The 144,179-nt window shown below is 39.3% G+C and overlaps 1 protein-coding gene and 2 pseudogenes across 10 annotated transcripts; 1 reads left to right on the top strand and 2 right to left on the bottom strand.

Moving 5' to 3' along the window:
* The first annotated feature begins 29,252 nt into the window (after positions 1-29,252).
* On the top strand, positions 29,253-34,515 carry LOC118709427 (annotated as a pseudogene).
* Positions 34,516-48,229: 13,714 nt separating this feature from the next.
* DDHD1 (DDHD domain containing 1) lies at positions 48,230-127,578 on the bottom strand. 10 transcript variants are annotated; one of them, XM_036436356.2, is made up of 15 exons: positions 126,508-127,577; positions 108,324-108,497; positions 107,739-107,759; positions 98,268-98,369; positions 94,964-95,092; positions 93,431-93,578; positions 81,717-81,823; positions 76,326-76,432; positions 70,157-70,419; positions 68,530-68,605; positions 61,865-62,014; positions 59,471-59,723; positions 58,308-58,499; positions 55,721-55,804; positions 48,230-50,848 (listed from the first exon to the last, which is right to left on the bottom strand). In XM_036436356.2, the coding sequence occupies exons 1-15, from the start codon at positions 127,415-127,417 to the stop codon at positions 50,667-50,669; spliced, it is 2,898 nt and encodes a 965-aa protein (XP_036292249.1). In that variant the 5' UTR covers positions 127,418-127,577; the 3' UTR covers positions 48,230-50,666. The 10 variants fall into 10 exon arrangements, with proteins under 10 accessions (XP_036292249.1, XP_045436516.1, XP_045436502.1 ...); XM_045580560.1 differs by lacking the exon at positions 58,308-58,499 and having other exon boundaries at positions 126,508-127,578; XM_045580546.1 differs by lacking the exon at positions 55,721-55,804.
* Positions 88,043-89,070, bottom strand: LOC118718159 (annotated as a pseudogene).
* Positions 127,579-144,179: the final 16,601 nt, after the last annotated feature.

Below are 144,179 nucleotides of genomic sequence, written 5' to 3'. Positions count from 1 at the left end.
CACCTGTAAGTCTTTGCCCATTTCTGTTGCCTGCCTGCACGCCTCAAAAGAGAAGGCGGTCATTTTGATGTTCAGAGCCCAGATTAGCTGTTGGGATAGTTTTGTCAATAGGCAAAGTCAACATTAAAGTTTGCTTTTAGAGAGAGAGAGAGAAGGGAGAAGGAGAGAGAGATAGAAACATCGATGAGGAAGAAAAACATTGATCAGCTGCCTCTTGCATACTCCCTACTGGGGATCAAGCCCAAAACCATGTGCTCTGATCTAGAATCAACCCAGCCATCTCTTGGTGCATCAGATGATGCTCAACCAACTGAGCCATACCAGCCTGGCTAAACAGCATTTTTTTTTTGGTGGTAGATTTACCGCACATGTGGCAGACTCCACACCTTCCTCTCGTTCATTCTGTGTGGCTTTCACTGACTCAGGCCGCTCTTAGTTGGGGTAAAGAAATAGGATCTGGCCTGGACCTTAAGCAGAAGCCATTGTCCAATCCAGCCAGAGACCTCCTCCTGCTCTGTGGGAACATGCAGTGCTTAGTCAGCTATGAATGAAGTGGAACTTTGCTTTGCGTTTAGTGTTTTCTTTTCATGTGGTTGAGCCCACGGAGTGTAAGGGATGCTGGACAGTGCAGGACCTGGGCATTCCTGGGTCTCCAGATTAGCACACTCAGAACGGAACCTAAACCAGACCTCCAACCTCTAACAAAACTTTGTTTCTTCAGGAATTCTGAGCAGCAGTTTCAGAGCTTATTCCTGAAACTGAGTGTATGGGTTTTGCTTCTTGGCAGAATCTTTAAAATAAATAATAGAAAAGCCCCAGCAAGTCTCCCAGTCTGTCTCCCCCAAACCAGAACGGGATCACTTCCTACATTAGGCCAGTCTAATGTCTTAGCTGATTTAATTTTTAATATTTTGGATGACGACTTTCGCAATTTCTCTGAGGAGACCGTTTCATAATTTAATATTTATCTCTCAGAGAGGGAGTGTTTCTGGTAATCAACCTAAATTTTTAAATTTCATCTTGTTCTCTTGGAGATGACATATTTCCTCTTCGTGGAAAGTTAAAAATTACAAATATATTATTAGTATACCAATAATTTCCCAGGAGACAATGTATTTCTTTAGCGTGTTTAAAAAAAAATGAATATCCCTAATCATTTGTTTTTATTGTTTTTCTGAACACCTATCATTTTTTTTTCTATCTTCTTATTATCTATATGATAATAAAAGGATAGAAAATCCTTTTCTTCTCATTCTTTTCTTGTCTATTTTTATAGTGACTTTTTGTGGTAAAATATAAATAACATAAAATTCATTATTTTAACCATCCTTAAGTGTACAATTTAGTAGCATTAAATTAAGCACATTCACCTTGTACAACCACTTTCACAATCCATCCATCTATCATCCATCTATCCATTTTCATTATTCCAAACTAAAACTCTATATCTATTATACACTAAATTCCTATTCCCTCTAACCCTAGTCCCTGACAACCAGTATTTTACTTTCTGTCTCTATGAATTTGACTATTCTAGGTATTTTATATAAGCTCATTCTTGTTTTTTTTTTTTTTTTTTTTTTAAAGGAACTACCAACTCTGAACTCTAACATGCTGTGATTTTAAATGATGACAAACATAATAATAACCTTCTTGCAGCTGTATTAATTCAGGGTGTTATTTAAATACTAGCATCCTGGCACCCTGGCAATCAGATCAAACTTGGCCCATTCAGAGGGGTTGACTGATGTACAGAAGAGTAGAGCCTGACCAGTATCACAGCTCCCATCAGTCAGGCTTCCTACCATGGGGCAGAAAGATGAGGGGGAAGGGGGAATAAGTTGCTGTGGAAATTAAATATATTTATCTATACATTATAAATATTAATAGACTAGAGCCTGGTGCATGAAAAAATCCATGGGGGGGAGCGGGGGGGGACCCCTAAGCCCAGCCTGCACCCTCTCCAATCCTGGATCCCTTGGGGGATGTCTGACTGCCGGTTTAGACCCAATCCTGGGGATAGGGTCTAAACCGGCAGTCAGATATCCTTCTCACAATCCAGTGACTCCTAACTGCTCACCTGCCTGTCTGCCTGATCACCCCTAACTGCACCTCCCCACCAGCCTGGTTGTCCCTTACTGCCCGCCCCCCCCGCTGGCCTGGTCACCCCCAGTTACCCCCCTCTGCAGGCCTGGTCACCCCTAACTGCCCCCCACCCCCACCTGCCTGGTCACCCCATGCAGCCTGCTATTCAGTCGTTTGGTCGTCCCTCACTAACCCCCCTGCCGGTCTTGTAGCCCCACGCAGACTGCTGTTTGGTCATCCCTCCGGTTGTTTTGGTCGTGACGGCCCCTGGATTTTTATATATTAGGATAGTACTTTGCCCTAGCCAGTTCGGCTCAGTGGGTAGAGTGCCAGCCTGTGGACTGCAGGGTCTTTGATTCCTATCAAGGGCACCCTTGGCTGCAGCCCAGGCCAGGGTGCATCCAGGAGGCAACCAATCAACGTGTTTCTCTCACATCAATATTTCTCTCTATCTTTCCCTCTTATCCAAGCTTTCTAAAAAATCAGTGGGAGCCAAAACCGGTTTGGGTCAGTGGATAGAGCATCGGCCTAAGGACTGAAAGGTCCCAGGTTCGATTCCAGTCAAGGGCAGGTACATTGGTTGCAGGCACATTCCTGGTAGGGGGTGTGCAGGAGGCAGCTGGTCGATGTTTTTCTCCCATCGATGTTTCTAGCTCTCTATCCCTCTCCCTTCCTCTCTGTAAAAAAATCAATAAAATATATTTTAAAAAATCAATGGGAAAAAAAATATATATATATATATCATCAGGTGAGGATTAAAAAGAAAAAAAAGAACATTATTTTTATATTTACTATTATGTATTATATAATTATAAAATACATTATAATAAATCTATTATATAATAATGAAATGTATTAAACCATATTAAAATAAATTATGTTCATAAATATAATTAAAATATCAATATAAATATTCTAGGGGCCTGGTGCACAAAATTTGTACACAGAGCATGTCCCTTCAGCCCAGCCTGCACTCTCTCCAACCTGGGACCCCTGGCTCCTAACTGCTTACCTGCCTGCCAGCTTGATTGCCCCTAACCGCCCCCTTTGCTGGCCTGGTTACCCCCAACTGCCTCCCTTGCTGGCATAGTCGCCCCCAACTGCCTCCCCCCTCACTGACCTGGTTGCCCTCAGCTACCCCTGCTGCCAGCCTGGTCACCCCATGCAGCCTGTTAGGTCATCCATTCGGTTGTGATAGTCACTTAGGTTTATACACACACACACTCTCACACACACACACACACACACACACACAGATAGATAGATAGATAGATAGATAGATAGATAGATAATATTAATGCATTCACTATATAAAGTAAATGAATACTGACAAAGCACTTGAAAGAGAGCTAGGCGTGTAGTATTGATACATGTTGGATATTCTTTTTTTAAAAATATATTTTAAGATTTTTTACAGAGAGGAAGGGAGAGAGATAGAAACATCAATGAGAGAGAGTCATCGATTAGCTGCCTCTTGCATACCCCCTACTGGGGATGTGCTGTAACCAAGGTAGATGGCCTTGACTGGAATCGAACCCGGGACCCTTCAGTCCGCAGGCTGATGTTCTATTCACTGAGCCAAACCGGTTTTGGGTGGATATTCTTTTTTATTTTGTATGTCTAATGCATAACTCTGTAGATGTCTAGTTTTTTCACTCATTCATTCAGCCTTAAATCAAAGAACTTATTGAATTGTTAGAGGCATATTGCTTCTTACCCACTCCACTGGTTTCTATGAGAAAGAATTTCCCCCAAATGCTTGGGCTCTTGCCACACTCCTTATTCTGCCCCATGGAGATGGAGTGGGTTACCTGTCTGGTGAGTCTGGGAAAGCTCTTAAGAATGGAGAGTGGGGGGTGGAGAGTGGAGGGTGGTGTGGTAGGGCATAGCCTGAATACCTTTCTCCTCTCTTCCCTTGAATACATATTCTATTCTTCCTCTAGCAGGTGAATTCTCTGAAGGGCTTGTCCCATGGGCACGGGCGTGGAGTGTCCCAGCATAGCAGAGACTAGGTAAATGGGGTCTGTGCTGGGGATATGAATGTTATTGCACACCTAAGCCTCATTTTTCAATAACTCTATTGGTCATAATACTGATATTTTGATCTCCATCTGATTGTTTCCTCCATGTCTCATTTCTTAACTGTCCTTAAACCCAGGCAGGGAAAAGGTAAGTCTTACTTATGAATCCCCACTTCTAAACCCAGTATCATTTAACAGATAGTTTGGTGATGTCGGGGAAGAGACAGTCAAAATCTAAAACATGAATTAGAGTAAACTCTAAGAAGATAAGGCAAAGACTTCCAGGTTGAAGAACAAGGGCCCTATGATGGGGGTCATGAGAGTCTGAAAGAAGGCTGGGTGGCTAGATGGCAAGAATGAAGGGGATTATGGATCAAATGAGGGCTGACACAGGTAGGCAGGGCCAGATTTATCCTAAGACCAGCAGACATGCCATTGGAAACCTCTGCATTTTAAAGTATCTCTTTGGCTGCTCTTTGGAAAGTGGAGGTAGCAGACCAAAACGGATATGGGTAGACAGCAGGAATCAAATCCAGAAAACGTACAATCTCTGTGTGGGTTGAAGTGACGAGAATATGGCGAAAGTATGAATAACATATAGGAGGCAAACACAAAGACTTGGTGATGGAATGGATGTGGGCAATAAAAGAGATGGAAATGTCCACGTCCTGGGTTTCCAGCTTGCATAGCTGAATGAGCTGGAGGTACCATTCACCGGCATCCAGAGCAAGGAAAGATCAGATTTTGAGAGACAGAGCGTGAGTTCAGTTTTAACATGTTTCGTTTGCGATGCCTTTGGAACATCCAAGTGACAGTGTTAAGAAGGCATTGGGTATATGGATCTGGGGTGCAGAGGAGAGAGCTGGGCTGAAATGATGCATTTGTGAGTCACTGTGCAATAGATACGCTCTCTCTCTATAGCAACTAAAGTTATATATACATAGATTCAATTGATTTCCTTATCCCCTCTCTTCCTCCTTCACCCCCCTCTCTCTAAAGTAATCTCTATATAATTAAATTAAAAATTTATGTAGTAATTAAAGACTAGGATGTGGTGAAATTGACTAAGGAAGAAAGTATGGATAGATGGGAAAGATCAAGTGGCCCAAGGCTGAACCATGGACTTTGACTAGTAGAGGTCATGTGGAGGAGGAGCAACCCCCAAACAGACCGAGAAGAAGCAGGCGGAGAGGTGAGAAGGAAATCGGAAGAGTGTGGGAACCAAGTGTTCAAAGAGAATGCATATTGCACTGAATCGAAGGTCTAACCCATGACTGTGTGTCCTTCATTCTAATTTTTATCCCTTTTTGCTCACTACCTGCACTGGAAATACTTTGCCTCCCATTCTGTGTGCTTAGCACTCACTAAATGTCATTTTACTTATTCATTTAGCATCGTCTCCTCTCCTTTGGAGAGATGGACCCTAAGGCTCATGGGCAGGGCTTCTAAGGGGCAAATGTCAGATGAAAAGCAAGCAAGCTACACAGCTCTGGAAATCCATGGTCTGCACCAAACAAGGAGGCAGAAGTGGGGACAGAAAATGGTTGCAACTACTTGGTTTTGCATTGAAGAGTTTGAATTTTATGAGCTGCTCCAAATGGTCTAATCATTGCAATGCTTGAGTCCCGCCCCCTGCATGATCCCTACTAACAGTTCATGGCCAGAGCAGCAGGGCATCATCACTGGGGGGAAGACAGGTAACAGGGAGGCAGTGTTACGGGTGACAGAGGCCTGGAGTGAGAGGGCAGGTGGAATGAAACTCATCTCTTCTCAATTTGTCTGGGTAACACTTGCTAGGAAGATGAGTGAGAGCAGGGCCTAGCCCCCCTTTCTTTCTTTTGTTCATTTTTGGCCCAAGGCTTTTTTGGTTATAGGGTGTGGTAAAAGCATCAGCCATCAAGCACTCTCTTCTGTATGTATTTGTAGTCATTAAAACAAGAATTGTAGAAATAGGTGTACAGCCGAAACCAGTTTGGCTCAATGGATAGAGCGTCAACCCTTAGACTGAAAGGTCCGATTCCAGTCAATGGCATGTACCTTGGTTGTGGGCACATCCCCAGAAGGGGGTGTGCAAAAGGCAGCTGATCAATGATTCTCTCTCATCAATGTTTCTCTCTATCCCTCTCTCTTCCTCTCTGTAAAAAATCAATAAAATGTGTTTAAAAATAAAAATAAAAATAGGTGTACAAGTAGTCATATGATTCCTGAGAGCTGGAACTTTGTTTTGGTCACTGTTACAACCACAATACCTGGTGCAGAATAGGGGCTTAATAAATATGTGTTCCATGAATGAATGAATGAATGAATGGGGAGATCATCTTTACTAGTTATACAATCAGGGAACTATACTATCATCTGAAGCAGAGCCACTGAAATTGGGCCCCTGCCAGGGACACAAATGCGAAATGTCATGAAGGGCTTGTTAACGCCGGCTGGATCCTCTCCCTGCTGCCTCCTGTTTGGCCGAGCTGTGCAAATGTCAGAGCCTGATTAACTCCTCCATCCTTGTCATGCCAGCTCATGAGAAGATAGGACATCAAACCACAGAAAGGGAAGAACCAGCACAAGCTTTGTTCTCGGCAGAGGCTCAGCAAACATTTTTGACTCGCTGATGAGCATCCGAACACCATCAATGCATTCAAAGCCACGGGCCTGATGTTCAGCCTTCTGAGATACATCATGAATTAGTTAAGGTCGCCATGGTGCTGCTCTGCTCGTGGCAGCGCCGGAGGACAGAGACATTCCTGAAAACTGGAAAAAGGCCAACTTCGTGTCTTGTTGCAGGAAGGATGAAAGAAATGACCTTGAAAAGTATTAAGCTTGCAGCAATACCTTGAAAAGGAGTGCAATAAATCAGCAAAATGTTAATTTAGAAATGTTGAGGAGGGAACAAAGCGTAAGGCACAGTTTTCTAATAAATGATTCTTGTCTGACTCATCTAATTTCCTTCTAGGCAGACAGTTAACTCTGGTTGAAGGGCAGAGAGCAATAAATTAAGCCATTTTTTTAACCTACCAAAATTTTTCATTTTTGTCTTGTATAACAATTTAAAATGAGAAAAACATATTCTAGGCAGATATATTGGTAGCAGGATTAAACTCTAAGAAGGAGCATTGTCAACAGTATAATAAATGTGCTTCAAAGGGATTTTCAAGGGATCCTGTAGATACCAGTTCTACATTCATTTATGAAAGACATATTTATTGGACACTTACTAGTGCTGGGGATACAACACTGAACAGAGCAGATGAAAATCATTACCTCATTGAGCTTACAATCTAGAGGTAGAAGAGAAGATATACATATGGCATATGAGGTAAAATTAAGAGTTAAGAAAATAAATATATCAGGAAGGGGGATAAAAGGTGTGCAGTGAGGAGTTACAATTTTAGATAGGATGGCTATTGGAAGGCTTTATAGAAGGTGATATTTGTGCAAAAAACTAAGGTGAGAGAAACAGTTATGTAAATACTTGGAAAGGGCATTTCAGATATGAAAAGAGCATATGCTAAGGCCCTGAGGCAGAAACATTTGATATTTTGCATGGCTTTTTCAGTGGAGTGAGCAGGAGCTGAGGTCAGAGAGGTAGCAGGGGCCGGATCAGGACAATGTACCGTTTTCAGCAATGACTACTGTCTGTTCTGTGCTGGGTAGCTCACTGGGGAGAATATTCCATGATGGAAGTCTATGTAGGAGGCAGAATACCTGAGACCCAAGCTTTGAAGTGGAAAGAACTCTTTCTCCACTTCCTACTTAAAGAGAGAGCCAATACATGTTGACAATTGTATATGTATCAAGACATGGACTACAAGGGAAAGAATAAAAACCTCAGGCACAGGCACAGTAGCACTAAGAGCCCCATGTTAGCGTGTCCTGCCCAGTGTCCTTGTGGTGTTATCATGAATGTGTCTTCCTACCTAGCCTTCCGTAGCTTCTGTCTCTGCCCTACGGCTAGTTCTCAAACCTTCCTTTTTTTTTTTTTTTTTTTTTTTTTTTTTTTTTTTTGTAAACTACTTGATAAACTGAATTACTTCTTGTACTTTGGAACTGAAAATACCGAATGGTACTCATGGAACTCTGGATTATAATTCAACACATGCTTTATCAGCTAATGTGTTGATTCGTATAAAGAAGGCAGACATGCAGAGAGAAAAGTAATAACAGATTTATTACAAAAGCTTAGGACTGGGATTTATAGTGGATCACCAGCTAACAGAAAGCAGGGCTATCTAGTGTGGTAGCTCATATTCCCAAAGATGGCTGCAGTGGTACCTCCTATCCCACATGCTTTTTTGCTTTGTGATCTTGCCACTCCCCCATGTGTGCATCCATGATAACACCACGGAGGTGATGTTTCCTCTCCATTGGAATCTGCACTGGCTCTATGACCTGTTCTGCCCGATAAAATGTGTTAGAGATGATGTGTAATTTCCAAGGCTGGATCTCCATGTTGGAGGAAGTCCCATCACTTGGTTGGAGAGAGACCAGAGGAGAGACACTCCAGTTCTGGCCAAACTCACAGCAAAATGCAACCCCATGAGTGAGCCTAGCCAATGTCCTATGAAGCAAAAGGATTATAGAGTTGATTCCAGCCCCAATCATGATTAAATAAACTGGCTATGGTGTTAACCCCTAAATTTTCGAGCTGTTTATTACACAGTAATGGATCGCTAAAACATGAAAACATTGTCACATTACAAAATTGTAATTAAGCACTTAATTGCATGAGATTTCAGTCATGATATTTACAAAGACAGAGCTGTGTGTGTGTGTGTGTGTGTGTGTGTGTGTGTGTGTATGTGTGTGTTGGGAGAAGGTAAAGGAGATGTCTTGGAAAACTGAAAGAAGGGAATGGAAGAAAACGGGAAGCAGTCAACAGGGAGAGCTCACCTTTATCTCAGGACCATATGTGAACTTATTAAACTGAACTATGCTCAATGATTGATCATGCAACAAGCATCCAACAACCACTCCATCCTTCAGTGTAGAAATTGGTTGGAACATGATTTTACCAGTTCTGCTCTGTGATGTATCCCAAGCGACTGGAACTGGCCTGCCTTGTGTAAGCCTCACTGAAAACCTGTGGCAGGAAATAAACATGGAAACCACAATATGATTCAAATTTTTTTACTTATTAAATGTCAGAAATGTAATAGAGTGGTTCATTCAATTTAAGGTTTACAAACAGATGACCGGTGAGATGATAGGAATGGAGAGAGTTAAATTGGAGAGAGTTCCAGAAATTCATAAAATAGATATAATTCCATTACCAGAAACTCAAAAAGAGTTAGGAAGGCTAAAAGCTCCGAATAAAGCCAAGGGATCATAAAAACTATTTATAAACTTTGATTCTTCAGACTTCTAATTTTATACTTCATTCTGTTCCTTTTTTCCTTCCTTCCTTCCTTCCTTCCTTCCTTCCTTCCTTCCTTCCTTCCTTCCTTCCTTCTTTCCTTTTAATTGATTTTAGAGAGAGAGGAAGGGAAAAAGAGAGAAAGAAATATGGATATGAGAGTGATCAGTTGCTTTCCACACGCATCCTGACCAGGAATCAAACTCAAGACCTTTCGGTGTATGGGAGGATGCTCTAACCAACTGAGCAACACCAGCCGGGGCTGGATTTATTTTCTTAAATCAGAGCGAGATTTCCAACTGGAAAGGATAAAATAAACATGTAAAGAGATACATGAGAGCATCTCTCCGCTGCAAATTGCTTTAGCTCTCCATGCCCGCCAACAAGGTTTGGCAGTGGCCTCCACGAGCGTCCTTAATTGTTTCTGCCTCCGAGGGCCCAGCTTTCCTGCCGGGAGGTGCATCTGGTCTTACAGGTTTGGTTGTGAGCTCAGACATCGTTTAAACTGAGCAGCTTCTCAAGACCCCTTTTGTCCCCCGCTTTGAGGAAATGAGCCTTTACAAGCTTTTAGTCAATTCTAGTCCTGTTTTATTGGTCCTTTCCAACCCGTCAGGGCCCTCCAGCAGATGTATTGTAGCATGTGCCATGCCTGAGGGCTCTCCTCGCTAGGCAACCCTGCCAAGCAGCTGCATAGACGGGACCAGCTGGATGCCATTCTCCTGTAGCCAAATGGAACACCAGCCTCTATAGCAGCAAGTACGTGCAGGATAAATATACAGAACCCCACATGTGTCTGGTCTGTACTGGGGAGCAGACAGGGGCCCTCCGGCTGATTTCTCTGACTCTGAATTGAGCAGGATCCTGACACTGATGCACAATACTTTCCTCAAAAGGCTTGGGGGGGGGGGGGGGGAAGAGGGCCTCTGCATGTGGATACACATGTTGACTCCTCCCCGCTTTGTAAGCCTCTGCAGATTACAATGCATTAGCATCCCAAAGACTATGAAAAGTATGACTGATCATCACAAGTACCACCATGATTGCACTTTTCCCCAAGGGGAATCTGGGAATGCTGCTCCATTCAAATGACCTTGGCAGAAACTGCAAAGCTTACACAGAGGCTGCCTGCTCCATTGAATGAACTCATACTCTGCTATATCATCCAACAGCCTTATGGAGAAATGCCCAGAAATGAACTCATAAAGTTAAGTAACTTTTTCAGATCATTGATCCATGGTCTAACCTTAATTTAGCCTTTAGTAAATGTCATGTGTTGATTGGTCTTCCGATGACACATTTTAAAAAATAAAGTATAAAGTTGAAATGTTAAAAGAATCACACATTAAATCCTACAGCATTATAGCAAGAGTAAGTGTGCATCATTTGTAAGCATTATTTGCAAAAAAGATTAGCAGCGACTCAAATGTCTCTCAATAAAGGTTTGGTTAAAGAAATGGTGATGCACCCACAGACTGGAATACTATTCAGCTGTATAAAAGAATGAGGAAGCAAATTATAATCAACACAGGCAAAGAAAGATTTCCAGAACATGTTAACATAAAAAATATATATCATGATATAAAACATATATAAAACATGATATAAAAATATATATCAAAGTTCCAAAAGTATGTCACCCTATGGTAAAGAAAGGAGAAACATGAGAATGTATGTTTGCAATGCACTTTTAGGTGCAGGAACAATTCTGGAACTAAGCATATGTTAAGAAGAGTGGTTACTCCAAAACTGGTTTGGCTCAGTGGATAGAGCATCAGCCTGTGGATTGACAGGTCCTGGGTTCGATTCCGGTCACGGGCATGTACCTTGGTTGCAGGCACATCCCCAGTAGGGGGTGTGCAAGAGGTAGCTGATTGATGATTCTTTCTCATTGATGTTTCTAACTCTCTATCCATCTCTCTTCCTCTCTGTAGAAAAATCAATAAAATATATTTAAAAAAAAAAAAAAGAAAAAAAGAAAAAAGAGGAGTGGTTACATATGGAGGGTCAGAATCTGGTTACTAGAGACATGGGCTGGAGTAGAGGAAAGATTTCATGATGGTACTTCTTATAGGTTTTGGTTTTGACCCATGAACATGTGTTACCTATACAAAAAACTAAATTTAAAAAAGATTAAATATTTATAATAGTAAAACGTCAGCAATTCAGGTGCTCCTCGTTGGGAATTTGTGGTGAGATGAATGTGGGAGAGGCTGGGGTGATGAGTGACCTTTTCACTTCCCGGGGATGGAGGGACAGCTCCAGCTCCCAGAGGAGTGATGCGAAGGGAAGAGGGATGTGCTCCCATCTCCACCCGGCTTTATCCAGGGGGCGGGTGTGTGACGTGCAGAAGCAGTCATGCTTCTCTTGGCTTACAGGGGAGGGGGCCAGAGGGCGGCAATGGTAGTGCCAGAGAGGAGAGGGAGACCCGGTTAGAGAGGGCCTTGAACGGCAGGCTCAGGACTTGAATTGTGACCTAAAGGCTAAGGTGGGATGTGCATGTGAGGCTTGGGTTGCAGAGGGAGGTGAACCTGGAGGTGCCAAGAAGTTCAAGGTACCACTGAAGAGAGCGCTGTAATACTTTGCCTGTGAGTTATTGCTTGGGATGGTGGTTAATTGCCCTAAAAGGTACCACCTTACTAGGTGGTGGTAAGATGTACAATATTGGCTACTATTATTTTCGAGAGCGAAGACAAAGCGATATTGTCTGGTTCAGATGTTAACAGGAAACAGATGGCACTCTCTGAGCAGGATGATTCCAGGAGGGTTTGTTTACAAAGTGTGGGCGTGGAGTCACTGCAAAGAATGCCGTAATAGCCTGGGTCTCCTAGCAGCCTGGCCGGCAGCACATGCCTAGGCCAGTTATGGACTGAGTGCTTGCATCCTCCCACATTCAGAGTTGAAGCCCGGATCCCAAATGTAATGGCTTTCCGGGGTGGGGCCTTTGGGAGGAAGTTAGGGTTAGATGAGGTCGTGCGGGGTCCTCGTGATGGGGTTAGTGCCCTTCTGAGAAGGGAGCAGAGCACACACTCTCCTGTCTATTCCCGCCCCCTTTCACCTTCCCCTGTCCCCTGACATGTGAGGACATGGCAAGGCAGGCGTCTGCCTGCCAGGAAGAGGACTCTCACCAGAACCCAGCCACGCTGACACCCTGAACTTGGACTGCCCAGCCTCCAGAAGGGTGATACATTTCTGTTAAGCCAGCCTGTCGATGGTGTTTAGCTCTCGCAGCTTGAGCTGACTAAGCTGAGCTGATGAGACAAGGCCCCCAGGGAATTGCTACGTGAACCCGGGAGTGAGGCCGCCATGTAACACAGATTGAGAGGGGCAGTGACTTTCTGTGGGAACCTCACAGGGAGTGAACCAGCACCAGAAATATCCTGACCCGTCTTCCCCTCCCTCCCACTTATCTCCCAGGCATTCCTCGGGCTAACAGGCCCAGAATGTAGGTCAGCCTGCGGGGGTTGAAAGCAGGGTCCGGAGGTTGAAGCATGGGTCTAAGCGGGGCAGATGATAGACGCCCTGCACCAACGCTGTAATTAAACTCCCCTCAACCCATCCTTTCTTGTGTGTCTCCTCCTTCCTCCATAAAAGTAAAAGAGAAGGATTTTGCTAGGAAAGTATGAGTTAAAAAAAGACTTACTAGTGAAACAAATTGACCCTAAAATGTAAACATTATAGCTCAAGAACCTTAGACTTGATTTCTTGTTCGCATCACTAGGTAAACTCTACGGGCCAGTGGAGTGGCTCCTGGTGTAGATGTCTGAGCCTCTGGCTCCTGGAGGCTCTGCTGTCTCATCCTGGTGTCTTCCAAGATTGCCCTGGGGCTCATCTGCATTCCAGCCAGTTGCAAGGGTCAAAGAGCAACAGGGAAGTTTTAATGGGCCAGGCCTGGCAGGGGCACCATCACTTCAGTTCATTCCACTGGCTAGGACTCAGTTGCATGGCTATTCCTATCTGCAAGGGAGGCTGGGACATGTGGTCTAGTCACGTGCCCAGAAAGAACAGAACATGGCAGGGAAGCAGTTGGCATTTCTGCCATTGTGAGGAAATAACGTCCTTTAGCAAAATAGCTTTTTCTAAGGAACAGATTAGATTCTACATGGTTTTATGATGTTTATGTCCATCTTCTGATAGTGAAAATTGTAAAGTGTAGTGTAGTGCATGAACTAATCACTAAAGACCTGACTTAGCCAAGATTGTTACCTTAAAAAAATAATTTTTATTGATTTCAGAGAGGAACACCAATGATGAGAGAGAATCATTGATCAGCTGTCTCCTGCTTTCCCCACCCGGGGGATCCAGACCACAAATCGGGCAATTGCCCTGACCAGAATCAAACCAGGACCTCCTGATTCATAGGTCAATGCTCAACCACTGACCCACATCGACGGGGCAAGAATGTTACGTTTTAATTTCAAAATATTTACCCCTTTATTTTACTTTTCTTGCTGGGAAACCCTTCCCTGCGTCCACTTTACATCTCTATTTGTTGGTCTCCATTCTCCCATAACATATGTGAATGAGCCCAATCACGCCTTAGGAGGTTGCTAGGAGCACATCAGGAATAGACAGTTCCGAGGACAGAAGTTAATAATGGAAGGGGATTCTGTTTAGCTGGCCTAGCACTCTGGCTATAGTATTGCAAAGTATTCCATCATGGATCTATTAACACAATGGATCATCTCTATGACTTTTACTACATATGCTGTCTTCTCAAAGCTTCCTGGCATTCCTCTGCATGACAGGCAATCACTGCTTTCATGTGGCCTGCTGTGTGCTATTATTGTGCCCAACCTAGTGAATCATACATATGCAGTTATAAGTCGGCCACATCTTGAGAACAGATTCCCTGCCTTGTGGCTTTTACCCTTAGCCTCTAACACATCACAGGGCACATGCAGGAAATATGTTTAAATGAAAGAAAGAATAAATGATTATCAATGAGTGCAGCTTTATTTTGGGTCTCTGAAGATACTTATTGAATGATATAATAGCCATTAACCTTAAACTTAACATTCATAGATTTACCTGTTTCACCTTTCTATTTGGGGGAAAAAAATAACCAAAAAAAAAGCCTGTGTTCTGAAGTCACTGTTCTCTCTCTTTCTCCCTTCCTTCCTCCCTCCCTCCCTCATTAGAATGTAGCTGGCCAGGTAGCTCAGTTGGTGATTAGAGCATCATCCCAATACACCAAGGTTATGGGTTTGATCCCTGGTCAGGTCACATACAAGAAGTAACCAGTGAGTGCATGGATAGGTGGAACAACAAATCAATGTTTCTCTCATGCTCTCTCCCTTCCACTTTCTCTCTCAAATCAATAAATAAGATAATTAAAAAAAATGAATCTAGCCCTATGTGGGTTTGCTCAGTAGATAGAGTGTTAGTCTGTGGACTGAAGGGTCTGGGTTTGATTCTGGTCAAGGGCATATGCTTGGGTTGTGGGCTTGATCTCTAGTAGGGGGCATGCAGGAGGCAGGGAATCAATGATTCTCTCTCATCCTTATGCCTCTCTCTCTCTCCCTCTCCTCTCCTCTCTGATATCAATAAAAAATATATATATTTTAAAAAAGTGAATCTAGCTGTAACAACCATTCTGGCATGCCCTCACTTTTATTCAACCATATTCAGGAAGGTGCCAACATAGTCTAACAATCCAAAGTTATAACAAAGACATTAAATAAGTAGAGGAAGACAAATTTGACTTGCAAACATTTTGGGCAGTATAAACAAAACAAGGCACCAAATCTCACAACTGTTTGCCAAGCTGTTATCAATAATATCATTGTAGTTTTTTAAAAAATATTTTAAATTGAGGTATGATTGACATAAAAAAAAAACAACACCCATACATATTCAATGTCTACATTTTGATGAGTTTGAAGATAAGTAGACACTTATGAAAATGTCATAAACAATGCCATAAACTTAACCATTGCCTCCAAGTGTCCCCCTCCTCCTTTTTTTTGTAATAAGAACATACTATATAATAAAGGGATAATATGCAAATTGACCATCATTCCAAGATGACCGCCCCCGTGTGGACACAAGATGGCCACCACAAGATGGCCAGCAGGGGAGGACAGTTGCGGGGGACCATGCCTGCAGGGGAGGGCAGTTAGGAATGACCAGGATGGCAAGGAAGGGCAGTTAGGGGCAACCAGGCCAGCAAGGGAACAGTTAGGCATTGATCAGGCTGGCAGGGGAGTGGTTATAGGGTGATCAGGCTGGCAGGCAGAAACAGTTAGGGGCAATCAAGCAGGCAGGCATGCGAATGGTTGGGAGCTCGCAGTTCTGGATTGTGAGAGGGATGTCCGGTGGGATTGGGCCTAAATGGGCAGTCAGACATCCTCAAGGGGTCCCAGATTGGAGAGGGTGCAGGCTCAGCTGAGGGATATTCCCCCCACCCCTGCACAAATTTGGTGCATTCGGCCTCTAGTTTAACATAAGATCTATTCTCTTAACAGGTTTTGAAATATATAGCACAAACTTGTTAACTACACTTAGAATCAATAACGAGGGCTTATGCATCTTGTATAACCATGTACCCCTTTGACCAACGACCTCCCCCATGTTCCTCCCCCCTGGCCCCTAGTAACAACCACTCTACTCTGCTTCTATCACTGCTTTTCATATACACAAATTAATAGTTTGACAGATGTTTGATTTTGGTTAAAAAATTTTTGGCTGAAAGATTTAAATTTAAACTTGTGTAACTCTGTGGGAGCTACGACACGGTGTAGAAAAGCAATAGGAATACCATGTTATCTTTTTCTTTGTTGTGCGTTTGTATAGGTTTAAGAAAAGACACAAGAAAACATTCTAATAGCACAAGAGGGAACATACTTCAAAATGTCTCCCTCCCACCTCTGCTCCTCCATTCTAGAATGTAGAGAGGATTATAAATAGATATCAGAAAGTTATAACATATACTGAGCAATTTTAAAAAGTTATACATATACTAAGCAATTTTAATTGTTATTTGGCATGTAGGGTCATGAAAAATGATCTGAGCCACTCATTTGTATGGACGTCATGGAGCTGATCCGTCTTAATCAATTAGAATCCAAGGCCCAAGGGACGGGCCTCAGAGAAGCGCTTCATTCCTGTATTCCTTTCCTAGGCCCTCCTAACAAATGACCACACACAGGGGTGGCTTGAAACAACACAATATGTTATCTCCAACAATGTGTTCTGGAGGCCAGAAGTCTGACATCAGGGTGCTGACAGGTCGTGCCAGATCCAGGGGAGAATCTTTTCTCTTCCCACTCTGGTTGCCTCATTGCTTGGCTGTAACCATATAAATAGAAGTTCTGCTTCTGTCTCCACTTGGTCTTATTTTTTCTATATGTCCCTGTGTTTCAAATCTCCCTCTCCTCTTATACAGGCATCAGTCATTGCATCCAGGGCTCATCCTAAATCCAGGACGAGCTCATCTTAAGATCCTTAGCTGCTTCTGTAAGGACCTTAATTTTCAAGTAAGGTCACATTCACAGGTACTGGGAATTAGGACTTGGACATATCATTTTGGGAGACACAATTCAACCAACTGCAAATCCCCATGTGTAGAGAAGCCACAGGTTCCTTCCTGGCCTGCCACGTGGCACTCGGGATTCCTGCAGACACCCAAGGGGCTGGTGGATGGGTAGCTTGCTCTAGATACCAACCAGGTCTCCATCTGGTAGACACTGAAGACATGAACCCCTATGCTGGCTTCTCTTTCCCCTTCTTCCTCTTCTCCCCTACAAGAATTTATTGAGTTCTTACTATATGCCTGTCATAATTCTAGGGTACTGGGAATTTAACAGTAGGTAGAATGAAATCCTACTTTACCAAGCTAATATTCTAGTGCAGTGGTCAGCAAATCATGGCTCGCAAGCCACATGCGGCTCTTTGGCCCCTTGAATGTGGCTTTTCCACAAAATACCACGTACAGTGCGATTGAAACTTTGTGGCCCATGCGCGGAAGTTGGTTTTCTGTCTGAGTGAGTCTGTTTTGAGGAAGTAGTGTTAGAACACTCAAGGGGCCAAAGAGCCACATATGGCTCGCGAGCCTCGGTTTGCCGATCACTGTTCTAGTGGGAAGACAAATTATCAACAAATAAAACCCAGTATGTCAGATGATAAGGGCAAAAACAAAAAACAAAAAACAAAAAACAAAACAAAACAAAAAAACCACCACAACCAAAATCAGGAAAGAGATAGAATGATGCTACTTTTTAAAAAAAAATTTTTTCCCCAAAATATATTTTTATTGATTTCAGAGAGAAAGGGAGAGGGAGAGAGAGAGAGATAGAACATCAATGATGAGAGAGAATTGGCTGCCTCCTGCATGACCCTACTGGGGATCAAGCCCACAACCCAGGCATGTGTCTGATTGGGAATCAAATCATGACCTTCTGGTTCATAAGTCGATGCTCAAACACTGAGCCATGCTGGTCTGGTAAATGGTGCTGTTTTAGACAAGGTCACAAGAAGCACCTGTGCTGAGCAGAGACCTGAATGAGAGGAGCCAGCCTGTAGTGATCTGGGGCAGAGGGAACAAGTACAAAAATCTTGTGATTGTTGTAAGAAACACTAGAGGCCCAGTGCACAAAATTGATGCACTGGTAGGGTCCCGAGCGTGTACCGACCAGGTACTCCTTCCCTTCTCCTGGCCACCTGCCACTGTCTCTTGCTGAGGCCTTCCTCCCTTCTCCAGGCTGGCCCCACTCCCTGGTCGAACTCCCAGACAACTCCTGGTCAAGGGGAGAATTTGCATACTATGCTTTTGTTAGAGAGGATGTCCATGAATGCTCGCTACTCTTCCAGAGGGGGAGGAAGCTCCTGCTTGCATGTTCTGGAGCAGGGGTCCTCAAACTTTTTAAAGTGGGGGCCAGATCACGGTCCCTCAGAGAGCTGGAGGGCCGGACTATATGAACTACTAATTCCTACTGTAACACCTCGGCTGCGCTCACTGCCCAAAAAACCTGGCGGGCCGGATCAGACTCCTCTGCGGGCCGCATGTGGCCCGCGGGCCGTAGTTTGAAGACGCCTGTTCTGGAGTGTGGGCTGCATATGGCAAAGCTGATGGAGTGTTACTTCTGAGGTTCAGCTTTAAAAAGATTACAGCTTCCATTCTGGGTGTTCATTCCCTCTCAGATAACTTTCCCTGGGCGAAGCCAGCTGCCAGGAGAGCTGCTCTCTGCTCTACAGAGGGCCATGTGGCCAGAAACTGAGGGTGGTGTCTGGCCTGCAGCCAGGGGGGGAAATGAGGTCCTTGATCCAAAAATCCATGAAGACTGAAGGCCTACCAACAGCTTCATGGGAGAGAGGAGGAGGAAGGGGAAGAGAACCTAGAATACTGGGCCCTCCCCCAGCCGAGCCTTCAGATGAGACTAAAGTCATGGCAGAAAGCTGGACCACAACCTCATCAGAGACCTTGACTCAAGACCACCCAGCTAAGCACTCCCAGCTTTCTGAACCTCAAAAACTGTGAGAAATAATAAAATAATACAGTTTTGTTTTTTTAAGCTGTTGAGTGAGTGTTGGGATAATCTGTCGTGCAGCCATATATAATATACTTAGGCCCTGAGGCTGCAGCTTGCTTACCAGGTTGGAAGAACAGGTAGGGGCTCAATGAGGCAGGAACAAGATGAGCAGGAAGAGTATTTGTTGGTAAGTGACAAGTTCAGAGAGCAAATGGGGGACCAGCTCACAAAGTCCTGTGAGCAACAAGAAAGACCCTGGGCCCTGGCTGGTGTCCTCAGTGGTTAGAGCACCAGCCAGTGAGAGTCTTGGGTTCAATTTCTGGTCAAGGATATGTACCTTGGTTGCAGGTTCATTCTCTGCCCTGAGCGAGTATGTGTACAGGAGGCAACCAGTTATGTGTCTCTATCACATCGATGTTCCTCTCTCTCTCTCTCTCTCAATGCCCTGCCCCCCTTCCCCTCACTTCTACTCTCTCTGAAAAGCAATGGAAAAAACATCCTTAGGGGAGATTAACATAAACAAACAAACAAAAACAAACAAACAAAAGAAAGAAAGACCCTGACCTCTCATCGGAATGAGGGGCGGTTACAGATTGCAGAGAATTGAGTAGAAGATTGACAAGATAAAAGAACAGACTCCATGGGAGTGTTGAAAGAGGAGAGCAATTGGAAGGCTATTGTCATCGGTAACTGCCTGGCTCAGCAGTGAGAGCTTGGGTCAGACAGTGTTGGTGGTGCTGAGAGGTGACTCCAGATCGGTTCTGCTGGTGGAAAGAGTGACACATTTCTACAGAGACTGGCCTGTATGCGAGAATTAGGATAATTCTATAAGAATTCAGGGGAAAATATGAAGTCATAAAATTGGTTTCCAAAGCACCTGGCAACTCTCTTCTCTGTCCTTTTGGCTTCTTGTCCTCACACATGAATCTTCACATTGATTTTTCTCCCCCGCTTCTTCCCCCTGACTATGTTTTCATTAATTTGAGAGAGAGAAAGAGAGAGAGAGAGAGAGAGAGAGAGAGAGAGAGAGAGAGAGAGAGAGAGAGAGAGAGAGAGAGAGAGAAGAAAGAAAGAAAGAAAGAAGAAAGAAGAAAGAAAGAAAGAAAGAAGAAAGAAAGGAAGAAAGAAGAAAGGAAGAAAGGAAGAAAGAAAGAAAGAAAGGGCACTTTTGCCTCCAACAGGGGACTCAACCCACAACCTGGGCATGTGCCCTGTCTGGGAATCAAACCAGCAACCTTTTGCTGCACAGGATGACCCTCAACCAACTGGGCCAGGGCATTCTTTCCCCCTTTCCACCTACTACAATCTCCTACTAGTGAAGAAACTATGGGACTTTGTTACCAGTAAGGTATAAATAAGTGATGAGATAAAAATCAATAGCATTCCTTTACACTAGCAAAATGCAAGTCGAAAATATATAATAGAAAAATAAAGGTATTTTCTACAGTAGCAACAAAAAACTATTAACAAAGGATGTATTAGAGCTGTATAAGAAGAAATTTTAAATTATCATAGGACATAAAAGAAGACCTGAATAAATGGAGAGGTTTTCCATGCTTATGAATAGAATGGCTTAATATTATCAAAATGCAGATTCTCTCTAAATTAACCTATTCATTAAATCAACCTCTTTCAAAATATTTTTATTTTTTATTTATTTATTTATTTATTTATTTATTTATTTATTTAGAAATATGATTTAGCTATCTCTACTTTGAGAAAGGGGATAAGTCATACTAAGCCAGATCATTCAAGCATTATGGCACTCGTTCAAGAACAGACAGAATGGACAATTGGAACAGAATAACAGATGGCTCAGAGACAGAGCCATGTTTAATTGAAACCTGGTCTCACATATAAGTGTGGTAAAGGGTGGACTATTCACTAGATTGGAAAACTGGCTTATTATATTGAGAAAAATCAAACTGAATCCCTATCTACTGTATAAACAAATGTTAGCCCAGCCTGGCTGGCGTGGCTCAGTGGTTGAGCGTAGACCTATGAACCAGGAGGTCACTGGTTTGATTCCTAGTCAGAGTACAATGGGATTATGTGCTCATCATTGGTGTTTCTATCTTTCTCTCTCCCTCTCCCTTCCTCTCTGAAATCAATAAAAAAATATATTTTAAAAAAATGTTGGCTCCAAATGGGTTCAAGGGCTCTTTTCAAAGTCATCATGAAGTTAACAAAAAATACATAGATTGTTGTGACTCAGGCTAGGAAAGGACTTCTAAAATGTAAAAGCACAACCTGAGAGCTAAAGCAAGATTTGCTTCAGGAGTTTATCCTCCCCCCGCCCTGCCCTCGCATTGGACATGGTTGAGGTTGCACTTTCTGCTTGCTGCTACAGCTGTGGGCTGCTGGGCCTCCAGGGTCACCCTTTCAGACAGTTTTATTTGGGCCATTTCAGTAGCTCTTTGGAGTGGTCCCCTCTGCCGCTGGATAAATTCACCCCCAGAGAATCAGGCATCCTTACCAATCCCCTGAGACACGGTGTGTGTATAGGGTCCTTGGGGACATACCTAATTCCATGGTCAGCCTCTATCTTATCCTTCTCTGGCCTCACTTAAATCAATCCATGCTGCCCTAAAGAGAAAAAAACTCTTCACTCTTCATCAGGAGGAGGAGAATAGTAAGAACCCCTCAAATCTTAGAATCAGGACATAAATTTAGCACATCAAACCCTGGTGTAACATTTCTCCCCACCCTCCACCATAGCCATGGGTGTTGAAAATTCAGAGAAGTCTTTACTCCATCCAGCCCCCACTTACTTACTCAGGATGCCATTCTGACTTCGGTTTTTATACGCAGGGCACCCTAAGGGCCTTCGGAATGACTCTGAGGTTTGGAAGTGAACATTGGAGAGCTCTCCACACCCCAGGGGTGGATGACTGACACATACAGAGGTTAATAAGGCCGGAGTGGCAAGTCTGAGGAGGTGTGCACAGATGTGATGCCATGGGGTGCCCCTGCTTCCTTGGGTATGACAATGACTACACGGCTGAGCTCTCCTGGGGCAATGAAGTTGCTTTGTGTTGTGCAGCTCACCATCCTTTTGGATAGTTTAAAATCCCGAGTGGGCTAGGAGAGTTCACGCAGGTAAGTAGAACTGCTCGTCCGTTGTGAATACCCTCAAACATAAGTGGTGGTGACCAACCCAAAGTGAAAGCTACCAAAAAAAGCTAAAACAATAAAAGAACAAGCTGTATCTTCGACCAAACTAGGCAACCTCTTTAATTCTGCACTAATTAGGAAGTTTATGACTGCAAGGAACAGAAAGTCTGACTCAGAGGGACGTAATAGGGACACGTAGTAACTCATGGAACAGGAACTCCAGGTATGGCAGGGTCAACTGCAGCATCAATCACCCAGATGTTTTCTGCCTCTCTTTGCTGCTGTCCCCTGAGGGCTGGGTCCCCTGGCGGCTGCCCACAGCAGTTCTGGCTACACAATTCTTTCTCATATCCTCTGGGTGAGGGAGTGCCGAGAACCAATTCCAGCATGTAATAATTTCAAGAGTTTTGCCAAAAGGTTGGTGAAGCTTGGGGAGCTCAACAGGGTTGAGCCACAAGTAGTTTACCTGTTGGAAAGGGCTAAAGGGCACTTCCCCCAGACCTGAATAGGATTGTTTGCTGCCAGACAGCTCAGGGCATTTTATTGCCTCCTGTTGGCCAAACACCTGAACAGCTGTAGGCTATTCCTAATGCTTCTGTATGTCCTTTGATACCTTACCCTTTGAAGTGGATATTTCCACCTTGCCTTGGGACAAATTGTGTTTCATAAAAGCACTAGGAAGAGAGTGTTCTAGCTCCTTCAGCTGGAAGCTCCCTTGACTCCCAATGCTTATCAAAAATATCTTTCGGCCACGGACTCCTTAATCATCTATGTGCAACCCTTTCTCCAGAATGCTGAATCCTTTGTAAGGCTGGAAAGAGTCCCGGTAAGGAAGCAAATGAAATTCCTGATGGGCCAGTGCAGTTCACATGCCTGCCTCTGAATCAGCAACTGTCCCCAAAGTGGCTGCTACCCGCTGTGTGGCCCAAACCTAGTTACTGAACCAAACACTGGCCAAAGGGGGAGAAGAAATGACTGCAATTGGTTTAGGTCAGAGTGCCTTCCCTGAGTGGGAACAGACGGACCGGAGCCATCTTCCCTGAATCTCCTGGCTGCATGTGGGGGTGTTCCATGCCTGAACAAAGTTCGGTTTCTGTTAAGAAGGAGGGAAAGGAGAATGGATACGGAGGGGGCTACCAAAAGTGACAACGCAAACTCTGATCTACAGACACTAACGCAGAGGGCTGCTAGATGCAGTGAAGACTGAGGGGGGCTGGGGAAGCTGCTGGAGGACACCTGCAGGGGGTCTCAGGTGCCAGGAAAAGGAATGCAACACTCCCTTGTTCGGAATGGTGGAGACAGGATGGTTGGAGTTTACAGGTGGCGCTGAAGAGTGGCAGGGGAGGGGGTTTAAATAAGGACACACACACTCCTGCTATCTGTGCAGGAACCAGTCAGTCAGCGAGGTGGGGTAGGAAAAATACCGATGAATTGTGAATGGCCCCACAGTTGTTGGTTTGCTGCTGCCTGAGGTGCAAAAGGGGCTGAAACATCACACACACCCACCCTCGTGTTACAAGGACAGGGAAGAATTTTTGCCAGCTGAGAACACCACTTTAGTTCCTTCACTCAAACCTCCTACAACTGCTCTTCCAGGAATGCTCATCTGATGATCCCGTGCCTGTTTCTGCCACTGCCTGCCTGTGTGCTCTTGGGAAGTTGTCTAATCTCTCTGTACCTCAGTTCGCTCTTAGGTAAAAATAAAGATACTAATAGTACCTACCCTCTTAGGGCTCTTGTGATATAGGTAAACTTTTGGCACACACATTTACATATACCAGATATACCTGAACATGCAAAGAACACTACTGGGTAAGTCCAGACGAAGCAGAGAAAACCATGGTCGTTTGGTCGCTTTAAACAAACCAAGACCTGGGAAATGCTATGGACCGGGACTCCTTGGTGCCTCCGTGTCCTTCCTTTCGGAACGGGAGGGTGTCTGCCACCATCCCGGCCTGGCCCCCACTGGACGTGTTAGGCGCAGAGGCAGGTGACTTGTCACATTCGTCCCACAGGTCCCGGGGGGGGAGGGGTGCACGGGGACTGTTCTCCAGTTGTTGGACTCCGTGAGCTCCCTGAGGAGCCTCAGTCACACGTGGGCGTGCTTCACACGACGAGATCCTGCACATCCAATGGGATGAGCCTGCTGGAGGACATGAGAGGGGGCAGGTGCATGTTGCCTGCGGGAGAGACTTGGGTCCCCGAGGGCCTGGGGGTGAACAGACTCAAGGATGACTCCAGTGAGCCCCCACTTCCTGGTACTCACTCGCCGTGTCACCCCTCCTCTTGAGCGTGAGTGGGACCCGTGAGTTGCTTCTGACCAGCAGACTGTGGCACAGATAGATGATGGAGTGTTTCTTCCGTGTGTTGCATAAGATGGAGAAGATGGTCACTTCCTCTTGCTAGTGGACTCTATGGGCTCCCTCCTTTGCACTTGGAGGGGCCTAGGGGGCAAGGAACTTCCAGTGGCCCCAGCAGCCAGCCAGCAAGGAGCTGAGCCCTCAGTCAGACAGCCTAAACGAGGTTGAATCCTGCCAAGGGACCAGAGCAAACAGCGCAGCGGAGAATGGGCAGAGAAGGCGGTTCCCAGAACAGAATATGCCAGGGCTCGAAAACTCAGATAAAGACACTCAGTGTCACTTGCAATAAGGGGAAACCAAAGTGAAAGGACAATCAGACCCATTTTTAACCTATCAGTTGGCAGAGGCTGGATAGCCCTGTGCTGAGGAACAGGGGCCCTCTCATGTATGTGAATATAAACTGGTGTATCCTCCAAGGAGGGCAATTCCATAAAACGTCTACCAAAACATGACGTAGCAATCCCATCTCTAGACGTTTTACCTACGTATATACCTGCCCACGATATATGTTCAAAGATATTCACTGAAGCACAGTTTGTCATAGGAAAGATGGAAAACAACCAACATGTGCATTAACAGGCTACTGTTGAAATATCTAGTTAAAATAAACAAATAAATACCTAGTTAAGATAAACAAATAAAGGAGGGAGTCCTACTTGTACAGATATGACACAGGTTCCCAGGTTGTTGAAAACAAAGAATGGAACATTGTGTAACATCTGTTATTGGTACAAAAATTCACATGTGTCCGACATGCTTGAACATGCAAAGAACACTTCTGGAAAAATACACAAGAAGCAAGGTAACAGTCCCTGCTTCTGGGACGGCGAACCAGGTGGCCAGGTGGGCAGAAGTGAGAGAGAAACTTCTTATTCTCTAGAGTCGTTCATATTTCAGAGGAAAATTATAAATGCGTCCTCTATTCTGAGTTCATAAAAAGTTAAAGGGAGGTTTTTGACATCAAATGCCCTCTCCAGAGCTTAAAGGGAGGAGTACCTTCAGGTGGCAAGAGTGAGCCAGTGAATGCCCCCTCTGTTGGCTTAGGAGAGAACGCCCACTGCAGTTGGAAAGGGCATCTTAAAATAGTGTGCTGCAAAGCTCAGTGGGCTGAGCCCTTTATGATTGTTGGTTAGAGGATAGGCAGGGATCATTTTCCAAGCGCCAACTTGCAATTCTCTGTATTCCAGAAGGTGGTTTTTCCTGTGAAATTTTTAGGATTTGGAGAATGTGGCTTGAAGAGCTGACAGCCCCACACGGCGCAGGTGGGAATGGACGCCTCAGAGGAGTGGTCCCTCTACAGCTCTTTTCTTATATTTTTTTCTGTCCTCGTTCCGGCCAATGCCGCTGCTCCTCTTCCCTGGGTCCAGCCTGCAACTCAGGCTCTGCAGCTGCTGCCACGGCCCCTCCTCCCTCCTCCCTCTCTAAGTCTGGAGCGGTCCTTGCTGGCACCTCTGCAGCTGTGACTCATCGCAAATGCTTTGCATTCCTGGATGTTCTGTAGGGTTTTGGGTCTCCCCTGTGGCTTGAAGCATTAGGCGAGTTGAAAGCAAATTGAAAAAGAGGCTCCACAGCTGCCAAAACATTGCAAGGATGAGGGGGAAAACGGTTAGGGAAACTGAAAAGGTTTTGTGCTCCCTGGCGTGGGCCCGCTGGTAACTTGATCAGAGCTGGGGGCGGAGGAGGCTGAGTCAGGGGGTTTGCAGGCCGCGAGGCCCATTCACACATCTATTATAGAAGCACCGGGCGCCATCTGGAGACCATCTCCATCTGTCCGGAAGGGCTGTGCCGAAGCTGCTGAAAAGCAGAAATGGGCATCTCATTCAGAAATGTCTTCAATATTAGTTTACCTCTGATTCCTTGGAATTATTTTGTTAGCTTGTTCCTCCTCCCTGACACCTAGGGCCATATACAATTTATGTTAATATTCAGATCAGTTGACATCAACTTTTTAAAAAATATATATTTTATTGATTTTTCATAGAGAGGAAGAGAGAGGGATAGAGAATTAGAAACATTAATGAGAGAGAATCATTGATCAGCTGCCTCTTGTACACCCCCTACTGGGGATGTGCCAGCAACCTAGGTACATGCCCTTGTCCAGAATCGAACCCGGGACTTTTCAGTCCGCAGGCCGACACTCTATCCACTGAGCCAAACCGGTCCCGGCTGACATCAACTTTTTATTTTTTTAAATATATTTTATTGATTTTTTACAGAGAGGAAGGGAGAGAGATAGAGAGCCAGAAACGTCGATGAGAGAGAAACATCAACCAGCTGCCTCTTGCACACCACCCACTGGGGATGTGCCCGCAACCAATGTACATGCCCTTGACCGGAATCGAACCTGGGACCCTTCAGTCCGCAGACCGACGCTCTACCACTGAGCCAAACCAGTTTCGGCTGACATCAACTTTTAAAACAGTAATGGGTTTGGTTGTTTTTTTCCTTCCTTAAAGCTATGGAACCCAATGTTGAAGACTTTGTGTAAAAGACATAAATGCCAAACTGCCTGGGTTAATGACACAGAGATGGGTCGGAGGTAGGGGGAGGGGAAAGTCCTGCCCACTCCCCTTCACCTTTTCCTCCTGTTCCTCTACGCAGACTCTAATGGGACATACTTTAAAAAGTCTTTTAAATAAGTTGTATCAAGATAAATTTACATATAGTAAAATACAGTTTGACGTGTTTGGGCAAATTTATTTACTTATGTAAGGCATAATTTGACATCACTAGCTAGCTCTGGCTGGGTAGCTCAGTTGGTTAGTGTCATCTCTGATACGCCAAGGTTGTGGGTTCAGACCCCAGTCAGGGCACATACAAGAATCAACCAATGAGTGCATAAATAAGTGGAACAAAAGATCAATATGTTTTTTTTTTCCTTTCTAAAAAAAAAAAATCAATCAATCAATAATGATAATAAAAGAGAAACCACTGGCTTAGTAGATATAAACACAATAAAAGAAATGTACATTTTTAAAGGGGGATCAATAGAAATTACCGTATTTTCCGGCGTATAAGATGACTACTGTGTTCTAGTAAAAAGCCTGCTCAGATTGGCCAGAGTCAGAGAGGCGGTCTATTAAAAAAAGAACTGGTGTTGCCTCAGATGTGGGGGGGGAGTCTTATACAGCGAATATAGGCCTAAACCTATGTTTTAACTGTAAAAATAGGAGGGTCGTCTAATACGCCGGAAAATACGGTACTATTCAATATTTGCCTGCGCTGTCCTAACCCCAATGGTGTGACATCATCGCACGAGGCCCCTTTACTATCAAACAAATAATACTATTCAATTTAGTTTCACTTGGATTTTATAGAAAACAAAATTGAAGTAAAATGGAAATGCTCAATTTCCAATAAATTTTTTATTCTTTTTTTAAAAATATACATTTTATTGATTTTGTACAGAGAGGAAGGGAGAGAGATAGTTAGAAACATTGATGAGAGAGAGTCATCGATCAGCTGCCTCTTACACACCCCTTACTGGGGATATGCCCGCAACCAAGGTACATGCCCTTGACCGGAATCGAACCCGGGACCCTTCAGTCCCCAAGCCGACGCTCAATCCATTAAGCCAAACCAGTCTCGGCAAATTTTTTATTCTTTATGAGAAATATTAACTCATAAAATATCTTTTCCTTCCCTCCCCACCCACTTTTCTTTTCTTTTTAAAAAATATATTTTATTGATTTTTTTTTACAGAGAGGAAGGAAGAGGGATAGAGTTAGAAACATTGATGGGAGAGAAACATCCATCCTGCATGCCTCCTACTGGGGATGTGCTCGCAACCAAGGTACATGCCCTTGACCGGATTCGAACCCTAGACCCTTCAGTCCACAGGCCGAGGCTCTATCCACTGAGCCACACTGGTTTTGGCCCCACCCACTTTTTATCTTTTCTTTTTTTGTGTGTGAGAGAGAGGAAAGAAGAGGGCAAAAGAAGCATTGATTGGCTGCCTCTTGCAACACCCCCTTGTGGGGATCAAGCCCGCAACCCCAGGCATGTGCCCTGATCTGGCATGGAACCAACTACCTTTAGGTGCATGGGATGACACCCAAACAACTGGCCACATCAGCCAGGGCCTAAAAGATCTTTCAGAGATTTTGAAAGTCATTATTTTTTGTTTGAACCAGATGCTTTAATTTCATACACTGATTGACCCCTTCCATAAATGCTGGAGATAATACATTCTCCCATCTTCATTTCTTCTCTCCCCAACTTTTTTTTTTTTTTTTTTTTTTTTTTTTTTTTACTTGTGGACATTTTAATGAACTTCCCTTCATGTAGCTTCTAGCTACTAGGACATAGGCCCCACCAACATCCTTAATCTTCTCCTCAGCTCCTCTGCTGGAGAACTTGGCCTTCAGGATGACAGCTGCTTTGGGAGTTTTCCCTTCTCCAGAACTTGTAGTCTCATCTCAGCACATTGATGGTAGGAGCAGCTACAGTCTTGTGTTACCAGCATTTACCTGTGTCTGTTCACTGACCAGTATCATGGTTGACAGTTGGGTAGAAACTCTGGTTCCTCTTTTTTTTGTTTTTTGTTTTTTTAATGTTTTAAAAAAATATATATTTTATTGATTTTTAACAGAGAAAAAGGGAGAGAGATAGAGAGCTAGAAACATCAGTGAGAGAGAAACATTGGCCAGCTGCCTCTTGCATACCCCCTACTGGGGATGTGCCCGCAACCAATGTACATGCCCTTGACAGGAATCGAACCTGGGACCTTTCAGTCCGCAGACCGACGCTCTACCACTGAGCCAAACCAGCTTCAGCTGGTACCTCTTTCAGCAATGCCGTATAACAACTTTCCCAAAGTACCTGGGTGGTATTTGTCCAAGTTTATCCTATGATGATGCAAGCCACCAGCATTACTCATGGCCCAACTCCTGTGCTTGCCGATGCGGCTGTGGCGGTGGCTCACGTGGCTCTGAAGTTTTTGGGTCTTCCCCAGTCTGGATGGCACATCTATGGCCGAGCTGCAAGAGCTCTCCCCAACTTTCATACTATTATTTTCATATCAGTGAGTTCGTAACATTGACATTCTCTTCAGTGACTGTCCACCAGTTGGTATTGGTCTACATTGAAATGGATTTGGTATTCCCCAAAGCCCTGTACATGGCTCTTGTGTGCCTTGTTTCCCTCATTTTAATTCTCTTGAATGCCAGGATATCAGCAAGTAGTTTTTCTGAGAGAGGTTCATGGGTGCTGTGGTTCCTGATTTCTATGTGTTTAGGAAAATCCGTGTTGATGCATACCAGAATGACCACTTACTTGGAGATAAGATATCCTTGGCTTTACATTCCTTTAGTCATTGCTTCTGTTTTCTGACTTTAAATTCTGAGGGCAAGCCATCCCCAGTAGATAATTTGATACTGCTTGTCTCAATGACTGAATGAATCCTGCTTGTCTCAAAGACTGAAGGGATCCTTTGCTTTTGAATTTCAATAGGTAGGCCAACATGTATCTCAGTATTGGTTATTTTTCCAGGTTGAAGTTTTCTGACACACAATATGTTTTTTAACTCTGCAAACTCAGTTTTCTTTGTCTCAGGGGTATTCTCTTGAATATTTTTGTTTAGTTTAATAGGTTTAATATTTCAGGGGCACCATTTGTGATTATATTAGATAATCTTTAGTCTCTATTACCTACCTCCTTCTTTCTGCTTACTCTAATCTCTTAGTTTTCTTTAAACCTACATTTATTGTGATTACTTAAACCTTTGCTCTATGTTAGTAACTTATGATAGCTCTTTTTTTCTTTTTCTTTTTTTAAGATATATTTTTACTTATTTCAGAGAGGAGGAGAGAGGGAGAGAGAGAGAAACACCAATGATGAGAGAGAATCATTGACTGGCTGCCCCTACTGGGGATTGAGCCACAACCCGAGCATGTGCCCTTGACTGGAATTAAACCCCAGAACCCTTCAGTCCACAGGCCAATGCTCTATCCACTGAACCAAACCAGCTAGAGCTAAAACCTTTCTTAATATTTGTTATTTAAGTGGCAGGATAGAGGTGTGTATATAGGATGAGTTGGTAACCTGGAGAACCAAAGCTGTTTGGACAATCATTTCTTAAAGATTAATATGTGGTTTTCAAACCAGAGGGAAGCCTGGTCACAATGCTTACTTCTGACCCCGCTGTGCAATCCTTTGGTTAAGTCTAGAGAAACTCAAAAGACTAGGTTAGACTAGTGTATAACAACAGAAATTTGGGAATGAAAACTATCTAACTGAATGATAGAATGAACCATCACTTGAAATATAATATTCTCAAATGATGAATCCAAATTAACCAAATGAAAATGTACATATAGTAGATATTTTTAATGTGGGTTGCCCAGTGTCTGATGCATTTGTATTTGGGAAGAACCCTAAGAGAATAATAGGAAAGTGGGCTTCACGTTGGAGAAAAATGGGCGGTTATCTCCTTGGGAGCGTGTACCAGGATAAGACCTTAAGAATAGAGGACACATTTATAATTTGATAAGCACAGCCAATCAAATGCTGCCACCTGGGACTTTATATCCTGAGGGGGTGACGCAAGGCTCAGGTCATTTAGGGACTCTTCAGGCTAGGTCCACAGGGAGTAGAGTTTGGAAGGGCAAGATGCAAAACACGGGAGATGTGTGTGTGTGTGTGTGTGTGTGTGTGTGTGTGTGTGTGTGAGGGTAGGTATCCAGGGGTGCCGATACCAGTCCAGGAGTGGTGAGTGCCTTGCTGGCCAGTGGCACATCCTGAGAAGCCTGTTCCCATGGTGACAACTTGTCTGAGCTTTACCTCCTTTGTCCTATCTGATCCACTCCCACCTTTCTTTGATTCTATAATAGAATCTACCACATACCCATCTAGTACATTCCATTTCTGCCTAAGGAACCGTAGTTGTGTGTTATTTACAATTAAAGACCTTGACAAGCACAATATTTTTTAGTTCAGGATCCACAACTCAACTGAGAAGACCTGGATATTGGCCATTAATGTGAAAAAGACCTACAAATTTTAGTGCACTGTGATGCAATGAGTGTCAATAAAGTGGTTATGGTGGGCAGGACAAGGATAGTCAGAGCCTACTTCTTCATTCTCTTGCTCTTATTAACGACAACTAGAATATATTTAACTGGGCAAGGGTTTTGTTTTAATGCAGAAAGGGACAAAAAAAAAATGTGTACAGTTGGAGTTATGTAACCACTGCAATTTCATGAAGATGTAATGGCACCAAAGCAGATGCAAAATGGCCTTAAAGAGAGAACACACATTCTTGGCTCAGTGTGTGTACTCCAAAAAGTGAGGGAAAGTGAGAGCTGAGACTTTCAGATGGGACACGGATGATAAATGAGAGTTGTGTGGACACTCTCAACCAGACTAGAAAACACTTTCCTCTCAGGGGCACTTATTCATGGGGTGCAGATATCTTCTTCCCCCAGTGTTCATAAACTACTTGTACCAGAGTGCTCGCTTCGGTAGCACATATACTAAACTACTTGTACCAGAGACTACAGGTAACTCACTGTTTCTCATCCTCAGAGAAAAAAAATACAAAATTTAAATTTCCTGAAATGTTCCAAAGGTATACTATTGTATTCTTGCTTTGCCTTCTGGTTTCTAATATGTTCCAAGGAGTAATAAACCCCAAATCCTGTTCTTTCCTTGCAACATCAAAATATATTAAAGGCCACTTCTACCGTGTTTCCCCGAAAATAAGACATCCTCCGAAAATAAGACCTACTTACAGGTTTCCTTCTGAGTGAAATATAAGGCATCCCCCAAAAATAAGGCCCCCCTCCGTAGGCTAAACATGAGAGATTTGGTCCACTGATTCTGAAAGAAAGGGAGTCACAAGAAATTCACCAGGAAATTCAGTAATTGGATTGTTATGATGATGTTCCAGAAGATGATGACATGATTGTCGTTGAATAAATGAGTAAATTCTTGATACTGTAGGATTCACAGTTTGTCTGGTTTGTGTTGACAACTACATACTACCGTACCATATACAGGTAATAAATTTCCTTTATTTTCATTTAACAATAAATGTGTACCGTATTCTTCTTCATTGAAAAATAAGACATCCCCTGAAAATAAGACCTAGTGCATCTTTGGGAGCAAAAATTAATATAAGACACTGTCTTATTTTCGGGGAAACAGGGTATCATCAGAGTGTCTTTGAGGAGAATGTTGATTATTTTGAATTCACTATTTCAAGTAAGAAATAATAAATGTATTGCATTTGTGCATATATTTCTTGCACATTTCTTCCAACTTCTGTGTGAAATGTAAGAATTAAAATAATTGAGGGTATTTTGCATTTGCTAGAAATCAAAATCTCTGAAGGTAATTAAGCTATTTTGCTAGCTTCTATGTAAACTGGTTCTCCACTCCCAGAGCGCACTGGCGTCAAGAATCCAGAGAAGTGGAGAAATGGAGGCCTCTCCACCCTCAAGTCTCCTTGGCAGAGCAGGCAGGACCAAGGCTTCCCTTTGAGAAATACAATCTGGGATTCAACTCTGGCAGAATTTAGGGAGCCAAACAAGAGCTTCATTCAGGCTCATGAGGGTTTCTACAAATAATACTGCTGTGAGAATCTTTCTGACTACTGAGTATGCATATTAACCAGTTTAACTTTTGTTTCTTGTTTTTAGTTATGGCAAATAATCTGGGTCAAGCAATCCCCCTTCTCCCTGTTCTATCTTGTGACACATATTTCTACAAAGTCTGACTGAGGCTAGTAGAGCAATCTATACCAATAGGACAGGCTTTCAGCTCCTTCAGGTAGGGAGCAGTAGAGAGAGGGAAGTTTGGCTTAGAGGGAAGTTTGGCTTATTGAGTTTTCTCTCTCCAGCACTTTGGACAGTCACAAGTAAAAAGTAAAAAGGCTGCTAGATTGCCTTGAATTAAAAGAAACAGAACTAACTGGTTCATCATAATACCAAAGCGGCACACACAAAAAAGGAATACTGGCTAGGTTACTAAAGAATTAAATTAATAGATAAAGCAACTTCTTGGCAGGGAGAGAAGCTAGAGATGTACTTTTTCTTGATCTGCAGATTATAGCTTGACTCACTGTATAATAATTTATTAAGATATTAGGGAACAGAAAAAGGCCATTTTAAGGAAAGTCAATAAAAAGTGTATTTTTTAAAATTTCAATTGTCACTAGGTGTGTTGTTTAGGAAAAGTTAATTGCCAACAATTCCAAAATAAAAAACTCATAAGACATTTAAATTTATAATTATATTTACCTAATAGAAAAAGAAGAATTAAGAGCTTCATTCTCTTCACTAAAATTTAATTCTTCCCCTTTAAAAGAATAAACAACAAAATTAATAAGTAAGCCATGTTTTAATAGAGAAAGCACACCAGGCTGAGAGCTGCGAGCAGGGTGCGGACTTCCCCCGGGCCCCAGGCCCCAGCCCATAGGTGGAAGGTGTGCCCAGCTTCCCTTTGACCCTCCAGGTTCTCCCTTCACCTCCCTGCCATCTCTTCCTCTTCCTCATCCAGAAACCAGTCCCGCCCAGCCAAGGAGATGACCTGCCCCCTTCCACATTCCTCAAAGATTACCAAAAGGTCCTTGGCACTGAGAAGGTTGATGATATGATGAAAAGACTCTTGTCTTTGGGAATGGGGAACCAGAAAGAGAAACTAAAATTAAGAAAGAACAATTGTGGCAAACCCTGAGTACACCAGCTTCCCAGAGGTTCAAATTGTTGCCTTGAATGTCAAAATCCACAATTACGAAGAACACACAGGCAGAAACATGAAAAGAACAAAGCTCGCAAGTGCCATTTGCTGAAGAGCATTGACCAGAGGAAAAAGATGCTCAAACATTTTGTGAGACCAACTACAATGTCTTTGAGATGATATGCATGAGGATTGAGTACACCTTTGCCCCTCTGTACTACTGAAAAGCCCATCACCGCTGGGCGACCAAGAAGGCTCTGTGCATTTGGCTTTACCAGGAGATTCAAAAGCTGAAGAAGCCAAAAAGGGCCTTGAAAGCAGCAGCAGCCTGGAAACAAGGCCAGATGAACCCAATAAGCTCTTCCAAAGCCGGACCAGAGCCATCAGGAAAAGCAATACATTTTATTCAAGTTTTTTTTTTTTTTTTTTTTTTTTAAAGGGGGAGAATAATGAGGGTAAACTATCCCCACAAGATAGCATAACATTATAAAACTGTACCAAAACAGTGTGCTTTGTGAATGAAGTCAATGGCATCCATTCCAGAATCCAGAAATAGACTTACATATGAATAATTTTAGCATGGTAAAAGTGGCATTTTAATTAAATAGGGGAAGGATTGATTAACCCCTAAAAAAAAATGTTTCAACAGTTAACTGAGATGGGAAGAAAATACTTCACTCTGTATACCAATGTAAATTTGAAATAAATCAGCAGATTTAAATGTCAACAAACTGATTCATAAATGTACTAGAAAAAAAACATGGAAATATTTTTGTGAGTAAATACTTAGGAAGTTCTTGGAGGAAGCAAGTATTTAAAAAACATCTCAGGAAAGTCCTAAGAAGTTTTATTTCCTGACTAAGAATTGGAGAATGGGTGAGCTTATATCTCTGAACATTTCTTGAGAAAGGAGTGAGGAATACCCATCACTTCCATTGGCCTGCTTAATGCTGTTGATATAGAAATGTATTGCCTATTTCATAATCTCATTGTGCAGGTTTTGAGTGGAGAGGGGTGTAGTCCAGATGTCAGTGGGATTACTTTCTCCTTAGAAATTCAAAGGGAATTACTTGAGCTCTTGTGTTCCTCCTCAGGGAACTCTGGGTAATTTAAGAAATTTCCAATCACCCCAGGATTTGAAGAATTACTTTGATTTATCAACTGTTTTGCTTTACCACATGCTTTTACTATTCTACATTGCTTTGTCTCAAGTGAGGAATATCAGCCCTTTCCCCATTGTTCCCCTAAATTATCATTCACACAGGCATCTGTGTGTGCAGCAAACTTTACAGAAGTTTTTGGTTTCCATGTCCCTGGGAGACAGACCCCTTTCATACCTGGGCTCTAGGGTTCTCCACTCCTCAGCTCAGTTCTCCTATTATACAGAGCTATTTTGAGCTTTTCCAGGCCTGTCCCAAAACATGTTAGTGTGTTTTGCAAAAACAATGGCTCCTCTAAGGGAATGTGAACCTTGAGGCTGCAAGGTGGAGTACTGGCAAAGACTTTTTCTTTGGCTTTTATGTGAAGTTGGGAGCAAAAATTTCCCCACTGGTAGTGGCTACAGTCAGTTGTTATTTTTTTAAAATATATTTTTTATTGATTTCAGAGAGAAAGGGAGAGGGATATATATATGAACATCAATGATGAGCAAGAATCATCAGCTGCCTCCTGCATACCCCCTACTGGGGATCAAGCTTGCAACCTGAGCATGTGCCCCAACCAGAAATCAAACTGTGACCTAATGGTTCATAGGTTGATGCTCAACTCCTTAAGCCACTCCAGCGAGGCCATTTTGATATTACATAATTTCCTTCATCTCCATCATAGGAAGAACTGGATTTCATAGTCATCTGGATACATTTCCCTCCATTGCCTATCATTATTTACCACATAAAAGAAACAAACAATTCAAAAGTACAACAAAACAACAAAGTCATTTTAGAATTCCCAGGTTTATGAGAAAGTATGTGATCTAAATTCTACTGAGCATATTTAAATACAATTTTTATAATGTTTGGACCACTCAAAGCCTAGGGTTCATGGGAAAGAGTTATGACTTTAAAAGTCATTTAGATTATTAGATTGACTTACAGCCATGTCTGGGCCAACAATTCTGTTACTGAAGTTCCTTCAGAATGCTCAGACAGATAGTTAAATCATCCTACTTTTAAAGATCCTGGTCCTTTATTTCTCAAAATGTCTGGGAAAGACACTTCTTTCCTATTTTTTACATTCTACAATCTCCCATATTGCTCAATATTCTCAAAAGAAGAAGAGTATTTGGATGGAGGTATGTAAATTTTTCAGGGTTGTATTGTTTGTTGTTTCTTGAAGACATACACACCCACTTTGGGATAGGTAACTCATGCATACAATTAAAAATTCAAAAGGCACAAAAGATTATATAGTTAAAAGTGGTGTTCTCCCCCACTCGTCCTTCAATTACCTAATTCTCATTTGCAGAAAAAACCATGAGAATTAGTTTATCTTAGAGGTATTTTCGATTACCTCCACGCCCCACAATAGTATACATTCTATATATTATACACTCTATCTTCTATACATACTGTTCTCCGTTTTGGTTTTCACTTAACCATGTAGCCTGAGGATTGTTTCATGCCTGTACTTACAGAACTGCCATACCTTTAATTTTCTTACTCTTTTAAAAAATATATATTTTATTGATTTTTTACAGAGAGGAAGGGAGAGGGATAGAGAATTAGAAACATTGATAAGAGAGGAACATTGATCAGCTGCCTCCTGCACACCCCCTATTGGGGATGGGCCCACAACCAAGGTACATGCCCTTGATGGGAATCAAACCTGGAACCCTTCAGTCCGCAACCCTTTTATCCACTGAGCCAAACTGGCCAGGGCTAATTTTCTTAATCTTTAAACTGCACATCCTTCCACTTTATGGAGATAACATCATTTATTTAATAATTCCAAATCCATGGCCATTTACATTGTTTATAATCTTTTTCTGTCACCAATTCTGCAATGAATTACTTTATATGTAGGTCAATTTGCTTGTATGAGAATATCTAAAGGGTAGCTTTGCAAAAGCAGAATTGCTGAGTTACAGGGTATGGGCATTTTCAATTTTAATAGCTGTTGCTGAACCCTCCAAACAGGCTATACCTCTTCACATTCCCACTAGCACACATTTAAGAGTACCTGTTTCCCACTACCTTGATCAACAGAGCATGTTATCGAGCGTTTTGAACTTTGTCATTATTATAGGTAAAAAGTGGTATCTTGTCCTTTCAGTTTAGATTTTTCTTCCTTAAAATGTCATTTTCTTCATAAACTAAGTCTGTCTATTTGATGCAGTTCTGGTTTTTCTTAGTGTATTCCCCTGGTCTCTCTTTTCTTGTCACACACTGTTCCTCTCTGATCATGGCAGCTTTCTGCTATGTCTTACTCTATAGTAGGTGTAGATCATCCTTATTACATTTCTTCCCCCTAAGAGGTTTCCTGGCTGTCCTTGTTTGATTGATTGTTTGCTTTTCTATATGAATTTGAGAAATTTTTTTCTGGCTTCCAAAAAAATGCTGTTGCATTTTTATTGAGATCATATCCCCATTAATAGATTATTTAGGAATACTATGATTCACTTGTTAAAGCTTCTTAAAGGCTTACCATTTCTTGTTCATATCTTCTGAGTCCTGTCTTCTTTGTGCTTATAACAACATCGTAAGTAAAAATGTTTTCTTACTCATTCTTCACAGCATCTTTGAAAACAGGGGCGACAGAAGGTAAGGGATTAGCCCGATTATATTTGATAGAAAGCCCTAATCCAGTTTTATACCTAGTATTTGGTAATGCCTCACCAGTAGGTTTCACTCAAATAACACAAAACAAACTTTTCTACTGATATGTAAGCACGCGTCTGCGGTGTGTTTCTTGCATCATGATCTGCGGCCCAGCACTGTTGAATGCATTTTGATTATTGAGTAACCATCTCAAAAGAATTTTGAAACCACAATTGGCTTGAATGCTATATAACAACACACAGGGTCCTGGCCTATTTCCCAGAATTCTCTTCTGGTTTCCTAGCAAGTTTGGTCATGCCTGGGAATTTGCTGAAGATGATACTTGGACCAGTGACTTCCTGAATGTGACATTGAGAGCAATGGCATTTGTCTGCCCGAGGGTTTTAGGACTATGATTTTTAGATGTACTGCAGTCTTTACTGACCTGGTGCTCAGGCAGCCATGGTACACGGTGCAGACAGGAAGGGCAGTTTGCGAATTGGTTGTGAAAGGAAAAGATCTTGAGGGACAACCTTCTGTTGCAAATACTGAGTTACATACCTGGGCACGCTGGCCTTGCAGCTGGAAGATCGTCAAATCTTCAAATAAATAACTGAAGGATTTAAAAACTATCTTTATGCCACCCTTGCTTGACAACTGGCCACTCACTAAAGGTCAGCCAACACTTGATAAACAGTTGATTATGTCGGCTACCTGGGCACTTCCTACCATCACCCCCAGTTCAGCTAATACGGAGGGCGGAGAAAGAGCTTGCATTCATTGCTGAATTAGTTAAGGACACACATACGTGTTGACATATGTCTCTGAGTGTATTTTTGGATTACATTTTCACCACAAATATTGTCTTCATAGTTTTGTGTTTAGTCAACACTGTTCTCTTCAGTGCCATGTGCAATTAAGAGCCTACTTAGGTAAAATATTTTTTAACATGGAGAGCAGTATGATATAGGTAACGTCTGAGGTTTTTGCTACCCCATAAATGAGAACATTCTTTAGCTGGTTCCTCTGTAACAAAAGGACTACTGTGTTCTAAGCTGGAATGTTATGCAAGAATTTGAACAGCATAGTTTACTGAAGGCTCAGCCTGTTTAGAGCCATACCAAAAAGTAGGACAAAGGCCAACAGCAAAAATGTGGGGCAAGTTTTAAGCAACGAAGTTAAAGGCGTATGGATGTTGAAATATTTAATTCTCAAGGCTGAGACCAGGCTGTAAAATCTAGCTATGAAAGTATATAGATGAACCATGAACGGCATAGCTATTTGATTCAATGATCTCACTGCTGAGCATTAAGAGGGTTGCCAAAATCATGAAACCCCTCCAAACACAGAATGGTGATGGTGTCATATATCACTTGCCTTTCATTCCCACTATAATGGTAACAGGTTAGGCTGTAAATATTAAAGATTTTTAAATGAGAAATGGGTAGCAAAAGTAAACGAGGCATATGTCAATTTCAAGTCTAGACAAATAACACAAATTTTATGGTTCTCATGTTAATAAGATTGCTGTATCAACCAAGTCCTATGAGACATACTTTTCTACAAACAGGACTGTGCTCCCGAGTCTTAAAATTTGCTTTAAGTAATCATCAAGGTCACAGGATTCTATGAATCTCAGATGAGTGGAAACCTGAGTCTGACAAGCCTCTCAGAGAAACTAACACATGATTTAAACGATTGGGAGTTCTAGTTTCTGTTGGTGACAATTTTTCACTCCCCTAGGGTCCCTGTACAGCTGAGAACCTGAGTGCCTTTATCTATATTAATCGTTTGAGAGAACTGATGGAAAGGTTTCAGGGTCTGAATTCTGGAAAAGACGGGGGATTATGACAGATTACAATACAGGGTATTTTCAGCCTTCTTAAACCTGGGGAATGTGGCCTGACCATCCCCGGGACTATTTTACTCCTGGGTAAGAATATTTAGCGGCTGCTTGTGCTGCAAGGAACACAGATAAGATTACATTCCTTGGGCAACTCACGTGTGAAGACACGGGTCCTTCTCCCAGCTGACGGAGGCAAAGCAGGAAGCGCTCGCTTTGGTTTATTCTTCTGAGGAAACAGGCTCCTCTCTCCCCCACTGGCTGGCACTGTGGATGTTCTCCCGGCAATCGAGACCGCCAGCAGGAGAGTTAGCTAGAATGCTGACACAGAGTTACTATGCTCAGGCCTCTCTACTGGAGACAGGTGTGCGGGCTCTGGTCCCGAGGCCCACCTAGAATGGGCCCGCAGCCCGGGAGGTGGGGAGCACAGGCTTAAGCGCTACCCGTGTGAGTGCTGACTTCCACGGGGCCACGCCACCATCATCTTGCAGCTGTGTGCCTGGGGGCTTTACCTAAACTTTCCTGCCTCTTGATTGGTTTTCTTGTTGGAAAATAAGGCCTAACTACGGTATTTACCTCATAGGGGTACGGGGCACATTGAATGAGGAAACACACCTAAGGCATCTATTAATAGAACAGCAGACCCGTCCATGTTAACAATGACTTTAATAGCCACACGATTGAAAATTTAATCGATCTGGCTAGTAAGCTTCCACTCCTGTGTATGTAGATGTATCCTTGAATCTTTTTAGGGGAAACATGAGCAGAGAAACCTTCGAAACAGGTGGTAGTAGCAAATCTTTATAAGCATACATCTGGTTGAGAAAAATCCCCAGGATTTGAGGTGTCAGAAACGAATGTCTAAGTTGGCGTTACTCTGAGGTGTGGGCTCAGACAGCCCCCAAAGATGCCCTCTGCTGCCTAGGCGACTGTCCACTCACACCACCTGTGTGAGTGCTGACTCCCTGACTAGGCCTTTCTTCTCACTGAGCTGTGATTCTTCCCACAGAAGTCATCGTTAATACACCACGTGGCCAGTCAACCATCAGAGGCAGATGTTTTGCGGAGGGACTTATCTTGGGGTGCATTTATATTGAGGTACAGGTGATCCTTAGCCTCCAAAAAGGTTGTGGATCTTGCTAATTGCTATTTGACACTTAGAATACATTCCCTTCTTTGTAAATAAAATGAATGGGAGTTCTTTATAAACAAAACGCGATACTGTCTCTCACAAAGGCAAACTAATTGATCAACTCTCACTTCCCATGAACTCCATCTTTTCTTTGCGAGTCCTCCCTTCCATAATGTTTCAGTTGCAGAGGTTAAGTCTTAAAGTACTATCTGCTATAGAGAACTGGAAGGAATTGGAAATGCACTGAAGACCCTCCCCCCATTTATGAATGCAGTGAATACTTCAGAATAAGTAAAAGATCAATAAATGGAGGGAAACACAGCAAATGCTGGGGTGAGAGGACAGTAAGTACAAAGGTAGAGAGCTGTGAACATACGCGGTTATGCTTAGGGAATAGCATATGGCAAGAATAAGGTGACCAGACGTCCCTTTTCCAAAAATTCTTTCCAAAAATCAGGTCGAGGGACAAATTGTTAAAAATCGGGTCTGTCCCGCCAAAAGCGGGACATCTGGTCACCTTAGAAGGAAGTACTTGATCAGCAGGGAACTGTCACTGAGTCACTGTGGGGCACAGGTTGTGGAGTGCCTGTAATTCTAAACATGTAGTTAGGCATTTTCCATTTTCATAGGTACAACAGTCTTTTAAAGTGGTACACCCAAGTTCTATTTTCAAGCTCATCCTGACATATCCTTCACGCTCTTCTGCTGCATCTTTAGAGCTATTTTAATCCATTAATTTGGTGGTGAACAAAGCAAGGTCTCTTTTGTCTGATCCCAGGTAGAGTTTACCTTTTCTCAAGGTTTCTTCCAATTCAGAAATTTCCATGGATTTTGGACATGTGATTTCCCTACTAGAGTGTAAACTCTATGAAAGTAGGAGTGTTTATATTTTTAAATGCATAGCATAGCACCAGTCTAGATATACATAATTTAATAAACTGAAGCACCTATGAGGTGATGCCCTGTGGGAGGTCCCATGATGATTAAGACATGCTCCCTACCTTCAAAGAATTGCAAAGGAGTTGGAATGAGACCTGTAATCAAACCCCAAATCAAGGCAAATGAATGCAGTGCAGCTACTGAGGTATTGTTAATGGTGGCACTATGCACTGAATACATCTCCCCAAATTCACATGTTGAGACCGAATCCTTAATGTGATAGTTTGGAGGTGGAGCCTTTGGGAAGTGACTAGGTCATGAAGGTAGAGGATGAATGGGATTAGTGCCCTGTAACAGCGCCTTCTGGCATGTGGGGTTGCAGGGAGAAGACAGCCAGGAGATAGAGGGCTCTCACAGACTCCGAGTCTGCTGGTGCCATGATCTGGGGCTTCTCAGCCTCCAGGACTGTGAGAAATGTTTATAAGCCACCCGGAATGTTTGTTTTTTTCTATAGCAGCCTGAAGGGACTGTGACAGGAGATTCAGAAGTGGTTATTAATTTCAGAGGATTGGAGAAAAGCTTTATGAGACACTATCTCAAGGACAGAAGTCCCACTAGGGATATGGAGGTTATTTTTGCTCAAATGATGACTAACTTGAACTCTTCTGGATCTAAGAGATAGAAACCCATCTGAAAATAGCTTAAGCTAAAAAAGTGTAACTGGGAAATCTAGAGATGGCATTTGCTTCAGCTCCCCAAGACCTCCTGCCTTGTCCCTGTGTATAAACTGCCTTCTCCCCCACAGCAGGTGGACACAACCCATGTGTTTGAAAAAAAGGATGGAACCTGGCCACCGATGGCTCCATGCTCATATCACACCATGTGCCACTGGATTATATTGAATAGCCGTAGAAGGCTATCCACATTTCAGGGCCAGCAAATAAAATCTTATGGAGGGCTGCTGCTTGGTCTGGTTTGGGTCATGTGCCCATCTCTGGGCTCATGCTGGCTCATGGGGCGGGAAGTATGGTACTTCTCACTTGGTCATGTACATGGTGCTGCATCTGAGCTGTGCTAATAGAGACTTACACAAATCAGAGCATGATTTTAACCAGGAGTGAGGAAAGTTGCAAAGACTGTTCTAGGATCTGTAGCCTATTAGACTCACATGGCGTGAGCAGGGCTAGGGCAGTCCTTCATAAGGAGATGGGGAGGACCCAGGAGAAAATTTGTTGGGCAGATAAAAACAACAGGTAATCACTACAATAAATAAAATGCATGCACTTTTGAATGGCATGCAGTTTGCTGTGACAGAAATCTGATGCTGAAGGCAGGCAGTGGCAGATCAGGCCGAAGTTGGACTGGGCTGTGAGGAACCTCCAATGATAAATGCAGCTCTCAAAGGCTTCAGTCAAAGGAATGCTGTGATCAGACATACAGCACCTCATTCCCCTTTCTCAGAAACAGCTTCTGGGCTAACTTTTCTGAAATGTCTAAGTTGTCAGACCATCACGATCATGCACCAAGTCTCCTTCCTTCCCCACATTTGCCATTTCTTCCTCCCATCCTCACATTGTTCCACCTCAATTCTATGTCATCCCTACATCCTGGACCTTTCTTTTCCAATCTAATACCACATTTCAGGGGATGACTTTGTCTAGCACTGTAGTTCCTGGGTTCTTACATGTATCTAAAATCTCACTGTGCAGCCAGCTGGTGTGGCTCAGTGACTGAGCATCAACCTATGATCCACAGGAGGTGACAGTTCGACTCCCAGTCAGGGCACATGCCTGGGTTGCCAGCTTGATCCCCAGTGGGGAATATATAGGAGGCAGCCAACAAATGATTCTCTCATTATTGATGTTTCTCTCTCCCTTCTTCTTTGAAATCAATAAAAATATAATAAAAAACAAACCCCTGTTCAGTGAGTCTGGCACCACCCAAAGGGTGGGGATTGGGAAGGTAAATGGAAATGCAGCAGTAGTTGCAATCTGCATGGGTTTTGGGGCTTGACTAGTCAACCTACCTTCAGATCAGCCTGAGAACCACATTATCTTTTGAACCCTGAACTGAGAAGTTGTGAGTTGATTATACTCTGGAAGATCACAATGTGCTAATCTTTTCTTATATGTGTACTCTATCCTCTGATGTTCTTGAGCGAAGCAGTGTGCCATCATAGTCACCAACCCTCCGAGGAGGAGGTTAGTGATCATAGCTCATCTGTAGGTAGATTTTAAAATTATTCATTCTTCATAAACTTTTTGGGAGGATAACCAGGAACTGTACAGAGTCAGGAGGGTTACATGCCCAAGAATGCTTAGATCAGCCTATTCTCGTAGGCTGTTTACTATAGGGCACAATTACTTGCTTTTGGTGAATGAGGTGACAGATGGATCAATTTAGCTAGAGAAACACAGTATAATCCAGAAAATTACACTTAACTCACTGCCTTAAAATTATTCAGTGTTGCTCGGTGGTTAGAGTGTTGGCCTGCACACCCAAGGGTCACAGGTTCAATCCCGGATCCCAGGCAGGGTGTGTGGAGGAGGCAACTAATTGATGTGTCTCTCTTGCACCAATGTTTCTCTCCCCCTTCCTCCTTCCCTTCCATTCTCTCTAAAAATCAATGGAAAAAACATCCTCAGATGAGGATTAACAACAACAAAAAGAAATTATTCAGTTTTAATTGAGAAATATAAAAACCAGACAATTCTAAAATCAAAGTTACAATGTGTATTTCCCTTCACCCCCCATCCAAACTGATCACTCCAGAGATAAAAACAGGAACAATCCTTCAGTAAAACTGAGGAGCTGAGAAAATTAACCAGTAACGAAGGGAAGGAAAAAGGCCACTTAGTTGGTACCGCAGTCATGAGAGCGATTAGTACTGTTAAGGAGAGGGACCCTAACAGGAGGCCACAGCAGCTGAGAAAACACGCCTTTCCGGCGGTGACGACCTCCCCACAACATGCCTCTCTCCAAGGACCTCCCCCATCCCTCTCCAGAAGAGGAGAGGAGACACAGCAGCAGCGCCCGGTGCAGAGCCCCAGTCCCTACTTCACGGATGTAAAATGCCCGGGATGCTATAAAGTCACCACCATCTGTAGCCACAAACGGTAGTGTTGTGGGTGGGCTGCTTCACTGTTCTCTGTCCGCCAGGAGGAGGAAAAGCAAGGCTTACAGAGGATGCTCCTTCAGAAGGAAGCAGCACTAAAAGCACCTCAACTCAAGACAAGTGGAAAACCATCCCAATAAACACATTTTGGATGATACATACATACATATAGACATACATACATAGATGGAGAAAAAGCAACTTTGGGGTCTTAGGAGAGTCACAGTGCCAGCTGCTTCAGAGAAATGTACCTACGAGCAAAGAGCAAAGAGCAAAGGACTCCCCAGGTGCTTCCTGGCAGAGATGTATGTACCACGACAGCCAGAAAATAGTTACACCTTTAACAAAAAGCACACAGGAAATCAACTATTCTCAGAGATCAAGCAGAGATGGTAGTGAGTGTGGGTGCAGTCAAGGGAAGAGATGAATGGTGCTCACAGATATCTGATGTTTGCAGGCGAAAGCATTAAAGGTGAAGTGTTAATATACTTGTTTTTCATCTTACTCCAACAGAAGACCAGATGTAATCTTCCTAAAGAATAGCTTTCCAACACATCCTGATAACTGCAGGGTGGGGAGGAAGCAAGTTGCACCCTGTTGTGTATAAACGAAAAACCATAAGGTAACAGACAATACTAAGCACACTCCCACAACCTCCTCAAACACAAAGACAGAGGAAAAGTCTTATGATTTGCCAAGAGACTATTTTTGGGGAGAGAACACACACACACACACACACACACACACACACACACACACACACTTATACCATTTATAAAGGCAAAACCTTTTCTCCCATTCTCCAAAATGTGTATCACTTAGAATTTAAAATTCCCATTAGTTAACCTATGTTGTAACTATTTTAAAAGGGTCTGCTTATAATACATTGCTAAAAGGCTATATATAAACATCATGAGAATGAAAGGAACATTAAACATTTTACACTATGCAACGTTTCCCTACCAAATTTACATTGGTCACTGGAGTAAAAAATAAAATGTTTCCTGGGTATTTTTGTTTTTCACCCTTTTGCTTTTCTTTTTCCTGGATACTCTGGGTTTGAAACTGAAAGGAAGGCTGTCCGGACCAGGGAGGGCATCTTTTAAGAGGGTCAGGGAATAGAGGACCCCAGGGAACTCAAGCCTGGAGGTATTCTGAGTTTGCAGCACCTAAAGCATCAAATTACAAAGAGGGCTGGGGTAAGGGATTGGGAGGAGGCGCAAAAACAGAGGGGCCATTTCTACCTTTAGGAATTCCCTACCTACCAGGGGAAGGAAATAGGTAGTGTGGTCTTAGATATAGCTGGCAGTTAGGACAAGGTTCTAATTCTGTCTTTGGCTGGCCATGTGATCTTAAAGGGTAGGGAGGGCCACTTGTCAAATGAAGTATTCACAGGAAGGGATGAATCTTCATAATAGGAATTAAGTGTGGTGGGCAATTCTCTAAGTATGTTCCAATTTTTTAAAAGTCTGGTTAAAAAGCTTAGAAAATTCTCCTCCCTCCTCCCTCCCCCATAGCACCAGACTCACTTTCTGTGTCAAAGGCTCCCAAAGTCTTGCTGTAAAGGAATCTTTTACATTTGGCATTTCCCAACTTATTTTCTGAATGATTTGTTAACATCCGCAGAGCACGCTTTGGAAAACGATCTCTATACCCCTTCCAGCTCTAGAATCCTGTTGTTCACGATATCCTTCCTTGGAGACTTCACTTCTTCCCTCTTTCTGTTGTGTAGTCTTTCATTGAATCTTTGGGCTGAACCTAATGTACTATCCCATCACGTTCCTTTCCATGACCTCTATGTTATTTAAACGCTCGCATGGAACTAAAATAGGGTGTCCAGCCATGGTGGCTCAATGGTGGAGCATTGACCTATGAACCAGGAGGTCACGGTTCGATTCCTCATCAGGGCATAGGTCCAGGTTGTGAGCTCAATCCCTTGTGGGGCATTCACGAGGAAGCCAATTAATGGTTCTCTCTCATCACTGATATTTCTACCACTCTTCCTCTCCCTTCCTTACTGAAATCAATAAAAATATATATAAAAAAAACCCACACAGGGTTGGACTAGATGATCTCTAAAATTTGTTCACACACAGAAATTTTAAGATTTTTTTTTGGAAAATGATCACAAACATCCACTAAAGTATGAAACCTGGGCTGTTCCATCACAGCACTCATGTTTACAAACTGAGACCTTTGAGATGAAATCCTATATCCTGCCATTCTGTATACTACCCTAAGCTCAATACTATAAACATTTCCTTGGCAACTTCCTTCTGCCCTTGGTTGATGCAAAAGGAGAAATGAGGAAGGTGGTGTGGGAGTTCCCTAGGCCCATCTTCGAGGTAACAGAGTTCAATGGGGATGCCTCCTGCCAAGTGTGCTCTGTTTTTCTTGTAGGCAAAGGGTTATAAACGTTAGGGAACTATACATATTGCCCATGCCTAACCACAAAAATATTTAATGAATGTGCTTCCAGTTCAGCCAGGGCACCATCTGATTCCTGGCAGAGGCTGAGGCTTAGAGATGGCAGCAGAGCAAGACAAGAGGCAATCTGAGAATAACTGCAGAAGTCAACTATCCAACAGTCACACGGGTTAGTCATATTCCAGTTCTCCAGCATCTGACTGCCATATCCTTTTTGTACCCTGTCCTGACCCTTCTTTAACATCCCCCTTTTTAACCCTCATTTCCGCCCTAACAAAAGATTAAACAAAACAACAGTAAAACATACACTCAAATTAGTTTCCGCCGTTGTCCCAAAGCCTTTTTAGAAGCTGGAAAGACAGAAATATTAACCAACCTAATTAATCAAACAGCAATTCACTAATTTCCCCTCGTCCAGGCCTCCCAGTGAAACCCCTGGGGTAGGTCTGACACCACAGCAGTGCATGGGGGCACCGGCTGTGACACTGCACTGGCGACTTTTCTGTTCCTGTCTACTCTTTGCAGGAACAGAGCTGGGATGTGGGGTTTTGAAGCAATGCTTTGGAGAGCAGGATGCTTCAGTCCACAATAAAACACAGCGAGGAAGAGAATGAATGTTTACATGTCACAGAGGGCTTCCATAGAACATGCTCAGTGTGAGAATTTTCAGAGGTTGACAGATGCAGTTTGACAGAAATAAATAAAACAAGATTCCCACGCTTGCTTCACATATAAAGGAGTAGTTATTGGAAAAGAGTATACTTTATAATTATGTTCCAAAACAGAGTGACACTGGATTATAAGTATAATTACTATTAAAAAATAAAGGTATAAACTAAGAAAAGGCTTTAGCAAAGGCTAATTTTAAAGTAAAAATAAAACAAAATTTAATCTAAAAACATTTTCATTTTAAGTTTAAATAACCCTAGGGAGCCTAACTGGATTAAAATTGAACGATCTGACCAGTAATCAAAAGAATCATCATAGCATGTACACAAAATAGAGAATAAAATTTTAATGGTATAAAAAAACAAATCTTTTTGGCCAATTTAGTACTTGCTGGAATAAAGTTGTAAAATGTTACTCAGTAACTGACTTAGCTTCTAAATCAAGCCAAAATCATACATATTCTGTATATTACTTGAGTATAAACAAGTACATTACATGATAACATGCAGACATGGAAACAAGAAGAGTACTGTGAAGTCAGAACTGCCATCTCTGTTGATGAAGTAATGAGCTGAAAACAAAACACCTGCCCAGGAATCTGGGCTATCTCATTTTGAAAAGGGGGTTTTAACTGTTGTTCCAAGGGTTCAAATTCCATGTGGCTAAGTTTGATTTTGTTTTCTGGATATGAAAAATGGGAAGCCAATATATTTCTACAGTTATGGGAATATATGTTTTTAAACTTAATATTAAACTCAAAAAGGGCTCTTCACACTCTAGTGGTTAAGAATGAATTCCTTAAAGCTCTTAGGCATTTGAGTGCCATACTACCCACAGCAACGTATGCTCAAGCATTTACTAACAGTTGTATGAGATGCGTTGAACTTTCCTGAGAACTAAGTTAGACCTAGGAAATAAGCAGGGTATGAAAATGACCTGAGTTTACAGGAATCTCTAAATTCAGAAGAGATTACTTCAGTTTTGCTAAGATCTCATCAAAAGCCTTTTATAGCAAGGGTTTCGTAGTCACATATTGGGTCATGGAACCTTGGAATCTTTTTAAACACTAAAAAGGAGTGTTTTATGTTGTGCAAATTCAATGAAAGGCCAAAACAGACAAGAGGACTGACTGATGGTGCTGAGTAAAACCTACAGGTAAGCTACAGATCCCACTGCCTTATAAAGAAAGAAGGCGAGATGTGCAATTGGCCAACTGTGCACCAGGCTGACGGTTTCTGGAAGCTAGAAAGATCCTGTGCGGTAAGTGAAGACAGCACCTTAAGTGGAACCTAGTGGAAGCCACTCAGAAACGAGGATGGTTGTGGCAGAGACAGCTACTGATCCCCTCTGGGTGACTCTTCCTTTGTGTGTGAGAACCAAGAATGTGTAAGACAAGCAGAGTAAAATATCAGCTTCAGTCATTTCTCCAAATTATGAATTACAACTTCTGTTACCATTTGCAAACTACTATAATAAAAGGTAACCTGTGAATTATTAGTCATTGCTATCAAAGAATATGATCTTGCTTCAATCTGAGCTCTTCTGTTATCTAATTCAAGGCACTTTACATGTTTTGGTGCCTTCGTGTATTAACATGTAACATGAAAAAAACACTCATTTACTTACCTCGAGGAGCCACTACATGGACTATTGACTCTTAGAGCACTTTGAGCTCATCAGATGAAAAGCACTGTGGAAATGATTAAGCCGAGGAAAACTCTTCTAATGCCCTGGAATTCTGATCTATTGTGCCTTGTGTCTCAATCATGTTTTCTGAAACACTTTTAAAATAGAACCTGTTAGTGGCACTCTGTCCCTTTATGTTGTTTGGCACATAGATGTTTATATATTTAAAATAGTTGTCATATTCCTGATTCCAAAAAAGTTTACTAAATTTTCCAGTAAAGTTAATGAAATGTACTCCCTATGGAGTACTATGTTAAGTTTAGAAGTCTTTAGCTTTCTCTGAGATACATGTGACATAATAAAAGGTTCCTTTTTTTCAAAATAATTCAACTAGTGTTATTTTGTGAAACTACAAGTTTTTAATGAAAAAAAAAATACTCAAGGTATGCCACAGTGTCTATATATTCATCTGAAGAGTACAAAGATAAGTTCTAAAAAAAAAAAAAGGGCCTTAACACTATAGAAAATAAATGTGCTTCTTAAATTGTTCAAAGAAAACATTTAAAAAAACAATGTTTCATACATTGAAATAAAGCAATTTGTCAGAAATATAAATTATAAATACAGTAGTTCAAATATTGTTTCTCTTTTAGCATTAGTTTTGCTAAACAAGTTAAATTCAAAACATTAAATCTGTTACACTCCTTTTTCAAAGGAATTGTGGAAATCTAAAACAATGATACCACCTTATGATCTTTACATAGAATATTCTACATACTGACCATTTTAGATTTATAACATATTTTGATTAATACGTTACATTCAACTTATTAATATGTCTTTATATTTGGGAGAAATTAGATTGCGATTTAAAACCTTGAAGTTTACCCAAATGTTCCTTACTTCCAGGTCTTGCTTGATTCTCTGCAGGGGGTTCTATCAGACTCGTAATTAAAATGATGAAAACTGTAAATTCTTTTGGACTGAAAAAATGTTTTTAAATAAAATAAAGTGCTTTTAAATTCAAACATTTCTTGCTCTAAACAAAACTGAAACATACTTAAACCTGAAATCTCTGTATCTCGACACACATACTTTAATAGAAAAAAATCATTATTGGACCATTAATGTCTTTCACGATTTCAAATCGGATCTAAATCGGGTTTTGCATTATCATCGTGCTCATGTTTGTGCATGAAGGTTAAAAGAAAGAGGGCAACATCCAAGGATGACCAATAGGCAGTATGTGACGTGACAGCTGACCAATAGCGGCTCTCCACAAGTCCTTCTCTGAGTTCAAAGTCAATTCTGTGATCCAATTCCACTAAAAAAAGAAAAAAAGAAAAGAAAAAGAAAAAGGAATCAAACAAATGAATAAATTATTACAATAAAAAAGGTTCCATATAGACTTACGAGTTGAGGATAAAAATTTAGCTAATAGAAGTGATTCTTCTAATGATAAATATGTATATATATTTTAAAGTGACTTTCCACTCTAATTATATGGGAAAAGCTCAGAAGAGCCTTATTACCTCAGGATTCTATGTGGTAAGTCCTTTTTTTGTGTGCCCAGGTTAATATGGAATAATAACTTAAGAAAACAAACAAACAAAAATTCACTACCAGGCTGATGTGGCTTAGTGGTTTGAGTGTCAACCCATGAACCAGGTCATGATTCGATTCCTGGTTAGGGCACATGCCCGGGTTGTAGGATTGATTCCTACAAGAGGGTGTGCAGGACACAGCTGATTGATTTTTCTCTCCCCCTTCCTTCTCTCCCCAAAATTAAATAATTTCAGTTGATATATTTGGAGGAAAAAAAAGGGGGGGGGGGCCCTCAATTGCTGGCTTTCCCTTGTGCCTAACCTGTAAAATAAGGAAAGCAGCCCTCCTGCAGAATTATGGGCCAGGATTTCATGCAATAATACCTGTGGGAGTGCAAGAGGTCACTAATGGCCCCTCCAGAGCTCTGGGGATACTCTATAAGATAACCATCTTTTTACAGTTCCATAGTTTTCTTTCCCACTTGGCAGCCTAGATTTTTGTCCAGCTAGCAGAGCCCAACATGTGGAACATACATGTGCTCAATAAATGTCTGCTGTGGCTGGGAACATTAAACTGGGAGGAAGAGTGCTGATCCTTGGGGAGAAGGACTTCATTTGTAACAATGCTGCACTCAACAATTCAGTGAATTTAATCACATCTTTTCTAAAATCCACAAAAAATCCTTGTATAATAATACCTGTTAGAGAAAAAAATCACAGTAACAAATCAAGGCTACAGAAAAATTTCAATCAATTCATTTAATAAATCCTTAGAGGAAAAACACTTAGAAAATTAGTATTTTGATCTTCAGCATCTAACTCCTTTAAAATTGTGAGTGAGCCAAATAGTCAGTATTTTGAAGGGTCCATCTTCAAAACAAAAAACACTCGGTCACTACTACTTAGACATAGAAAGTCTGTTCACTGTCCAGAGCCGGAAGATGTGAAAAGTGGAAACTGGCAAAAATTGAGGAGGAGGTTGGAGAAGTTGTTGGGTTTTGTTTTATACCGAAACTTTGGTAATTGCATATAGGAAATCATATTGTTCTAGAGACTAATTTCATATAAATGTTAAGCAAATACTTATTTTAACAACTATTTTGTGACAATACTATTTGGTGACTTAAAAATGCATCTACAGTTGTTATTTTTCTTTTTTTAAAATTTGAATTTTAGAGAGAGAGGGAGAGAAAAACATCAATTTTTAGTTCCACCAATTTACAAATTAATTGGTTGATTCTTATGTGTGCCCTGACTGGGGATCGAACCCTCAACCCTAGTGTGTGGGAAACAACACTCTTAACAACTGAGCTATCTGGCCAGGGCTACAGTTGTTACTTTTCTATTCACTTGTTCTTTTCTGACACAAAATGTCCATGTATCCAACTATACATTTTCCAGTAAGGTTTACATTCCAGCAGCATGAAATACCAATTAGGTTATTAAACCATTTGTTAGATATATAGACAGAGGCTTTTATAAGGTTTTTTTAAACTGTCATTTTCCTCATTTAAATTATAATAAGCTAATCCATAAATTAGAAATAGTTGAAAGCCGTATGTGGAAGCTGAGTAGTAATGTCTGTTTCTTTTATCTTCTGTGTTCCATGTGACACTGGAGGTACATTCTGGCACAACAGACAGGAAGATGATAAAAGAGGAAACGAATTTTCAAGCACGATGAGAAAGAGTCAAGGTGAAGTTAGTTATAAAGGAAAAGGAGAAATAAGAGAAACAGAAAAGATGAGAAACCTATGCATGAATATTGGTGAAAACCACCAAATAACTTCTAACTATTCCCTTTAAAATGCTACTGTAGAATATCTTACTACCTAGTCTAACTAATCTTAAATTGAACTGTGTTTTAAAGTCAGAGTGTGAGACTTGTTATAACAAGTGCTATTGCCTCCACTTTAATATTATGGACCTAAAATTTATTCTTACTATGCTAATCTTATGTGCAGCACTGCCTTTCATGTATTAGACAGTGAAATGCCTAATTTAATTGTTACCCTTGTTATTCTTATCACCTAGAGGGACTTTAATAATTGTTAACTGACTGGCCCTCCATATCCCTTTTTATTTACCTTAGTTTGTTCCTACCAAATGGGATCTAGGTAGCCAGCTTGTATCTGATGAAACCGTTTGACTTGCACCTTCCTTAAACAGTTTACATCAAGCAGTCTGGCTGCTGGTGTGGCTAACCTCACATTTGTATTGATTCTGCAGGTGGATGGATAGAATTAGGTGGGCTTATGTCTCACCTTCTCTCCGATGTATAGAGATTTCCCAAGGGACTGAGATTCTATAGGACAGCACCATTCTATACAGGTGGGAAAAAGTAGGTTTATAGTTGCGAGTATGCAAAAACAGTTTACTCTTGTATTAGTATTTTATATTATTTTTCATACAAACAACTGTATACCTACTTTTGCTCCACCCTGTATGTGCTGTGAGTTGCCTTGCCCAAAGTGGGCCCAAATCTACCTGGAACTGCCATGGATCTACTTTCCTATTATCTATATAAAAGCCGAGCGACTGTTATGGTGGAATGACCGGTCATTATGATGTGCATTGACCACCACGGGGCAGACACTCAACAGAGGAGCTGCCCCCTGGTGGTCAGTGCACTCCCATAGCTGGAGCACTGCTCAGTCAGAAGCTGGGCTCATGGCTGGTGAGTGCAGCAGAGGTGGCAGGAGCCTCTCCCACCTCCGCCACAGTGAGCCCAGCAGTAAAAAAGAGCAGTGAGCAGGTGGGTGATAAGAAGGGAAAGGTCCCGGACTGTGAGAGGGTGCAGGCAAGGCTGAGTGATTCTGGGCTCCCCCCACCCCCGCCAGCACACGAATTTCATGTACCGATCCTCTAGTTACCATATAAAGAATGGGCAGCACAACACAGCTTGGTAGTTTTCCCTCAGTTTCTCTCACTGAGTTAAGTCAAAGAGAAAAAAACATAAAATTGTCACTTTATCCTTCTTTCTCTTTCTTGGTGCTAGACTAAGTGCTAGAATTCTCCTATTCACAAAGAAAAGAATAAGATTCCTGAACAGCTGGAGAGAAGTCAAAACGAGAAAAAAATGTTGGCTTCTAATAATCATCAGCAGTTTGCTTATATGTTTTAAAAAAATGGATTATTTTCTTTCCCGGGGAGACATGCAGATGAGCATATTTCCCTCCCTATTCTCCAAAGCAAATGTCTGCAGTCCACAGCAGAGTGAAGGGAAGTGTCTTCAGTACTGTGCTTTCATCAGAGGATTCCTTTGTGCACAAGGCTTGTCAACATGGATGTCTTACTAAAAAGTAAGCAACATCTTTATGGGCAGTACCTAAGCCTGTTTCATCTTGGAATCTTTTCTAGTTGACTACCTTGGTATCTTGGCTCCTGATAAACATTTAATCTAGAATGAATAAAAACAGGGGAAGAGAAATAGGAGCCATATACATATTACCAAATGAGTTACTTTGGTGTGGTTACGATTAGTGGTCTAACAGCCTATGTAGTTGGGAAGGCTTTAAGACAGTGGATATAACAGCTGCTTGAATGCAGGACAGATGTATGAATAGACTGATTTTCCTTTCTCCAACTAAATATGCAAACTGAATTATTTCTTTACATAAGGAACAACTACATGAGCAGAGACCAGAGTGAGCACTTTCATAAGCTCATTTCTCGAGGGGAATTCATTGAGTTAGATCAACACAAACTACTAGGGAGAAACAACCACAAAAAAAATGAAATCAGCTTGTTATACTAAAACATTTTAAAACTTTTATCAAGTAAGAGTTGTTTTGAAAACAGAAAAAAAGGCAAGCAAATACAGATATTGTGATTTGGATATAGTTAAAACATCCAAAGAAAAACCTGTAACATATCTTTTGTTAAAGACAAAACACATTATTTAAAAAAAAAAAAAAAAAAAAAAAAAAAAAAAAAAAAAGGAAAAAGTAAGGAATTGTGGAAAAAGGAAAATTGATAAAAATAATTTAAACTGCCAAGATTAATCCTTCATGATATTTAGAATCTACTGAAGGAGAGTGAAAACATCTCTTGCATCCAAAACTAATTTTTTAAAGCAAACCTACCCTTCCAAAGAGTATTAAATAGAGGGTGTCTTAAAAAATGTACTTTGAATAATTTTTATCGCAGTGTTTATTAATATACATTTCATTCTAAAAATTGAGCTATCAGCTATTAAAAATATGTATACATTTTTTGGTGACACACTGTATTTGTACTGAAACCAGATATCAGCTATGACATACTTAGTATCAGCACTAAGTGGTAGTGTTACTAATATCTGAAGTAGCTAGAAATAACTACATCCTTTATGGTATGAAAACCTTTTATATCTAGTGTAGTACATAAGAAATATAGTGAAGCCTTTAGGATAACAAAGAAGGAAAAAATGACTTGTGCTTTTCTCCCTCTCTAAAGGTTCCTTCTCTGTAGGAATATCATATATTTTAGCACATAAGGCATTAATCAACGTTGAGTTTCAGAATCACTACCATTTAAGATTAGAAATATAGAAACATAAAATAGTCTATAGGCTGATTTCATAGAAGTAATACAATTTTTCAATGAGCAGAACTCTCTAAGTAGAGAGCATTTTCATAGTATTCTGAATGCTATTCCTAACATATACCATACCGAGGGCATTATCTTTATTCTGCATTACATTTTCCGGAAAAAGAAGATGTGGGAGACTTAAGAACGACTCCTGAAGTCTGAAATCTGTGAAAAGAAAACACAAGATGCTGTAAAGTGTTGGCTGATAGTTACAAATGGCCTTCAATGATGCAGTGGCCAAAAGTCAGGACAGTCCTCTCAAATAAGCAGACTGAACCTAGCCTACATAAAGAAGTGCATATTTTGATTTTTGTAAAGATTTCTTTCATGAAAAATGTAAGCCTAATTAATTTTGAAATAAAATGTCAATCTGTTAACATCCAGATATCCCTAGAATGTGTAATTCATTTAAGTTCTGATCTAGAGAAAAAATAATGCTGCAAGAAATAGATCTTTCCTTTTTATATTACAAACACAGGAGAGCATAAGAAATGAAATAGTAAAACCACTAGGAATAAACCTAGACTTTTAAAAAGAAATGAAGATTAGTTAGTGCCATCAAATTGATGACAACTGATAGAACTTACTCTTCAAAGAGAGAAACCCTGATTGATCATGAAATCAAAGCCTATGTTCATCTTACCTTCAAGAAAGAGAGAATCAAAGTTGGCAGATTCAGAATAGATTATGGAGAATAACCGAGGCAATGAAGGTGAGCAGAAAGAAGGAAAGAAGCCAGAATTACCTAATCACAATGACCAAATTCCAAAAGGAAGGTTTAAACAAGTTTTATGATTTGCAAAAGATAGCCAAAATAGCAATTAAGACTTAACAATTTGTTTAAATCAGGATTACACAGAAGAGCATATTTTTGAGGCAAGTCCAAGAATTAGTAAGGCAAATCTTGAGGATTTGATTTAAAAGACAGAATTCTAATATAGGAGTAGTGGCCCAATTTTAATAGTTACGTATATCTATATCTAGAGATGAATATATGTGAACAAGATTCATGGTTAGCTCAGACTTAGTTGTGTGTATAGTTGACTAGAAATTTACCATTAGGCCCAACAAAGAATTTATATGTAAGAATGACAGCAAATGTATTTTTTTAAGCTATTAAAATATATGATGCAATACAGCTAAGCACCTCTATTCACCATTGTCCTGAAATAATACAACAGGTTTCTCTCTATCATTTTGAATATTACTATGTTAAAAAAACCCCAAAAACTAAAAATCAGTTTTCCTCCCTCAGATCCTATAGATTGTCTCTGTCTTCACTGTCCTTTCTCTTGTGCTACTTACTTTGCTCTTTTTGTTCTCCCATTCTTCCCACTATTGACTAGCATCTTTGTTGTGCATTAACATTATGAGGAATTGTGACTTTTTATCTATCCTGTCACAAGATTCTTTGAGAAAAATTATTTTTCCTCAGTAGTTTTCTTTTAACATCTGCATGTTACAACAGACGTTTGTATTTTCACAATCACAATCCTGATATTAAGTAGAAGTGAGAGCTTAAGTCACCAATAGTATAGGAATTATAAGAACATATGAAATTTGTACAAATATCAAAGTATAAAATGAATTTTCTAGGCAGCATTCAAAAGGCTTGCAATTAAAGAATTTCCAGCACTTAGAATCTGACAAAGATAAGATCAAGTTAAAAAATGCCATTGGTCTAAATAGAAATGTCCAATGTCCAGGATAATTAGTCCTGGGGTGGGGTTCACTTGGAGAAAGATCCAGCTTCTAAAAGGTCACAACTGAACTTCCTTTTAAGCATGTTTTACAGATGGCAATGCTGGCCATTTTGAAATTTAGAGCAGCAGACACAGTAAGAAAACAAGTCTTTAAATATCTGAAATAAAATATTTAAACATCTCTAGAGAAAGTTTTCCTCTTCCCATAGTTACAGAAAGGAAGTAGGCTGGTTTCAGAATATACATTTCCTTATATAAACTAATGGGAAAATAGGACTTGACTTTTTAGTCTTATTTTACTGGACACTTAGAACCGAGGGTCAAGTTTAGACCCTTGGAAGTAAATATATACTAAGTAAGTGTATTAGTGTTTCACAACAATTCAAGGTTTTAGACCTTTTAAGTCCACTGGAAAAAAATTAAACATAGTAGCTGCATTCTAATGCCACATCCAGAATAAACTATCCATTCATTCACTCATCTCTTAAGTACCTGCTTTGCACCAGTAGTGGGGCTAGAACTGGAAGCCATCGTTTTAGTATTGGGTTGGATAAAAGAACAGTGGGATAAGTAGCAGAATGGCTTTGGCATAGTGGTTTTTAAAAAGTATCAAGAATAGATACAGCATAGGTTTGATGCAAATACATGAATTTTTAAGGTTGAGAAGACCATATTTTTAAAAATCTAGTTTATAAAAACCAGGGGGTGCTTACCTCATAGAGATTTGTTTTATGCTTGATGCTTAAGACCCCCATGCCATAAGGCCCTGGTTATTATTACTTCACCAATGCAGAGAATAAAACTGCATTTACCTGGGATTAGTCTTAAAAAATATAAGCAGCAGAAATAGATTTTTTTTTAAAGCTTTAGATTTTAGAGTTGACTGCCTGTGTTAATATCATAATCCTCTCTGCTCTCCTCAATTAAAAAAAAGAAATAGCATAAAAAAAACAGTATGAACTAACATGCAGAATCAAGAAAGCCAGAACTGCTATGTGGAAGGGTCTGTGTTGCCACAGTGGTAGTAGGAGGCGAGGCAACTGGCTTCTTCTCATCTTCCATTGAGTCTTTAGGTGTCTCAGATGGCTGTGCAGTAGATGAACGTCCAAACCTTGAGAACAACATTCCTCCAAGTCCCTTTCCAATGCTAGCAGCCCCTGCATTTCACAAAACAGGGCAGTCATTCTGCTGAATTACACCACATACCAAGCCAACGTGCACCACCCATAATTACTGCCAATTGGCAGAGGCACCAAGCTCTAGTCATTTTTTTTCCAGAGTGGGAACATAAGTTTAAATTTATATTGTAGGTTTCTAAATAAAAATGTTGTTGAACAGAAAGAGAGAGTACAGACTTTATGAATATAGCTTACAAAAGAATAAAGATTCTATTTTACTCAAGTAATCATTATTTTATTAAAGTATTTGGTAAGATTAGAAATATACGACATAGGCATATATTTACTGTTATATGCTTAACATTGAAGTTAGGTGGGTATGTAATAAAAAGTTATCAATAAACCAAACTATGACAAAGAGAAAAAACAATTAAACCAGAAGGTAAAGCCTATTTAGAGTGCCATCTTGTGGCATTTTATATTAAGGCAACTTATAACCAAAAGCAATGGGCAAATTCAAGTGGCACATTACTGAACTCCAGGTGCTACACAAATATGGAGAGCATTCAGAGAGAAATTAAATATCCTTGTTGCCCTCAGGAAGGACACAATTTAAGAGACTTTTGGGACATGGATCAGAGAACGAGATGGCAGGGGCACTCTTAGAACTCAAGTACCTCCTCATTTCACAGACGAGGAAGCATTAAGATCTATGAGACTTGCCCAAGATCTCACAGGAAGTAGTAGGGACAAGTTAAAATGAGAGACTTGATTCTCAGACCCTTGTGCATTCAACTATCTCACATCTAAAACTACTGGATTGGATCTAATTAGAGAAATTCAAGGTTTTTGGCCCTCAAATATGAACAGTGAGAGGGCAGTTAATTCTAAACACGTGGATTAACTATTGGATGGTTTGTAATACATAGAATATTTCCAAATCTCTCAATTTTAATGCCTGAATAAAAAGTACTTATATTCATTAATAAGGAATATTAAAGAGAAATTACCTAATATGCTTGCTTTGCCTATATTTGTTATAGATTCTCCATAGTGTCGGCGAGACAAGACAGGTGAGGTCACAGGGCTTGGTAGTGTGGAAATGCCTTCATTCTCTGAAACTGAGGTAGATTCTTTGCACGGGTGAAGAAAGCATGGCTTCATATGCTCATACGGTAAAGGATTGGAAGTATTATACCAGTGGATCTGGACAGGTGAAATGTTGCTGTAGTGTTTCAGTATTAACGGTTCTAATCTATAAGCCTTGATTAAAAAATAAAAAAAAGAAACACAACATTAAGGCTCTGATTTTAGTAAATTCTGTTTATTCTTATTCTACTGCGTGCTCAGCAGACATTAGGGTATTTTTAAAAACCTGATAATTTCTAACATGTATTTCCAATTTGTTCACTCTTAAAACAGTAGTTGATCTAATATTTCCTTAATGATGGGACAATGTAAAAAAAAAAAAAAAAGTTAGTTTATGATAATAGTACTCAGAGAAAAAAATTCATTTTATTGTGCCCTGATACCATCTAACAGATTAATTTTAGTCTCAAATAAAGCAGAAGCAGCCAAGAGTAAACTGGAACACAGTAAATAAAGGCATTTATTACTAACTTAGAAGCTCTTAGAAACTTTACTTTCAAATAGATTAACATAGTAACACACAATAAGATCCCAATAGAAGACTATTTGTCTACTGTGAAGTGAAGGCGATACAGCAGAAATGGCAATGGATTTGGTGTCAGTATCCCCCGAGTTCATATTCTAGCCTTGTCACAAGTCTCAGTCTCAGGTTCCTGAGCTATAGAAAGGCGGTAACACTTCCTTCCATACAAGGATGTTGGAAATAGATAATGTTTGTAAAAACTGCCTAACACAGTTATGACATAAACACTAAAAAAGCACTACTTAAAAAAATCACAAAAAACCATAAAATAAAAATAATTTATATTAATGAAATGAGTTTGGAACCCTCCTTTATAATTGAACAAACTTTTAACATTATACAAAGGACAATGAAAGCTCAGATTTCACCTATTACCGTATTTTTCAGACCATAAGACGCTCCGGACCATAAGACGCACCAGTTTTTAGAGAAGGGAAATGAAGAAAAAAAGATTCTGAAACAAATAGTGTCCTAAAATATTTTATGTGCATTAAAACCCAACATCACAGTCATAAACACATGTAATCAACCCTGTAAAGTAAACAGCAGCATTTAGAACCATTTTAGAGCCGGGCAAGCACACAGAGACCACACAGAGCCGGGCAAGCAAAAAAACTTTTTTTTAAAAGTATATGTGTAGGCTATATTTGGACCATAAGACGCAGGGACTTTTCCCCCCCACTTCTGGGGGGAAAAAAGTGCGTCTTATGGTCCGAAAAATACGGTAACTCAAGTTTACTTTCAAGTTATAAAAAAATGAGTAAAATGAATGTATATTAATGAGATATGGAACATCTAGCTAGATGTTTTCATATATATTACTTACTCCTAATAAACCTATTAAGTAAACATTATCATCTGCATATATAGATAAGAAATAGTCTCTGAAGTGTCTTGGGTTAAGACTGTGCAGTCTGTATTTAAGCCTTATATTATATTCCAGTTCAGTTAAATTTATTTCTTAAAGATAGCAGTTTTGATTCTTTAACATATGGAAAATTTTCTAAAATTCTAGTGTTTAGTCAGTGTTTTATTTATTTGGTACTAACAATCTTTTAAAAGACTTTACACAATTATATAAAATTATTTTTCAGAATGCTACTTAAAATAGTTTGTTTTAATTTTAGGCATATCTATAGAATAGTCCCCAATTTTTTTTCACCTGAAAAACGATGATTTAAACTATTTACCTGGATGAAAGATCCTTGGACTGTTCGTATTAAAAAATTATTTACGATAGAACATGTAAAAACCCCCAAAATTTATAATCCTACCAGGCTAAACCAAGCTCTTCCAACTTTTCATGTTTAATACATAATATTTAAATATTTTCATTTCTAAGGGAATCTACCACATACATTTTCAATATTGTAGCATATTTTAGAAAAAAAATATTTAAAGTGAGATTCTCAAAATTTATGATTGCTAGGTTATTGGTTATTACAACTGGCTATGGTTTGGAAATATAGAAGATTCTCGTCCCTTGTATTAGTTATCAAGATAATATTTTTACATTGGTGTAAATAGTACAACATAAACAGGTCATCTCTAAGGTATTTTATTTCCTGAGTCCCACATCATCCAAAACACAAATGTTTTAAAAATATGAACCTATGCAAATACAAAAGATAAATGAACTCTTTCTCATTAATTCAGTACCTAGTAAGTTTCTTATAGATTCTTTTAGGAACAATTTAATATTGAGAGGAAAATGTCTGTATGTGCAACTCACCACTGGATCTGTTGGGTGAAAAATATTTAGTAACCGGTTACAAATCTCTCTGGGCAAAATATGGTCTTGACTTCCAGTGTTCCCTGGGCGAATGCCACGCAATGCCAAAAATACTGCTAGTGGGGATCCCATGCAGAAGAAATTCTCAACCTAAAATATTCAAGCCATTGACAAGTTAAAAAACAGTGAAGTGTTTTCCAACAGAATTTGAGCACAATATAACATATGGTAAAATACGAAAAATAAAATTATCTTCAAATATGTCTTTTTTCTATGAGCTTTGTCTAGATGGCATCTGCATTATTTTTTAATTATATGCTAATCATTAGTTATTCTATATAATCTTCCTAGCAACAACTTCAAATATATCTTTCAATATAATAGAAAATGAAGAACGAGAATGATAAGATTAATTCCATTGTGTTTCTACACACTAATCAAAAACTTATTAAACTACTATTTTGTGTGAGGTAATAAACTTGGTTCTATGGAGGATATAAAGACAAATATGGCAATGAGAGAAAAAGAGAGACATCTGTTATACTTTCAACAATAAAGATAAATTAAAAAAAAGATGAGTAAGGCAGAGCTTCTACACTCAGAGTTTATAATCTTGTGTGAATGGTAGAATAAAATAAATTCATAAGTTAGGGAAAGTATGCTATATGACAGAGATTCACAACCTTTTTCATTTCATGGCACACATAAACTACTAAAATTCTGCGGTATACCAAAAATTAATTATATATTTTTGCCAATGTGACAAAAAAAGGTATAATTTTGATTCATTCATACTGGACAGCTATTGTTCTGTTGGCTATTGAGATTTTTTAATTTGGCATTTTAAAGGAAAAGAGGTCAGTGCCTCTGACTAAACAGTCAGGTATTACATGTTTTAAAAATTCTTATGGCACACTGGTTGAAAATTGCTGCTATATAAGAACAAATAAAGGAATAATCAATTCCAACTCTGAGGGCTTTATAAAGAAGGAAGCATTTGCATGGGCCAAAAAGATGAAAAGAATTTCCACAGTAGGTGTTGGGTCACTGAAGATTAAAAAAGAATATTCCAAACTGATGGAACCACATGAACTAAGCAGAAGCAGGAAAGAACCTGGTTTAATTTAGAGAACAGAAATAGCCTGACATGACTGAAAAATTGGGTGTGAGGAAAATGTAATTTGGAGTGAGAGAATGTTATAAAACCTTGGCTATTTGACTAAGAAAATTGGACTTTATTTTATAGGTAGTGAAGGAGAATAGGATTTGATCCATGTTGTAGGAGTTTAAATTCAAAAATTGAGTGGCTGGTGATTTGGAGACAAGGTAGGAAATTATTGGAAGAGTTTAGGCAAAAGATAATCTGAACCCAGGTAAGACTAGCTGTCCCATTCACAAATGAAACTATGAGGGGCCAGGGTAGAGTCAGCATGAATGGGTGAAGACATAAAAAGTTTGAGATATCTGTAACATCTCTAATGGGTAGCTGAAATTTAGGACAAGAGATATAGAACTGGATATGCCACCATCCAAGTCTAGTATTTGCCATTATAGAAGTGATATGTAAAATCAAAAGAATGGGTAAGATTGCACAGGAAGCCCTAACTGGTTTCGCTCAATACATAAAGTATTGGGCCTGTGGTCTGAAGGGTCCCAGGTTCGATTCTGGTCAAGGGCATGTACCTTGGTTGTGGGCACATCCCCAGTAGGGGGCATGCAGAAGGCAGCCAATCAATGATTCTCTCTCATCATTGATGCTTCTATATCCCTCTCCCTTCCTCTCTGAAAAAAAAAAAAAAAAAAAAAAAAATTATATATATATGACTGCTTAGGAAGTGCACAGAATAAAATGGCTTTAGATAGAACTATGAAGAATGTCTTCATTTGATTAGCAGGTAAAGGAGGAAAAAAACAAAGGAAAAGTGAAAGGAAAGTGGTATCATGGCAAATAAGGGAATAGAGGGTATCAAGAAAAATAGGGTGGTCAACTGCATTGGATTTCATACAGAACAAAACATTTTTTCCTTCTAGATCCACCCTAACTGTCTCAGATGTTCCATATCTTGATGAGTGAGACACCCCAAATTCGTCCTTCCCTCTACTGGTAATCCCAAACATTAAAGAAGTCATTCCAACAGATTCTAACATTTCACTTCATCTCCTCTCATCTGGACTAGACTATAACAGTGTTTCTGCCTTCAGTTTTATGTTATCTTTTAATCCCTTCCCACAAAGCCTCTGAAGTGATTCTTTTTCTCCAAATGAAAATATATATATATATATATATATATATATATATATATATATATATACACACACACACACACACACACACACACACACACACATATACATACTATATATATATATATATATATATATATATATATATATATATATTCATATATATTGAAACGAAACCTTTATGTTAAAGGAAATTTGAGGAAGTTTTTTTTTGTTTGTTTCTAAGGAATTGAAGGCTGAAGAAAATTAACTTGTGTTAAGATAATTAAAAATGTAAGAAAAAGCATTTAAAATCAGAGTGACAGATAAAAGTATCAATTTCTGAAGAAAAGATCAAGGTCATCTATCTATCTATCTATCTATCTATAAAAGGTTAAATGTTCATCCATCCAATTGGTAGCTATGATGCTCACTAACCAACAGGGGGCAGATGCTCAACACAAGAGCTGCCACGATGTGCACTGGCCATTTAGAAACAAATGGCACCATGGACCTGATGCCAACAAACCAACACTTGGCTTCCCCCAAGTGGGACACAGGCACCACCACCACCTGGGAGCGACACCCCACCAAATTGCAGTGAATGCTTCCAAGACTCCATGGCACAAAATGCGACACCCAGCCCAAACCAGCTTGAAAACAGTGGCTGTGGGCACTGGGTAGTGACATCATGTAGCCACGCCTGGGTTTCTCTCTGTAGCAACTAGCATCCTTGGAGTTTCTTCAGCCTAGGAATCCGACTTACTTTATAGCCAGGTGCAAACATTTTACAGCTTAACCAAATGTTTATGAAATGTTTTCCTGTGCTTCATTTCTTTTGATCTCACAGAAGCCCTGGAGATAGGAGATTGGGTAGAATCCTATTTTCTTTTCATTAGCAAGATGCAAATAGTGATATGAGAATATTTCTTCTAATTTTCTTTCCATGTGCACAAATCCATGCACCAGGACACTAGTTTCTTCTAAAAGAGAGAAAAATAAAGCATGCCTGGGTTGTTCCCTTCTGGAACCCCTATTATGCAGATATTGTTTTGTTTTGTGATGTTCCAAATTTCCCTTAGGCTCTCCTCCTGCTTTTTGTTTTTTTCTAGAAGATGCTCTAATTGGGTATTTTCTCCACCTTGTCTTCTAGCTCACTGATGCCATCCTCTGTTTCTCCTAGTCTACTCTTGATGTTTTCTATTCAGCAGCGATGTTATTTTTCATTTTTTCTTGGTTCTTTTTCATTTCCTCTTGGTTCTTCCTCATATCGTTAAATTTGTCTTCCATTCTTTTCAGACACCATATGACCATTTCTCTGAATTCTTTCTCTGACATGTTGCTTGCCTCTATTTCGTTTACTTCCTTTTCTGGTGATGCCTGCTTTTCTTTCATATGCAGGCTGTTTCTTTGTCTCCCTATGGTCTCTCTTCTCTGGATGTCTGGTTATGTAGTTCTCTCCCTCCTTATCCCAGGCGAAATCTGATCTTTCAGTGGTGGAGTGTAGAGCTCCTCTGAATCTGCATAATTGCACCAATTGGGGACCTGTGTTCTGGAGCTCCAAAACTTTAACTTATGATTACCTGCTCGGCATAGGCCACAGCCTCCTGTTAACCCTGCCTTCTAACACCGACCCCGTGAAGAAAGGGACATGCAGAAGGTTCCAATTGCAGAGAGCATGTGTTAATACTCTCGCTTCCCCCCGAGCATGGACTGATTTTCCCCCCCCCCATCAAATAATTTTAAAGATGAAAAAGAGCTTTAGACATTTAGTCTATCCTCCTTGTCCAGAGATGACTAAAAAGATGAATTCAGAGATGTTTAATGATTTGGCTCTGTATTTAATATTACATAATTAGTTGGTGGCAAATTCTCCTGATCAGAATAAAATTTCCCACTCTCCAGACCAAAGTTTGTCAATATCTATGTTTTTCTTGTATTAAGTTCAGTGGTCACTCATAACAGATCTAACACCCTGTATTCTGAAAGTAAATCTATCTGCTAATTAATAGGCACAGAAATTAGAACTCTGGAGTCCTAAATATTAATTTTCCAATTCATCAGCTCTTCCTTTTTAAACTTCAGATTTCTATACTTTCTATACTTTTCCTGAGTAATTAAATAGCAATTAAAAATCCATATTATTAGACTACATATGACTTTATATTATACTAGAGGCCCAGTGCACAAAATTTGTGCAAGGGTAGATAAGAGTCTTTAGGCCTGGCTGATGATCAGGACCAATCAGGTTCTCCGTCTCCCTGCCTCATCCTTCCCTCACTCTCTCAGCCCTGCTGCCACCACTGGTCGCCTGCCGTGTTCTGTGCTGCCTCCTAATGATCAGCGTTCATCAGTGTGTGACTGAATTCCTGTTCTCCTGGCCAAACTCCTGCGGGGACACTTTGCATATTATTTATATATATATATATATATATATATATATATATATATATATATATATATATATATATATATATATATATAAAGATACACAGTTATGGTGCATAATTTCTAGTAATGTGAAACTTTAAATCCTCAGTTTACATGCAATATCATTTTAATTATTAGATTCAGGTATACAGCACAGTGGTTAGACAATGATATACTTTACAAAGCATTCCCCTAAATTCTTACTATTTAAAAAAAATTCTGTATGTTTCCATTACTTAATCTGTATGTTAAGTTCCTGTGATTTGCTTTTGACAGTTCCATTCTGGTGCTCAAAAACCCTAAAAAGCTTCGCATTGTACAATACATATCAAATAATAGAGGCCTGGTGCACAAAATTCATGCACGAAGAAGAGGAGAAGGGGTGTCCCTCGGCCCAGTCTGCACCCTCTCCAATCTGTGATCCCTCTCACTGCTGGCTCCCAACTGCTTGCCTGCTTGCCTTCCTGACTGCCCCTAACTGCTTCTGATTGCCAGTTTGATTGATGCCTAACTGCTCCCCTGCCAGCCTGTTTGCTCCTAACTGCCCTTCCCTGCAGGCCTGGTCCCCCCAAACTACCCTTCCCAGCAGGCCTGATTGCCCCAAACTTCCCTCCTCTGCTGGCCTGGTCACTATTAACTGTCCTCCCCTGCAGGCTTGATTGCCCCCAACTGCCCTCTCTTGCAGGCCTGGTCCCTTCCAACTGCCCTCCTCTGCTATTCATCTTGTGGTGGCCATCTTGTGTCCTCATGGGGGCTGCCATCTTTGACCACATGGGGGCTGCCATCTTATGTGCTGGAGTGATGGTCAATTTAAATATTATTCTTTTAATAGATAGGATAAGTCTTTACTTCTAGCTCTTCCACAGCCCCCTTTCCCTGAGTCCTGTCCATGACAGCCCAAATGGTTTGCTCAACCTGCTCTAAAACTAAACACAGGTGTCATCTTGTGCTTTGGTTACATATTTTTCATTGACTGAAATACCAGCTTTCCATCCCTAGAATCATCCACTAATTTTTCTTACCATCCACAAATAGCTGGTCACTAAGGTTTGTTAATTCTAACTACTAAATATTTCCCAAATCTGCCTCTTATCCCCCCTCCCCCTCACTTGAGATTATTTTGTTTTTCTTGGAGGTACTACCGTGTTTCCCCGAAAATAAGACATCCTCTGAAAATAAGACCTACTTACAAGTTTCCTTCTGAGTGAAATATAAGGCATCCCCCCAAAAATAAGTCCCCACCTCCCCCCAGGCTAAACATGAGAGATTTGGTCCACTGATTCTGAAAGAAATGGAAGTCACAAGAAATTCACCAGGAAATGCAGGAATTGGATTGTTATGATGATGTTCCAGAAGATGATGACATGATTGTCATTGAATAAATGAGTAAATTCTTGATACTGTAGGATTCACAGTTTGTCTGGTTTGTGTTGACAACTACCGTACTACCGTACCGTATACAGGTAATAAATTTCCTTTATTTTCATTTAACAATAAATGTGTACCGTATTCTTCTTCATGGAAAAATAAGACATCCCCTGAAAATAAGACCTAGTGCATCTTTGGGAGCAAAAATTAATATAAGACACTGTCTTATTTTCGGGGAAACAGGGTAACATTATATCCCTCCATATCTTTATGTTCTTTCTTTTACACAGAATAGCATTTTTTCCTTTCCTCCACTTGACAACATTCCAGTTTATTGATAACAAGTATAAGTGTTATTCCCTTGTGATCCTTTATAGCCAAAATTAAAACCCCCTTTTCATACGTACATCATCCTGCACACTGCTAATAACCCCAATAACACTGTGTTACATATCCTAAGGGCTGGGGAACTGTCTTGTTCATTGTTTTCTTTGTAGAATCTATAAACTAGCAATGCCCAACATATGTGTTCAATAAATTAATTTGATAAAATAATAATTTAGATTTCACTGAATGTCATGCTGTAAATGCTGTCTGAAAAAAAAGTGAGACAGATAATGAAAATCTCATCAGTCTTTTCTTACCTTAAATTTCAAGGCAGGTATTTGTGTCATAGATGATGACTTCAATCCATTTAGCCTTTCTTCTATTTCTCTCAGCCTAGGAAGCAGTATAAAATTATGTATACATTTGTATTTATAATTTCATAAATATTAAAGTCTAAAGAATTAAAGACCCATTATTTAATTCCTCAAAATCAATTCCTAATGACAGTATTTATTAAGTGTACCTGCTGGAGTACAGAAAGTCTATAAAAGTTTACAAAATAATTAGTAAAAGTATTCTGACTTTTTATAATACCTGCCACTAGTAGTATTTTTTGGTGGATCCTCTAGTAAAATGTGAGGCAAAAAGCAAACCTATAGCCTGGCTAGTGTAGCTCAGTGGTTGAGCTTCATCTCATGAACCAAGATGTCCTTGTTGGATTTCAAGTTAGAGCACATGCCTGGGTTTTGGGCTTGATCTCCAATAGGTGGTATGCAGGAAGCAGTCGATAGATGTTTCTATCTCTCCCTCTCCCTTCCTCTCTCTCAAAAAACCCAAAAAATAAAAATAGCATATAAAATAGCATATAAAATAGCATATATAATACATATACCTTTTTAAAAAATCACACCAAATGTTCATACCATATATATTGCTTTTCTTTTTTCTATTCTTAATAATGAATCTTAGATTCATTATTTTATTACTTTCTGATCTACTTTAATCTTTATAACAGCTGTGTAACTGTCTATTTCATGAACAAACTATACTTTTTTTCAACCCTCCTTTGCTAGTGAATATTTGGGTTATTTCAATTTCCCCCGTTAATTGTTCCATATCTACTTATATTTAAAAAAGGGTTCAATTCATTTTATAAGCCTGGTAAAAATTTTTTCTTTCTTTCTGGATTTTATATCTAAAATGCTGTTCTGAGGTTTACCAATATGATATTTTTGAGTAGACACTTTAGGTATCTACTCTGGTACTGAAGATTATATATAGAACCCTTAAACTTCCATAAGATTAAAACAAACCCAAGGCTTCCTGAGTAAAAACTGGGTATTATATAAATTGGTGATTTTTATATAATGCTAACTACCAGAATGAGTGATTTTACACTGTTTTATTAAGTTGAATGGATAAAAAAAAATTGATTGGATAGTTACTAAAATGACAAAGAAGAAAGAGCATGTAACTACAGATTAAGAGAGGGGTGTAGCAAACTAAAAGATAATATCCAGAGGGCCACAAGTGTTCAGATAATTATAAAATCTGTCAAAAATAGATTTGCCAAAAAAGGCTAGAAAATTATTTCTAGAATAATAAGACAGGTAAGGGCACATCTTTAAAATTAGTAAAACTACAAAGGATTCTACAGAGTGACTCAGCATGGAATAAGTTTTAGATTTCACTCCTAATAAATTGTGAAAGAAAGACAGAAAGAAAAAGAGGCAGATAACAAAACCATTTATTTTAATTCTAGAGGAAAATGCATATAATTAGCATGAAAACAATCTCTCCTTGATTAGCCATGTTACCTAGTAATCTTTGTATCCTGAACAATGTATTTTTTCTTTATTGTGAAAATCTTAAAGTTTCCTCCTAAGAATCCCTGCAATTCCTTGAAGACATTTTAAATTCTTTTAAGAGACTAGTGTATTTTACCGTCGTTTTGTTATGTAGAGTTCATCAAGAAGGTGTCGTTCTTCATAGCTCATCCATCCTTCATCAGGCAACTCGTCTTCCCTCTGCATCAACTGTTCATAGAATCGAACTGGATTCCAGCCAGTCATTATGTCATAAGTGATTACACATCCCAGTGAATGTGACACTATTGAGACTTTACCCCCTTTTTCTTCAAAGTCTGGATTCCGAGAACAGAAAAGGGAATATAATCGATTCAGCTCTTGCTGAAGGCCTTTAACTAGCTGTTTGAAATAAGAGAACATTATCATATTAGAGTAATCACTGATACTATAAACTTTATTTCGAAACATACATTACTGGCCAAATATATCTAGATTATTAAAATTAACTCAGGTGCGTTAAAATGTAGCAGGAAATGAAGATATGTATTTTATAATCCATATCATCATTAAAGAATAAAGGCAGATATCACATAGATACATTCATAATCCTTAAACATGCTATATGAGCCCAGCAGTTACATACATTAAGCAAAAAAGGTTCATGAAGATTCCAGTAAGCTTTTCAAAGAGCCCATGAAAATTTTTCCTTCACTGCAACTTACATGCAATTCTAAATCTTTGTACCTTGTAATTTTTAGGCCTTAACTGAGTTTACAATAACAGGTATAATTATATAGTATATATATTATTACACTGTGCATTTAGATAAGAATGATAGAATAAAATGTCACTGTATGATTAAGAAAAAGCTAACATCCATCTACTTGATATTCCAAAATTACCAAAAGATGGTAATACAGATACAAGCAAAAAGTTGTTTTAGATGGCTGGAAAGCAGAGCCTTCTAAGGTTTAGGCAGTGGTTCTCAACCTTTCTAATGCCGTGACCCTTTAATACAGTTCCTCATGTTGTGGTGACCCCCAACCATAAAATTATTTTTGTTGCTATTTCATAACTGTAATTTTGCTACTATTAATGAATCGTAATGTAAATATCTGTGTTTTCCGATGGTCTTGAGCTCTACAGCAGGGGTTCTCAACTATGGGTCGCTAGCAGGGTTGTCTAAGATTATCGGAAAACACAGATATTTATACTATGATTCATAACAGTAGCAAAATTACAGTTATGAAGTATCAATGAAAATAATTTTATGGTTGGGGTCACCACAACATGAGGAACTGTATTAAAGGGTTGTGGCATTAGAAAGGTTGAGAACCACTGGTTTAGGGGTTCATAATGTGGGAAGTATTTTAGTCATTTTTCTTTGAAATTTAGCTTTAACAAATGGTGCTGAAATATGCTATGAAGTCAGAAGAATAAGTTTTTTTGTTTTGCTTTGTTACTCAAATCCATACTGGACCTGCATTTGAAGGCAGTTCTCTACTCTTTGTTATTGTTGGGTACTATAATTAATGGTAAATTTCCTGCTTGACATTTAATTTCTTATTTCAGTACTTCTTATGCCAGCTGTTACTCCAACATACAAATATTAGTTATGTGTGGCTAACCTTTTACAAAGTAGGCATTAGATGGCCTTTCAAAAGCTTAAAAGAGTTTCCATTTGCAATCTTATTACTTTGTCTCAAAGACATCAAGACTCCATCACATTTTACTGAACATTCTCTACCTGTTCATAAACTGAAAATCATCTGAGCATTCATGCATAGCAGGATTAGCAGTGACATGAATGAAGTCATGGTGTTCTCTTTGTTGACATCTCATATAAGCAACAATGAGGGTTTGGTTAAAGCTACTGAAACCATGTATTGGTTCTGATGAAATATATTCAGCTAATGAAGGAAGAAAAGGACAAGGTGAGCTGGTAGCATGTGGAAGGATGATAAGCTACCCTCTCTCTAGGGAGGAATGCAAACTTTTTACTTCAATTGGACATTTTAATTTTTTCCTGAGGAAAAGGAAAATAATTCCATGCTTTAATCAATGGTTCTCCAACTTTCAATGTACAGCAGAATTGCTTGGAAGGCTTGTTAAATACATATTACTAGGCTCCATCCCAGAATTACTGCTTTGGTGGCAAATGCATATAAAAGCCTTCTAAGGTATAGGTTGTAAGTAATTCTAGTCAAATAGTTTCAGAAGCAGGCAGTGTGATATGAAAGTACATGCTGTGTTCAAAGTGAGCTATAATGTAATGTTTTAGTTCTGATAATATAATGCTTGGTTTTGATAAGAATATCAACAAACTTTAATTTTTTAAAACATTTTTCTGATTTATAATCTAAAGGCATAGAAAAAGCTAATGTTTAGATAAAATTAGTTCCTTTCAAAGCAACATTTGGCTGAAACTGGTTTGGCTCAGTGGCAGAGCATTGGTCTGCGGACTGAAAGGTCCCAGGTTCGATTCCGGTCAAGGGCATGTACCTGGGTTGCGGGCACATCCTCAGTAGGGGGTGTGCAAGAGGCAGCTGGTGGATGTTTCTCTCTCATCAACGTTTCTAGCTCTCTCTCTCTCTCCCTTCCTCTCTGTAAAAAAATCAATAAAATATATTAAAAAAAAAAAAGCAACATTTGTTAATAGTTTTTACTTTTGAAGGCCTGGTTTTAAGACTCATACCATGTAAATCTAGAAACTCTAAAAGATATATACTTAAGTACTCTGGCAAAAGGTACTTAATTCATTTGTTTTTTAAAATACCAACTTCTTTAAATGCTTTAATAAATTATCCACTTAGTAGCAAAAGGAGAAATCTACCACTCTGCTATATCTAAAAAGTCAACTCTGATTAGGTTTTTCTAATTAGGTTTCCTTTTTCCTATCTGATCCAATTATATTCTTCTAGCTAGGATCCCTTTGTGACCAAGTATATTCATTTGGGACATCGGGATAAAGATTAATGATATATCCTGTAATCTTAATTTTATTATCTCTACAATATTATCTAATTAAGTCTACTAACCTTTTACAAAGTAGGTATTAGATGGCCTTTCAAAAGCTTAAAAGAGTTTCTAAATCTCATAACCACTAAAGTTAAAATTTATGAAGCAAATCAATCCAAAAGGAAAAACCCCAGCATTTTAAAGCGAAAATCCAAACATAAAATATGGCTAACTATAACTAATCCTTTCTCCTACCTGATTCAGGATATTTTAATGAGAAAAAATTATTTAGACAGTTTTAGTTATATGTATCAATTAAACAAGTTTCTTAAAAATAAAACTGCTTTTTAATTACAATAGAATTCAATCAAACAATTTTCAAATAACAATGACTAGATACTGCCATAACAATTTAAAAAATAATTCTTCATTTTTAAATGCTATTAAAAAGAGACTTCAGTTGTATGTAAGAAATACAGTTGTCTCTGATTTTTCATGTTACTTTACTTTAGGCTCTTTAATGATATTTTGAAAGTCTGTTTTAGAAACTTAGTTCTATTTTAGAAACTGGTTCTCAAAAAGTGTAACCTGAGAAGTACTGATTTATACACAACACTTTTTCTCTAACCATGTTCTTTTAGTGATTATTTGCACAGTTATGAGTTAGAATCCTCCCATGGGCACCTCAGAATCTTGAGTGAAGAGGAACCTTGGAGATGAGCTAATTTAAACTGTGGTGAAGGGAGGAGTCCCTTCAGTACCATTCCTGATAAGTTATTCAGCACCCACCCCAATGAGTATCTCTACTCTACAGTGGTCACTTCTATTTAACATTTCCCGCCCCCCCCCCCGCCCCCGTTGTATTGAGATATAATTGACATATAACATTATATAAGTTTAAGGCATACAACATGATTTGAGATATGTATATACTGTTAAATGATCAACACAATAAAATTTAGTTAAAACCCATCACACTTCACATTATTCAATTTTGTTTACCTTGTGATGCTTTTATTTTTTAAAGGCAGCTTTAATTATTACAAAGTCCTTCATTAGTAAACAAATGTGCTCCTTTCCATATTTTATTTATTTATTTTTTAAAATTAATACTCACCTGAGAATATATTTTCCATTGATAGAGTAGGAGGGCAAGAACGAGAGAAACATTGATGTGAGAGAGACACATTGATTAGCTGTCCCTCACACTTATCCCTACTGGGGCCAGGGATCAAATCTGCAAACCAGGTACATGTCCTGGACCAGGAATTGAATCCAAGACCCTTGGGTGTGCAGGTTGATGCTTTAACTATTAAGCCATTCGGCTAGACCTTTCCGTATTTTCTATTCTCTGATACTAATTTCACTTATTTCTAGAGTTAAAAAACCTAAGTCTAGCCCCCGACTGGTTGCTCAGCGGTTAGAGCATTGGTCCACAGATCAAAGGATTCGATTCCCAGTCAAGGGCATAAACCTCACTTTGCAGGTTCGATCCCTGGTCCTGGTCAGATGCATGCAGGAGGCAACCAGTTGATGTTTCTTTCTCACTTCCATGTTTCTCTCTCTCCCCCTGAAGATCAATAGAAAAAATATCCTCAGGTGAAGATTGAAAAAAAAAAAAAAAAAAAAAAAAAAAAAAAAAAAAAAGGTCTATTCCTTTTTTAAAAAAATGGTAGCCCTTGAAATAGAGATAACACAATCACAAAATGAAAATCTAAGGACAAAAAAATTGGGGACTCATCTCAGTACATTTTATTTTATTTTTATTATTATTATTATTTTTTTTCATCTCAGTACATTTTAGTCTGAACATTCAGGATATATTCTTAGGAGTCTACCAATGATGTGTGTGTGTGTGTGTGTTTATGTGTTTGTCTATAGCTGTGTGTGTGTTTGTGTGTGTGTGTGTGTAATATGCTTTCCACCATTTCTGCTCCTGCTCCCATTGGTTTCACTTGCAATACTATAATTCAATTTTCTAAGCTTTAGGGCCCAGTAGTTACAATAAAGAACTATGAACATATATATTGTAAGTATACTTCACCAACTAAGCCATCATTGGCTGGCTAGAATTAGGTCCAAAATAGCAGTTCTCCTTATAGCTTCCTTTAGTATTTTAATCAGATCAAGGCAGACCTTGCCCAATATTGGTGTATGGAAATAAGGTGACATAGAAAGAGGAATGAAAAAAAAAAATCCTAAGGAGATGGCAGTCAGAAGAGAAGGAAGTTTCTGTGATAACCAATCAAACGTACTTCTGTAGCTATCTATATAAAGTATATCCTGGATGAAGTCAGGGGATGACTTCTAATGAACAAAATCAGAAATGGTTGTCTTGGAGCAGTACAGAGCAGCTCTACTGGTAATTACTCCTTGCATCCCTTTCACCATCCTTCAAACGAGGATACAATCATATCTACTTCACAGGGTTCTAAGCAGGATTAAACAAGTTAATGCATGTTAGATAATTAACAAGGTTATGCCTATGAAACATAATTCTTTTTCTCTTACCAATAAAGTGAAAATGCACTGGTAGAGATTCTCTCATCCCTCTAAATAAATTTTCAGCCCTTATCCACTTTAGGGTTACCTTTTGTGTTACATAAGTAACATTACCATTTAAGTATATGAGTCTACTATAGACATGCCAATAAAAGCAAGTCTGTTATATACAAACTAGAGGCCTGGTGCACAGATTTGTGCACCAGTGGGGTCCCTTAGCCTGGCTTGCGCACTCTTTCAACCTGAGCTCCCTCAGGGGATGTCAGACTGCTGGTTTCAGCCCAATTTTCAAAGGCCAGGCTGAGGGACCCCACAGGTGCACAAATCCATGCAGCAGGTCTCTAGTATACATATAAGATCTTTGTTTAATCTCTTCCGGCGTTAGTCTCTCCTCCCCCTCCCCCACCGGTTCCACGAAGATTCACCAGTCTGTTCAATGTTTCCATGCCTGAGCATTGAGCATTTACCCTCGGTGGTCAGTGCGCATCATACTACCGATCACCTAGGTTTTTATATATATAATTTGAAGGAATTTTCTTTCTAAAACTCTTTTGTTAGGACAACAATCACAGACATAATTAATCAGATATATGAAAACTGTATTTTTCAGAGAGCTGTTTTCTAAATAATCTTCTACTTCCAAGATTATTCATTTTATTAAGGGTACTAATATAGAGTTTGAAGATGTTCAAATTCACTATTAATACAGGCTATTTATAGATTAATGGATTCCTGTAATTTCACACGTTTGTAAAAAAAAGCATAAAATATTAAAATTCAGGATATATATATACCCTATAACTCTAAAAAATAACCAACAGCAATAAGATAATCATTATACTTACTTCATCTCTATAAAGTGGGCTAGTATAATACATTATGTCCATTGCACTGCTGTTCAACATATCCCTTAAACCTCGTACTTTGTCAGGAGTAATGGAATCAACAGTGTCTACAAACAAACAGACAAACAAACAAACTTACAGAGATCTGTCTTTGGGGAAAAATAAATTGTGAAAAAAATTACATTATCTGAAATCAAAGCTATTTAAGTTAACATTTCAATATGCAAGACTAGTTTTGGATCTAATGATATTTTCCTTCTTGCAAAATATAGCAAGAACAAAAATAGACAAAAAGGGGAAGAGAAAGAGCATTAAAGGATGAAGGCCATTGTCAAATCTATGAAGCCTGACCATTTTCTGTACTGGCGTTTGCATGATATTCTGGGGTAGTCAGAGCAAACCAGGCCATCTCTTTTCCTGGAACAGGTGTTAAGGGACACGATCTCACTCTTTCTGTACCTCCTTTTCTGTTTTGGACTATGCACAGGGCCTGGCAATACCCATGTGGCACTGGTGGCAAACCAGCAACAAATTAAAAAGTTTCTTTACACTTTACATTTATCGATTTTTAGTAAAATAAAGATTTTATGAGGAAGAGCTGTCAAATTAAAAATATGCACAAAGACATATCGGCAATGGGCAGCTGCAGTAAATAAGATAAGGTTGGTGTAAGTTACTTTGGAAAAAAACCTGTACATAAACTGTATTGCAAATATGTGCAGACTCTGAGTTTCAGCTAACTTATGGAAATTCTACCATGGGAAGACTATTCTATTAAACACTTAATAAGATAATTAGAAATGCAGAAAAATTTGCATTTCTCATAGAAATACGAAGAAGTTCTATGCTTCTAATAACACTGTTTTATGTTTCCTGGTGCACATGTGCAAGATTTTCCTTAGGGTATATATATCTAGGAGTGAAACTGCTGTGTCACAGGGCACATATACATTCAACTTTACAAGATAATGTCAAACTGTCTCCCCAAGTGATTGTACCAATTTACAGTCCCAAAAATAGTGAATGAGATTCCTCACTCCTACACATCCTCATTGAAGCACAGCCTCACCTTAAATTTTTGTTAAACTGACAGGTGTCAATGATATTTTATTGTGGTTTTAACTTGCATTTATTATTACACTAGTGAGATGCATATTATATATAGTATATAAAATATTTTAAAATATTAACATATAAAACATATACATATTGTATATAAATAATTTCTTTAAGTGCTCTCTTTTTTATTCTGGATATTAAAACTTTGGTGGCTATATCGGTTGCTCTGTTGCAACCCTTCTCCTTAGCTTGTGGTTTGTCTTTCATTCTTTATGTCAAATGAAATAATTTTAATCAAGTTTATCCATGTTACTTTGTAGTTGTGTTCCCTGTCTTAAGGAGATACAATCCTATATTTTTCTAACACTTTAAAAAGTCCTGGCTTTCACATATATTTGATCCATTTGGAATGTGAGGTAGGGATTGTTTTTACTCCTCTCCTCTCAAAGAATAACCAGTTACCAAATACTATTTATGGAATAGGCCATCCTTTCACCAATGATCTATAACAGTGGTCGGCAAACCACGGCTCGCGAGCCACATGCGGCTCTTTCGCCCCTTGAGTGTGGCTCTTCTACAAAATACCACGTGTGGGCGCACACGTACAGTGCGATTGAAACTTCATGGCCCATGTGCAGAAGTTGGTCTTCGGCCTGGGCGAATCTATTTTGAAATGGTGTTAGAATACTCAAGGGGCCAAAGAGCCACATGTGGCTTGTGAGCCACAGTTCGCTGATCACTGATCTATAGTATCAGCTCAGGCATATATCAGGTTTGTTTTCTAACTAAGTGCAGGTCTGTTTTCCGGAGTCTCTAGGCTAGTGTATTGACCTATCCTTGTGCCAACATGACTCCCCTCATCCCCTCTTGTTCTGTATCTTGGTTATTTTGGAACATTTGCTCTTCTATAATAATTTTAGAATCAGCTTGTAAAGTTTCAGGAAAAACTATTAGGATTTTGACTGGAACTGCATGAAATCTATAAATCAATTTAGGAAAATTAACAACCCTAAGACATTGAGTCATGTAATCTAAGAAAATTATCTTTATATTTATTTAACTTGTATTTAATAAAACAGTTTTTTCATTTTTAATATATCAATATATAAATGTACATATTTTATTAGATTTATTTCTAGGAACTTAAAAATGATGTTTGCTATAGGTAAATACCTTTTATCATTATTTAAAAATTTACAAACAGTAAAAACAACTCTTGGGTTTTTGGTGGTTATTATTGTTAATCCTCACCCGAGGGTATTTTTCCATTGACTCCTTTTTTAGAGAGAGTGGAAGAGAGGGGGAGAAACAGAAAGAAAAACATTGATGTGAGAGAGACACATTGAATGGTTGCCTCCCCTACGGATCAAGCCTGCAACAGAGGTACATGCCCTTGCTTGGAATTGAACCTGGGACCCCTTCAGTCTGTAGGCCAATTCTCTATCCATTGAATCAAATTTGCTAGGACAAATAACTCTTAGTTTTAATGCACATATGGTTTTACATAATTATCACCATGATTAGAATACAGAATTGTTTCATCATCTTAAAAAACTCCCACATGCTGCCTTTTTTAAATTCAAACCCTAGCCTTCCCATAAACCCTGGCATCCACTGACCTGTTCTCTGTCCCTATTGTTTTGCCTTTTCCAGTATGCCACATAAATGCAGCATAAGTATGTAAACTTTGAGACTGGCTTCTGTGAGACTATGGTTAACAACAAACATATATTTATAGTTTTTGTCCCTGGTTTCTAGCTCAAGATTCCTAAAACCCTTGTAATCTTCTGAGTAATAGGGGTGACCAGTATGTCTTTTATTATTCATAATAATAATAAGCCTCTTTCAACTATACTTAAGTTTATGCTAATGAGGTGACTCTTGGAAGATGGGGCTGGTTGCCGGAGGAACCAACCATGTAAGTAGAGGGTTGAAGTTTCTGTCCATTGAATTAATCATCAATAGCCATTTAGTTAATCAATTATGTCTACATAATGGAACCTCCATAAAACCCCTAAACAACAGGGACTGGAGAACTTCCAGATAGGTGAATATATATGTGTATGTATGTATGTGTGTGTATATATATATATATATATTTTTTTTTTTTTTTTTTTCCACCTATCTGGAAGTTCTCCAGTTTTTGTTAGTCCTTACCCAAGGATTATTTCCCTTTGATTTTTAGAGAGTGGAAGAGGGGGAGAGAGAAACACTGATGTGAGAGAAACACATTGACTGGTTGCCTCCTACATGTGTCCCTACCAGGGGTGGGAATGGAGCCTGCAACTGATGTACGTGCCCTTGCCCAGAATCAAGCCAAGACCCTACAGTCTGCAGGTCCATGCTCTATGCACTGAACAAAACTGGTTAGGGCCATCTATATTCTTTGTAATATCCTTTAGACCAGTAAATATAAATAAATGTTTCCTGAAATTTTTAATGTAGATCTAGTAAATTAAACCTCAGGATGGGCTTATAGGACACCCTCCCCATCTCCCAATTTATAGCAGGCATCAATCTGGGACTTGTGATTGGCATCTGAAGTGAGGGGAGTCTTGTGGTACTTTAATCTGTGCTATATCTGAGTAGTACAATAAATGAGTTAAATTGTTGGACACACAATTGGTGTGCACTAAGAATTAGACAATTGGTGGTAGGGGGATAATCACGCCCCCCACATAGCGAGTGATATTTTTCCTTTAGCTTCTTTTACTCAGAATAATGCCCCCTTCAAGATTCTATCTTAATTTAAATATAACAAAAAATTATAAACTTTTGAGGGTTTTATTAAACATGAATTCATCTATGAATTCCTGATTAGCCCAAGAAACTTATCTGAATGAGTGGGAAAAGCCCAAAAGATAGTATTTTTACATTACAATTTCACATATGAGCTATTGCTGATATGAAGTCTTCTTTGATCACTAGCATTTTTGTTTTACTGTTATTGCAATTTTTGATGCCATTTTGGTCTATTAGCTATAACTGACATTCTTGCCTATGGGACAGAACATGACTTGAAAATCACCCAGGGAGGCAGTTTAGCAATGAGAATGAATCAGAGCTGTGGCATCAAACAAAGCTAAACTCTGCTTACTATTCATAGGTAAATTCACCTTTTACCGAGTTTCAGTTTAATTAACAGTAAAATAAGACAAAATAATGTAGTTATTTCATATATTTGTGAGAGAATTGAGATACTCCATGAAAAATGAATTGCAAAGTGCCAGGCACACAGTAAAGGCTCCACAAATGGCAGCTGCTATTTTGTATCTATTATAATTCTCTCATTTCCAGATTATGTAAATAACCTAAACATTCTATTTTAATGGTTTTCATACTGAAAGAATACATTTTGTTTAAAATATGCATATTTTGGCTAACAATTCTTTAAGAAGAAAATAAACACGATTTACTTAACAACAAAAGAAAACAAAAAACCTGATATTTTACCTTCCAAATATAGGGAAGGAAAATTATTAGAAAGAGAATGTAAGCTCATAAAGAATTGTACCCTAGCTGATTTGGTTCAGTGGATAGTGTTGGCCTTGTGGACTGAAGGGTCCTGGGTTCGATTCTGATCAAGGATACATGCCCAGGTGGCAGGCTTGATCCCCAGTAGGGGGCATGCAGGAGGCAGCTGATCAATGATTCTCACTGATGTTTCTATTTCTCTCTTCCTTTCTGAAATCAATAATAATAATAAAAATGAATTGTGATAATATGTTTTAAGAGTATTGACAAGTTAGGTGGCTCCATTGTGTAATGAAGAGTGCACTGGACTTCTAAAAATAAACAAATTACTTTTTTGTCAAAAACTATAGAAAACATTTTGTTCTATCCACATACCATCCACCCCCTCCTCCCTCCCCTCCCCAGTCCATAGAGGGCATGCATGGAAACTGCTATATGTGAAATCTATATGGTGCTCCTAAGTCAGTATATAACTATTTTGAAAATCAATGAGTTTTATTTTCTTAAGTGATCTAGAACAAAGAATGAATATACCTAAAGACAACTAAATAAAGACCCTTTGTTCCCAATGAGCATCACTCTGTTGCCATTGGCTAAATCATATGTTACTCCTCACCTGAGGATATTTTTCCATTGATTTTTAGAAAGAGTGGAAGGAAGGGGGAGACAGAAACATTGATGTGAGACACACACTGATTTGTTGCCTCCTATAAGTGCCTGACTCTGGCCTGGGATGGACCTCCAAACTAGATAAATGCCCTCGACTAGGAATTGAATCCTTGATTCTTTGGTGTGTGGGATCTATCACTGAGCCATACTGGACATGGCCAAATCATTTAATTTTTAAACATACTGTACCTCCATCAAGAGTAAGTTTTGACCGCCACTCAACAGGCAGAAATTCAACATGTGTTGCATGGTTGGAAAAATGTCTTTCTTCTATTTTTCTAGCAGCCTCTCTCATCCTAAAAACAACAAAATAAAAACAAAACAAAACTTTATCAGAATAACTTCACAAATATAATTATACGGTATAAGATGTTTTTAATTATAACACTTAAACTTGTTTATAACCACTACAATTATGTTTTCATTACCACTATACTATAAAATGGTTCATTTCAAAGCATATTCTGTCCATGACAAATGTCCCTTCATATTTGGTCCTGTGCAAATGTCCATGCTTAAGACAATGTTGCATGGCTTAAACAGCCCATAGCACTTATTTATGCTTTTGGTTTACAGGATTAATACATAAAAGATATATCATGTTTTATTAATTCAACTAGAGGCCCAGTTGTGCACCAGTGGGGTCCTTTGGCCTGTCCGGCAGGATTGGGCTGAAACCAGCTCTCCAACATTGCCTGTTTTGTGAGAGGGCACAGTCCTGGATTGTGAGAGGGCACAGTCCAGGCCAAGGAAATCCACTGGTGCATGATCAAGGCAGGGGAGGGATGTGGGAGGTTGGCTAGCCAGGAGGGCATGTCCGGCCCATCTCTGATCAGCCCTGATCAACCGACCCCAGCAGCAAGCTCACCTACGAGTCACAGCATCTTCTCCCTGGTGGTCAGTGCACGTCTAGCAAGTTCTTAGCATATCATTAACATATTACACTTTGATTGGTGGAATGGCCAACCGGACGACTGGACACTTAGTATATTAGACTTTTATTAATAGGACTGTATGCCAACAATACCTCTTCTTGCCTAGATAGCCTAGATGGGTCGGCGTGGACCAAAAGTCTCCATGGGCATTTTGGACAGTCCTGGCTGTGCTCACCCAGCACTTGCTGGCTCCATGGCCTGGTCTGCATGTGAAGTGTCAATGATGGAGGATAAGATCAATGCTCCCATTAAAATAGCTGGTGTAAATGTTGAACCTTTCTGGCCAGGCTTATTTGCAAAGTCTCTGACTAATATCAACACTGGGAGCCTCCTTTGCAGAGAGGGCTAGTGCACCTGCCCCACAGTAGTGCTGTACCAGAAGGAGGTCCTGCCCCTTCCATCATTGTTGCCCCACTGAAGAGAAGAAAGTGGAAGCAAAGGAAGAAGAATCTGAGGAGTCTGATAGGGGTTTTGGTCTTTTTGACTAAACAAACCTCTTTTGTAACAGATTTAATAAAAGCTGAACTCTGGGGGGAAAAAGAATAATTCTATCCCCTCAAACACCTTTAGAGTAGCACTTTCCCTTCATAATACTTTGTAAATCCCAGCTATCACATTATTTCACCTGCAGATTAGTATTTGTTTCTAAAATATAACCCATTCAGTATTATTATATCAAATAAACTATTTTGGCAAATATATAGTTCAGTGGTACCCTTTCCCCAAATTATAAACATTAGCATTTATAATAACCATGAAAATATTTTTTTACACTTGGTTAAATTGAGCTCCAAATACAAACCATACATTATAATTGGCAGATGGCTTTTAATCTACAGGTTCCTCTCTCTCTTGTTTTGTAATTTTTAAAATATATAGTTTCTCAGAGTCTGATTTTTAATGACTGCATCTCAATGGTGTTATTTGCTCTTAGTCCCCTATTTCCTGTAATTTGGTAGTGAGATATAATGGTTTGCTCTGATTCAAGTTCTACTGTTTTGGCAAGACTACTATTCCACAGGTACATACATCTGGTTTTCTCTCTTTTTGGTGATGCTGGCTGATGACCACTGATTAGATTCATTAGTTTATTATGGATGGAAAAAGGTGCTTGGGTACTTTTAAATGCTATAACTCCTTATACTTCTAAAAATAAAATGTCTCAATCAGATATTTATCTATATTGTGGTATACCAGATAGTTTTGCAAAAAAGGCAAAATAAATGGTTAATTTTTCCCTTTTATTAACAATTTTATTTTTATTTATTTTTATTTTTATTTTATTTTTTATTATTTTTAAAAATATATTTTATTGATTTTTTTTGCCCCCCTCCCTTCCTCCCTCCCACACATCCCCTCCCTCCCCAGAGTTTTGTGTCCATTGGTTGTACTTATATGCATGTATAAAAGTCCTTCGGTTGACCTATTATCTCCCCCAGATCTTCCTCCCCTCCCCGCTGTAATTTGACAGTCTACTTGTTGATATACTGTCTCTATATCTATCTTTTGGTTCATCAGTTTATAATGCTCTTTATTATCCACAAATGAGTGAGGTCATGTCCTTTTATTAACAATTTTCAAAATACTGGTTAGGTTTTATATATACAAGGTGTCCCAAAAAATGTATATACACTTTAATAGCTGATAGCTCAATTTTGAAAATGAAATGCATTTTAATAAAAATACTGCCTTTACAATTCTGGGCAATTTGTATAATTATTTGAACAAATGTTTATTTAAATCCCTTACCCATTTAAAAAATTGGGATTTTTTTTTTTTACTGTTGAATTAAGAGTTCTTCAAATATCCTAGATGCTAACCCTTATCAGATATATAATTTGCAAATATTTCTCCCATTTTGTGGGTTGTCTTCACGTTTCAATAGTGTTTATTGAAGAATAAGTTTTAAATTTTGACAAATCCAACTTATGTATTTTTTTTCTTTTATGGCTTCTAGTTTTGATGTCATGTACCATTTTTTAAAAGGCCATTCTTTCCTCATTGAATCATTGTAGCACTCATAAAAAAAAATCAATGGAACTCTCAATTCTATTCCATTGTTCTATCTTTTTATCAGCCAGAACCACAATGTCTTGATTACTATAGCTTTGTAGCAAGTTACAAAATTGAGAAGTATAAGTTCTCCCTTTGTTCTTTTTCAAGATAGTGTGGGCTGTTCTGGGTCCCTTGCTTTTCTATGTGAATTTCATTATCAGCTTCGCAATTTGTGCAAAAAAGACTAGTGGGATTATAATGACTTTGTAGGTCAATTTGGGAAGTACTACCATCTGAACACTAAATGTTCTAAGGTACAATTGTGGGTTGCCATTTCCATTTGTTTAGGTCTTCTTTAATCTCTTTCAATGACATATTATAGTTTTCAGTGTGCAAATCTTCCACTTCTTTTGTTATTCTTATTCCTAAGAATTTTATTCTTTTTTTAAAAAAGTTTTTTTTTTAATTGATTTTTTACAGAGAGGAAGATAGAGGGATAGAGTTAGAAACATTGATGAGAAACACCGATTAGCTGCCTCCTGTACACCCCCTATTGGGGATGTGCCCGCAACCAATGTATCAATATAATACATGCCCTTGACCAGAATCGAACCTGGGACTCTTTAGTCCGCAGACCAACGCTCTACCCACTGAGCCAAACTGGTTTTGGCAGTACTTTATTCTTTTTGATGCTACTGTAAGTGGAAATGCTTTCTTAATTTAATTTTCAGGTTGTTCGTTGCTAGGGTATAAATACAATTGATTTTTGTATATTTATCTTGTATCCTGTAACTTTGCTGAGTTCATTTATTAGCCTTTATAGTTGTATGTGTATGTATGCATGTATGAATTCCTTAAGATTTCCTATATATAAGATAATTTCATCTGTAAACAGTTTTATTTCTTCCTTTCTAACTTGGATATCTTTTTTATCTTTTTTTGTCTAATTGCCCAGGTTTAAATCTACAGTACAAAGTTGAATGGAGTGATAGGAGGAAATACCTTTGTTTTGTTCTTGATCTTGAGAGAAAGCTTTCAGTCTTTTGCTGTTAAAATATGCTAGTTGTGGGCTTATTGATGCTCTTTATCAGATCAAGGAAATTTCCTTTTACTTCTAGTTAAGTCACATGTGTCTATTTTTCTTTTGCTCCGTTAATGTGGTGTAGTACTCTTGACTTTTTAAAATGTTGAACCAATCTTGCATTTCTGGATAAGTCCCACTTGGCCATCTATAATAATAAAAGTGTAATATGCAAATTGATCCAACTACCGAACAGCAGAACAACTGTTTGGACGACCTTCTGGACAACCACGCTATGACACACACCAGCACCAAGCGAGGCAAGATGGGCATATGATTGTTTGGGGGGCCCCACCACTGCCCATGATCACCCCACAGAGGGAGGACCAGGCCACCCTCTGTGGGGCGACCGATTGGGGGGGGGCCCTCCATGATCTATCGCCCTACAGAGAGAGGCCCAGGCTGCTGGCCAGTGGGGTAATCGATGGTGGAGGGCCTTAGTGATTACCCCAGGGGGAAGCCCAGGCCACTGGCCAGCGAGGCTGTGGTGGGTGTGCAGGGCCGACCAGCGATCACCCTGCAGAGGGAGGCCCAGGCCAGCCAAGTGATCACAGAGGGAAGAGGATGATGGTGGGGGCAGGGGGAGGATGGTAGCGCCACACAGATGGTAAGCAGTGGCAACGGTAGGGGCGGGGCCAGCTTCCAGCCACCAGCTGGGGGAAAGCCCCGATAGGCCCTGATCGCTGGCCAGACCTAGAGACCATAACCAAGAGGCCCCAGATTGTGAGAGGACACAGGCCAGGCTGAGGGACTCCCCTTCCACCCATGCACAAATTTCATACACCAGGCCTCTAGTAGTGTATAATCCTCTTTACATGTTGCTGGTATTTGGTTAAAATTTTTTGTGTTCATAAGTGATCTTTATTTTTATTCATAGGGATTATTGGTCTATAGTGTTCCCCTTCCTTGTGATGTCTTTATCTGGTTTTGGTATTAAGATAATACTGGCTTCATAGAATAAGCTGGGAAGTCTTCTATTTGTTGGAGAGTTTGTAAAGAATTGTCGCTAATTCTTTTTTTGATGTTTTGTAGAATCACAATAAAGTCATCTGGTTTTGAGCTTTTTTGTGTTTTGAAAGGAATTTTTTTTATTATGAATTCAAATGTTTTACTTATTAAAGGTCAATTTGGGTTTTCTATTTCTTATTGCTTATTACCAGATCAGTTTGTCAGCTTGCGTCTTTCTAGAAATTGGGCCACTTCATCTAGCTTATCTAATTTGTTGACATAAAATTGTCCATAGCATTCCCTTATAATCCTTTTGAATTTTGTCAAGTCCCCTTTTTCATTCCTGATTTTAGTAATTTGAATTTTCTATTTATTCTTGTATAGTCTAGATAGAGGTTTCTCACTTTTGTGAATATTTTCAAAGAACCATAAAAATATAGATATTTTCTTCATTGTGATTTATAAACGCATAGTTTATCATCATATATTAAGTAGTTGTTTATCAACTAGTCTCTTTTTAAAAATAAATCTTTATTGTTTAGGTGTTATTATAGATGTTCCTCTCCCCCCTCTCCCCATAGCTCCCCTCCACCCGATTCCCCACCCCACCCCCCCTTACCTCCCACTACTATCTTCATCCATACGTGTAAAACTTTTGTCCAATCTCTTCCCACACCCCTCAGATCCCCTTCCCCATGAGAACTGTCAGTCCACTTCCTTTCTATGTCCCTGATTCCATTATATTCACCAGTCCATTCTGTTCTCCAGACTTTTTATTCACTTGATTTTTAGAATCACTTGATGGTAGGTATGTATTTGATATCTTTTTGTTATTCATAATTTTTATCTTTACCTTTTTCTTCTTCCTCTTCTTAAAGAATATCCTTCAGCATTTCATGTAATCGTGGTTTGGTGGTGATGAACTCCTTTAGGTTTTTCTTGTCTGTGAAGCTCTTTGTCTGACCTTCAATTCTAAATTATAGCTTTGCTGGGTAGAGCAATCTTGGTTGTAGGTACCTGCTGTTTATCACTTTGAATATTTCTTGCCACTCTCTTCTGGCATACATAGTTTCTGTTGAGAAATCTGCTTACATTCATATGGGTACTCCCTTGTAGGTAACTAATTGTTTTCCTCTTGCTGCTTTTAAGATTCCCTCTCTGTCTTTTGCCCTTGGCATTTTAATTATGATGTGGTCTTGGTGTGGTCTTCTTTGGATTCCTCTTGTTTGGGGTTCTGTGTGCTTCCTGAACTTGTAAGTCTATTTCTTTTACCAGGTGGGTAAAGTTTTCTGTCATTATTTCTTCTAATAGGTTTTCGATATTTTGCTCTCTCTCTTCTTCTGGCACCCCCAAAATTTGGATGTTGGTACACTTAAAGCTGTCTCAGAGGCTCCTTATATTATCTTCACATTTTTGGATCCTTTTTCTCTTTTTGTTTTTCTGTTTGGGCGGTTTTAGTTTCAGATCTTTGGTTTGATTCTTGGGTACATTGATCCATAGTTGAGTTTCTGTAAATTCTTTATTTCAGACAGTGTATTCTTTTTTTTTTTTTCTTCTTCAAGAAATCTACTTTAATTTCAATAGAGATTACTTCAGAATGAACAGAATCATTCGCCACTATTTCTAGTTGTGCAGTAAACCAAACAGTGTAACATCTTTCTATGATATCCCCCCCAGACTTTTATATTTTTATTATACATATCTAATCTGTTTGTTCAACTGTATATATACTGCCTATACTACTTTAGACTTAGAGTATTGACAGAATTAAAACATTTTCTTGTCTATGAAGAATGCAACCACTTCTGAACACGCCATAGCCTTAAATTTTAAACCCAAGTTAGAATGTCTGAATAAATTTTTCATAAATTATTAATGAACTGTTTCTATTTTGTTAATGTTTCAGCAAATGTGAAAGTCTTTTTTTATTTGTTATTTGTCAATGCATGATATTATGAGAAGATAATGCATTCTTCCACAGAATAAGTGGTTTTAGAGAACAGTTCTGATAGTATTTCAAAGTATCAAAAGGTCTGATAGGTAGCCTCTTTGTTGAGGGGGAGTGGGGTCGATGATTACAATTAATTTCAATTCCTCTTCTGAATTGCTCAGTAGCCCCAAGTGATTTTTATATTGCGAGGCAGATTACTGGCCACAAGTTCATCAAATTTAGATCTGTCTTGAACAGGCACATTATAGAACTCAAGAACATATCTGACCCTGCACATCTCATGGAGCCTGGAGTTAGGCACCACATGGCCCAGGTCATCAGCTAACCGTGCCAAGAAGCTAAACTTCAGACAACCATCATCCAGGGAGATGTCCTGCCAATTGCTAGGAGCAGATGAGCCAAAAATGTATTGATGCTAGATTCCAAACGATTCTGGAGATCTTCGGGTGGTATGTATGCTGTTTCGTAAGGGCGGACATGCCAGGATGGGTTCTTTCTTCACCTTCTCTACTGTCTCGCTACTACAGGCTTTTTCTGTTCTCTGAATCGAGACCAAAATTCTCTATGTAGGACCCCTGCGATTTTCCACATGAGGGCTTTTCTTGAAAAGCCGGGCACTGAGACCACCGCCATTGCTTTGGAGAGCTCCAGACAGTGTATTCTTAATTTCTGACTGGTCCTTTTCCATTTGTTTATTTATTTTTGGCATTCTTATTAAGGTCCTTGAATCTCATCAAGTTTCTCAGCAGTTTTTAGAAGATTCTTGAGTGACCTTATGAATGTGGTTCTGAACTCCGTCGTCTCGTAATTTGCTTTCCTCCACTGCCCCCTTTTGCGACATGCCTCTGTGTCTCCGCATTTTGGCTGCTTCCCTATGTTGATGGAGCGCCTTTGTGTGGTAGGTGACCCACAGGGGCCAGTAGCTCAGCCTCCTCAATCACCCGAGGTGGACAGTCTTGGTATACCCCTTTGTGGGCTGAGTGCAAAGTCTTGGTGTAGTTAAGCCTCGATTGCTGTTGGTACCCTGGGAGGAATTGTCCTCCAGGCCAATTGGCTATGGGGACCCGCTGTGTTTATAATGGAAGAACTGCCATGCCGGAGACATGCTTATGGTTTAGGACTTGTTTCAGTGGGGCTTTGGTGCTCACTGAGTCTGCCTCTTGAATGTGTCAGTTATGGATGTGAGGAGTTGAAATCTGTGTCTCACACTGACCACTAGATACACTGCCTTCTGATCTCCAATGAGGTGCAGTTCAGGTACTGTCTGAGGTCACCCTGCAGGAACTACAGTCCTCTCCTCTCTGCTTGGGATTTATAGATTATGGAGCTGACTGAACTGGTTTGCAAGTTAGCATTGATAGTGAAGGCCATTCATATGCAAAACTTGCTGCTTGGAGCTTGGGTGTTTGTAGATTGTGTGGGGTAGAGTCTCAGGGCGTCACTAGGCTAGGGCTTGGCAAACAGCAATGGCTGGCAGTGAGCTATTCCGGGCCTCCAACTGCGTTCCCGCATCTCGTGCCCCAGTGCAGCAAACAATTATTCCTCAGCGTAGCTCTGCAAGCCAGCCACCCTTACTTTCTGACCTGATGGCAGACAGTCCAGCTTCTCCCCGTAGGCGTTTTGGTCTCACACGTCTCCCCTTCGGGTTGAAGAAAGTAACGCAGCCCATATCATGCACCCCCTACCTCAGTTTTTCAGCATCTGTGCACTGAATGCTTCCCCCTCTTTCCGTCTGGTTGTAGAACTTCCACTTAGCTAGCCCTCCCGTGGTTCTAGGTGATAGACATTTTGACTTTTAGTTGTAGTTTTGAAATTGTTGTGCACTGCTGCAGTTTAGGTGTGTTTACCTATGCCACCATCTTGGGTTCTCTCAACCAGTCTCTTACTGCTGAGCATTTGCAATGAATAGCCTTGTGCATATATCTTTTTGTATTTTTTTTTAATCCTCACCTAAGGATATTTTTCCATTGATTATTAGAGAGTGGGAAAAAAAGAAGGAATTGAGAGAGAGGTAGGGAGGATAGGAGGTAAAGAGAGAGAGAAACATCGATGTGTGGGAGAGAGAGAGAGAGATATCAACTGGTTGCTTCCCACATGGGCCCTGACCTGGGGCAGGAATTGAGCCTGAAATTGAGGTACATGACTTTGGGAATTCAATTCACGACTCTTTAGTCTATGGGCTGATGCTCTAACCACTGAGCAAAACCGGCCAGAGCTCTTTTGTATTTTTGCTGATATCTTTGACTTAAAAGTAAGTTTTGTGGGTTACTTTCAACAATAAAGATAAATTAAAAAAAAGAAAGAAAAGACGTAGTTTGCTGGGTCAAAGGACAAATGCGTTTACACTAATAAAAGAGCAAGATGCAAATTTACCGTACATTTGTGACGCCCACCAGCCAATCAAAATTATGCAAATTAACCCAACAAAGATGGCGGGTTAATTTGCATATACAGGCGCCCAGCGGCCAGGGGCAGGGTGGGACCTTGTGTCGTCACCACCCCAGCAGCTCTAGGCCTCAGGGCAGTATGGGAAGATGGGAAGTCAGTTCCGGGCTGGAGCAAAGGCAGAAAGGCGGCTCCAGGCTGGAACAAAGTGATGCAGCAGGGAGGGGAAGGAAGGCCCATTCTTGCATGAATCTTCGTGCATCGGGCCTCTAGCATACCTACAATTTTGAAAGATATTGCCATATACACTCTCCTCCACTGTTTTTCACTAGAAGTATACCCATTACCCACAGCCTGACCAAAAGAGTATACTGTCAAATTTTGGGTTTTTGCTTAATCTGTCAAGAAATGACATCTTATGTAATTTTAATATACATTTTATGAGCATGGTTGAGCATTTCCTTTTCTGGGAATTGGCCGATCTTCCTTCAGCTCAATTTTCTGTAAGGTGGTTAGACATTATTTCTTTTATTTTTAGAAGTTGTAGATATTAACTGTTCATCTGAGATATAAGTTGCAGATGTTTTCTCTCAGTTTGTCTATGTTTGGCCATATGGCTTTTTTGGGATGATTTAATATTTATCAATATTTTTCCTTATTGCTTCTGAATCAAGTCATAGTTAGGACAGTTTTCTCTATTCCTAAGGTGCAGAAGTATTCAAACTCCCTTCAACCCTATCTTTTAAATTTGTAATACTTGTATGGTTTCATTTATGTTTAAATGTTATCTAATTCAAATTTATCTTAGTGTGAAAAATGAACCTAATTTTATTTTTAGCCATTTGTTATCTAATTATCCCAATACTACTTGTTAAAAAGTATTTCTTCATTTTTAATATATTTTAAAAGGCATTATTTACAACATAATATAGTTGACCCTGGAACAACACCAGTTTGAACTGCTCAATTGCACTTATATGCAGATTTTTTTCAATTGAGCTACACAGTAAAACCATGTTGTTCAAGGATCAACTGGTGGTTGGGACTCTTTCTACATGGAGGGCCAATTGAAGTTATACACAGATATTCAATAGCAAAGGACATCAGAACCCATAACCATTGTGCTGTGCAAGGGTCAAGGGTCAACTGTAATATTTTATTGACAGTATATCCCCAAAGTTGCCATTAAAAAAAAATATGTATTTTATTGATTTTTTTTTACAGAGAGGAAGATAGAGGGACAGAGAGTTAGAAACATTGATGAGAGAGAACATCTATCAGCTGCCTCCTGCACACCTCCCACTGGGGATGCGCCCACAACCAAGGTACATGTCCTTGACCGGAATCGAATTTGGGACCTTTCAGTCCGCAGGCCGAAGCTCTAGTCACTGAGCCAAACCAGCTTCAGGAAAGTTGCCATTTTAAAAGATCTAAATACATTACAAAAAAAACAATTTCTTTTTCATCCTCTCAAATGTTCAGTTTTAACAAATATGAGTATATAAAAGAAAAAGTATTTTAAAATTTCTATTATTCTACTCACATATTCATTTTTTACCCCCCTCCACCCTGCCCCTGCCCCTTCCCCAGGCCTTTACTACACTGTTGTTTGGGTCTATGGGTTATGCATATATATATATATATATATATATATATATATATATATGTGTGTGTGTGTGTGTGTGTGTGTGTGTGTGTGTGTGTTCTTTGACGGCTATATAGTTTTTATATTTTTCACTGTGAAATAATTACTAGGAAGTGGTAAGTTTATCTGAACTTACAAAAACAAAAAAAAGTTCATTTAGACTAGTGGTTCTTAACCATGGACAATTTTTTCCCTCCAGAGGACACTTGACAATGTCAAGAAACATTTTTGGTTGTTACAATAGGGGTTCTAATTGCAACTAGTGGGTAGAGGTCAGGAATATTGTTAAATATCTTTATTTATTTATTTATTTATTTTTATTTTTATTTTTTAATTTTTTTAAATTATTGTTAAATATCTTACAACTGATAGGTCAGCCATCCACATTAAAGAATTATCTGGTCAACACCAAAAAACTGGTTTGGCTCAGTGCATAGAGTGTTGGCCTGCGGACTGAAGGGTCCCAGGTTTGATTCTGGTCAGGGGCATGTACCTTGGCTGTGGGCACATTCCCAGTAGGGGGTGTGCAGGAGGCAGCTGATTGATGATTCTCTCATCGATGTTTCTAACTCTCTATCCCTCTCTCTTCCTCTCAGTAAAAAAATCAATAAAATATATTTTTAAAAAAAGAAAAGAATTATCTGGTCAAAAAAACATCAATAGTGATGAGTTTGAGGAACCCTGATTTTGAATTAAAAACTCAAAAACACTACATTTGTTTAAAATGCTGTTCTTTTCTAGAGTAAACTTACACAATTCTAAACTCCAAGCATCACTACTAGTAGTTATCAATGATCACATAAGTAGGTATTGAATAGGCAAGCAGCCATTTCTACTGAATCACTTAGTTATAATTATCTGGAGTGGCTTTTTTCAAAAAAGAAAGAAAATATGGAAGAAGATAGTGAGGAAAAAAGTTTAGATTCTAAACTAGATGGAGAATGAATTCAACAAAGAACTCACATGGCTGTGTTTTTTATAATTCTTCCTTGGTCCATCTTCTGCCCGATGCCATGCACAACAAATACAATGTGGGTTGTCTGAGATGGTTTGTCTTCTAACGAGGCTTCTTCTACATAACCTCTATGAAGTCTGGTCCCACTACTTGATGCTGTAAAAAATTTATGACTCAAAATTTATTGTTTATTCCAAAAATAGCATTCTCATAATATATTGAAAGAAATAATGAAAAAAATAAAGTATTATAAAAAAAAATTTCACTAGGTTAGGAAGGGATAAAATTTGTATGATGTATATTGATTGGCTTTTATATGAAGTGTTAAACTGGACAGGAAAAAAATAAATAAATAAACTGGACAGGACACCAAAGCCAGAAACCACAAGGAAAAATAAAACAAAGGAAGGAAGGAAAAAAGGAAGGAAAGAAAGACTTGAATACATAAAAGTTTTAAATTTTGCTATAAAAAAATACCATGAAGCAAAAATAAAAGATGAATAACTGGGAAAATTTATACAAAATATGATACACGGTAAGTTAATTGCCTAAATATAGAAAGAGAGCTAGCTTATGAAAAAATGAAAAAGATAACCATTCAAACAGCAAAACAGGAAAAAGATATAAGGTAATTCACACACAAAAAAATACAACCAACTAATGAACATATAAAACAATATTCAAGAACACCTGCTATCAAAGAAATTAAAATAAAAAATTGGATAATAGAATAAAGTATATCAGACTTGAAAAAAAAATTTTTTTAATTCATTGTTTGATAATGCTCTCATATCTCCTCTGGTACCATTCCCTCTTTTCCTTCTTTTTGTCAAAGGTCTTTAAAGAGTTGTCTATTACCCTGCCTCCATTTCTTTACCTTGTTCTTAAGCTTCAACCCATGCTACTCTGGCTTCTGCCTCATCAATCCATCTAAATAACCAATGACCTCCATTTCATTAAGTCCGATGAAAAATTTTTAGTCTTCATCTTCCTTAATACTATGGTTCTATATTGAAGTTTTATTTTCACACTAGTATCTTGGATTTGACTGCTTTTATAGATATAAAAGAATTTTTTATTAATCTTATCAAATCATTCTAAATATATTATTCATTGATGAATACATGTCAAGTTAATCACCTTAATAAATGTTTCACTTAACAGGTCAGTAAATTGTCATTAATTATAACACATACTTAAAATATACTAAAAATAGCCAAAACTGGTTTAGCTCAGCGGATAGAGCATTGGTCTGTGGACTGAAGGGTCCCAGGTTTGATTCTGGTCAAGGGCATGTACACTGGTTGTGGGCACATCCCCAGTGGAGGGTGTGCAGGAGGCAGCTGGTCAATGTATCTCTCTCATATATGTTTCTAGCTCTCTATCCTTCTCCCTTCCTCTCTGTGAAAAATCAATAAAAATATATTTTAAAAAAATAATGAAATATACTAAAAATATAATTTGAATAGCCTATTCTAAATAAAAGAGAAAAATTCAGGTTTCCAAAATTTTAACAAATTATAGCAATATTTAACAATTACCTTTAGAAAATCCCAGTTTTTGGGTAACTGTTCTTGCAATTTTAGATGTTGTTGCATCACTATAAATATATACTTCATCCATATTGTGCCAGTCCACGTGGTTTCGAGTCAACTTGAAACTATGAACAGCTGTTGCAAAAAGGAAAAACTGATTGAAAGTCTCCAAGATAAACTCCAGTTGTGTGAAAAATTATAATACACAGATTTTTAATTAAAAATATCCTATTTCATTAAACACATATTGATATAAAGCTAGTAATGGATAGGGACTTTATTTTGTAAATGATTAGCCATGCTATAGGGAATGACTATTTATTATAACAACATGGAATAATGGCTTAACTACTATAAATTTTAACCTCTAACATGTAGTTAATGTGTTTTTGTAAAATACTGCCTTCCCAGGTGATGTACTACTCCAAAGTCTTCAGCAGCTTTAACACAGAAACTTAAGTTCCACTTCTTCTGTTGATTTTTACTTTTGGATCTGTGAAAATTTCTCAGTGCAAAATAAAGTCTCATAGAGAAAAAAAATTATCTTTAAACTGAGAAGAAAATAATCTAATTTACTAGAGTATAAGGTATTTCTGGAATGGATATTAAAGCCAATTATCATTGGATATTGCTCAACATAAGAAAAATTCAAAGTTGAAAGATGGTTTAGTAAGAAATCTATTTTTTTTTCTATTATAATGCTCAAATCAGTATGCTTATTGCATTTCTATAACTGCCGTATGGTTGGTAAAAATGAGTTAAAAAAAAAAAATCAAAGCTATATTAAGGTGACCAGAAGTCCCGCTTTTGGTGGGACAGTCCCGATTTTTTAAACAATTTGTCTCATGTCCCGCGGCGCTTTAAAAAAGTCCCGATTTTTTTTGAAAGAATGCACGACAAGCTAGGGAACGGCGGGAGAACGGGAAGGGAATATACGGTTTTCGGCGGCCATGTGGCTATTTAGCCAGGATATGAGTTTTATGTTATTTTTGTTAATTTTATAATGTTAAACTTTAATAATAACAAATAATTGTTGAGAACTGCTTATCAAAGTTCGCATTGTTGTTCAGTTGTTAGAATTCAACCACTATTGCTTGGACTTAACGAACAATGGCATTTTTGGGATTGGCAACGACTGTAACTGTCTCTCAGATGATACACATCGTACTGTGTGCTAGTAAGCTAGTTAAACAAGTGATATCATTACAAATCAGCTATTCAGATAATTTAGGTTATTTATTTATTTAATAAATACATAAATTTTCTTGAATTTAGCAGACAGTACTCATATTATTTATATTTTATAGTGGCGGCAAAAAGTCTAGCGCCGGCCTTGAAAGTGACATGACTATACATAATTTTTATTTATTTATTATATTTGTAAGTTGTACTTATGTTGAAATTAAAAAAAAATTATACTATTTTTGCGTTCTAGGAAAATTTTTGTTGCTCCATATAGACCAAATTTTTAATCAAGACCCCCCCCATTTCCCTCCCCCCCCCCCCCCCCGGGTCATTGGTGTCCCGCTTTACCAATGTTAAAATCTGGTCACCTTAAGGTATATGCTCCTGAAATTCATAAATTCTGTGAGGCAGGACCTATATTATGTATCATCAGCACCAAACACAGTGTCCTTACAAAGTGTCTGACATGTATCACAAATTTAGTAATGTTTGTGGAAGCAATGAACCAAGGAGATTGTCATAACATGCCCACTAATTCATAATTTAATAATTATTATATTTTAAAGAACTTAAATATTTCCTATATCTCTGGTATAGCTTGGTACCTTCAAATAATTATGCTTGATTTATTTTCTAAAAATCCTCTTTAAGCAAAATATTATCTCCCATTATATACAAAGACACATAGGTACAAAGAGATAAAGTGACTTGACAACAGAATAATTACTGGCACAATCTAAGCTAAATATGAAAATATATATATATAACCTTGGTCATTATTTAAGATCCTAAGACATTTTTATGTACAGTGAAACCTCGGTTCTAAAACTTAATTTGTTCCGGAATGCTGTTCTGGAAGCGAATTGTTTGAAAACCGAATAATTTTTCCCAATTAAAAATAAGGTAAGTTGATTAATCCACTCCAGACCTTGAAATAATTCCCGTTTAACCTTTCATATATACTGTACAAGTCTAAGATACTGTTTAATCTATAAATACTTTCCTTAAATTTATTGAACCACCATCCCCTACCAGCCTTAAAGGAATCACTTTTAGCATTCGGTTCAGGGATGTCTTTCAGGTCAGTATGCAGCATCTTTTCTTGTTTCTATATCACTGCCTCTGAAAGGACTGTTACTGGCTAACTGCTTTTCCTTTATCCAAATCAGCAAGATTTTCTTCCTCTTCAGTTGCCATGATCATTATTTCTTTCACACCCTTAGCAACATTGGCACTCTTGATGGCCTCGTTATGTTTGAAAAATTGTGCTAGATTTCATCAGCAACAAAAGCATTCTTTCCTTTGTTGCCTGAGAGATGCTTTTTGTCATGCTGATGTATCAGCTTGAAAGGGTTGTCAGTTCAAGGACTGAAGTTTGGTTGGACAGCCTAGACATTTTTCCTGTGAACAACCAAATTGTTCCAGATGGGACATATTTGAGAACTGAGGTTTGACTGTAAACCTGTTTCCGACAAGAATACATAGAAAAGTAAATCCATTCCGGGAAAATGTGTTTATTAGCTATGTTACAAATGTAATTCAAAAATTTATGAGAAACTAATTGGTATTTAACTTACCTGCCAGGGCACATTACTAACATTGAACACAAGACCGAGATGCAATTAACAAACAATAATATCCTAAGTTCCGAAGAAAACAACGTACAAACTCAGCTTTATAAAAGGACTTTTCATAAATTAAAGAAAATATTTGACTACATTTAACAATTATTTACTTTTCTAATTTTATGTCCAATCCAAGTCACTATTTTAAGCCTTTTTGTCTGTTTCTAAACCATATTTTCGTTAAAATGGTTCTGAGCAACATACGGGAAAAACAGTGAAACTTCAAGATCAAGATATTGAGAGAATAGTGTTAGGCCAACAAAATTTCATTCTTAAAACTGGCGAATATCCCATTATTGGACTACACACATCATTTACAAATGTTTATAGCACTTATAATTAACACTAAAAAAAAACAGCACTATGTATATATTTTTATGCTTTAAATACTGATACTGATAATTTCTATGTCTTAAATACAACTGAATGCTCTAAATACAACTAAGTGCTATAAGCCAGGAATATAACTACATGGAGAAATGAAACTACAATTACTGTACCTTGGGAACGCTTTCGTTTAAGACCTGCCGCATCTGTACTCGCCTTATATCCTCTCCATTTGAACAGAGAAGGGAGGGAGAAGGGAGGGAGGTGGTAGGCAACTAAGAAAGCAAAAACACTGAGCTTCAAAGTAAATTTTAAATGAGGTTTGCTATTTTGCCTTTTTGTTAACTTTAAAAAATGAGTTGTATTTGACAAACATTCTAAATGTTTTATTTATATAATTTCTATTAAAAGTCAGTGAAGCAAATATCAATGTTTATCAAATATATGCTCTACTTTTACTGAAAAAATGGCAAACAATATCTAAATTTCTGTTAAAGACAACTATGCAACCATTATTTTTAATGTTTGCATAAGTAGAATAAAAAGACAGAGCACAGCACTTCTGTATGTGCAAGAGATTTATAATCCCCATCTTTACAACACTAAGGTTATGGCTATGCCAGTTGAAAACTGATGTGCAAACTGAGAATGCAATAAATAACATTTTAAATATCTAATTTCAGCTTTCAGTGAGAAGATAGGACAGTATACATTCCACTAGATGTTTTCGACTACTGGAGTATAACGGAACCTTCCAACAGAAACATAATATCCTTTCCACAACTGTTCAAGTTGTTAAAGACTTTTAAAAATGAAACTAAAAAAACAAAACAAAACAAAAAAACAAATTGGAAGCTCTTTTAACTGAGTTATTAATAATAAAAAATGATAGTGATAGAATGAAAAAAGGTCATTAAAAATATATGCTGACATCTTGTAAGCATGAAATAAGCTACACTGAGTACAGTTGGATAGACTTGATATCTGGCAAATCAGTAGATGACTCGAACCTTAAAATCACCACTTCCCCTGTCAAAATTGCTAATTATAGATTGTTTTTATACTTCAAGGAAGCAATTATTTTAAAATCCACTTTGAATTTACAAATCCATTTGTTAATAGTTCAGTTAATATGAACTGCCGTGTTTCCCCGAAAATAAGACATCCTCTGAAAATAAGACCCAGCGTATGAAAAGATAAGACATCCCCTGAAAATAAGACCTAGTGCAACTTTGGGAGAAAAAGTTAATATAAGACACTGTCTTATTTTCGGGGAAACAGGGTATTATGCACCACAGAACCTTTGTGATTTAAATTTATGTTCTAAAACATTTGATTTTCATCCTCCCTTCTACATTAATGTGACATTCAAAGTTTAGTTACTGTGCAAATGGGAAAATATTTAATTCCTGTTGTATGGTACTATAAATATATAAAAAAATCTTTACATACAATGATGAAGTATAAAGATTGGTGCAATCACTATAATTGAGAAATGCTTACAAGGCACTTTACATAAAAAACTATAGACTAGGATTAAAAATGGGTAGTAATATGATTATAAAATCATTTCATTGTCACAGGGGGTGGAAAATGACAACTGAAACAATTTTCATCACTGAAAGTGTTTCTTTGTTCATGAGCCTTCTGGTCAGTTACCGAGGAGTAGATGTACTACTTGTACAAAACATTTAGAAAAAAATATCAATAGGAAAAAGCTAACATATCCAAGTAGATCAAAACGGCATAGATTTGACACTTTATTTTTTAAAATATATTTTATTGATATTTTATAGAGAGGAAGAGAGAGGGATAGAGAGCTAGAAACATCGATGAGAGAGAATCATCGATCAGCTGCCTCTTGCACATCCCTCACTGGGGATGTGCCCGCAACAAGGTACATGACCTTGACTGGAATCGAACCCGGGACCTTTTAGTCCGCAGACCGACGCTCTATCCACTGAGCCAAATCGGTTTCGGCTAGATTTGACACTTTATTAACCAAGGAAACAGAACTTAAATTTTCTAAACCTACTAGTACAACTAACATGAATCAATTCCATACTTACTAAAAGAGAACTTATGGGAAATATATGAACTATCATGACCACTTTAAAATTATGCAAAAGCTTTCAGAAAGCTTGTCAAGATGCAAAAATGAAAGGCTTTCCTTTCTAAAGGAATAGTATAAATTAGGAATTAACAAAAGAGCAAACACCCCAAAACATTCAAAACAGAGGAGCATATTGATTTAAAACATTTTTATAAATTAAATAGATATGGTTCTTTTTTCCCAATTCCTATTTTCACTTGAAAGTCATTTGCTATATTTGTTACAACATCCTGTTAGCTTAGAGAGCTTAATTTTTCAACTCAAACTATCACAAAAGTATAGTAGACACAAAAGGGTTTACTATCAATCCAAATAGAAATCACTATTAAAAGAAATTCAAGTGCCAAAAAGCATTACTTTTTTCTTTTTTTAAAAATAAACATTTAGTTAGAAATTCTTATGTTGTGTTAGCAAAAATATATATTAACTCAAAATACAACTGTAAGTGCTAACTTTTTAGATGCTAGCATTTAATAAAAAATTTCTTTTAAAGTCCTGCAGAAAAATAAAATATTAAAGTATAAAATACAGCATTTCTAATAAATTTCTTTACTATAATTTACCTCTTAAAGACACTTTCTTCAATATGTAATTCTAAAAGCAACAGAGTATCAAAAAGGTGATTGCTGATGGCATACTAACTCCTAGAATGGAACAACTCAGTAACTTTTCCCTTTATAAAAGCTGGCAATCTGGTTAAACTCAACTTCAGGGGAAGAAGGCCTGTGCATCTCAAACCTGCCAAATGTAATGAGAAAACTTCTGGCAATCTTCTCAGAACTCAGAGAAATTAAGTTAGATAAATTTATATAAATTAATAACTAAGAAGTAGGCGGTGGGAATTCCAGGGGTCTTCAAACTACGGCCCACGGGCCACATGCGGCCCGCAGAGGAGTCTGATCCGGCCCGCCAGGTTTTTTGGGCAGTGAGCGCAGCCGAGGTGTTACAGTAGGAATTAGTAGTTCATATAGTCCGGCCCTCCAGCTCTCTGAGGGACCGTGATCTGGCCCCCACTTTAAAAAGTTTGAGGACCCCTGCGAGTCTAAACCTTCCCCTTTCCTCTCCTGCCCCAGTCTTTTTGACTTTTGAAATTCTATATTGATGTTTGGGATATCCCTATTCAGCAACAGAGATAGAAATGAGTACAACTTTACATGACAAATGTTAAATGTTGTAAATTCTTACAGATCCACTAACAGCTGTACAATCACAGCACTCGAAATTAGTTTGAACAGTAAAAAGTCCACTTTTAAACTTTCAACCCATATGCAGCATTATATTAATAATGTGACTCGTGTAGACAGCATATAGTTGGGTCCTGCATTCCTAACAAATCTGTCAAGCTCTGCCTTTTAATTAGATTGTTAGCTCACTTATATGTATTTACTATAGCTATCGATATGGGTCAATTTAGATCCATCATTCTCATTTATTTTTTCTTTATTCCATCTGTTTTTGTTCCTCCTTTCCAGTTTTTGTTTTCTTTTTTCTTTTTGTATGTGTGGGGGTTTAATTAAATGCTTTTTACTATTTTATTTCAATCTCTCTACTATCTCTCTCTTCTTCTTCGTTTTTGTTAATTCTCATCTGAGGATATTTTTCCATTGATTTTTAAAGAGAGTAGAAGGAAGGGTGAGACAGAGAGAGGGAAACATCAATATGAGACAGACACTTCAATTGGTTGCCCAATCAGGGCTGGGGATCAAGCTTGCAACTGAGCTATGTACTCTTGACTGGAAATGAACCTGGAATCCTTCAATCCGTAGACTGATACTCTCTATCTATGGAGTCAAACTGGCTAGAGCTTTTAAAAAAATGTGTTTTCTATACCTTTTTATTATGGAACTAGAGGCCCAGTGCACAAAATTCGTGCACTGGGCAGGGGGTGTCCTTCAGCCCAGCCTGCACCCTCTCCAATCTGGGACCCCCTGAGGGATGTTAAACTGCCTGGGTCTAAACAGGCAATCTGACATCCCTCTCACAACCCAGGATTGCTGGCTCCCAACTGCTCGCCTGCCTCACTTCCAGATTGCACCTAACCACTTCTGCCTGCCAGCCTAATCACCCCCTAACCACTCCTCTGCCATTCTGATTGATGTCTAACTGCTCCCCTGCCAGCCTGTTTGCCCCCAACTTCCCTCCTCTGTCAGCCCCTTGCAGACCTGGTCCCTCTCAACTGCCTTCCCTTGCAGGCCTGGTGCCTCCTAATTGCCCTCCCCTGCTGGCCATCTTGTGTCCACATAGGGTAGGATCTTTGACCACATGGGGGCAGTCATCTTGTGTGTTGGAGTGATGGTCAATCTTGCATATTACTCTTTTATTAGATAGGATAATTTTAGACATAGAAAAGTTTCAAAAATAGTATAGCTTCTCCTAATGTTAGTGTAACTATAGAACAACTGTGAAAACTAAGACATTAACGTTAGTACCATACTATCAACTAAAATAGAGACTTTATTCAGATGTCTCCAGTTTCTTCACTAATGTCCTTTTCTGTTTTGGGGCCCAATCCAGGCACCATGGTGTCTTTTGTTGTCACGTTTTCTTAGTCTTCTCTAACCTGTGACAAATTCCTTAATTTTTTCTTGTCTTTCATGACTTTGACATTTTAAAAATATTTCACTTTCAAGGTATCATTGACAAAATATTTAAAGTATACATTGTGGTAAAAATATACACTGTGAAAGATCCCCTCCATCTAGTTAATTATGACCTTGATATTTTTGAAGAGGTATTTTGCAGAATATCTCTCAATGTGAGTTTATTTTTTCACAAACAAATTGAGGTTATGTAATTTTTGGCCACAGTGAGATGCAGGATTAACTCTTTTTGTTCAACTGGCTATTTTTTTTTTTTTTTTTTTGCTGATTCCTGCTTTATATAGATGAATTAGAAAATGAACAAGATACTAATCTAGTCCTAGGTTGCAGTATTTACAAAATTACTTATTTGAAGGCCTGATTTTATTTGTATGATTCATCGCCAGTGAAATTTAGACTTTCATTTGTTTGGCTTCTAGATAAATGTCTCTTAACCTAGGAAGTGGTGTGATAAGAACAGTGTTTTTATTTTAACTCTCAAAAAAAAAATTAGATGAATTTTTTAAAATCTAAATCACAAATCTTTGTGTGCTAAAAGAGTTATGCACAATCTATTTAATTCAATGCTTACTTTGAAATCAGTAGGAAAATTAATAGGGAGAAAATACTAAACATATCCAACATACTGTGGCAAAGTTACCCTAGCCAAAATATAAAGTCAGAAAGTATTATTTTAGTTTAATGTCTTTCAAGGCAAGAATTCTGTTTAGTTTCTTAGCAATTCCCCATAGAACGTAGTAAGAGTTGCTAAATACTATATTTTAAAATGCTTTCAATTATTAAATGGTATTTTCCCCCCAGAAAGCTTCACCTGAATAACGCCACTGCACTGTAATTAACAACTCTCTTTATTCCAAATCTCTTTTCAGAGTGTATAATGGTCACTATCTACTGTGTTATCTTGTACTTACTCATTGTAACTGTTCTCATCTGTAAGCTTTTCCTTCCCAAAAGGCTTAATACCCTTGAGATTCTAGAAACCCTATTTCTTTCAGAAAAGTGCCTACCTAGCACACAGTATTATGTGCATGGGAAAGCATTCAAACTCTCCTGAAAATATAAAGAGCCAGGCTTTATCAGATATAAATGAGAAAATTTAGGTGGAAAAGATCTTCTCCCTTTCAAATTAATATGAAATTTCAGAAGCCTAGTGGTAAGAAACAAAATGAAAGTTTGTAATATTTTATCTTTTTAGTTGTAAATTTGAGTTATTTTTCCAACAAATACATATCTTTGGACAGCAAATGTTTTTTCCTTAAGACCAATGATAATTTTCAAATGTACTACCAAATTTTCCATAATTTTCAAAGTCAAATGTCACATCTTAATACATAAATGTATTAAATACCAAATAACCAATAAAATGGTTGGAAATTTAAAACAACAGCATATATACTGAATTGAATTTACCTTTGTGAATAATATCAATAAAATATGCTGATATAGTATATTTTTTTTAAAAAGTTTTCTTCTAATGAATTTCAAAGAATCATCATTTTGAAAGATTGCAATGCAAAAGTGTTTAACAGTTTAACAAATTTCCTGTTATTACTAACTAGAATTTTACCACTCAGTGTATTTGGTATATCCTTAAAGCTAGCAAAAAATATTATTATAATATTCTACAATGATACTCTAGAATCAACATATACACACAAAGGCATGATAAAAATCTACTCACACAAATAAACTATGTTCTTTAGCAGACTTATTTAAATGATTGGCTCCTATTAGGGTACTTCGAAGAAAAGAGAAGTATCCTGCTACATTTATCCTTTTTTTAAAAAAATGTGTTTTTTTTGTTGATTTTAGAAAGAGTAAAGGAGGAGAGGTGGGTGGGAGAGAGGGAGTGAGAAAGGGAAAGAGGGAGAGACATAAAAGGGAAGAAGGGAGGGAAGGGAGGGAGGGAGGGAGGGAGGGAGGGAGGGATTAATCAGTTGCCTCCTGCAAGCACACCTACTAGGTTCCACAATCTGGTGTGTGCCCTGACTAAGAATCAAACTGGTGACCCTTCGGTGCAGAGAACCACGCTTAACCAACTGAGCCAAACTGGTGAGGACTACATTTAACATTTTAATAGGGAGTAGAAATATAGATGACACGTGAAATTCTAATTTTTACTGTAATAGAAACAAGATTCCAAGTACATGGGATCTAGAGATAAAACAGAGCTGACGAACTTGTACAGGATGAATTAATAAGTGGAATAAAAAATGTTTTGAAAATAGATTGAAAAAGAGAAACAATCTACTTATACTTTTATTATTCACACCACACTTTCTCTCCTCTAAGCTCTTAGGATTGAGGTTTATTTTTCATACAGACAGTCCTCGGATTCAACGTATGTCATTTTGTGGTTACCTCGCCATCTCCCATTTGTTTATTAAAAAAAAAACCAAATTCTGTCATTTCGATGTATGTACATATGTGCTTTTATTTTTTTTTTTATTATTTATTTACCACAAGTAAAGGCCAGAAAGGGTTATCTTTCTTTTAAGTTTTTTTACTGTTTCACTTCATTACTGCTGTGTATGCGCTCCATGTGAGTGACGTAGGTGCCTATGTAGGTGGGTTCCGACTTAACGGCAAAAATCATGTTACACCGTGCTGTAGAAACGGATCTCCGACGTAACCCGAGGAACTACTATACATTAATAGTAAAAAAAAAAAAACTATGGGGAGGGAGGGCATGTTTGGGAATGGGGGAGGGGGTGGGGATTGGTAAGGTATGTACACATATAATATCTTAATTAAAAATAAATAAATAAATAAATAAATAAATAAATAAATAATTGGGGGAAAAAATAATTTGGGTGGATACGCTGGGTTAGTTAAGGCAAGACTTAAGGAGAATTAATAGAAAGGGAAAAATCCAGAATTCAGCCTTTTCCAATATCAATAAAATGATATAAAGGTCAGTTCTTCAAATACTATAAAGTAGGCTTTTGTGTTTATTTTGGAGTGGTGAAGAGAGGTTACAAAATACTTCAGGCACTAATAAAAGATCACAGATATGTAAAATTTACTATTTGTGATATAACTAGGGAAGTATTGTCTCTACAGCAATCTGTAGGAATGTACATAGAACTTGCTCTGTAGACACTGAATTGCTCTTTATATACTGATATGTAAAAATCTTGATGTTGGCTCTGGCCTACATGAGTTAGTTGGTTGGAACATTGTTCTGTACACCAAAAGGTGGTGGGTTTGATTGCTGGTCAGGGCACATACCTGGGTTGTGAGTTCAGTCAGGGTACCTAAAGGAGACAGATAACCAATGTTTCTCTCTCATATTGATGTCTCTCTCTCTCCCCCTTCCTTTCTCTCTCTTTTTCCCTTCCCTTCTCTCTCAAATCAATAAAAAAATTAAAAACATTGACGTTGGATTTTACACTGAAATAAGTACATATTTGACTCTGCAGATTAGGAAAATATTTAAAATTTCAGAGTATGTTATCTAGTACATAACAGACAACTATTATTATACACACTAGAGGCCTGATGCACAAAATTTGTACACGGGGTGGAGGGGGGGTCGGTGGGTGTCCCTCAGCCCAGCCTACACACTCTCCTATCTGGGATCCCTCTCACAATCTAGGACTGCTGGCTCCCAACCTCTCACTTGGCTGCCTGCCTGATTGCCCTAAACCACTTCTGCCTGCCAGCCTGATCACCTCCTAACCACTCCCCTGACAGCCTGATCAACACCTAACCGCTCCCCTGCTGACCTGATTGCTCCTACATGCCCTCTCCTGCAGGCATGGTCACCCCCAACTGCCCTCCCCTGCAGGACTGGTCTCCCCCAACTGCTCTCCCCTGAAGGCCTGGGTTCCCCCCAAACTGTCTTCCCTTACAGGCCTGGTCTCCCCCCAAATGCCCTCTCCTGCTGGCCTGGTCTCCCCCAACTGCCCTCCTCTGCTGGCCTCGTCACCCCTTACAGCCCTCCCCTGCAAGCCATTTTGTGTCCACATGGGGGCAGCCATCTTTGACTACATGGGGGTGGCCATCTCGTGTGTTGGAGTGATGGTCAATTTGCATATTACTCTTTTATTAGATAGGATTTGTTAGATTTAATTACCAATTTATTCAGTAGCCACAACTTTCCTCAATTATGAAAACTTTTAATCACCTAGATACAAAAGATATTTTAATTTGGTATAAGCTAAATTATAGTTGCCATGCCTGTGTGTGTGTGTGTGTGTGTGTGTGTGTGTGTGTATTTAGGGAGAGATAAGAGTAAAAAGTAGGACAGAGAAAAGACTTGAGATGTTTCTTATTACTTGTAAGAAAAAAAATAAGCCAATTTAATGCTTGTTGTTTTGTCATTAATTTTGTTATATAAACTATAAACAACTATTTCCAATCACCGTATTTTTTGGACCATAAGACGCACTTTTCCCCCCCCAGAAGTAGGGGGAAAAAGTCCCTGCGTCTTATGGTCCAAATATAGCCTACACATATACTTTAAAAAAAAAGTTTTTTTACTTGCCCGGCTCTGTGTGGTCTCTGTGTGCTTGCCCGGCTCTAAAATGGTTCTAAATGCTGCTGTTTACTTTACAGGGTTGATTACATGTGTTTATGACTGTGATGTTGGGTTTTAATGCACATAAAATATTTTAGGACACTATTTGTTTCAGAATCTTTTTTTCTTCATTTCCCTTCTCTAAAAACTGGTGCGTCTTATGGTCCAGAGCGTCTTATGGTCCGAAAAATACGGTACATTCATTTTTTCCAAAATGCATTCAGTGAATTACTTAATCAATTCTGCTTTGGAGATGTTTAAGAGGGGAAGGAAAAGAATCACTTAACTAACCAGATTTAACAGGGCTTGCCAAGAAACCTCCCAAATAAAGGCAAGCATGGATGAAGAAACACTTAAAAAAAGAGAGATGAATCTACAAATTCTAATTCACCTATACCGTTATACTTACCAGAATAGTTGATCCCACTGCCTGCAGTAAATGGAACAATAGAAGTATTTTTAAATGTATCACGTATTTTGAATTTTACTCAAGATTAGACATAACAAAACATAGTAATCTTGGCTATTATATAATTATTTTAAACTACTGCAAACATATTCAAGTGGTGAATGAGGAAATGTAAAGAGTAGATTGTTTAAAAAAGTTGGTTATTAATATGGAGACGTCTAAGATATACAAAATAAATTAATATTAACAAAACTGCTCTTTTGATATAACGACAGGGATCTTTTTTTAAGTTCAATTTTCTTTAATAACTAAAAAGAATGAATTTAGAGAGCACATTATGACAACTTGTCATTTATAGTAAATCATGTTATGCCACTGAACATACATGTTAAGTAAAATAGAAACTGAGATAGTTCAGAAATTTATAGATATTTTAAAATTTAAAATAATTATCAAATGTTTAAAATAATGAGAAGTTTTATAAATATGAATACTCCTAACTTACTTTGTCAAAACTAAAAATAACTTCAAACTTTATCAACAAGTTGATTTATATAATGTATTAAATATATTAATTGGTCTTACCATCTTTTCCATCTATGGATTTTGACACTTCTGTATCAAAACTTTCTTCTATTTGCTGACCTCTAAAACAGCTGAGATGTTCTTGCTCAATTAAATTACTTTCTTCTTCTTCTAAAGGCTGCCAAGTACCATCAATAAACCACTGTCCACGCATTACTGGTATTTTATCAGCCTCTAAAAAGAGAAATGACAGAATTATACAACATTATAGAATCCTCTAACTTCTCATAAATTCCCAAAAGAATTACAAGTTTATGTTTTGCTACTTCTAAAACAGACTTTCATGACTAAAACTTTAAATTTCAGATTTTAAGCCACAAAATATAATTTTTTCAGCATATAATTTTACTTTCACTAAATATTAAATATAAAAGTTACTTTGGTATTGGAAAGGTAGCTGAGAAGTTATCTATATAACTGAGGTCCTGAGTAACCAAATTAGGAGGATAAGTTTAAGAATCCTATCTAATAAAGAGGGAATATGCAAATTGACTGTCACACTGTCACAAAGATGGCAGCAACTATAGCCACAAGATGGCAGTGCCCAGTCCCCTCAGCCCTGCGGAGGTGGGGGTAGGCGCAGGGTGTGGCTGGCCCCTCAGCCCCCCAGCCACACAGGGCTGGCCGAAAGTGCAGGCAAGCCTCAGATACGCCCAGGGCCACCTGAGGCTCAGGTAAACAGGGCTAGCTGAGGCTTGTGCTGCCAGCAGTGGCAGCAGCAGAGGTGTGATGGGGGTGTCACCTTTTCCTGATCGCCATGTTGCCTCCTGCCACTGAAAGATCCCAGGGGCAGGGTGGGCTGAGGGACCCCCACTCCAGTGCATGAATTTTGATGCACTGAGCCTCTAGTATTGCTAGAAAATTCCCAGAGGTAGTGGTAGTGGCTGGTGTGGTTCAGTGGTTAAGTGACAACCTATGAACCAGGAGGTCATGGTTCAAATTCTCAACAGGGCACTGGTATTTCAGGTTTAGTCTCCAGGAAGGGGCGTGCAGGAGGCAGCTGATCAATGATTCTCTCTCATTGATGTTTTTATCTTTCTCTCCTTCCTTTCCTCTCTGAAAATACGTTGAAACAAAACAAAAACTCCCAGAAGTAGTTTAGCAATAACTTGTGTGCACTTTCTAGAGCTACTGTGTAGGTTATAGGCTCACAGAATTACTAAATAACTGAAACTTTCAATTTTAGTAAGTGCCTCAATTTTTTAAAATAATTGAGAAAAACTTTTTTGAATAACTAAATAATACTTTGATTAAATCACTGTTCCTGTAAGCCTAAGACTTTCAGTTGCTATTTATTTAAACAAACAAATGTCAACTAAGCTATGTTGAATCCTTTAAAATTTTAAAAATAAAGCAAAAATAGAGAAACCAAGACGGCAGTAGAGGTGAACACCTGAACTTGCTGCCTCGCACAACTTCAAAACCACAACTAAAAGACAAAACGGACACCATCCAGAATCACAGGAAGGCTGGCTAAGTGGAAATTCTACAACTACTGTAGGAGGGAAGAAAAAAGCACCCTGAGACTCAGAGGAGCTGCGGAAGTAAAGTGCAGAGGTACGGAGGTGTACTCGCAGAGAAGGCTGGCAACTGAGTATGTGGCTGGCTTTTTCAATCCGCAGGGAGACACAAGCTCCTGACTGCTCTGAACTCCAGTTCTGGGCAAGACTCCGGGGACCCAGACTCATACGAGGAGAAACTGGACTGTCTGGCAGTGGGTGGAACTCAAGGGCAGCTTTCTCTCAGAGGTGCTTGCAGTGAGTACCAAGGGACACTGAGACCCTGGGGCCTCTTAGAGCAGGGCTGATGGGAAGCCACTGCTGTCTGCTCTTCCCTGAGACTCCGCCCCATCCAAGTGCAGAGGCTTTTGCATATGAATGGCCTCGTCCTTTAAAATCTAAACGTAGCTAACAAACTGCAGCTGAGTCACAGAGACCCAGAACATCCAAAAGAAGGCCCAAGGCCCCACAGAAGCTTGCATTGCTTCATAGCTGGGCCTCATCTGAGCACCTCCAAAATCCAAACAAAGAGGAGGAATCTGCAGATCTCTCTGTAGCTCCTGTTGGGTGGCCTCAGGCAGAGGCTAAATTAGCACCTCCTTGGAGATCCAAGAGCCGGTGCACCCAGGAGTCAGAGTAGGACCATCCAGATTACAACTTCTCAGATCCACTAAGGCACATGTGTCAAACACAAGGCCCGCGGGCCAAATCCGTCCCGCCAGGCCTTGCAATGTGGCCCGCACCGCGCTGTCATCACTGCACTCCGCTGCGTTTCCATCACAATGACAGTTTATGACTGTTCAGTAAACCATTCGGCCCGCGATTTAGGCTGGATTTTAGATTTTGGCCCCTTCTCTGATTGAGTTCGACACCCCTACACTAAGGGAAACACTCGGGGGCAGACTCAATGAGCACCAAAGCCCCACTGAAGCAAGTCTTGCCTCATAAGGGTGTCTCCAGCACAAAAGTTCTCCCATCATAGACACAGCTGATTCTCACAGCCAACTGGCCTGGAGGTGAATTCTGCCCACTGATACCAACAATTAAGGCATAACTACAAGACTGTGCACATCGCACAAAGAGGTGCACCAAGAGTGTCCACCTCAGGTAACGGAGGAGGCTGAGCCACTGGGCCATATAGGAGGACACCTAGCACACAAAGCCACTCTATCAACTCAGAAGCAGCAAAAATGTGGAGACAAAGAAACAGATCACAAATGAAAGAAATGGAGGAAAGCAAATGACTGGATATAGAATTCAAAACCACAGTTATAAGGTTTTTCAAGAATTTCCTAGAAAAGGACGATAAATTTAGTGAGACCCTCAAGGATATGAAAAAGGACCAACTAGAATTAAGCATATACTAACTGAAATAAAAAATAATATACAGAGATCCAACAACACATTAGAAGATCATAAGAATCAAGTCAAAGATTTGAAATATGATGAAGCAAAAAACACCCAACCGAAAAAGCAAAAAGAAAAAGAATTCAAAAAGTTGAAGATAGTGTAAGGAGCCTCTGAGACAACTTCAAGCGTAGGAACATCAGAATTATGGGGGTGCCAGAAAGAGAGAGAGAGCAAGATACTGAAAACCTATTTGAAGAAATAATGACAGAAAACTTTACCCACCTGGTGAAAGAAATAGACTTACAAGTCCAGGAAGCACACAGAACCCCAAACAAAAGGAACCCAAAGAGGACCACACCAAGACACATCATAATTAAAATGCTAAGAGCAAAAGACAAAGAGAGAATCTTAAAAGCAGCAAGAGAAAAACAGTTGGTTACCTACAAGGGAGTACCCATACGAATGTCAGCTGATTTCTCAACAGAAACTATGCAGGCCAGAAGGGAGTGGCAAGAAATATTCAAAGTGATAAACAGCAAGAATCTACAACCAAGATTACTCTACCTAGCAAAGCTATCATTCAGAATTGAAGGACAGATAAAGAGCTTCAGAGATAAAAAAAAGCTAAAGGAGTTCATCAATACCAAACCAGTGTTATATGAATGCTGAAAGGTATCCTTTAAGAAGAGGAAAAAGAAGAAAAAGGTAGAGATAAAAATTATTAACAGCAAATACATATCTAACAACAAGTGAATCTAAAAATTAAGTGAATAAAAAATGTGATGAACAGAATAAACTGGTGAATATAATAGAATCAGGGGCATAGAAAGGGAGTGGACTGACAATTCTCCGGGGGAAAGGGGTGTGGCCGGTACGGGAAGAGACTGGACAAAAACCGTACACCTATGGATGAGGATGAGCTTAGTGGGGAGGGCAGAGTGTGGGAAGGGAATCAGGTGGAGAGGAGCTATGGGAGGAAAAAGAGGAACAATTGTAATCTGAACAATAAAGATTTACTAAAAAACAAAATTAAAGCAAAAAGATAATGGAAATAACAAAGCCCTAAAAATAGCAAAATGAAACAAATGAACTTAATTAAGTTGTGAGTTGATGATTTAATCACATGTATAGAAATTATTTCAAATAAATTATTTCAAACAGTAATTTGTACATATATATTAGGTATTTGTCATGGATAAAAAATGCAAACATATTTTAAAACTTTTACAGTACCTACACTTCATAGTTGTTAATTTTATAATATTGGTATTGTTACCGTATTTTTCGGACCATAAGACGTACTTTTTCCCCCCCAGAAGTGGGGGGAAAAAGTCCCTGCGTCTTATGGTCCAAATATAGCCTACACATATACTTTTAAAAAAAAGTTTTTTTACTTGCCCGGCTCTGTGTGGTCTCTGTGTGCTTGCCCGGCTCTAAAATGGTTCTAAATGCTGCTGTTTACTTTACAGGGTTGATTACATGTGTTTATGACTGTGATGTTGGGTTTTAATGCACATAAAATATTTTAGGACACTATTTGTTTCAGAATCTTTTCTTCTTCATTTCCCTTCTCTAAAAACTGGTGCGTCTTATGGTCCAGAGCGTCTTATGGTCCGAAAAATACAGTAATTTAAAACTGTAGGTTATGATAACTAAATTAACTTTGTTAATATAATCAGAAATCAAGACTTTTTTGCACTAGAAAAAAGATACAATGTAAAAGTCAAAAAAATAACAACTATAATTTTAAATTTCAATTAGAAATGTCACCATGAGATAATGATGCATTCTCTCTTTTAAAAATATCCTAAGCTTTGCCCACTTGATAAGGTCAAGAAACAAAGACCAATCCAGGATAATTGAGTACTCCCAACATAAAGACTGTGATCTCTAAATATCATTTCCCACTAAAAGAAACCAAGAGTCCTTGAAGAAATGACTAATTTCAGGTGTAGGATGGGAAATTAACTAGATGGCCATGAAACATCTTATTGTAGCAGACTTGTACTGAGATATATTCAAAATCCATTATGTGTTTCTATTTCTTCTTGCATTGTGCTATACGATTGACTCTCAAACAACATGGGTTTGAACTCCAAGGGCCCAATTACATACATAATTTTAAAAATATACATGCTTTATTGATTTTTAGAGAGAGAGGAAGGGAAAGGGATAAAGGAGACACTGATGAGAGAGAAATGTCACCTATCAGCTGCTTCCTGCACAGCCCATACTGGGGATTGAGCCTGCAACCCAGGCCTGTGCCCTGACTGGGAATTGAACCACTGCCCTCTTGGTTCCCAGGTTGACGCTCAGTCACTGAGCAACAGAAGCTGGGCATAATTTTTAAAAACTTTTTCTTAAAAAAAATGGTGGCAGAGTAAGTGGATGCTGCATGGACATGCTCCCAGGAACAAACTGGTATTACAACTAAAATACAGAAAAACTTCCTGAATAATCAACGGAAAATCCGCAGGAGAGAACCCTATCACCCAAGGACGGAAAGTGAAGATCGCATAAAGACTGAAGAAACAGAAACTCAGAAAAAACATGCAAACATTTCTTTAGCTTTTCATCATAAGAACACAAATATATAATATACATGAAATAGAAAATATGTGTTAATCAACTGTTATTAGTAAGGATTCTGATCAACAATAGGCTATTACTGTTAAACTTTGGAGGAGTCAAATGTTATAGTACATGGATTTTTTTAATGTGTGGGGGTCAAGACCCCTAACCCCTGGGTTGTATAAGGATTAGTTGTATTCTAGTATAGCAATTCTGCTATGTTGATGTGTTTGCTATATTATTCGGTACAGAAGGTATTAAAAAATGTATCACAACTTCATTGAGAATTATGGCTTTTAACGGTGAAAAGTATACCCTGGCCTGGCTGATGTGGCTTAGTTGGTTGGAGTGTCGTCCCTTAAACCAAACATGAGTTTGATTCCCAATCAGGGCACAGATTTCAGGTTTGATTCAGTCAGGGCATGTACAGGAGGCAACCTTGATGTTCCATTCTCATATTGATAATAGTCTCTCAAATCAATAAACATATCCTTGGGTAATAATTTTTTAAAAAGTATACTCTGTTGCATCTAACAATATTTTGCCTAGTTTTTTCTTTGACTGGAGATGGCAACCTCTGCTTTCAGACTATTTCAGTATGCCGGTGATTGGTATTTTTTTTTTTTTGCACATCCCTTTATATTTGTCCTTTTAAATCACTGTGCTTTAGATGTGTCTCCTGTATACGGCATAAGACTGAGTTTTGCTTTATGAAGCCATTTGACATTTTTTTCTTTTAATAGGCGAGTGAAGCTTATTGATGACTGACATGTTTAAACTCTATAATTACCATTTTTATTATTCATATTTATCCTTTTTCTTTCTCTAGTTGCTATTTTTTGCCTTTTTTGTTTAGTGGTTGCCTTTGTATGTGTATGAGTAGATGATATGTATTTCAGAGTTTCCTAAATCTCTCTTCTGCTTACTTAACTTTTTATCATCTGGCCCCTTTAAGTGGTATCCCCTAATTCCCACTTATTACTTATGCAATAGGGCAGTGGTCGGCAAACTGCGGCTGGAGAGCCCACATGCAGCTCTTAGGCCCCTTGAGTGTGGCTCGGCGTTAGAACCTCTTCTTCAAAATAGACTCGCCCAGGACAAAAGTCAACTTCTGCGCATGGACCACGAAGTTTCATTGCACTGTACGTGTGTGCCCGGTCCTGGTATTTTGTGGAAGAGCCACACTCAAGGGGCCAAAAAGCCGCTTGTAGCTTGCAAGCCACGGTTTGCTGACCACTGCAATAGGGAATTATTTTATTTTACTTTTCCCTTTATTTATTTTTAGTTTTATTCTTTCTATTATACTTTGTTGGAACATGTAACAATTATATTCACGTTACCACCATTTTAGTATTGGATTTATAATGAAATATATTAAATTCTCATTAAATATTTCCTAAATTCTTTTATGTTCAAAACTGATACTTGAAGGACAGGTTGGCTAGCTTGAACTTTGCTTCCTTGTTTTGTTTTGTTTTTAAAAAAATGCTATTGCATGTAGCCTTACTTTGTGTATTTTTCAGAGGTATGAAACACATTCTACTTTTTAAAAATTGGCAATACAGTCTTCCCCCGCCCCTTGGAGATCCAGAAAAAAAATTGTCTTTAAACTTTAATAGTTTCACTAATCCTTAAAATCTAATAATTTATGACTCAGAGTTCACGTTCCGGATCAATCCGTTCAGGGTAGGTAGGCCCTTTTAATCTGCAGATTTCCATTTTTCTCTAATTTCTGAAAAGATTCCCAATTATGGTTTAAAATTTGTTCTGTTCTGTTGATTTCTTTTTCTTCTTCAGGGGCTCTATCAGTACTCTAGGTCTTCTTTTGTATTTACAGCATTTTACCCCCTTTCTCTCTGATACTTTTTGCTTCTCTCTGTATCTCATGTTCATTCTTTTGGTTGTTTTCCTTCCTTTCATCAATGCCCTTACATTAATACCTCTATTAATACGTCCACAAGTTTGAGAATATTTTATTTGGTCGGAGTGTTATAATATAGTTTCTCTTTGTTTTGTGTTTGCTTTTGAGGGGAAGAATTTTTATCAGTGAAAATGCATTAACTGACATTTTCCATATTCCTCTTAAAGTAACTTTGTATGATATTTTCTTTATTTTTATTCCTGAGCATTTTATGGATAGAGTTCAAGAGTGTCTGCTTCTGTAGGTTAGTAAGAGCAGAAGCTTTAATGGATGATGCCATGGTGATAATGGGCAGGTGGGTATGGAATCTGTGTCCCTTGTTTCTCTTTCATTTCCCTAAGATCCTAATTTTCTCCTTCCTTCTTTCCTCTCACTGTCATGGCTCCAAGAGGCACCTTACTTCCTCTATCTTCTCCCCTAGGAGGAATGTTTTCCTAATGGTGCTACTTCTGGTCCCTCTCACCTTCACACACCTTCCCTCCAGCTGCTGCTTTGAATCACTAAGTCCCCAGACAGTGTTCATATTTTGCCAGTTGTGTGGGGGAAGTTTTCTTTCTGAGGGTAATTCTGTTTGAACTTCATTTTAATCTCTGATACCCTCTCCTGTTTTTCAGTCTCTAAAGCTTTTCTTTCCCCCACTTTCCAGAACAGAACAGAACAGAACACAAACCTGCTTCCCCACCTGTCTCCCCTGTCAAAGCGGATGTAAGACTAATATTCAGCCAGTCACTCAAGAAAGAAATCTGGGAGTCATCTAAGATGCCTCCTCCTCAAATGGACACCAAGTACTGTTTATTGAATTTCCTAAATCACCCTCATTCCTTACTCATCAGGCCTACAGTCAATGCCTGAATTCATACTCGTATCATTTCTACCTGTTTTATTTCAGAAACTTTCCATCTAAACTTATATCCTTAGCTTCAATTCTTACCACCACTACCAAATACCTGCTCACAAGCATATGCATGTAAAAGTACATGCACATACATACACAGATTCCCCTTAAGTTTCTTCTCTTTAGACACTCAGTTCATATTTTCTAGAGTTGTCAGAGAACCTTTCTAAAATTCAACAAATCATATTATTCGAATACTTAAATTAGTTCTAGTAATAATTAATGTAGTTTTCTAATACTTTAAATCGAATTTATTTAAACAATACAACAAAATTTAATCAACAATATAGTTGCCGTTGTTTTCTACTACTTGTGCCCAACGCTCAGGAAGCATTTTAATCCCTCTGTTGTAAAATTCTTGTGATTTTGATGCAAAAAATTCAATCAATGCATTTTTGAGGCATTCTTCATTATTAAATTTTTTTCCAAGAAGAAAGTTTTGCAAAGAACGAAACAAATGGTAATCGGAAGGGGCAATATCAGGAGAATATGCAGGTTGAGGGAGAACTTCCCATTCCAACTGGCGCAGATTTTCCAGCAGTGATTCTTGCAGTATGCGGTCGTGCGTTATCGTGGTGAAGAATTACGCCCTTCCGTTTAATCAGCGCGGGTTCTTTTTCTCTTAAAGCTTGGGCTAACCTTTCCAATTGGGCACTATACACTGCACTTGTAATGGTTTGGGTAGATCACATGTGTCAAACACAAGGCCCGCGGGCCAAATCCGTCCCACCAGGCCTTGCAATGTGGCCCGCACCGCGCTGTCATCACTGCACTCCGCTGCGTTTCCATCACAATGACAGTTTATGACTGTTCAGTAAACCATTTGGCCCGCGATTTAGGCTGGACTTTAGATTTTGGCCCCTTCTCTGATTGAGTTCGACACCCCTAGGTTAGATGGTAAAAGTTCATAATGAAGAATTCCTTTAAAATTCTACCAAACACACAACATCACTTTTTTCGCATGCAAGTCAGGTTTTGGCGTGGGCTGCGGAGCCTCATTTTTGTCCAACCATTGAGGCCGCCTTTTCAAATTAACATACAGCACCCATTCTTCATCTCCGGTAACAATTTGCTCTAAAAACGGCAAACGGTTTTGACGAGAGAGGAGCGAACTGCAAATTGTGACTCTTTGATTACGGTTGCTGTCGGTCAACTCATGAGGAACCCATTTTCCAAACTTTTGGACTTTGCCAAGTGCACGCAATTGATTGGAAATTGTTTTTTGTGAACAATTTAAAGTTGTCGCAAGCTCTTGTTGGGTAATTTGAGGATTTGGCACCAAAAGAGCTTGAAGAGCTTCTTGATCAAAATTGGACACCCGGCCTCGACCACTCTTGTCATCTAACGAAAAATTTCCCTCGCGAAATTTCTCAAACCAACGCTGGCATTTTCTGGCGCTAACTGCATCTTGACCAAGAGCACTACAGATGTTTTTTGCAGCCTCACTTGCTTTTCTTCCTAATTGGAACTCGTAAAGCATGCAGTGCCGAATATGCTCTTCATCCGCCATCTTCTTAGCCCTAGTTTTGCAACAAAAACCAAACCAAACACAAACTTTTTCAAGCAAAACTTGTTAATTGCACTTCACACGTTCTGTAGATACCACGTGTTTGAAGGTTATGTCAATACAAGTCAACGCCAAGCAAGATTTTAAACGAATGTTTAAAAACGACATTAATTATTACTAGACCCGATACCTTGGTTTTGGGCATATCCCCAGTAGGAGGTGTGCAAGCAGCAGCTGATCGATGACTCTGTCTCATCGATGTTCCTAACTTTCTATCCTCTCCCTTCCTCTCTGTACAAAATCAATTATATATATATATATATATATATATATATTTAAAAACAAAAGAAGGAACCATGGCACCAAGAATTTAAATTGCCCAGTTAGCAGATATTACATGGCAGGGCTGGAATTTGGGCCCAGAAAGTCTGCCTTCATTTACATTCATAAACATTACACAATGTTGCCTCTCTAGAAGAATAAAAATTGAAATGGAGATGGCAGAGTTGAAATTGATGAGCTAAAGTAGGGTAAGAATTTACTTGAAAACAAATGTATACAAGGTTCATCCTTTATGTGTTACCTCTCATACATTTTGATGGGTTCTACATCTGGCTATAGAAGACAGAATCCTGTTGGGCAATCAGAATTCCAAACAATCCAGTATTCCAGGAGTAGGGACATTCATTATATGTGAGTTACACCCTTCTCCAACAACAACAAAAAAGGTGTAATAACGTAGTTTACCTAACAGGCTAAATAGTAAACAGGTTAAAAACAAACTGCAACTATATAAAAAAAGATATTCTAAAATACAGGATCCTAGTTTTTTCTAATGAAAAACAAAAGAGCAGAACCATGGGTGGTGGTGGTAATTTTAAATGAGAATAGTTAATAGCGGTTGGTTATACAATTAAAATGTCAAGCAGCCTGGCCGGTGTTGCCCAGTGGTTGAGCACTGGCCCATGAACCAGGAGGTCACAGTTCAATTCCTCGTCAGGGCACATACCAGGTTGTGAGCTCGATCCCTAGTGGGGATGTGCAGGAGGCAGCCAATCAATATTTCTCTCTCACACCCATATTTCTGTCTCTCTATCCCTCTCCTTTTCCCTCTGTAAAATCAATAAAAGTATATTTTTAAAAAAAGAAAAAGGAAAAAAAAAAGTCAAGCTAAGGTATGTGTTTTTCATAAACCTTATAGATAGGTAGACCTGTCTCATTTAATGCTGACTATATAGGAAGGTTTCATTTCACCAATAGATAACCAGCATGGAAGAGTGAGTGCCATGAAAAGTGCATGAGTATCCATCCTGTGCTTTCTTCAGTGGTCCTCAACAATCTCTTTGTAGACTCTTTCCAATGATTATCTTTGATTCACAGCAGAGATTTTCTTTTTCCAAACAGACAAACTTGTGGTTACTTAATGTTAAAATATATTCCAGATGTTAAATTCAAGTTTTACTGAGGCCTACGTGGGTGAATTTGGTAGACTTGCGATACCCTGAGCCCACCTAGAAGCAACTCTATAGAATGAGAAAAAAGTAACAGATTTAGTCAATAAAATACTAACTATAAGTTGATCATTTGTAATAAGCAGTAAATTACAAGGTGCGACTGCTTTCCACTATGTTTATATTGAGGCTCAGAAGTAATTCTAACTCTGCTCCCTATGCATCATCTACAGTTCCTGAGCAGCATATTTCATGGCTATGATTTAGAAGTCTTATGTGTTCTAAATCACTGTGTTCTAAACACAGTTCATCCATTCTATGTCCTGTATCATGTGTCCCAAGGGCTATCCTGCATCAATGTTCAGAATGATGATGGCTCACTGAGAGGCGGCCCAAGGAGTATTAGTAATAGATATATTTTCATTCATAGAGAAAATCACACTCTACAAATAAAAATTAATTTTAAATTACTTGAAAAAGCCATCCATTCAGATGGAATTTATATTTCTCTAAGATTTCCAAATATGTGAAATCACAAGGTACAGAAGTACCAATAATAATGCAATTTTTAAAGGCTGGCCTGGCCTCCATAGCCATCATTCAATAGATTTTATTTGAACATACAAGTGCAATGATTATAAAAATCATCTAGATATAGCTTATTAACTATATCAAATATTAACTATATCAAATATTAACAAGTGTATAATTTATTCTTGTGTAGAAATTTGATAAAATTAGAAAGCAATATATAAAACAATTATTTTTATATGATCATATCAATATTTCTACTGTTTTTCTTTCGTTTTCTGACAGATGATTCCTACTTTTCACAACCTTGAATTTAACTTATCCCCTTAGCCAGGGGTATCAGAAAGTATCTGTATTATGCTTCTCATCCATTAATCCATTAATTTGTCAGTGACTCAACATCTTTTGCTGGCACACTTTCCCTTTACTAAGGCAGACTTTTTAAAGTAGAATTATAGGTTATACACAGTGGCTATAAAATTTATTTTCCTTGTTCTACTTTTAACTAAGCTTTCAGGAATGTATTGTGGCAAAAAAAAGAAGAGACTGTATCTACACTTCCATCAGTGTTGAAGTTTTTCTTGATAAAAGAAAACATGCACAGGTCTTAAATCAGATTACCCCACAATCAGTGATTCTAGAATTGCCTACCTCTCCATTTCTTCTGCCAGTAATTTTCATTGTAGGCTTCATGTGAAAACATCCCCATTTCCCCAGCTCTTTTCTATACCCCCACTCTCTTCATCAATGTCCGTAATTCTGAGGATTCTGTGACTAGCTTTTTCTTGCACTCTACAGGAAAGGATCAGCCCCAGGGTTCCAGACATCAAAGATCTTAGCAAAGTAGAAATGACAGATCATGATGTGGAGATTAAAGTTCCAGGAAATAAAATTTGGAAGAAGCGGTAACAAAAGGTCTCTTTTATGACAACATAGTAAAGGAGGAAGGAAAAGAGGGTGCAACAGATGGAGCAAGGAAAACCATACTAAATACTTTGAATCTCTATATAAAATATGCTAAGTGACCATTCGACCTATAGCTATCACGCACCCTGACACACAGGCATGGAAACACGGAACAGAATGATGAATCTCAGAGGGAAGGGGTTTGGGTCCATAAAGGAAACATCACATTTACATACAACGATCTTATATGCATATTAAAGGCCCAGTGTAAGCATTCGTGCACCAATAGGGTCCCTCAGCCTGGTCTGCAAGGATCGGACTGAAACCGGCAGTCCGACATTCCCAAGGGGTCCCAGATTGCAAGAGGGCACAGGTCGGGCTAAGGGACCCCACTGATGCACGAATCCCATGCATCGGGCCTCTAGTATTCATATAAAGCACTTGCATGACATGCAATATTACACTTGGGCCATATACAAACAAGGTGGACCAATGACTGACATTAGATGAGTTTTTAAACTAATGTACATTTGCAAAGTGAAAGAAACGCCCTGAATGCCTTGGTCAGATAGTGACAAGTCCTGTGCTCCATATATGTCATTCACTAGTAATTCATATCCTTGTGTTATTTCAGTAGGTCAATGAAAAATGCTGTCTAAAGCAGGCTTAATCTGGAATGGGGTGCTCAGAAGACTTCGCCAGTTCCACAAAGCTGAGCAGCCAGGATTCTAGTGCCACCCAAGGCTGCTTTCCAGCTTGGGGTAGTAGGAAATAATATAGTGGGGAAAAAAAAAGATTAAAATCTCTTAATACTTTTTCAGTCAGGCATGTCAATCCCTGGTCTCTATTCCCTATAATTCTGCTTTATTGGAGGCAGAAACTGATCAAGAAAGAGTGCCTTCCACCAGCTTGGATTCCATTACTTTCCCATGATGCCTTGTGCCTCATAAAAAAAATTATTAATTAGCTCTGGCCAGTTGGAGCTTTGTCCTATGCACCAAGAGGTGGCAGATTTGATTCTCAGCCAGGGCACATACCCAGGTTGAGAGTTTCATCCCTGGTCAGGGTGCATATGGGAGGCAACCAATAGATGTTTCTCTCTTTCCCTCTCAAATCAATAAAAACATACCCTCAGGTGAGGATTAAAAAATATTTATTAGTAAGGTTATTAATCCTTGAATGAAAAAGGATGGTTACAGTTAGGCTAAACTAATAAACATCATATAATTTGGGTACTCACAGGGAAAAAAAAATTCTCAATAAAATGAGGTAGAAGAAGTTTTTCTACCTCATTTTATTGAGAATATTATTTGCTCTTCAATATAAAGGGTGGGGCAAAAGTAGGTTTACAATTATTCATCTGGAAAATAACACAATAATTAAGAAATAATAATACAAGAATAAATTCTATTTCATGTACTCACAACTGTAACCTACTTTTGCCCCACCCTGTATTATGAAGACTACTTAACTTTTAAAATATCTGAAACTTATAGTTAATGACTGCTTCTAGAAACTACACCTTCATATAAATATTTGTCAATTAAATAACTTTACAAACTTAGTCAATGAATGTATATTACAAACTCCCTAGTGCATGCTGCACTTATTACTATCAAAATTGCTATGATACTATCCTAAACTCATCAAATATCCCTATAATGTTCCACATGCCATCCAATGGCTACTACTAAATGCTTTGGCTATGTTCTTGCTAATATTTTTTACATTCTTTTGCCTGTGATGAGGTACAGTTATGTACTAGTCAGCCTTTTTAATTTTCATGTGTTTCTATAAGTAAGGTATAGTTTTCTAAGATCCACATAAAGTTAACACTTATACTGTTCTAAGCACATTATACATAATAATCAAAACCAGCCTATGAGGTAGTTACAAAGCAGCTTAGGAAGAACACAGGGAGCAAGGGAATTCACTTAGGGATTACTCAGCAGTGAACAGTTTTTATCTAAAATGTCCACAAGCAGTCAGAAAAATATCTGAACAGTCAATGAAACAAACTAATTTCCCATAATTAATACCCTTTTCATATATTTGCTTCCTATCTATAGAAGATTAATTCTGTACTCATTTTGATTCATGTACCACCAAAGTGGCTCAAATTTTATCTGCTAGTAAGAGTTCAAAAGGAAAAGTAAATATAAATTTAAGTGAACACCTTTCTTTTAGACTAGACATAGATAACTTGTTGGCCTTGACACCCAGATGCAGTGGACTTAAATTAGGTCACAAAAGTCTAGATGACCACTGACTGGAATGCTTCCACCACTCTGCAGGAAGTTGTTGGACTTTTTAAACTTTAATTACTGCCAAAGCCGGTTTGGCTCAGTTGATAAAACGTAGGCCTGCGGACTGAAGGGTCCCAGGTTCGATTCCGGTCTAGGGCATGTACATTGGTTGCTTGTGCATCCCCAGTGGGGGATGTGCAGGAGGCAGCTGATCGATGATTCTCTCTCATCGAAATTTCTAACTCTCTATACCCTTCCCTTCCTCTCTGTAAAAAAAATCAATAAAATATATTTAAAAAACAAAACTTTAATTACCACTATTCAGAAATTTTCTAGAAGGTTTAAAAAAAAAAGTTAAATGGAATAAAGGTCAAAAGCTGCTAAATATCATAAGAGTCCTTCCATTTCGAGAAAGGCTGAATAAACCATATGGGGAATGAACTTCCGGAGAAGACGTGAAAACATAAGACACAGAGACCTGAAGAACCAATTAGATCAAAGTTACATGGGATTCTGTGAAAAGTGGTAAATTATGGACCAAAAGCACTATTGTATTTTCACTATAGCTTATATGGAGGCCTGGGACACCCATGGGATTGAATCTTACATAAAATTATTTAGAAAATGCTAAAATAGGCGTTGCTATTAAAGAAGAATGTTTCCTTTCAGGTTAACTTTTGTAGGCCCTCACTGTTTCTCACTTGACTTATAATATTAGCATTCTAAGATATTCTTCAACTCTCCAATTCAACCTTTGTGTTGTCACTAATCATCCAACAGAGAACCTTCAACTGTTTGATTCCCCTTTACTCGTAGAATAAAGTTCAAACTTCTTAGCACTGGGTATCCACCCTTGTTCTTTTTCTGGCTACTTTCCCAAATGTGCCATTCATAGGCAAGTGCTTCTTTCACAAACTCTTCCTGTACCTGTTTCTGTGGTGGTCAAATCCTAAACCTACCCTGTGCAGCCCTAATTTCCACAAAATGCCATGCAATTTCATGCTTCTGTGTCTTTGCATATGTAACCCCACCTAGCTGGAATTACTTTCCCTCTATCTCTCCATTTGTTTTGCCTGATTAAATTAATCATTTAGGGCTCAGACTTAACTTATCTGGGGAGCTTTCCTTGCACCTTCACCCTTGGGTGGGTCAGATGCTCTCTGAATACTGAATGCACTAGACTATGAACTGCTTTAACATTTTTTGACTGCAAATTCATTAATTTCAATGAGCCTACTTCTTCATATATAGAATGTTAACATTAATTTGATATCATTATAAAAATGAATGTGAAAAATCGCTTTGTAAACAGTAAAGCACTATGCAAGCATTGAGAATTTTATCATGTGCTAACAGAACAGAGTAGTATTCTAGGTGAATATAGTTCAGTTGACCGAAGGGAAGATTCAATTCTTGGTTACCAGTCCCTTCTCTAAGGATCTCTAAAACGTTATTCAACTTTCTGGCTCCATTAAGTCCTTGTACTTCTACATTCAAAGGAAAAATGCCTATAGTGATGTTTAGGTCATTTAAAGAAAAGACTAAGTGGGAAACTCCTCAAAGGTGGGGATTGTCCTTTCCCCCACCTTTCCTAATACCTTTCCAAGCATACCGGGTTATGCTCATACCAATACTAGTAGAATGAAAGAGCTGAATGAATGAGTGAATACAGCATACCCTGTCCTTAATAAGCTTATAGTCAAAAGGAGTAAAAATAAAGTGAGTGATGTGACACATCCATTATGAATCTGGCCTTGGGAAAATGGTAAATGCCTTCAATGTCATCTTAAATTGTAGTAAGAAATTAAATCTCTTACTATGCTTATTTTATTTGGGGATTTTATATACATTGTAATTGCTATCATAGTGACTCACTTACCATATGAATGTTTTAATATTATGCAATTCAATATCTACTTAATATTTACTGCACTACAACAGTTCAAGATAAAGGTGATGGACTCTGCTCATAGATACTAAACATAGAAAGCTAAGTCATCAATACATATCATTAATACTAGAGGCCCCATGCATGAAAATAGTGCAAAAGTAGGCCTTCCTTCCCCCAGCTGCCGGCACCAGCTTCTCTCCCAGCTTCTCTCCAGCACCCCGGGCTTGGACTAGCCCAAGCTAGCCCTGACTTGGTCCAAAATGTCAGGTCTAATTAGCACATCACACTTTTATTATTAGAGATAAAGAAGAATGTTATAATATGTATGGGGACCTAAGGCTAGAGACAGTCAATCAGGACATGTGAGTTATGGCATTGGGCTCTAAAAATTAAAACTGTACATTACAAATTATTGGTGGCCAACAGCTTCTTTTACTATAGAATATTACCTGTTCTGCTATAGGCAGTAGCAGGTATTTCTAATAGTGTTCCTCCTTAATATAATTATATGCCTAATTGTGCTGTTATCTAGTGAAAAAGGACCCACTGCTAACATATATCACAGATATGAGCCAAGCAGTTTCAAGTTCTTGGGGTGTATTCTATCATTTAATCCCCGCAACACTATGAGGTAGGTAGTTATCCGTATTTTACAGACCAAGGAAACCAAGGCACAGGCCTTGTCATTTTCCAAAGTCGAGATACAAAATATGCAAACAAAGGCCTAAGAGACAAACAAACACACAAGTATTCCACAGAGTGAGCGGATGCCCTGGCCAGAACGGCTCCACGGGGCGCTTCCCATCGCTCCCAAACGCACCCGGAAGGAACGTGCGCTGTGTCTCCCTCCCTCTCCGCCGGGGATTCATTCTCTTTCCCCGATTCCACAGCTGAACCGTGGACCACCCCCGGAGCAGATCCCCTCCAACATCCCTACCATCAGAGAACAGGCTGCTGTTTAAATCACAGGCAGCTCCGGGTACAGGAGACCGAATCCGATCCGCAGGGGGAACAAAAGCTCAGGTTAGAATCTCGAAATTCAACCTTTTGGGGCTGGGCATCGGTTCCTGGATGTCTCCGGGGGATGGCAGCAGCGGCGGCGGCGGCGGCACCGGCTCACCCGGGAGACGCTGCCCCCGCAGGCAGGATCCTCTCCGCCTGACCCCGGGCGACTCGGAGACCGCCACCTGCTCCTTTACCCTTCACCTGCCGTGGCCGCCGCCGGCGCCGTCTCCAGCCTGCTCCCGCCGAGCACCAGGCCGCACGTCTCCTCCTCCCTTCCCTCCCCCTCCTCCGCGGAGGTCAAGCCCCGAGCCCCCTCGGGTGCGGGGCGATCCCCCCCGCAGAGGCCCGCCGGCCCGGCCCCGGCCCCGGCCCCGGCCCCGGCCCCGGCCCCGGCCCCGGCCGGCTACTCACGGTTCCAGTACACCGGGTGGCACTCGGCCTGGGCCAGGTCCACCTCGTAGAGGCCGCCCCGCACGCACACGCGCTCCACCGTCACCAGCGGCTCCATCTCGGGCTCGTGCCTCGAGGCGCGGCGGAGGAAGCCGCAGGCGCGGTCCTCGTCCTCGTCCTCGTCCTCCGTCCCGAAGCTGGCGGCCGGCGCCGCGGGGGAGGCCGGGCCGCACACCCGGCCACGGTCCGGGCTCGCGGCCTGCGCTAGGCCCCCCGTGGCCTGCAGCAGGGTCCGGAAGGCGAGCTCGATGCGGAGCGAGTCGTAGCCGATGAAGGGCTTCCAGGTCTTCTTGTCCTCCTTGTAGAACCAGCGCACCTCCTCCGGGCCCAGCTCCGTCACCACCTCGTAGCGGTGCCGGGCGGCCGCGCCGCCGGGCCGGGTGCGCTTCCTCTCGCCGAGCCCCCCGCCCCCGGCCCCGGAGCCCCCCGAGTTCGCCGGCACCACCAGTGGCGGCGGCGGCGGCGGCGGAGGCTGCGGCTGCAGCGGCGGCGGCGGCTGCAGGGACAGGGAGCTGCCGCCGCCGCCGCCGCCGCCGCTCTCGCACTCGCTGTAGTAGCGCAGCGAGGAGCCGGACTCGGCCGAACTGAAGTCATAGTTCTCGTCGCTGAGGCAGGGGTCCAGCGCCAGGTGGTGGTTGAGCTCCTCCGCGCCGGGCGCCAGGTGCAGCCCGGGTTCCCGGTGCAGCAGCGCCAGGGGCACCTCGCCGTCGTCCGGGTCCCCGCCGGGCAGGTGCTCGAAGCAGCGGACGCCGCCGCCGCCGCCGCGGAACGCCGGGTCCGCCTCCGAGCCCAGCTGCCAGGCGGCGGCGCCGCCGCTGTCCCGGCCGTTATGCTCGGGGCTGAGCGGGGACCCGAGGCCCGGGTAATTCATGCTGAGGGGACGCCGCCGCCGCCCCGCCGCGCGGCGCTTCCGCCACACGTTCGCCGCCGCCGCCGCCGCCGCCCTCTCCAAGGCGACTTTTTAATCTTTCAAATCCCGACCGGGGCTGCGGCGGCGGCCGCGGCGGTGGCTCCGCCCCTCCCGAGACCCGCGTGCCGCCGTGCGCCCCATTGTCACGCAGCCCGGCGTGGGCGGGGCTTGGACCTGGCCCCGCCCCTCCTTCCCCCCGCGCGCACCGCCCCGGAAACCCCCTGCTTGGTCCGCGCCTCGGGCGAGCCGCGCCTCCAGGTCCTCCGGCAGCTGGTTCGGCGTCAGCTCAGGGCACCCAGCCGCCCTGGGTGGGGAAAAGGGGGGAGTTCGAGGCGCTCCTCCCATCCCTCAGTTCTTTTCCGCTTGTTTCCTGGCTTTAGTCCCTACACAGCTGCCTCGGCTTCCGCGCTTCTGGGAGTCAGCCCAGATGTGGAGGGGCTCCCCCACCAGTCCCGCCATGGCAACCGCGGACCGCAAACCCAAGGTCCAATTAGGATACAGATCGAGGGAGCCCTAATAGTCGCATTTTTTTCTGACTTTGGTTTTGTGACCTTTAGACCCGCCTGCGGCCCCAGCTGGACCTTCTCAGTCACCTGGTTCTGGTCCTTCCAGAATTGTCAGCCCACAATAGGGCACCCCGCCCCACTCCTCATGCCTACCAATTCCTATCCTTAGCGTCATCACACCCACTCGGAAACCCCATTCTAAACCTCCCTTCATTGGGCCACCTCCTCTTATTGCTTATCTTCCAATACTTATATTTCCTGTTTTCTCAACCTTAGTGTGAGGCCCTCGAGGAGACAAAGTCAATATGTCTCCACTTCTCCCACACAGTGGGTACACACTGTTTGTTATATTGCTGGCAAGTCCAGCCAGTTGTGATAGAAAGATGGTTGGATTGAAGCCAGAAACCAACTAGGTTCTAGAATCTAGACTGACTTTTGCTAACTAGCTTCAGGCAAAGCACTTATCTCCTTGATCTCTTTGATTCTTCATCTATGACAGAAATTCATTATTGGAATAGGTGTTCTTTAAAGTCTCTTTTAGCAATGGAATTCTGTGACTTGCAAGGTTTCTTCCTGTTCTTTATGTATCTCTGATTCTTTATCTCATTTTCTGGGTTCAGTTAAAATGCGGAGGCTCCACTTTATATATATATATATATATATATATATATATATATATATATATATATATATATATATGTTGTATGACCCTGTATTGCCTTATGTTGAGAAAATCTCCAACCTCAGTATTCTCAACTCAACATCAGACAATATTCACTGTTTTTTCCTCTCTCCCTTTGTGGTAGAACTAGATTAATAGGACCGTTTTTATCGCTGGCATCTAACATGTCAGAGATTTAGTTATTTAAGTAGAGCAATCTCAAGCTTGTACAGTGTCTTTGTAGGAGTTTGAAGAAAAAAAAGGCATTGCTTTTCGTGGGCAGATAGGGAACCATGTATATGGACTGGATTTCTGTTCCAATTTGTGCCCATGGCTGGATAATCTTATGCAATGAACAACATGCTCAACTGGACACGATGGCCTTGACTCAAAGCAGTTAAGATCAGAGCTCTTGTTTCCATTTATACTCCTCTCTGAGAATTTGCTTATCAATTTCTTCTCCAGTCTTTCTGTTGACAATGTGCAGAATATAAAATCGGGTGTGAGCTTTGATCTATTTACTAGTGATGAAAGCATTCATTCTAGTGTTTTGAAGGTCACCAATATGTCAGGCATCTCTGGTAGGTTGTGATACAAAAGAGAATGGAAGTGTTTCTTCTTTAAGGGCTTTAGAAGCTAGTGAGGGATAACAGAAAAGGGAGCAGATACATTATAGTGCAGTGTAAAGATTTTTATAAAGGGGATGTAAAATAAGGGATATCACAATGTTTAAAATATCTCTATCCCTTTAGGTTTCTTGATGGGATACAACCTATGTGTGTTGCTATCTGGTCAGATTATTGTAGCCAAATTTTAACTATTAACTATAGTATAATTCCCATTAATGAATATTATCCTCTATTTAAGAAGTTATTTCTGCTATGTATTGTTTAAATGTTGTGTTTTAGGTCATATTGAGAAGGTTATCTTCTTGTGGTCCCTGTGTAAGGCTACACTCTTTTAGGTAGTGTAGTCATTCTTGAAGATGTTGATCCTCAAAGATTATAATAAAAACAAAACAAAACAAAAAAAAAACCCAAACACAAACTCCTCAAACAAACCCAGGCAGGAGAAGAGAAACCCAGATTCTCTCCTGATCTATTTTGGTATAGACCTTAGTGAGGAGAGATGCCAATCAGGGTTTGTGGGAGTTGAGATTGCTCCTGCACCTTGGATGTGAGCTGAGGCTAAAAAAAGAGACCCTAGTAGTCAGTCCCATGCTGACAGTGAGTAAAAGATACTTGAAAATATAATATATAATTTCATTTAATTTATGTGTTAATTTCCTTGTTATTCCTTAGTCATATGAAGGCAAATGCCATAAAGCTGCTCTCAACTTTCTTTTCTACTTTATTTTTAAAAATATGATGCTATTAATTTCAAAGAGTAAGGGGGAGGAAGAGAGAGAATCATTGATCACTTGCCTCTTGCATACCCTCTACTGGGACTGAGTCCACAACTTGGGCACATGCCCAGACTAGGAATCAAACCATGATCTTTTGGTTCATAGGTCAAGGCTCAACTACTGAGCCATATCGGCTGGGCTCTTTTCTACTTGAAAGTCATTCTTTATCTGATTCTTCCTTCTATTATTCTCCTACTTTTGCTTTCTAGAGCATCTTTCAGTCATATAATCCTGACAAGAAGGGGAAGGGTTCCTCTATTATAGTCCCCAACTGTTGGAACAGATGTCAGGTGGCTTCTCACCACTACATCATTAATGCATGCAATTGACACAGCAGTATCTGAACTTCCATGGTTATGTGCAAAGCATTCAGTTGCATTTTACTAATTCCCCAAGACCAAGTCTCTTTCAGATAAGCCAACATACTTATTTGGCACTTATGGATCCATGCTGCTGGCACTTATGGATCCATGACTTCTGGCACTTATGGAACCATGCTGCTGCAATAACCAGGTGGAGGTGGAACCACACCTGAGGGTGTTCTCATCGATGCAGGAGAGGAAAAGAGGCAAAGTTTGTACCATAAAAGATGGAAAGAGCTCATTTGCATATCCAGCCATCCTCCCTCCCCTATTGGGCATATGGCAGGGGCTATCTAATATCAGCCATCATCCCCTCCCCACCTCTCCAATGTTACATGGTGCAATTTTGTGCCAACTTTCCTTTTTCTTCTCCCATAAGGTTTTCCTCCCAAAATTGTTCATCTTAACCCATATTTACCTATCTAAAAATGTTAGGGGTAGCCTTATGCTATGTAATTTATTCTGAGCCATTAACCCACACCACTTGCACAAAGTATATAATGGAATATTTAGAAGAAAGAGGGCAGTTATATAACCATACACCATCTGTTGTGTCTCTTGTTGATAAGCCATCCACTACAGTTTCAATTTTATTTTACTTTCTATTTTTATTAATAGTATTATTATTTATACAGTTTCTTAAAATGAGTATCTTAGCCTGTTCCTCTGACTATAATGAAATACCATAAACAAATAGATTTTAAGCAACAAGTATTTATTTTTCACAGTTCTGAAGCCTGGGAAATCCAAGGTCATTGTGCCCGTAGATCTGGTGTCTGGTAAGGGCTTTCTGGTTAACAGAATAGCATCTTTTCACTGGATCTTCACATGTTGGAAGGAGTTACAGAGCTCTCTGTGAGGCATCTTTTATGATAGCCCTTCTGATCTAGTCACCTTCCAAATGTCCCAATTCCTAACACCATCACCTTGGGGATTAAATTTTAAGGGGTGAGTTGTTAGGGGACACACAGCAGAGAGTATCTCCTTCAGTGCACAGACTAAATGGAACGATAGACTGGAAGCAAGGAACATTCACTGATGCGCATTAGATGTCTACTACATTTCAGGTACTATGCTACATCCTACCGTGAAGTATTCACAGTGTAGAGGTATTTTTAAATAAACCCAGAGTGCCAAATTTTTAGTTCTTATGGAGGAATATAATTGTAATGCCAGACCTCAAGAGCCATTCTTTTGCTAAAGACAGATCAATAGAGGAAGCCAGACTACAATCAAAAGGTCCAGGTTGAGCAGAAACGACATAGGAATACATAATAAAGCCATTGCTACTTCCACTTATTCATTTAGCAAATATTGTTTAGTGTTATCTTGATGATAGCTTGTTTTAATTTTTATGTTTAACTGAAATTACTTAAATATAAAATTATTAAATGCATTTACTTAAAAATTTGAGGTCTGCACACAAAACTGTACTTACCAATACCCTATAATATTTTTATATTCTTTCTAGAAATAAAGGTCAATGGTTATCGATGACGTATTTAAATGAAAGAAAAGGTAAATCAATACAATATTGATGCATAGTCTATGAAGGCAGTCACATAATCCTCATCAGCTTATTTTTATAAGAAAGAGATTTGACTATACTGTATTCTTGAACATTCATTGTAAAAAAGTGAGTTAGATGATAGCGTAGGCTGCTGTGAGGTTTGCATTATGCATCCTTGTAGATGCATTTGATGACTTTTTTGTGCTCCAGGATTTTTTCCTATTTCACCCCAGAGATAAACTGAAAGTACACTTTTATTAATCACAGAGTACGTAACTCACATGGGCCTTCAACAAAATGTAACCATAGTATTGGGCTAAGAAAGACTTAGAAGTAGCATCTTGTATGTGACTTTCACATAAGTGAAAAAGGAAAGGGGAAAAAGCTATGTTTCAATAGGGATTTCTATTAGTCCAACTCTGGGTAATTTGCTGAGCTTTGAAAGAACTGAATGGCAGAATCGATTCACTCTTTTTACAACTGCTGCTTAAGGAAGTGTGATTATCTACACAGTCAGTGTTTCAAATGTTTCAGCTTGAACAATGTATGATTCTGGACTCAAAAGTCCATAGCCCTTTCCACAGCTCTCCCACTGGCTTTTTGAATCATATTAGACAGAAAGAAATTGTTCCATGTCTCTCTTTTATTCTCTCTCTCTCTCTCTCTCTCTCTATATATATATATATATATATATATATATATATATATGTATATATATATACATACACACACACACACACACACACACACACATATATATATATTTATATATAATAAAATTGATTTTAGAGAGGAAGGAAAAATGAGAGAGAAAACATCAATGATGAGGGAGAATAATTGAATGGCTGTCTCCTGCACACCCCCAACCAGGGACTGAGCCTGAAACTCAGGCATGTGCATGTGCATGTTCATGTGTCCTGACTGGGAATCAAACTGCTTTATAAGTAGATGTTCAACCACTGAGCCACACCATTCGGGCTCTCCTAACTTCTGATGGTTGCTGGCAGTCCTTGGTGCTCACATTCCTTGATTTACACCTATCTGTTTTGAAAACAGTAATAACAAATAAAACCAAAAAATAATCCACAGATGGAAATACCAACATTGGAATAAAAATAGCAGAATGGTTAAATAATGTATTGTATGTCTATGCAGAGAGCAGTTAAAAAGAGTGTACTGGGCCTTAACCGGTTTGGCTCAGTGGATAAAATATCAGCCCACTGACTGAAGAGTCCCACATTGAATTCCAATCAAGGGCAGGTACCTCAATTGTGGGCTTGATCCCAAGCCCTGATTGGGGAGCATGCAGGAGGCAGCCAATTGATGTATCTCTCTCACACTGATGTTTATCTCTCTCTCCTTTCCACTCTAAAAATCAATGGGAAAAAAAAAAACCCCAAAAATTTCCATGTCATATTATTAATTAAAAATAGCAAGATACAGAAAATTATTTGTAGTTTGATCTTATTTTTACACTAAAAGCCCAATGCATGAAGATTCCTGTAAGAATGGGCCTTCCTTTCCCTGGCTGCCAGCACCTGCTCCAGAGCCACCCTTTTCCGCTCTGGTCTGCCTTCCCACGCTGCCCAGAAGCCCTAAGTGGCTGGAGTGGTATGGAACGCCTGTGTCATCACCATGGCGATGACACAAGCATCTCACCCCATCCCTATTCCCTCCCTACCTGACTATGCAAATTAACCTGCCATTTTTGTTGGGTTAATTTGCATACCCCCTCCTGATTGGCTGGTGGGTGTCGCAAAGGTACGGTCAATTTATACCTTTTGTTTATATTAGTGTAGATTAAAAATGCAAACAGCCAAAACCGATTTGGCTCAGTGGATAGAGCGTCAGTCTGCGGACTGAAGGGTCCCAGGTTCGATTCCGGTCAAGGGCATGTACATTGGTTGCGGACACATCCCCGGTAGGGGGTGTGCAGGAGGCAGCTGATCAATGATTCTCTCTCATTGATATTTCTAACTCTCTATCCCTCTCTCTTCCTCTCTGTGAAAAATCAATAAAATATATTAAAAATAAATAAATAAATAAATAAAAATGCAAACAAACCCACATTCTACATATGCATATATACACATATCTATAATAATAATCTATAATAATAAAAGCATAATATGCCGAAACCAGTTTGACACAACGGATAGAGCATCGGCTTGGGGATTGAAAGGTCCCGGGTTCGATTCCGGTCAAGGGCGTGTACCTTGGTTGCGGGCATATCCCTGGTAGGGGGTGTGCAAGAGGCAGTTGATCGATGACTCTCTCTCATCGATGTTTCTAACTCTCTATCTCTCTCCCTTCCTCTCTGTACAAAATCAATAAAAATATATTTAAAAAAAAAAAGCATAATGTGTTTATTAGATCGATGACCTTCTGGATGAAGCTGGGGCTGTGAGGGAAGCCCAGGTCCAGATACCTGCCAGCAACCAGAGGGAAGCTCGGGTCCCAGGTGCCTGCTCGTGGCTAGAGGAAAGCAGATGCCGGCAGCCTGGGGAAGGAAGGCTTATTCTTGCACGAATTTCTTGCATTGGGCCTCTAGTTTGTATATATTTGTACATATTCACATTTATATAAATAATTGGTAAAAGTTTGAAAGGATAAGCTATACATAGCTACTTCTGGGGGGTGGGAAAGAAATGATGTTGGACTTGAAGTTCTCTATTATTTGCACCTCATATGATTACATTTGTATGTTATTTGTAATTAAAAATAACTTTTAAGACAAGGAACACAAAATGGAGAATAATATTACTTATTATTGATCACTTTCACCTTTGTTAGAGGTTTTTCTTTTCCATGTCAATCTAATTGATTTGAATATTTGAATAAAAATCACTATCTACAGGTGTCATAAAAATGACACATAGGTGGCAAACAGACCTAGACTCAAATCTCAGTCCTGCCAAAGACTAGCTTTGTGAGCTTTGAGCCTCAGATTCACCATCAGTTTTATGAGACTAATGATAATACTTGCCCCACTTTGTTGTGATGAGGATTAATTAAGACACAATGAAATAAAGTGTATAAAAGCTCTTATAGAGCCTCCCACTATTGTCACCTGCCATAACTGGCAGCAAACACACTATGCAATAGAAGTCCTTCCTAGATTTCAAAAGATTTCCTTATTTCCCCCCCCCCCCCACTTTTTTTTCCTTTTATGGATCTATAAGTCTTATGAACTAGAAGTAGTGGTATTCAGCATCTTATTTACATTATGTACATTATTTACAATCATTACCTTATTTTAAAAATATTTTTATTGATTTCAGAGAGAAAGGGAGAGGGAGAAAGAGAAACATCAACAATGAGAGAGAATTATTGATTGGCTGTTTTCTGCATCCCGCCCCCCCTACCCCTGGGACTGAGCCTGCAAGGCCTGTGCCCGACCAGAAATCAAACTGTGATCTCCTAGTTGGATGCTCAACCACTGAGCCACACTGGCTGGGCTCTTATTTATTTACATTTCAACAAACCCTGTGATTCCTCAGTTACTTAAACATGTTCTTCTTAGAACTGTTGGCCAATCTATACAGAGGTCAAGGAAAGGGACTCCACCTCACAGTTGTCTAAGAGCCTATAATTACTCATATTGTTTCTCTAGGTCTGTTTATAATTCCATTTTTGGCTCCTTTATCTTAGTGCAACTCCTTGGAGAGACCGTAGGCTTAAATTGTAGGTGACATGGAATAACTTGTTGCAACTCTGCCCTCTCCCCTACTTAATTAATATTGCTGGCCTTCTTAATACTGGTCGCACAGCAGTGGGTTAAGAACTAAATTGAACACGCTATTCAATGTGCTTTGAAACTTCTAAGAAGTCCAGGGTCCCACAAGATTCTTTGGTACCTACAAACTTTTGATCTCCCCCAAAGATCATGACAACTATGAGAACCTCATTAGAGCTAAATGACTTTTAAGGTAAGTGAAACTTGAATTTTTTTTTTACTTGAAGACTTACTAGTCTGAGTGAGAGGTGAAAATATGAAATTATTGTAATTCTCAGGGAGGAAAAAGATGCAAATAGAATTTGATTCTCAATGGCACCTTTTTACTTCTTTAAATAATGGTGAGGCAATTTTTCATGCTTGTAAAATGAAGGACAATTGAAATGACCTCTCTCTCCAGTGGTATCAACTATTAGGGGAACTGACAAAAGTTCAATTCAAGTGAACAAATATGTATCAAATGTTTATTAAGTGTCAGTCAAACACTGTTTTAGGGACAAAACTTACACTCCAGTGGGAAGGACTGACAGTTAAACATGCAGTGGTGAGGTTGAAAGGAGCTATGAGAATGGTCTCGATGGTGGCTGTTACAACACTTAGATGAATGCTCCACTGGGCAAGGATGGGATTTTTCAGTCCCAAAGCTTTCCCAGAGCAAGAGATACCTTAAGCAGAACCTGAGAAATGAATAACAGGTAGTTGAACAGGGGAGCAGAGGTGGGGGTGCAGAAGAAAATTGAAGTCAGAAAGAGCCAAGAAAAGATTGAAAGAACTAGAATAGAGGGCAGGAGAGATGAGCAAATGCACATTATCAGAAAACAATAATAGATACTGTAGATGTCTAAGGTATTTTAAAAAAAATGATAAATTATGTCATGTGTGCTTCTCGGAGAAGATCACATCACACTGTATTTAAATGATGGGCAATGACCAGAGAATTGACCTTCTTTAAATCAATCCAGTTGTTTGCTCTTGGATAACTCCTGCATCATCTAGCACAGAGCCTTGCCACTCAGTCTATATTGCTCAGGGCACTTTCAGATATTTATTTTATTTTGAGACCTGCACTGATATGATCATCATTCTCACATACTCCGGAAACCATTGTTCCGCTTTTGATAGGAAGGGTATCGCAAAGCTCAAGCTGCTTTAGAATATTTCCTCAATAGGTGGGCCATGGTGGGGGTCCTTCCCTCCTACCTCGTCTAATACACAGGGGTGGGGCAAAAGTAGGTTTACAGTTCTGAGTAGGGGAAACAGAGTTTATTCTTGTCTTATATATTATATTATTTTCCACTCAAATGACTGTAAACCTACTTTTGCCCCTCTGGCAAAACCTAATTTAAAGCACTTTCTTGAGTTACATAATAAAGGCAGGAGCATTGTCCTCATATGTATATCTTTAAAACGAGTGCAACTGGTATGGCCAGGCTTTTCACTAAGTATAAATGAGGCCATTTACGTTTTTACTGCCCAAATGATAACTTGGGCCCCCACTGATTTAACTGCTGGTCAGATGTTTCTTCTTGTTCCCAAAAGGGTGTTTTATATAAATTCACAACCTGTTCTGTCCACTATAATAATCATCCTCACCATCTAAATTCCTTTTCTTCTACTCTAGCAACACAGTGTCTAGCCAGGTGCCCTTCCTGGTCTCCAAGTAGCTTGAAGAAACCTTTCTGATGCCTTGCTAAAGGTGCTAACCCCTCCTGATATTAGTGGCGGCCTTACCAAGGTGCTGTCTTCTAACTCCCCTTACGCCTCCACCATGCAGGAGCCAGAAGAGTGTCCCTCTTCTCACCTCTGAGCCATACTTTTCACCTGGAATCTAGACACCGATGTTCTGCCTGGACATACAGCTTCTCCTTCAACTCAACCTTCAATTTCCAGTCTCCAGGATCAACTCTCAGCTTCCTGTCCTCGTCGCTATGTCCTCTTCCCTTCCCCAGATAAAATCACAGAAATTTTCAGAAATAGAGCTTGGGGTTAACTAGAATAGAAAAGTATGTGGTCAGATTGGAGCGTCTAGCATCTGTTGTTAACACACTGACAAGGTGAAGCATCTTCACCCAAGGAAAAAGGAATAGTCTCCTCCAAAGGTGAAAAGTCTCTACTTTCGGGTACAAAAAAGAACCTGTAACTCTTAAAATGACAACTTCCTCCCAAATATTCATTTACCCAGGTTTCAAGAATCTTAAGGCCCAGGCCCACCTAGGGCACCCTGAACACAAAGGAAGCTTTGCTACACAGAAGGAAAAGGTTAGTTCTTTTCCATTAACCCAATAAATTCCCAATAGTTTATCATATTAGTAGAGGCACAGAACTCTTAAGACTAGTCAATGTCACTCTGGCTGGTGTGTCTCAGTTTGTCAGAGCATTGTTCCACACACGAGCCAGAGTGACAGAAGATGTGGGTTCAATTCCCCGTTGGGCCACATATGGGAGGCAACTGACTGTGCGCGCTCTCTCTCTCTCTCTCTCTCTCTCTCTCTCTCTCTCTCTCTCTCTTCCTCATAATAAATATGAATAAATAAATAAAATATAAAAAAAGACTAATCAATGTCCATGTATGAAGTAACCGGAACAAGAAAACTCTGGGTAGTTCCATTTGAATCTGGTAGAAAACAAGAAAGGCAGAGAGTAAGAGGGAAATCTTCTAAAAAAGAGATTCTAGACATGAATTGTGTGGAAGACAAACTCTGGCCCATCAATTAAACTGCAAATATTTTGTCTTTATGAATCACCCATAAGTTAATATCAACAAACTGAAAAAGTTGTCATGCATATACCTGACATAAGATTACAAATCTTAATAGTAAAGAGCTCTTAGTCAGAGATTGGAAAAATTAATAACCCCGATTAGAAAACTTAGCAGAAATTATGAATAGAAAATTAGCTAAAGAGGAAATGAAAACCTAAAAATGGTTAAAAGAATAGGATAGCCCAGCCACCATGGCTCAGTGGTTGTGTGTTACATATGAATCAGGAGGTTGTGGTTTGATTCTTGCTTAGGGCACATGTCCAGGTTGTGGGCTCCATTCCCCAGTGTGAGGTGTGCAGGAGGCAGCCAATCAATGACTCTTTCTCATCATTGGTGTTCCTGTCTCTCTCTCCCTCTCCCTTTCTCTCTGAGATAAATAATAATATACAAAAAAAAAATAGGATAAAGGTTCATTGGGCACATTAACAAAAAATATAAAATAAACAATAATTGCATGCCACTTTGTGCTAAGTGAAGTTATTTTTGTGCTGGATTGTGAAAGGACTTGGATTACCATGCTCAGAAGGCTGGAACTTATCTGTACACAATAGAAAGACACTGACAAATTATTTTAGTGGGAAAGTAACATCATCTCAGCTCCCTCCCTTTTAGAAAAAGGAAGATTAATTAGTCAGTGGTGTATAGGATGGATTAGAGAAGATGACATTGCCTGCCATAATTATAAAGATGAGGGAACAGTTCCAGAAACGGTCTGTGCAGGTATGTTATTGGAGATCTAGCTTTGGAAAAACCCATGAGAAAGGACTGCATTATGCACTGACATCTTCTATCCATTATACTGTCTCTCAGGTAGACTTTGCTGCCTGATAAGTGATGCTAATGTACCACGAGACTTGGTATAAATTGACATCACACAAAAACAGCCCATAACTCATTTTTCAAATTGAACAGAAGTGTCCTTTTAAAGAAACTTTGCCTTTTCACAAAGATTAGGAGGCATTAGCATCGAGAATTAGGGGATTTCCATTTTCAGAAAGTGCTTTATTTTCCTGTTTTGTCAATGTCTGTGACCCAGGAGGAACTGCTTTCTCAGCCTCCTTAAAATGGCTATGCCATCCATTTTTAATGGGCCTGCTTCGTGGCAGAGATAGTCTGCTGTAATGAGGCTTCCTTAAGTTTGGCTTTACTCCCAAGACAAAGAGTTTTCTGATACATATTTTTAAAATATTGCAACCTTCCTAGAAGAGCCATTCTCTAAATGAACATCAATACTGTTTTCTTTTTTCAAAGAAATAGCTGAACAACAATTCTGTTTAATTGGCAATAACATTGAGCAAACTCCCCCTTTTTCTGCCTGGATTTCTTCTGTTTATTTCCTGGATTTCTTCTTTAACCATGTTCCCCCAAGGACATGGTGATGCAATGATGGCGTATCCTTGCCCAATTGAGGCCTGCTGACATCCAGACCCATCAGCTCTTTTCAAGTGCTAATTCATAGTTTCTATTGTTTATTACTATTGCTTGAATGTATTTTTCAGAACTTTCCCAGGTAGAATTCTAGGTATGGAAAAACAGAATATTTGGGCTGTAATTACTTTCTCGTGCTTTTTTGTAGATGGATACAGAAGCCTTGCTGATCGCAGCTATCCTTAACAGTGTCTTTCATAGGAAAAAAGGGAAAAAAAGCTGGACTATTGACAGAAATCAGGGAAAGTATGTGTGTTCAAGATATGTAAAGAAGAACAGCTTGCGGGGATCGAGGAGTGGCATGAATATGAGACAGGAAATTAGGAAACCTGGATTACAGACTCGGTTCGGCCACTAACTAGACATGTGACCTCTGGAAACCCTTTTACCCTCACAGCGTCTGACTTTTCTCATTTGTAATATGAGAAATTTGAGCTAAGGTTAATTCTAGTTATGGCCTTTTATGATTATTCGCTCTATTCCCAAATTCAGCATCTCTGACTCTATCTCTGTCATATATTCAATAGTTCATCCAGGGGTCACTGTTGTGTTTCCCCTGTCCCAACCTCAGGCCCTCTTTAAGCCTGACAGCTCTCTCAGTTGCATGCTGAGCACTGTTCAGCTTGAGCATGTTGAGCACTGAAGATGCCTCAGGCCCTTCGGGCAAGGGATGCCATTTTACAGCCATCTCTGCTCTCTCACACCAGGCCGAGAAGCAGAAATAAAGATCCCAGCAGGCTCCCTCCGCTCTCTAAAACAATGACTGACGAAGATCCTAGCTGAGGGGGCCAGAGAAGGGCATTGGGCTACTAGGAATTACAGTCAATCCTTGAACAACATGGGTTTGGGCTGTGTGGGTCCACTTATATGCTGATTTTTTCCCCCAATAAATCCAGCTTATTTACAGTTAAATACAAGTTATTCAATGGCAGTTGGTTGAATTTGTGGATGTGAAGTGCCAACTGTAAACTTTTTGAGGAGCTAGTAATGAAATAATAGCAGAGTAACTGAATAAGAATCCTGGGAAAATGTTCTGGCCCTTTAAAATTCACCTCAATAAAATTTGTAGAACTTCCAGGTATTATTGCTGACATGGATTCTCACTTCCTTACTATATTGCTTCTCATTTCCCTATTTCATTACTAGCTTATTTCAAAATATGAGCTTAACTCCTGCTAGTTACAATCAGAGTGACAGTGATTTCATAAAGTCATGACTCTTCACTCCGCTCCTTCCATTGTCCTTCAGTCAATCATGTAGAATGGTTTGTTTGTGCAGTGCCTCTACTGCCTCCAGTCAAGTCATGGAGAATATTAGAATCTCTGTCACCACAGACATCATCATCATTGAGTAGTGTTTATCATAAATTCATCATGCACAATGCCAAGGGAAGGCAGGTAGGCAGAATATTTGCCCTGAGTAAAGACAGTCTAACACACAGATAATTTCACAGAGCTCTGTGAAATACCAAAGCAGGACCTTCATAGGATGTTAATTTATAAGAAAGGCAAATTATATAAATAAAGGGACAGGAGAGTTGGTAATAGTCTAAAAGTTACTTAATTACAAAGTATATATTGCTATCTCCTTACCATTAAGGTCTTAAAAAAAGGAAAGTGGGAAGTAGTGTACTATAGTTCAGTGGTTTCTAGATATGTGTTTTTCATGAATTAAATTTAGAAATAAAAATTGGAGGGATGAAAATAAGGTGGCCAATGTTTTTGCAAATTTTGTCAAGTAAGGAAATTAAAAAAGAGATTTACCATAAACTATTGCAACAATTCCATGAAAAAAGACATTTGAATACCAAAATTAAAGGGTGGGTATAATTTCAGGATAAGAAATGTCTTTCAAATAGAATAATAGTGGCTAACATTTATCGAACATGTGCAAGGTGCTATTCTAAGCCGTTTGAATGTACTATTTTACTCACACAACCTTGTAAAATAGATACTGTTAGTCCCATTTTACAGATGAGGACATTAATGTACAAAGAGGCAATATATCTAATGTAACACAATTAGTAATGGTAGCATTAGATTCATTTCTCCAAAGTCTATGGTTTTCAAAACTATGTGACTGGCCTTACTAATGCCTTACATTTAGCTTCACTAAAAAATAAAATAAAGTAAATGGTTATATAACTTATTTTTAAAATGTTGAAAGCAACAGGTGAAAACCTGGTTACAGACCGGCACTAGTTTAAACATCAAGGTATCTCTAGAACAGTGGGAGTGGGAGTCTGGAGTAGGGTTGGGCCTTTGCCTCATGAGGGGCCTCAAATTAATTAATGAATTTGGGGGGGCTCACATTTAGACTTTTGATGTTATGTTCAAATATTGTTATACAGATAGACACAAAGAGACAACAATTAGTTTAAAAGACAACCAAAGAAGTCATTCACTAAACTTAAAACTTGCGTACTATCAGCAGACATACCACCTGTAGTGCACTATGAATTGATATTTTTCCAAGGTAAATTTTGTAATTATCTTGTCAAAGGCATCATTCTATTGGTAGGAGAGAGAGAGAGAGAGAGAGAGAGAGAGAGAGAGAGAGAGAGAGAGAGAGAGAGAGAGAGAGAGAGAGAGAGAAAGAGAGAGAGAGAGAGAGAGAGAGAGAGAGAGAGAGAGAGAGAGAGAGAGAGAGAGAGGACTTATTTCCTATTCCTCATTGTTTCAGATAGGGGATACACATCCACTTCCTTCCCAGAAGGGGTAGGCTTGCCAGGATCCCTTTTATCTTTTGCCCCTCACTCTTTCTTCCTCCAGGGAAATAAAATAACTTCCCTGATTGGTGAATCTGTTTGGTTCTGAACCTTTTGGGTTTGTCTCCAGGATGCCTATTTCCTCAGCTTTTCCCTGTGATTCAACTAAGGCAGCTTGACCCCTAAGGAGAGACCTGCTGCTTTGGAGTTGGGGTGAATTCAGTTCGGGAGGGTGTTGTTTTAAACCCCTTTGGCTTTATATCTAAAATCACATCCAGTCGGCTTTTTCTAAAATTAACAGATTTTCTATCTCTTGTGTTTTATTTCTTACTTGGTTATAGATTTTGGAATGAAATAAAGGAGCTGTTATACATTTATTCCCTAAAATCAAAAGCTGTCTGGAACACTACAATTTTAAGTTGGAGTTTGAATGGGACCTTAAGAAGTCATCTGTAACCACATCCAAGCTAAAGACTTCTACAGAGTAATCATCCTTAACAGTTTTCCTCAGCACTTACTCTTGTGACAGGCACTGGGTTGCACACCTGCGTGAATGATCTCATTTCTTACAGCCATCCTACGAGATGGGTACTGTTGACAGCACCATTTTACTAATGAGAAACTTGAAGCTTGGAGAGGTTAAGCGATATGCCCGAAGTTACAGAATGATTCACCAGAGGAGCCCCATGGAGGGATGAGTAGAATAGATTCCATCCCAGCCCTGTACAGAGAAGAGAAACACTGAACAATTCATCAAATATATAATTGATGACAGCTGTGATGCGTGCCCTGCCAGGTGCTAAGAACACATAACCTCTGGTCTGAAGGGTCAAGGAAAACATTCTTCCCTGACAAAGGAACATTCAACTGCAAATCTCAACAGTGTGTAGGAGTGAGCAAGGCAAAGGGATGGTGCATGGATGGGCTGCGAGGTGTGAGCATTATTCCGGAAAGAGGGTACAACAGCTGGGTTTGAAGTGAGAAGGGGTGTGGTGGTCTATTGAACTGAAAAAGGGCTTATCTTATGCAAAGAAGATGAGGGTAGAGGTAGTACCAGATGAAGTAAGAAAGCCAGATTGGGGTCTTGTGGAGGCTTTGCAGACCATGCTAAGGATTTTGAATCTTATATCAGGAGCAATGGCATCCCATTGAAAGGTATAAATAAAGAAAGTGACAATTGTGTCCATTTCCCTCTGTAGCATCCCATTTCTAATCTTTGAATTCTGACTACATCATAGAGAAATTTTCCATTGGGTGCTCATCTCTTTTTAACACCTTGAGGTTTTGATTAGCTACTCATCTAACTCTTAATAGGGGGGAGTGTGTGTGAAGTCTGTTCAATAGTTCTCAGCCTTGGCTGCTTAGAATCACCTGAAAAACTTTAAAACTAATGCAAGGCCTCCCTCAAGACCAGTTAAGTCAGAATCTCTAAGCACGAGAGTCTAGCATCCGTATTTTGTAGACACAGCAACTTCTGTATCAGTTTAACAAACATTTACTAAACCCCATTGATTCTAAATCTAGGCACTGTGTTAGATGCCCTGCACACAAAGTGAGTAAGTGTAAACAGCTGTTAGCAGTTGTGAACTATTCAGAAGTTGTAGCTTCTGCAGCTGCTATAAAAGGCAAATAAGCTTGGGGCAGCCC

Source organism: Pipistrellus kuhlii, unplaced genomic scaffold (genome assembly GCF_014108245.1).
Source record: "Pipistrellus kuhlii isolate mPipKuh1 unplaced genomic scaffold, mPipKuh1.p scaffold_m20_p_1, whole genome shotgun sequence".
In the NCBI taxonomy this organism is placed as follows: Eukaryota; Metazoa; Chordata; class Mammalia; order Chiroptera; family Vespertilionidae; genus Pipistrellus; species Pipistrellus kuhlii.
This window is presented reverse-complemented; position numbering and strand designations above follow the sequence as displayed.

What these genes read in the sequence shown, in the direction of transcription:
- DDHD1 (XM_036436356.2), bottom strand. Translation starts at nt 127,417, where the DNA reads ATGAATTACCCGGGCCTCGGGTCCCCGCTCAGCCCCGAGCATAACGGC. An exon ending in TTCACCCAACAGATCCAGTG is followed by an intron (nt 59,724 to 61,864) that starts GTGAGTTGCACA and finishes TTTTTAATCAAG; the next exon opens with GCTTATAGATTAGAACCGTT. An exon ending in TGGCTTTCTTGATTCTGCAT is followed by an intron (nt 55,805 to 58,307) that starts GTTAGTTCATAC and finishes TTCTTTTCACAG; the next exon opens with ATTTCAGACTTCAGGAGTCG.